Here is a 144179-nt window from a genome sequence, read left to right as displayed (position 1 = left end):
AACCAAGATCTGGGTGTTAGGTATGCTTGTTGGCCATGGGTACCATTGCTTGTAGGACCTCTTAGGGGCCAGAGCTAGGATATCTATATCTATACCTAGATATAGATATCCAAGCATCATACACATCTATATTTATTTCTGTATTTTTCTGTGTACATACAGTAAATACACGAGCTCATACTGATATCTCTGATTTAAATCCAGTACCACAGTGTTCATTCTAGTCTTCTCCTTTCCTTATTTGCAACTTCTTTCTCCACCTGTGGGAAACCCGACTCTCATTATCTACAAAATATTTACTGATTTGTTTACTTTTAGTATACATATGATGTAGTTTTAGAATTACTAAATCATATACCTGTAAGAAAGATTTTTATTAACTTGAGTACCGTCTTTGTACAGTTCTGTTGATCCTTAGCCTTAGAATATCCAGCCAAGACACTGTTTTCCTCAGTTATGCGGATCAGTTCTTTTGTTCCCCACCCCTTCAGTGTGGTTATGTTACTCATTTGAAATACAGCTGTACGGTAAGGTTTATTTGTTGTAGTTTGCATTCCATTTGGGTTTCCCCACATCCTCATCAACTTTGCTTCATTATCTTTTTGGAATGTAAAATAATATCATGATTTTAAAAGTCAGAGCTATACAAAATGGTATACTCAGGGAGGTGTCATTCCCTTCCCATCTCTACTCAATCCTATTCTACAATTTTTCTGTCACTTCTCTACTCACCCCCTCTAGAGAACCAATCTCTTTAGTTTCTGGTTCATTCTTCCTGTATTTATTTCCCAAAATTAGCAGATACATGTGTAGTTTTTATATCCCCTTCTTTCTTACTAGTTCTGAAACTCTCGATCTAGCTTTGATATAGGTTCTTTTCATATAAGATATGAAAATTTCCTGAAGATTTCATATATTTTCTTCCAGACCAATATCATCAGAACTTCAAGTGGCCAGTGATTCTGTCAGACAATGTCTCATTATTTCAGATCTGATTTTTATTAGCCCTATCTTTACTAAAGTTTTGTTATTATTATTTATCTTATGAGAGCTTGGTGTCCATTGTCTGCCTTAGATTTCATTTTCAGAGGCCGTTTATCACTTCTGAGACAGGTCACAAAAAGGTTGCTCTCATTAAAAACAATTAGAAATACCAGGCATCATTCAGCTTCAGAATTCATCTTCTTGGAAGGGGGCGGGTAGAACATGTGTTTTCTGACCTTGACCAGGTCTAATCTGGTCCTTAACTTCGTGGCATGCAGCCTCTCCAGTTTTACATGGCTATGGGAATAGATTCTCCACTAAGAAAGCAGCAGGCACACCATTAAATGACATTTCATTCTTTCTTTAATGATCCGTTTCTTTGCTCTTGGAACAAGTCTGTAAAGATTACAAGTGTGTCTCAGGGGAAAAAAAAATAAAAGTATAGTAAAACCAAAACTTGAGCAAGTTCACAAAGAATCAGAAGGGGGTGGACGAGGTATTAGAATATAAATAGAAAGTACAGTATTAGCTCCAAACAAATGCTTTCAAAGTCTTTGTGTGCACTGACAGCTTCAGATATTTGATGTAAATGAATTTTTCTCTAGAAACAATGGAACCTGTAGCTTGTGGTGGCAGTGTTTCTTTTCTAAACCTTGCTTTTCTTTCTTTTATTTTTTTTGTACCTGAGGTGAAGGCAGAGCTAACTTAGGTATGTATTTGCATCAGAAAGACTCCCCAGCAGCATCTGTACTAGTCAGTGATCATTTTTCCATTATTTTAGGTACCTACTTGTTTGCAATTTTCCTTTTTAAGCCCCTGTGCTCCTCTCCACAAAGCACAAACACAGTCACTGTCACACACAGACACACAGACACACTCAAATGATGACGACGATTGGCATTGCCATTTTCATTGAATATTAGAAGGTAAGGCCTATATCCACACTGTCTGCGTTTTATGCTGGTTGAAACCCCTTCAGTTTGTGAGAGCCTACTCATCTCCATTAATGGCACCTCCATTTACCTAGGTGCTGATGCCAGAAAGAAGAGAGAGCTTCCTGACACCTCTTCTGTCCCACAGAACCCCTGCCCCAAGCGATCCATGATTAAATTTTTCAGAATCTCCTCATAGAATATATCTGGAGTCCGTCCTCTCTTCCTGTTGCCACCCTTCTAGTCCAAGCTTCCTCTCTTGCCTATGTGACATCCCCTGCCCCTGATATAATTTCATCCCCACAAGAACCAGAATGATTTCTTGAAATTTAAATAGCACATCATTCCCCTAATTAAATGCTCTCCCCCATCCCCCACTGCCCATGGGTTTCTACTACACTTAGGATAGACTCAAAATTCTTTACAAAAACCTACAGGAAGTTGTACGGTGTGCTCACTGCTTACTCCTCCAGATCCTTCACTTACTTTTCCTCTGGCTTTCTGGTTACAGCCACACTGCCATTCTTTTCAATTCCTAGACAAATAACCAAATTTTTTTCATATCTCAGCAACTAGAAAGTTCTTCCTTCTGTTTTTTCACCTAATTCCTATTAATCCTTCAGGACACTTCCTCAGAGATACTTTGCCTAACTCCCAGTTCAAGTCTCGATTCCGCATTATTACTCTCTCCCACTACCCTGTGTCTTCTTTCAGAACAACCAACATGATTTCAAATTATTTATCTGGGTGCTTGAATTTGTGTCTTCTTGTTCACTGTATATTCCAGACCTGGCATGGTGCCCAGCATATGGTAAATGCTCAATAAACATTTGTTGAATAAATTAATATTATGGTAATTGTATGCATGGTCTCAGACCATTTACTACATTATTCAAGAAAATCATGAAAACTGGTGAATTATCTATCATTTTCTCTCCAAGTATTTTGCATATATGTCGGTTTGCAAATGAATGACAACCATCCCACCCTCACTGCCATCTCCATGAAGCACCCCCTACTGAAATGGGCCCACCTACTTATTTCTTCCTGCTTGACACCTTATGAGAAGTCGGTGGCAGTGCCCACCTTGGTAGGGTGATTTGAAGGATGTCTGAAACATGGCCAGAGTTTCATTTCCATGAGCAATATACCATGACATCTTCAATTTTGGGGGTCATGGCATTAAAAACTCCTTACTGCAAAATTGTTACTTAGGAGAAAAAACATGTGAGCCACTATTGGTCACTACTGTCATATCCCAAGAGAAAATGGTCAGCTGGACAGAGACCAAATGTTCAAGGGAAGGGGACATAATACGGGTATATTTTGATTGGGTCGAAGAATTGCAAATGCCAAGATACATTAAGATATTCTCTTGAAGTGGGTGTATTGAGGAATTTGGGCAGCATTACTTCTCAGAGAACCCTGGGGGTGGGTTGCTAGGCGCCTAACAGGAAGCTGGATCATCCAAGGGATGCTGAAAACAGTGGAGGTGGGCATTAGTGGGAACAAGAGTTTAGAAGAAGCATTAACAAGTTATACTACTCTCTTTAGGTTGGCTTTGCTAGGCAAACTCTGTCCTCATACTGAATATTAAGTATTTTTTTTTCTTGAGGAGAACAGTCAGGCTAGACCATAAACATATAAAAACAGGGAACAGGCAATTACAGTTCCCCAGGCCACCTGTGCTGAATGGCAAACTTAATGTTTTATATCTCTCTGCTTCAACTCTCGTGCCTGCACCTTGGTGCTTCCGTAATGGCCCCCACCCCCATCTCCTGGGTTCCAGACCTGAGATGATATCACTTGATCTGGAAAGGGACCTTAGTTTCTGACCCCAGCCTGCTTCCCTGACTCTAACTGCTCCTGATCGAATGCTTTACTGTGAGAGCTTGCTTTTAGCATTCCTTTCTCAGGACTCTATGATGACTCCTCAGAGTTTCTCACTATAATGAATCTGACCTCCTTCCTATCACCTTGCCTTTGTAGAATTTAAAAAATGCATTCAAAAATATTTTCTCAACTGATCATTATAGCAACTTGTGAAATAGGAATACAGTTTACAGATGAAGAAACTGAGTCCCTTTTCAAACTAGGTTGACTTGTTCCTTTCTGTTTTCCTGGACGTATGGTTGCTAATAGGATACTAACTGATTCTGATAAGGCAGGTAATGGCCCCTTGGGCTACCTGCAAATTTAAAATGACTCAAATGGAAAATAACTAAAATAAGAAAGGAATTTTCTAGAACATCTTCAAACCACAAATCCATAGTCTTCAAAGCCACAGAAACCTGGCCTATGTTGAGATGGATTTAACAAGGTATCATGAGTATAGACTAAAAGATAGTACATAGTGAGCACTTAAGTGATACTGAGGGATTCCTCTCTAGAGCATTAAAGAGTAGGAATACGGCCTGCACTGGCATTCTGGTCAAATAAGTCTGGATTCAGTGAGTCACCATCTAAAGCTGGATATTTGCCAGGGTTTTAAACTCAGTCTAGCAAGTGACTCCAGGCCATTTTGGCAAACATTACAAACTTGCTACTGTTCCCCCATTGAGTTCAGGGCATGAAGCATGCGTGAAGTCTGCCAACATTCTTCTATTTGCTGGTTTCATTATAAATAGAGACTGGAGCAATAAAACAGAAAAAGGCCAGTCATATACATCCAGAGCAAAATGATAAACTTGAAAAGCAATGGTATGTTCTTGATGATTTCATCACTGAATCTAAGTTCTCTGTAAGCTTTTAGGCAAACATACCATTTTCTAACCCCCCAACTGTCATATTCACTTGCATTCTTCTCAATCTAAATTGTATACACAGCACATGTATACAAAATTATTCTACATAGTGAAAATCCACATGTAACCATATATTCTGGTAAAGATTCTCTATGTGGTCTTTTTCTTTAGAGAATCCTGATTTATATAAATGTGCAATATCTTCCTTTTAAATGTTTGTCAACAACTGGGGGGGGAGATTGATTTTTGAATTTTAGAAACCATGATGATGGGGCTTCACTGTACTTATGGATCCTTTGCATATGAAGAGCATTTAATACATTTCAGATTGTAATATATTTACATTGTTCTTGACATTGCTATCAACTTGCTGGTTTGAGGTATAATGGTCAAATTCATCTGAGTTCCTTCACTATAAAATGGGATAACTGAGATTCAGGAAAAGTAGGTGCTCTAAAGCATAGTGAGTCAACAATAGAGAAAAGGGGAAGAGAATTCATTTATTGAGGGCCTGCCATATGCTAGTTATAAGAGTTTTCTTACATTATATTATTTAGTCCTTACCAAAATCCTGTGAGATAGGTATTATTATTCTTGCTTTTTTTTTTTAAACATCTTTATTGAAGTATAATTGTTTCACAATGGTGTGTTAGTTTCTGCTTTATAACAAAGTGAATCAGCTACACATATACACATGTTCCCATATCTCCTCCCTCCCGCATCTCCCTCCCTCCCACCCTCCCCATCCCACCCCCCCAGGCGGTCACAAAGCACCGAGCTGATCTCCCTGTGCTATGTGGCTGCTTCCCACTAACAAACAAGGGAAATGAGTCTCAAAGAGATTAAGAGACTTGCCCAAGATCACACAGTTAAGTGCAGAGCTGAATTATAACTGAAATCTGTTTGAGAGCCCATGTTTCTTCCACTATGCACATGGCCCCCTAGATCTGAACCAGGACTCAACCAAGATCAAGTATTTTCTTCAGTCTATCTTTTGGAATGCACAACTCTTTCAGGCAACTCTTGAATATAATGTTCAATAGAAACCATGCTGTTGTCTATTTCCTGGTGTGTGTGTTGTCTGACTTAGCCGGTTTTCCAAGTTACATGTTCCCTACTTTTCTCTAGATTTACTCCAGAATTTGTGTAGAGGGAGGCATTGGGGGTTGTGATTTGCTAAGTTATGAATATAAAATCAAAGGTACTGTGATTTGTAACAGATATACCAAGTGATCTCTTGGAAGAGCACAGCTTTAGACTCCAGAGCTAACAGTGATCTCTCTTAAGAGATACTGAGGGATTCTTCTCTAGAGCATTAAAGACTAGGAATATGTCTTGCACTGGCATTCTGGTCAAATAAGTCTGGATTCAGGGAGTCACCATCTAAAGCTGAATATTTGCCAGGGTTTTAAACTCAGTCCGGAGCTAATAGTGTTAGCTCCAGAGCTAATAGTGATCTCTCTAGTAAGCCTAGATGGCAGTGGCTTTCTGTTCCCTACCCTTTCCTCAAGGTTATTTCTAAAGAGCCAATAACCCCAAGGAAGAATTTTGGATTCCTGAGCAATGAGATTTGGGTAAGGACACAAGGGAGAGCAGTGAATCAGAAGTTTGTTTTCTTCATTTAGAATTGGACAGATTTTGAATCTGCAACAGTTGTGTTTTCCAAAAATAGTCATAACAGTTATCTCCCATCCCACATAACTCTTCCTATCCTGTGATTTTAACATTCTTCTGGTTGAGAGGTAGGGTCGAGAGTCTCTCCCTTAGATCTGGGCTGACTTGTGACTATGGCAGAAAGGATGCTCTATGACGTCCAAGCCTAGGTCATAAAAACTGATACACGGGCTTCCCTGGTGGCGCAGTGGTTGAGAGCCCACCTGCCAATGCAGGGTACACGGGTTCGACCCCTGATCCGGGAAGATACCACATGCCACGGAGCAACTAAGCCCGTGCGCCACAACTACTGAAGCCCACACACCCTAGAGCCTGTGCTCTGCAACAAGAGAAGCCACCACAATGAGAAGCCCGCGCACTGCAACGAAGAGTAGCCCCTGCTCGCCGCAACTAGAGAAAGCCCACACGCAGCAACGAAGAGCCAACACAGCCAAAAATAAATAAATAAATTAATTAATTAAAAAAAAAACAAAAACAAAAAAACTGATACAGCCACTGCCTGGTTCTTATGGAATTCTCACTCTTGAAAACCAGCCTCCATGCTGCAAGGAAGTGAAAGCAACTCATGGAGAGGCCCAAATGGAGAGATTCATAGGGAGAAAAACTAAGACCCATGATCCTCTGCTCTGGCTGAGCTCCCAGATGACAGCCAATATCAACTGGCCAGTTGGGTGAGTGAGCCATCTTGGAACCAGATCCTACAGCCTCAGTTGAGACACCTCAGCTGACCTATGTGGAGAAAGACAAGCCTTCTCATAGCACCCTGCCCAATTTGCAGATGTATGAGCTAAATAAATGTTTTTATTTTAAGCCACTGGATTTTGGGGTAGTTTATAATTGAAACAGAAAGCAAGGCACAGACATCAGAAATGATGGGAAATCATTAAAAAGTAGCTTAAGTGTACAAACAGCTTAGAAACGTAAAGGTATACTCAGGCTTTATAAATCCCTATAATTAAAATTATTATAAATTCCATATAATTAAACCCAGTTTCTTGCCTTTAAAAATGGAATTTCTAACACACTATTTGGTACAAAATGTCAGGTAAGCATGTCTAGCCAGAGAGTTTATCCTTGTTCATTCCTTTGAAAAATGCAACATGGTATGAATTAGGCCATAGACTGTAAAGAGAAAAAATTCTGTGAAGACAGAAGAAAAGGGGAAAAGCTGATAATATGGCATGAGATTTTCATTAAACACAACAGTAATGACAATGTCATTTTGAAATTATATAACTCTATCTTTTTTTAAAAACTCAGAGATATTAAACAAGCTTTTTAGTACTGTGACGTTATAGACGGGGCCAGAACTGTTGTCTTTCTCTTTTTCTCCCTCCGTTCCTTCCTCCACCTATCTCAAAAACAACAACAAAACAAAAACAAAAACAAAAACAAAACTGAACACAGGAAATGTTATGATTTGTTTTTATTCAAGGAAGAGCCAACTTTAAGGCTAGTCTGCACTTATACCCATAAAGACTAAGGATGAGTGACATCATCATTTTTGGTTTTTTATTAAATCATCAGTACTCTGTAGTAACTCTTCACAATTAGGCAATTGTTTCTCCAAAACATTGTTCTATTCTTGCCCATTTCTTTTTGTTTTCTCTCAACCAGGTCCTTCCACTTCTATTTCTCCATTCTTCTTGGTTTCCCAGACTCCAGCCAATTTTCACCATAGAATGTTACAGCTAAAATAATTCTCAAGTCATTCCAGCCATTCTGTTGATATTGTTCATTGTCTTCCTATGAATTATCCTCACCATTCTTCACATTTAATTATAATAAACATCTATTTAAGGCTTACTATGTCCCAGGTATTTGAGGTTATCTTCAAGATTCTCATTCCTTTCTGCTTCTCTCTTTTTAGTGCCTAAATTTCAATTCTCTTTTGTAAACTAAATTCTACGCAATTTCTCTTCATGTCACCCAGTGGTTTTCCTTTTACTCTCACTCCCAACTTTATTATTTTTTTTTAGTTGAGTCCTACTTTGCCAGGGCTTAGAGCTCTCCCAGGTAGCCATCTCAGATTTATTATTCACTTTTCTTCAATCAACTAGCACAGTTCTTTCTGTTTGCTTCTCTTCTAACTATTCTGGCAGTTACTGAAGTCATGCAGTAATTTATCTTGTTTGTTTTGTCTCTCCAAGAAAGAATTTAAGTTACATATTTCTTCAAGGCAGGTACTGTGTCTATTGTTTTAAATTTTTCTCATTTGTTCTATAATGTGATCAGTGACAAAAGCATGTGACAAAAACTTAACAAAATGGAAAAACAAATGTCTTTATGATTAATCTGTCTAATTTGCAAATGAGCACTACTCTACCTAGAAGAAAATAGATTATGGATATTAGAAATGGGTGTGATGTAAATGTATTCATTTTAACACATCTTATTTCTTATTAACATATTTAAGTGTGGGTTGTTCTGAACTCTTCAATATTGTATGTAGAAGAAGGGAGCCTATAAAAACACAATATTTTAAAAGGTAGATCAATAGCAGATATGGTACTTAATTCCTAACTGTTTAAATTCTAGAATAGTTCCCAATCTCTTTAGATTTGTTCATTAATAAAATACTCAGATTTACATGAATGAAATAAATGTTTCAGAAATTAGTAATAAGATACTGCAGAAGTGTGAGCTCATGGAATTCTAAACTGGTTATTTTTCATCACTTATAGATGTGGCTTACATAATTATCTTTCCTCGCTTTTCACCTTATGTATTCTCATGTATTAGTGGGCTTCCCAACAGTCTTCCTGTTTCTTCTCATTATGTATAGTTGCTTCCCAGTGTTGTTGAAAATGGTGTTGAAAAGAGGACAAGCATTGTCAGCTGGTGATGTTAATTGCTGCCCACAGCCTAAGAAATGAGGCGGAGATGGATCCTCAACATATGCTTAATGTGAGGCCCCTCCCCCTTCATCTAAATGGGTTATAACATGCTTGCTAATGGTCTACACCCGAACTTGGAAAACCTTCTGAGTCAAAACACATCTAGTTCTTGTTATCTACTGAAAGGGGCATTCTGAGAGCAGAACCAAAGATAAGGTATGTTGAACTACTTGTGTTTTTGAATTTCTTGAGTAACTGAGACTGAACTGAACTTGATATAGCACACAGTGAAGCCCAGATTTCAGGGTAGCTTTTCTAGGGATAAGTCTCTCTGCTGTGACGGCAGAGAACTGTGTGAGCCCCAGGTCGGGGCTTTTGCCAGGTGGTCTTCCGTTGTGCCTACAGTAGCATTGCAGGGAGCTCATCCAGAGGCAGAGGAAAGAGATTCCAAATTAGTGTAAACTGCCTTGGACTGGGCAGTGCAATATTGGATATGGTAACTGAGGGGAAGGCAGGATGTAATAAAGTCTGATTGACGATTTGTCCTATGTTGCCTCAAAATTCATGTAAACTAGTTCTGAAAGGCAGCTGAGCATAATCATTTAGAACTGCACTGTCCAGTATGGTAGCTACTAGCCAGATGTGGCTATTTAGCAATGACTTAGTTCAAAGAAAGAAATGAGATATAATAATTTTTATACTTAATGCATATTGAAATTATAATATTTTAGATATATTGGGTTTATAATTAAAATTTAAAATTTACCTATTTCTTCTTTGTACTTAAAAAAATGTGACTATCAGAAAACTTAAAATCACCTATGTAGCTCACATTTTATTTTATTGGGCAGCACTGGTTTAGAGATCTCTGGTAAGGTAGACCTGGCTTTGAAACCTGGCTCTGGTCCACTGAAGCCTAATTTCTCCAAGTCTCAGATTCCTTCTTGCATAACAGTAGTGTTCACCATAATGTTTCATGAGGATGACTTGAGATAATGTTGGTAAAGAACTTGGCAAATTACCTGGTATGAGATAAATACTTAATAAATGTTTAAATTAAAGCCTAATGCTAAAGTTCTGGAAATCTGGATTTTCCTTTGATTACTAACCATTCGTGTGTCACTGAAGGAGTCACTTATTCTCTCTTGTTCTCAGTTTACTCATGTATAAAATTATAGGTATATGTAAAATATTTTAAATTAATTCATTCAAAACTTTCGTCTATCACAGTTTTAAGAACTAAGTTCATCAGCGTGTTGGTAAGGGGAGACAGGAATACACGATGAATACAACTCCGTAGTAGAAACCCAGTTTTGTCTGCTGAGTCTGCTCTGCTCCCCTCCCTGGAGACTTCCTTCTCTGCCATCCCCATAGTTATAGTCAGAGCAGCCACGTTAATATGACATGTCTGTCCTGTGGTCACAGCTGACTGGTAGAGGAGTGGGCACTTGTCCTGGTGGGTCCAGGCTTTCCTAGGAATTGTATTTAAGACAAGGAGATTCCAAATTGATCTGGCTTATTCTTGAGTGGAAGTGCTGTCAACTGGAGAGTTATCAGCAGTGTCCATTTCCAACTCTGGGGACTGGGAAAGTGAGACAGCTGCTCTGTGGGAACAGCAAAGAATGAAGCAGATGCACAGAGAGAAGCAGGAACAAGAGAAATAGGGAGAGGTCCTGCTGGTCCCTTGTAATGCTGCAGTCCTGCACTCAGTCTATCCCTGAGAAGGGGCTGCATCCCTGCCCTATGTTGTGGAAGCTGTCCTACAGATTTTTAAAACAAAACAAGACAAAACAAAACAAAACTCTTTGCTGATGTTAGTTCAAATAGGTTTCCTTTATTTGTAACCTAAAAGGTATTAACAAATTTGGGCACTGTGTTTATATCTAAGCTTATGGTCAAATGGGAAAAACAGGCTCACAATCCAGTCATGTAACATACTGCAAGATGTTGTAAGAGAACACAGAGAGGAGAACAAGGGACTGTCAGATGGAACTGGGGGAAGGTTTCACACCAAAAGTAACATTTGAAGTGGGTCTTATGAGAATGAAGTGGGCTTTTCCATGCGGTGAAGGAAGGGTAGATATTTCTAGGCAGAGGAAGTAAAAAGTATGAAAGAGAATGTTACATTGAGGGAATGACTATTAGACTAGTTACTGGATAAAAGGATCTATTGGGACCTTTCAGGGTCTAAATTTATTTTTAGTTCTAAACATTCCTTAGGAATATATAGGACAAAATGGTAGGGGGACAATTACCTTGGAGTAAGGAGACTTGGCTCTTGTCCCAACCCTGACATGGATTAACTGTGTCACCTTGGGTAATTTGCATCATTTCTCTGGGAATTGGTTTCCTCATTTGGAAAATGAGAAGGTGGATTACATTATCTCTATGGCCCCTTTCAGCTCAAAATTCTGTGACTCTGTAACTTAAACACAAAAACTTTGTCACTGCTGACAAAGCATTTCTACTAGGTTTGACTGGGGAAATGATTTAATTTAGATATGTTTCCTTTTCTGTCAAAACCACTGTCAAAATCAGTGTGATCTGATATATGCTACATTCAAGAAGTCTTGGCCCAAAGACTCCTTTCTTAAACTAGGGAATTATGAAAGTGAATTCAATAACCAGCATCATCCCTGAGCCTGACTTATAGTTTTTCAATACTTTACTTCCTCTACCTGTGCAATGGGACCAAAGAAATCTGTCATATGTATGGGTATTGCAAAGATAATGAATTGTTGAGTTCTATGGAAGAAAAAAATTACTCCTATTTGAATATGAAAAACAAAAAGTATTTCCCATGAAGATATCTCTAAAAATGCTTTTATAAACAATTTTATCTATTTTAAAATATCATAGAAAGTGGTAATAGGAATGGCAGATTTGCAAAAATTCACATGCTTCCAAGTACAATGCATTTCTTTCATGTACATCTTTTATATTCCCTGCCACCTGTCTTTGGATATCAGAAGAGGGAATTCTTATTCTTTCTCACTACTCACCTATGATGATCTTTTGACAACTTGGTCTTTGAGCTTTCCTCTATTTATATCCAAGGACAAATACTACGTGGGAACAAGTGACACACAGTGTCATTTACTGGATACATTTTGTTATCAGGCATGGGTGTGCTTTCTAAGTGGAATGGGTTCCTAGCCAACAGAATGGGGATGCTAGGCATAGGTGATGTTGAATGATACATAAAATAATTACAAACACAAAAATGAGTGGGAAGATGAGTAGAAAAGGTAAGCAGCACATCTGCTGTGTCAACCATGTATCCAGCTTCATGTTCACTGTGTTCTTATGAGACCTCTTTCAAAATACATAGATGCTGAAGTTTTTGGTTTCACTATTGGTAAAGTACTATATTTCTAAATTATCATAATCAAGAAATCAACCAGCATAATACAGTTTATAGTGAAATTGCCTGATACTAAAATCCCATTCTCACCAGCAGTGTCCCTTTTTAAGGTGATTTAGCCACAGAAATTTCTTGAGCCTCAGATAACTAAAATGTTAAGTGTACCATGATGTCCTATTTCTACCATGCCAGGTAATTAAGCTGGAAGTGTAAAAACTTTGTAGTCTATCATACTTTAAACTTTTTCAAAGCATATTTGGAGTTATTACTTAATACAAATTATTATTTTTAACAAAGCTATCCTATCATGTTAATCTTCTGATTACTGTTAGTAGTAGAGAAGATGTGTAAGTATGACTAGCTTCAATAATGTAGTCAACAATGTATATAGAATTAGAAGAAAGCATTTGCAGATTTAAGAGTTTAATTTAAGGGATTAAATTTAGACCAAATAAACATAAGTATGACAAATTGGTAGACGGCAAAACTTTATAAATGCAGTTTCTCATTGATAAAGGAAACTGAAGATGATTCAGAGAAATGGAAAGATATCTCATGCTCTTGCACTGGAAGAATACATATTGTTAAAATGGCCATACTACCCAAAGCAATCTACAGATTTAATGCAATCCCTATCAAAATATCCATGACATTTTTCACAGAATTAGAACAAATAATACTAAAATGTGTATGGAACCACAAAAGAACCAGAACTGCCAAAGCAATCCTGAGGAAAAAGAACAAAGCTGGAGGCATAACCATCCCAGACCAGACAATACTACATAGCTACAGTATTCCAAACAGCATGGTATTGGCACAAGACAGACATATGTATCAATGGAACAGAATAGAGAGCCCAGAAGTAAACCCACACACCTGTGGTCAATTAATCTTTGACAAAGGAGGCAAGAATATACAATGGAGAAAAGACAGTCTCTTCAGCAAGTGGTGCTGGGAACGCTGGACAGCCTCATGTAAATCAGTGAAGTTAGAACACAGCCTCATACCATACAAAAAAATAAATTCAAATGGCTTAAAGACTTAAATATAAGATAGGACACCATAAAACTCCTAGAAGAGAACACAGGCAACACATTTTCTGACATAAATCATACCAATGTTTTCTTAGGTCAGTCTCCCAAGGCAATAGAAATAAAAGCAAAAATAAACAAATGGGACCTAACCAAACTTATAAGCGCAGCAAAAGAAACCATAAACAAAACCAAAAGACAACTACAGACTGGTAGAAAACACTTGCAAATGATATGACTGATGAGGGCTTAATTTCCAAAATATACAAACAGCTCATACAACTCAATATCAAAAAAACAATGAACAACAATCAAAAAATGGGCAGAAGACCTAAATAGACATTTCTCCAAAGAAGACATCCAAATGGCCAAAAGGCACATGAAAACATGCTCAACATTACTGATTATTAGAGAAATACAAATAAAAACCACAATGAGGTACCACTTCACACTGGTCAGAATGGCCATCACTAAAAAGCCTACAAATAATAAATTCTGGAGAGGGTGTGGAGAAAAGGGAACCCTCTTATACTATTGGTGGGAATGTAAATTGGTTCAGCCACTATGGAAAACAGTATGGAGGTTCCTTAAGAAACTAAAAATAGAACTACCATATGATCCAGCAATCCCACTGCTGAGCATATATCTGGAGAAAACTCTAATTTGAAAAGATACATGCACCCCAATGTTCATAGCACCACTATTTATAATAGCCAAGACATGGAAGCAACCTAAATGTCAATCGACAGAGGAATGAGTAATGAAGATGTGGTATATATATACAATGGAATATTACTCAGTCATAAAAGGAATAAAATGCCATTTGCAGCAACATGGATAGGCCTAGAGATGATCATACTAAGTGAGGTAAGTCAGACAGAGAAAGACAAATATCACATGACATCACTTATCTCTGGAATCTAAAAAAATGATGCAAGTGAACTTATTTACAAAAGAGAAACTGACCCACAGACATAGAAAACAAACTTATGGTTACCAAAGGGGAAAGTGTGGGGGAGGGATAAATTAGAAGTTTGGGATTAGCAGATACAAACTACTATACATGAAATAGGAAGACCTTCAAGATGGCGGAAGAGTAGGAGCTGGAGATCGCCTTCCTCCACACAAATACATCAAAAATACATCTACATGTGGAATAACTCCTACAGAACACCTACTGAACACTGGCAGAAGACTTCAGACTTCCCAAAAGGCAAGAAACTCCCCATGCCAAACAACTCCAAACACTCCATGTCAAACAACTAACAAGACAGGAACATAAACCCAACTATTGGCAGAAAGGCTGCCTAAAATCATACTAAGTTCACAGACACCCCAAAACACACCACCGGACACGGTCCTGCCCAACAGAAAGACAAGATCCAGCCTCATCCACCAGAACACAGGCACCAGTCGCCTCCACCAGGAAGCCTACACAACCCACTGAACAAACCTTACCCACTGGGGGCAGACACCCCAAAAACAAAGGGAACTACGAACCTGCAGCCTGCAGAAAGGAGACCCCAAACACAGTAAGTTAAGCAAAATGAGAAGACAGAGAAATACGCAGCAGATGAAGGCACAAGGTAAAAAACCACCAGACCAAACAAACGAAGAGGAAATAGGCAGTCTACCTGAATAAGAATTCAGAGTAATGATAGTAAAGATAATCCAAAATCTTGGAAATAGAATGGAGAAAATACAAGAAACGATTAACAAGGACCTAGAATAACTAAAGAGCAAACAAACAATGATGAAAAACACAATAAATGAAATTAAAAATTCTCTAGAAGGAATCAATAGCAGAATAACTGAGGCAGGAGAACGGATAAGTGACCTGGAATATAAGAGTGGAAATAACTACTGCAGAGAAGAAAAAAGGAAAAAGAATGAAAAGAATAGAGGACAGTCTGAGACCTCTGGGACAAAATTAAATGCACCAACATTCGAATTATAGGGGTCCCAGAAGAAGAAGAGAAAAAGAAAGGGACTGAGAAAATATTTGAAGAGATTATAGTTGAAAACTTCCCTAATATGGGAAAGGAAATAGTCAATCAAGTCCAGGAAGCACAGAGCGTCCCATACAAGATAAATCCAAGGAGAAACACGCCAAGACACATATTAATCAAACTATCAAAAATTAAATACAAAGAAAAAATATTAAAAGCAGCAAGGGAAAAACAACAAATAACATACAAGGGAATCCCCATAAGGTTAACAGCTGATCTTTCAGCAGAAACTGTGCAAGCCAGAGGGGAGTGGCAGGACATATTTAAAGTGATGAAAGGGAAAAACCTACAACCAAGATTACTCTACCCAGCAAGGATCTCATTCAGATTTGATGGAGAAATTAAAACCTTTACAGACAAGCAAAAGCTAAAAGAATTCAGCACCACCAAATCTGCTTTACAAAAAATGCTAAAGGAACTTCTCTAGGCAGGAAACACAAGAGAAGGAAAAGACTTACAATAACAAACCCAAAACAATTAAGAAAATGGTAACAGGAACATACATATTGATAATTACCTTAAATATAAATGGATTAAATGCTCCAATCAAAAGACATAGACTGGCTGAATGGATACAAAAACAAGACCCATATATATGCTGTCTACAAGAGACCCACTTCAGACCTAGGGACACATACAGACTGAAAGTGAGGGGATGGAAAAAGTTATTCCATGCAAATGGAAATCAAAAGAAAGCTGGAGTAGCAATACTCATATCAGACAAAATAGACTTTAAAATAAAGACTATTACAAGAGACATAGACTACATAATGATCAAGGGATCAATCCAAGAAGAAGATATAACAATTGTAAATATTTATGCACCCAACATAGGAGCACCTCAATACCTAATGCAAATGGTAACAGCCATAAAAGGGGAAATCGACAGTAACAAAATCATAGTAGGGGACTTTAACAGCCCACCAATGGACAGATCATGCAAAATGAAAGTAAATAAGGAAACACAAGCTTTAAATGATACATTAAACAAGATGGATTTAATTGATATTTATAGGACATTCCATCCAAAAACAACAGAATACACTCTCTTCTCAAGTGCTCATGGAACATTCTCCAGGATAGATCATATCTTGGGTCACAAATCAAGCCTTGGGAAATTTAAGAAAATTGAAATCGTACCAAGTATCTTTTCTGACCAGAATGCTATGAGACTAGATATCAATCACAGGAAAAAAAAATCTGTCAAAAATACAAACACATGGAGGCTAAACAATACGCTACTAAATAACCAAGAGATCACTGAAGAAATCAAAGAGGAAATCAAAATATACTGTAAACAAATGACAATGAACACACAACAGCCCAAAACCTATGCAAAGCAGCAAAAGCAGTTCTAAGAGGGAGGTTTATAGCAATAAAATCCTACCTCAAGAAACAAGAAAAATCTCAAATAAACAACCTAACCTTACACATAAACAATTAGAGAAAGAAGAACAAAAAGACCCCAAAGTTAGCAGAAGTAAGGAAATCATAAAGATCAGATCAGAAATAAATAAAAAAGAAATGAAGGAAAAGATAGCAAAGATCAATAAAACTAAAAGCTGGTTCTTTGAGAAGATAAACAAAATTGATAAACCATTAGCCAGACTCATCAAGAAAAACAGGGAGAAGACTTAAATCAACAGAATTACAAATGAAAAAGGAGAAGTAACAGCTGACACTACAGAAGGACAAAGGATCATGAGAGATTACTACAAGCAACTGTATGCCAATAAAATGGACAACCTGGAAGAAATGGACAAATTCTTAGAAAAGCACAACCTTCTGAGACTGAACCAGGAAGAAACAGAAAATATAAACAGACCAATCACAAGCACTGAAATTGAAACCGCGATGGGATCATAATTCTGAATCCAAGACCAATTGACTTTCTTTATATTTGGGAGGGTAAGACAATTCATACTCAATGACCTCTGTGAATTCACCATCCATAGTGATTCTACTATTTCATAGTTAAATTTAAACACCTGCCTTTTAATGTTGAGGATACATAAGTTTATAAATTTCTATAAGCCTGCTCCCCCATCTCCCACTGTTCAAAATTCTCTACCCAACACAAGCAGGGTTCTCAAAACCTGGGACAGGAGCTAAATCTATGCTCATTATCCATTTTATGCAGACAATGGCATGCAGACAAATCAAAGCATAGACAGCAGAACTAGGACAGTGAGTAAGCTCAGTATAAGGGGAACTTCTAAAAATAAACCCAAATCTTCAACAACGTGTAGCCACTTGAGATATTATGATCTTCCTGCTGAAAAAGAAACCGAGTGATCGGCCCTCAGGAAAACCATAGAAGGGATTCCTGTGTGGGTAGATGATTGGTTTAATGGCATCTAAGACACTTAACCTCCAGGAGTGTCAGTAGTGCTAGGCCTCAGTTCTTTTCTCTATGAAATGGGCATGGTCGTGGTGACTTCCTTTGCAGAATTATTGTGATGTATAAATACACCCATATTATTCAATATGAAACTCACTTTCTGTAGTCTTTATCAAGAGGAAAAAAACTGATCTTGGGTGAAAAATGAAAGAGAAAGAAACCTTTTAAATATTGTTTTATAAATAACCATTCAAATATCTCTTGAATAATTTTGTATTATCCAATGCAAAGTCTTTATCAATAATTTTAGAACTGTAAGTATATTCATTAGCCCCCTTTTTGCACAGATGATAAGATTGGGAACCAGAAAAGTCAAAACACTTGATAAAGACCACTGAGCTAACAAGTGGCCGAGCCAGGCTTGGTTGGATTCTGACACCTGCCCCAGTGTTCATATGTCTAGTTTCCTGTCTCAGGGTACTGCAATTGGCTTGTTTTGCCAGATTCTAAGTGGAAAAATGAGTATGGAATCAAATGTTTACATTAGTAGTTTTGTGTCCTCTTAGCTTCTTTTTAAAATTCATTTTCATTCATATGATGTACTGACAGCTGAGTGAAGTGTGATGCATCTAGAAAATATTTATTAAGTAATTCTGTATTTAAGCGCATCTCTGTAGAATTTTGTTAGTGAAAGCGTAATCATCTACCTCCTAGCAGTTGTTAGCAAAATCAGAAAAAAGATTAATTTAATCTTATATATACAATTCTCTTTGAGGTTATCCAGATTTGTCCCCATCAATATAAATGTATTCATATAGATTACTATGTATTTATAAATTGGATTTCTTATAAGCATGTAAGCTCAGATGGAAAATTTTCTAGCTATGCCAAAAAAACAAAACGTTTCTTAGTCTTTGCTGGTTGAAGTCAAAGAAGGAGTAATTTGAAATCTAAATCGTGACATCTCTAGACAATATAACATAATGAGTAGGTATAGATATAGCATGTCCTACCTTCATCCCTTATTTTGATTGGTTTGTTCTGAATGCGTTTGCTGGTACCTGAGTCCAAGTGGAAAATTTCTTATTCTGGTTCTTCTTTGAGTAGCTGTAAACCTTTCCCCTGTTACAGAAAATACACATAAGATGACATTAATATCAGTGATACACTCCCAATAAGCAAATTCCCTAAAGCAGGGGCCCCCAACCCCTGGGCCACGGACTGGTACTGGTCCGTGGCCTGTTAGGAACTAGGCCACACAACAGGAGGTGAGCAGTGGGCGAGCAAGCGAAGCCTCATCTGTATTTACAGCCACTCCCCATTGCTCGCATTACCGCCTGAGCTCCGCCTCCTGTCAGATCAGCGGCACATTAGATTCTCATAGGAGTTCAAGCCCTACTGTGAACTGTGCATGTGAGGGATCTAGGTTGTGCACTCCTCATGAGAATCTAATGCCTGATGATCGGAGGTGGAGCTGAGGCTGTGATGCTAGCGCTGGGGAGTGGCTGCAAATACAGATTATCATTAACAGAGAGGATTGACTGCACAGAGACCATAATAAATCAGTTGCTTGCAGACTCATATCAGAACCCTACCAGGGAGTGGCAAGTGACAATTAAGCTGCATCTTACGGAGTCGACTGGACATAAGCAACACACTTCGGGTGTCACTGTCTCCCATCACCCCAGATGGGACCATTTAGTTGCAGGAAAACAAGCTTAGGACTCCCACTGATTCTGCATTATGGTGAGGTGTATAATTATTTCATTATATATTACAATGTAATAATAATAGAAATAAAGGGTACAATAAACGTAATGTGTTTGAATCATCCTGGAACCATCCCCCCCCCGTACACCCCGTTCCGTGGAAAAACTGTCTTCCATGAAATGGGTCCCTGGTGCCAAAAAGGTTGGGACCGCTGCCCTAAAGGTTAGTTGAAACTCCATCCCTCTTTTCTCACATTGAAGAAAGCATATCTGCATGAAAGTTTCATTTTTAAAGTAACAAATTGAACTCTCTCTCTCATCATCTCTCTCTAGTTTTCAAGAATTAGCGTATCAGCTACTCTCAGTAATTCACTTCATAAGTGATCAGCTATATCAAAGTATCAAGACAGCACTGGTTGGGATCACTCTTATCTCAGAAGGAGATAAAGCGGATCTGCCTGAGGGGCAATGAATTACCCACTGAGGTGACCTTTTCACCTTCTGCTGGTCAACTCTACTAGGAACACTTGTATTATCCGGCATTGTCTGGACTAGGAGTCACAGAACATGAAAAGACACTTGCCAGACTATTATTTCTTTGTGTGTATTTAAAATTTTTTAGGTGTAGATCAATTTTCAGAACTTTTTAAGGGTTCAATTCTATTGATTAATCTGAATAATGTGTGTGGGAGTACAATGACAAATATCACCACTTCATTTTATTTTCCCTTTGATTCATAGAATCTTGAGTCCCTGGGAATGCTGCAAATCACACTTCAGCACACTTGTGTATGGTTAGTGGGGCAGTCTTTGTCATCAGGTAAACAGATTGGGGGTTCCAACTTGGCCACCTCCCAGCAGGGTAACCCTGGTAGGTCAGTTTTCCTCTCAGTGTCTGTTTTCTTATCAGAAAAATGAAAGAGAGTGTTTTGAGGACTGAGTGAGATAATGTATATGAAAACGCTTCCCAAATTCCAGGCACACGGTATGCACTTAATAACAACAATAATAATGATTATTAAATAATTCTATTAACTCACACCAGGATGTAATCAGCAAGTCAGCCAAACAATGATTTTAGATTTTGCCCTATTTTGTTCTCCACAAAAGGTGAGAAGTTCAAAGTGCAGGGTACAGCAAGAATCCATGCCTCATGCTTGACTAAAGGGATTGTCATGTGAATTCCAAAAGAAATTCCAAAAGATATTCATCCAAAAGCAAACTAGCCTTCCTGGGTCACACCTGAGCAAGTCACAGACTTACAAAATTCTCCCTTCTAATAATACTACTTGCTATATTGATTGGTTTTACTAGCTTAACCTTTCTGAGTCTGTTACTCTTTCATAAATGTTGTTAGTGTTTGGTGTACTAGATGTTAAATGGATAATACAGTATATTGATTCTGAATCTAATTTTGGTTTCCAGGGTATTGAGGATAACTGAATCTGGCATTTAGAGCCTTCCAAAACTGCATGAAAATTCTCTAAAATATTTTTGCCTGAAAAAAGATGTTATAAGCACACTGAAAGAATTCCTAGTAAAAATTGTCTGCACAATTTTTCTTGTTTTGAAGATATCATTAGACAGCATTGAAGAACTAGATTTATTCTGATAATCATTACCATGATGAAAAAATTCCTTGCTTCAATAATTGATTTATGCTTCATTTAAATGTACAGAGTAGTTCTAATATAATTTCTTATTAACTCTAATGACGAATTTTAAAGTAGCATGACTCTGAAATAAGGATGAAAATTCTCCATACAACTTATTGCATTTAAATGGATTTAATATTTAATATTTAAAAAATCATTTGATGTAAATAGCCCTCATGAATCACTGCAAATATACTAAGATGTAATTAAATGCTTTTTTCTTTTTAAAGGCATCTAATTGTTTCATAATAAATTCTTTTTGTACTTTCTTCTTTTAAGCTGTGCTATTACTTTTGAGATTATTTTTAATTGTGAAATAACATGAACTCTAAAATTCAGCAAATTTCTAAAAATATTTTCTCTCAGGCAAATTCAGCTGATTCACTTTGTTCTACAGCAGAAACTAACACAATATTGTAAAGCAATTATACTCCAATAAAAAAAAAAAGTAACTGAATTGTTGCTTAGCATTTGCTTTTATCTTGCAATTGTTTAAACGATTTTGATAAACACTCAGATTTCTAAGACGGAAAAAAATAAAACTTGGGGGAGGGACAAGATTCTGTAACTTATAAAGCTTTCACTAGATAAGCTTATGAACACAGAGAAACTACTCTCTGACCTAGTTTGGTACTTGGAATTTGTTGGTATGACAATATGTGTCATAAACTGAGAGGAGAGACAGGATTGACACAGTTCCTACTGGGTAGATCCAGAAATCAGGCACCTACAAGTTCAGTAGCAAGAGCAGCTGCCAGGGGATCTGGTAGCTCCCGGGTCTGTCCTGTGGCACTGTGAAATTGTGAAGTCATGTACAATCACTTTTGGTGTGAGCCCCATCAGAAGACTGGGCAGTGTGGACCATAAGAAAATTCTCTTTGGTCCTTAAGAATGTAACCAAGAATGAGACCTATCACACATTCACACGTAAACACACACATGCACGCAATCAACTAATAAGAAAAAAGTAGAATCCTGGAACAATCCCTAATCCATACCTCATAAAGAATAAATGTCTTTTGAATATAGTATAAGATTTCAGGAAAGCAGCATTTTGGTCTGAGTTCAGGCAGTCCTGAAGCATTCAGGATTTGGCTCTGTAAACTTAATATGTAGCAAGGAAAGAGCCTTGAAAAATGAGCCAAAAGACCTAGTTTAGTTTGTTACTCACTTGACAGTGAGTTACTTTTTAAGACCTCATCTGTTTTCTTCAGTTATATTAGGACAGTGCTAATTTTCTGACAGATTCTTGGGCTTCATAGATTGGCCATGTAAGTTAATGCTGGTTAAAGTTAGGATGACTATATTATTTTGTCATCTGTACCAGGATACTTTTGAGACAGAAGGAGGGAGGCGCTGATAATGATACTGAGGCAATATGTACAAACCAGGACTATCTTGGGCAAACAGGTACATGTGTTCACTCTACATGAACTTTTAACACTAGAAAGCACTGTTCACCTATAAGATGTGATAATGGTAGTGGTGATGGTATCTGAAGCCTAGCTTCCAAACCCAATTTGACAAGGTACAGTGAGCTTTTCTGTGACATCATGGGAGGGAAATGCAGCCTGCACAACCTATGAAGTTTGCAATGGTTTATAGTGAAGCACATATGTTAATATGAAGTTGGAGAATTTCCCAACTAAAATTTTAAAAAATTTTGAAATAGTTTTATGTTTCAAGGCTTTTTAGAATATTTTTAGATTAATCTATACTACTTCTAAGGCAATAATAAGCAAAGTTCCTTTCTCAATTTTCCCCTTCTTAAAGAAACCAGCCTTTCAAATAATGTAATCAGAAATGATGGATGAGGAGATCTTTGTATTTTCCCAGTTTAATAGAGCTCATAGAAAAGAAAAGTTGTATACTATTCTTCAAGGTTATTATCATAGTTATTATTAATTTTGGCTAAGAAAATGAGTCTACTGGGTTGAATAATCTTGATGTTTACTTAGAGAAAATAATTTTTTTTCATTACCAAACTATCTTTCCTCTATCTATTGTACTTGGAGAAGAGAGAATAAGGAGGATAAAAATAGTATATTTTGGCAATTGTTTGATATAATTCTACAGACAAAAAGCATTCTTGATGAAGTTTGTATTATTTAATCAACATTGTGCAATGTGAAAAAATTCAGGTCATCTACAGTAAAGTTGGCTTTTTTTCCCCAACAAATTATTATAAAAGAAGTTTATTCTTTTATAACATTTTAGTATTAAGCTAGTTGTTGGAATAAGTGCTATCAGAAAATTTTACTAAATAATGGGCTAATTGGTTATAGGACCTTTAACCCTAAGAATTCATAGGCAGCCTAAATTTAAGATTATCTCATTGGGCATAAGAAATATACTCATTTCCTATCACATACAGCAGGATGGTGTCAACAAAAATAATTGCCTTAGCATATACTGAGTAAAGACCAATAAGAACAAATTACATTGCCAAACATGGGAGCAATGACATTCATCTTCTTGATCCCAAACTGAACAAATTTAATAAGTTTTGGAATTAAAGATTTCTTTTTACTAAAAAAACTGAAAATCATTTGAAATAATATACCATGAAAACACTAAGTTTAAAATTTAAGAAACTCTGCCAGTTCCTAAGACTCAATTTTTCTTTTGATGCGTATGTATAAAAATTCTTCCTCAGTCATATCTAAAAACAAGGCTAAAGGTTGTCACCTGAATCATGCAAACACTACTGGTCAATTTAGAAAAAGGCAATGTTTCACCGACTCTTGAAATTGGATACGAAATTCCACACTTCTTTAAAAAGGGGCTGGTTATAGTGAACCATACATTTATAAATGGGTACCATGTTGTAAACAGGAACACTGGGTACCTAAATAATGGTGTATACTTTTTGAAACTTGTTCTCCAAAATAAGTCACATACTGTATAACTTAAGGGCCTATCGTCTCATATTGTTTCTGAAAGAAGAATGAACAATGTGCATATTAAAATATGTTTAAGTAAAAAAGGATATAGGGTATAGTTTTGCGACTTTAGTAACCCTTGAGATTTTGTTCCCATCAAAGATAGTCATAATGAAAGTGGATTTACAGTTTTTTTCCTAGTTTTAACTTCATTATGCCATCAGTTCATATAATCTTAGATTTTTTCACAAAATTATGAATTTTGATGCATAAACACAGTATATTTAGAATATGTTTTATTCACAGATTGCACTTTTAATATTTTCTGCTCTTAATTTTAAAAGCAAGAAGGTTCGGTATCCCATAGTCTGAATGCTAGTAACACTAAAATTATATTAAATTTGCTTTTTATACATACCCCTTTATTTAAAAAAAAAAATCTGGGAGTTATGAGGAAAAAAAATGCAAATCATTGGACGGCAGCAAATACAAATTCATAGTCTTATCCACATCCCATTACATACCAGCTGGCATTAACTGAGTATTTACTGATTGCTAGGTACTGTGCTCAGTTTTTGCTCAGTGATGATCAATTGATTCTCACCCAACACTATAGGGTTGGTCCAACTATTACTGTCTTTTACCAGATGAAGAAACTTAAGATTCGCTTGCTCAAACCTCCACATGTATTAAATGTTGGCCCTTGTAATGGGACCAAAGCAGTCTGAGTATTTGGCCACAGCAGAAGCCTTTTAACGAAAACCAGTTGGGTCAGCAACTGGTCAGTTAAGAGAAGGACCATAAAAAAAAATACAAATATACAGGCACAAGATATCATTTAAAATATATAAATATAGGGTCATTCATCATTTTTTAAAATTTTACTTTATTTTTTGATGTAGAGTGAAAGCGTTTTCTTTAAGGATAGATCTACTGACTAAAGTTCCATAGTATTTTCTTGCATAAACCATATCCATACTTTGTCCTTCACAACCTTGAATTTCAGTATCTTTAAAGGGTGCAAAAACATTTGTAAAGGAATATAAGTGAAGTTCTATTCTAGATTCTTACAAATTTAGTTTCTAACGTTTTGTACTTGTCTCATCCACACCTAAATGCACAGCAATTACTTTCTGTAAAAAAAATTTTGTCTTTATCAAGTTTAACACATTCATCATTTTGATTTTCTTAATAACAACTCTCTTTACATACCTATACTTATTTCATGTATTTAGTTAAGTCATGCAATTACAATAACTACTGGCATAAACAGGCTTAGAAATAAAAATAATATGCTTTAGGGATTATACAACTCAACTGGCACTCAGTATATCCTGGGGACATCCGTTTGTATGTTTTTTAAAAAGAATGAAGGCTCTGCTGTCTCTTCCTGTCTATAGATAGGCTGTATAACCCCCTTGTTCTTTGTGTAGTATTCTTAGAATATCTCTGAATGAAAGAAGTTATATAAATGCAAAGTAGGAAAAAGGCAATCTCAAGATTAGAAGCTGCCTTAGTATGATAATACATAATCTAAGTATTGTGATTATGAATGAATGTACTCATTAAGATTTATATACATGTAAATATATATACACATATTACATGTATATTCTCTCATGCTTACATTTAAAATATTTTGGGCAATTTTTATGTGCTTTTATACTTTCCTAAAAGTCTTCTATTCAAGCATAAAAAGCATGTTGCAAAAGTGATAAGTAAGGGCTAAAAAATATAAGCAAATAAATTACATTTCTTCATTCTAACCATGATATTCTTGAACACAAAAATCTTTAGCAGCCTATTACAGAGCAATCTTTTATGCCATATATTACATTAAAGTGACATGATAGTTAAGACCTATTTCAACTAAGGTATATATTTTTGATTTGATAAAATAATTTGAAAGATGTCAACACAAAAACACATAAGGCTGATTATTTTAGTAAAATAAAACAGAGGCAGTTTTATTCTAATAAGAAAATGCCAGGCCTGAAGTCACACCTTCCTGTGCATCTAACAGTATTCTCATTTTATCATATTTTAAAAATCCACACCTCATATTTTCTGTTACCTTATATGGATGGTGCTAATGACACACATAGTAAACCTTCTATTAGCCTTGTAGTTGAATAGGATTTGTTTAATTTCAGCTGTCAAATAATGTGAAAAAAAAAACCATTCTGGTAACCCTATGAGTTAAAATATGTTAGAATTATAAAAGTAAATGTTTCACAAACAGCAATAATTTATTGATTGTGTTCTCTGCCAGCATAAAATTAAAAGTGCAGAATATGCCCATTTGGGAAGCTTGATGACTTACTTGCTTGAGTGGTTTACAAGAAACTTTGAAAAATTTCCTTCTAAAGCAAGTTAAAGGAACTAAAAGGCATGGGAATGGTGTGGATCTCCCTTACTATATGCAAAATGTATTTTAGTGTATTTTCCTTACTATTACATAAACAAAAGGAATCATTCCCTATGATGTTTCACAAAATATATTCTAGGTGACTTAAATTACAGAAAAAACAATCTCTGAATTTAATCATTAAAACAATGAAGACATGAATAAGTGAAATACTCTCCTTTGCCATTCCTCTTTTAATCCTATACCCTTGATTATGTAGTATAAATGACCTGCTATGTATCTTCTTTGGTACTTTTCCCTCTGCATTTATTAACATACACAGACACAAACGTTATTTAGATTGAGCTCTCTGATGACAGGGTGTTGAGTGCAAAATGTTCACTGGGGTGAGCTCTTGGGAGATACACCTCTAAACACACTCCTAAGGAAGTGAGGAAGGCAGCAGGGGGAAGAGGGACAAGCTGACTACAATAAAGTTGCAGTTGAGGCCTCATCAAACTCATAGGGAAATCCTCAAGCTCCATGGAACCTTTCAGAGTTGTCCCAAATTGAGACAAGGAACTGGAATTCTGTATTCTCAAAGTCATTAGCCAACCCCTGGGAAGAGGTACAATCTTGGGTGAGTAGTTTCCAGAGAAGGACAAAACTCAGAGCCATCATCAGTCGATAATCCCAGCAACTGGGAGATAGCCTGGGTATCTGGGTAGAACACTCCACAATATCCTCTGTGTCTATTTAGGCAATTGAGATCTCTGTTCACTTAATTAAAAAATATAATCAGAAATACATGATCTTCATCTATTTGCATTTTTACTTAACTTTGCAATGTGCACGTCCTCCTAAGTGATAAGTCTATCTCATTTATTTTAATGGCTACATAATATTCATCGTAAGATTATACATTTTATTTATTTTTAACTTTAATTTTTTGATTGTTGTTTTTTACTAATGCAAATAATGCTGCATTATCTTTTTATGTATGTTTTTCTGAATTCATATTTTGTTAAATAAATTTCCATAAATTCAACTGCTGAGTCAAAGTTTAGGTATGTTTGTTTAAATAAACAATAGTAGGTTATTTTATTAAATGGTTATAGTAATGCACACTACCATCAGAAGCATATACAATTACCTGTTTGATACAGAAGGTTTTCAATGTAAATTTCTTTTTTCAATTGTGACTAGAAAATATTATCTCATTGTGTTTTTAACATTCATTTTCTTAACCATAAATAAGGTTATGCTTTCTAAAAGGTGTTTATTGTCTATTTTTTTCTCTCCTTTGACTTGCCTATTCATTTCCTTTTTCTTTTTTGTGGTTGGTTTTGTTTATCTTATTCTTATTAATATACCCTATATGTTTTAATATTTTCTCCTGGTGAATTGCTTAATGGCTTTGCTTTTAGTATCTTTATTAGTCAAGGTTTCTCCAGAGAAACATAATCAATACTGATAGATGGATTGTAGGAATAGGCTGATGTGGTTATGGAGGCTGAGAAGTCCCACAGTCTGCCATCTGCAAGCTAGAGAATCAGGAAAACTGGTGGTGTAATTCTGTCTGAGTCCAAAGAGAATCCGGGGGCTGAAGGCTCTAAGTCCTGGTCTGAGTACAAAAGCTTGAGAATCAGAAGTGCTGATGTCCAAAGGCATAAGAGGGATGTCTTCGTTTAAGCAAAGAGAGAAAATTTGTCCTTCCTCTGCCTTTTTGTTTATTCAGGTCCTCAATTCAGGGTGGGATTGCATGATGCCCACCCGCATTGGTGAGGGTGCTCCTCTTCACTCTGCCTACCAATTCAAATGTTAACCTCTTCTGCAGACACCGTTTATAATATTTTAAAAGCTTTCTGGACATCCCTCAGCCCAGTCAAGTTAACACATATGATTAATGATCACCGTATCTTTTAGAAACAAAGGACCTACATTTTATGCCTTTTGGATTTTTTATCTTAAGAAATCCTCTTACTCCAAGGTTCACAAATATTCTCCTCCATTTCCACTAAAATCATCCAAATTTCTTTCTTATATTTATATTTTTTGATCCCTAAAGTATATTTATTAAGTACAAAGCAAATTGAAGAACAATATGTATAATATGACATTTTGGAAAACAAAAAATATAGAATAATAGTTTTTAAAGCCAGTTCAAAGGACTGAACGTTTGTGTCTTCCCCAAAAATTATATGTTGAAGCCCTAAACCTGAATGTGTTGGTATTAGGAGGTAGGGCCTTTGGGAGGTGATTAGGTCATGAGGACTCTGCCATCATGAATGAAATTAGTCCTTATAAAAGAGGCTCCAGTGAGCTCTCTAGATCCTTTCGCTATTTGAGAACACAGTGAGAACATGGCTCTCTATAAACCGGAAAGTGGGTCCTCATCAGACACCAAAATTGCTGGCACCTTGATCTTGAACTTCCCAGTTTCCAGAACTGTGAGAATTAAATTTCTGTGCTTATAAGTCATTCAGTCTATGGTATTTTTGTTATAGCAGTCCAAACAGACTAAGACAAAACTCCAACCTACTTCTGTAGGAAAGCAGGAAAGTCTGTCAGAATGTGTACCGAACTGAAGATGACAGCAGCTACCTCCAGGGGATGGAGCTGGACCAAGGAGAGAGGAAGAATTTCATTCTTTACACTCTACATTTTGAAAAAGAGAGAGAAAAGGTAAGATAGAATTATGGGTAATTTTTATACCCTATTTTTGTCTTCTCTGTGTTTTCCAAATTTTTCATAATGGAGATATATTAATAATATTTCATAACCAGAAAGCATAAATTTAAGGGTCTCAGGAGTTCATCACTAAGTAGAGTAGTTTTGAAGGTTTCTTTAAAGTGAAGGTGCATTTTTTACATCTGTAGATTGTTAAAGTCTTGTACACCCCCAGAAAACTTTGCTCTGGAGCAGATGCAAGAGGACACTAACTTCTGCCTGAGCCTTCGTTTGTAGGAAAGGTCTTGGTAACAAATATTTTCATTTCTGAGTCAGGCTCTCCTTTTAGGGCTTCCTGCTATATTTATATTTTTAATACATTTAAAAATTATCCTGATCACGGCTTGAGGTGTAGATCTAGTTTCATTTTCTTTTTTCAACTTGTTTACTGAGGTATAATTTATGTACAGTAAAATTTACAGTGTGGTAGGTTTGACAGACATATACTACCAAAATAAAAATATAGAATATTTTGCTGATCTCAAAACATTCCTTGGTTATTCTTTGTGGTTAATCGCCTCTCTTACATTCCTAGCTTTTGGCAACAACCGATCTGATACCTGTCCCTATAGTTTTGCCTTTTCCAGAAAGGCATACAAATGAAATGACACAGTGTGTTGCCTTTTGAGTCTGGCTTTTTTCACTTAGCATAATTTTGAGATTGGTCCATATTGTTGTGTGTATATCCATAATGTGTTCCTTTAAATTGCTGAGTAGTATTCCATTTTACAGATGTACCACAATCTGTTTATCTATTCACCACTTGAAGGGCACTGAGTTGTTTCCAGTTTTTGGCAATTATGAAAAAGAGATATTATAACTATTTGCATACAGAACTTTGTGTGGATATATGTTTTCATTCTCTCAGGTAAATACAGAGAGTAAGAGATTCATTTTTTAAAAATGGATAGTCAGATATCCCAATCCCATTTATTAGATTATCCATTTTTTTCACCACTGAATGGAATGTTATCTTAATCAAATATTAACTCCCCCTCTTACTATTCTTTTCCAAGATTTCCTTGGCAAATATTACACATTTTTTTAATTTGAACTTTTTGTACAGTTTAATTGTGTTCCAAAAAGCAAACTAGCAAACAATTCTGCTGTGATTCTGATAGTAACAGATAAAAATATATCATACCTATATTAATTCAAGAAGGATTAATATTTTTACAGTATAACAGTTTTCCCATTTAAGAGCACAGCTCGTCTCTCCATTCATTCAAGTTCTGTTTCTTAATTATACATATATATACACACACAAAAATGATATATATTCTGATTTGAACATATATATAAAATTTTAACCATCATAATAGCAACAAGAGCAACAATAGATAACACCTATAGAGGCAGGCATTCTAAACATTATACCTATATTGATTCATTTAATACTCATAACAACCCAATAAGTTAGATATTATTTCTCCATTTTTTTAGATGAGAGAACTGAAGCAGAGAAAGTTTTAGGGGACTAGCACAAGTTTAAGTGACTCAATGACAGGCACTCAACAAATTTTATTATTATTTCAAGGTATTTCAGTTGATTCTCTAAGATTTTCTAAAAATATGATAATACAATCTATAAATAGTGTTGATATCTTTGCTTTTGTGGTGCTTCTATATTATGTATATCATATTACATTGAACCTCAAAAACAGTACTAGTAATGACAGTAAGCATCCCTGTCTTATTACTAAAGGTGAATAAAAAGCTTAACACTTCCTCATTTGATTGGATGCCTGTCCTTGGCTTTTCATAAATGCTATTTAACTTACATAGAAATGTTTCATAAATTCTTGTTTAACTGTAAGTTTTTTTAAAAAATCAGTTACAGCAAACTGAATTTTGTCAAATATCTTGTCAGCATCTATTAATGTAATTTTTCCCTTTTAAATGACATATTGATACTCTTTGTATTATTAAACAATTCTTGAATTCATAGAGTAAATCTACTTGGCAGAAATAATTATTTAAAATAATATTCTGGAATTTGTTTTAGTACCTAATTTAAACATTTTGCTTTTAGATGTGGGATAGTACTCTGTAATCATATTAATATTTCGGCAGAAAATATGTGAATATTCATACTAAATGGGACAAGACTTAACAGGTCTGGCTTTTCTACCTAATGAATTAAAAAAGAAAACTATTGTTTTTGGATATGAGAACTGTGGGCAAGAGATAGTGTACCTGTAAAAAAATTGTATGGTCCTTGAAAGTTATATCTGAATCTGATCTTCTGCCTTTTAAAAATGGTAGGACTTTAACATCCTCTATACTTTTTAACATGTTTAAAATTTCTATTCTTCTTAGGTCAACATTTAGCATTTATATTTCACTGGGAATGTATCCATTTTTCTATTTCAAATTTATTGCTTAAGAGAGTGTAGAGGTGTGAAATTAATCAAGCACTGGAGTTTGGAAGGTGTTCAGGATCTATGATGAAAAAGAGTATCAAGGTAGGAATCAGAAAGGAATAGACAGAAATCTGCAAGGAAATTTTTGTTAGTGTAGAATCATAGATAGAAAATTGTGTTAGTGTTAAAGGAAGTAACATTTCAGAATTAACCTGGATCAAGGCACTAATTTAAATAAAGATTTGTATCCACTTTATCAGGTGTTGAAGTTTGAACTGGGCTGTGCCTATGTTGGTGCCTTGTAGATAGTGTGTCAGATATATAGACGGGCTCATAAATACCAAATTAATCTTAGCAGTATCCTTGGGTGTATAGTCATTTGGACTCAGTGTGTACTATTGAAGAGATACTGGGGAGAAAAGGGATCTATGAAGAGTTCAAGAGTGATTGGGAATAACCTCTGAGTTAGGAGAAATCAAGCAAATCCTACAATGCCTCCTCTATTTTCATTTTCTTAGTGCTTCCATTGATCCTCTTGAGTCAACACTCTTTATGTCAGTGGATGCAGAATCAATGTATTCAGATGCAATCTATCAACTACATCACTGATATTTCACTTTCAAAATTAAGGCTAGAAGATTTTGAGTTCTTGTATCTTTCCTAAGAATGTCAGTCTTGAGCTCAATTATCCTGTTCAGAGATCCTTGGGAACTGTAAAGCAGAATTAACTACAGCTATAGAAATGTTTGATAATTTTCTTCACTTCTAACTTAATATTTAAGTTCATATCTACTTTATCATCTTTTCAGACTAAAGTTACTTACTGAGAGAAATCAGTTATAGAAATAAAAACATCTTACAGCTTAAACCTGCCAATGATCGGCACATTGAATAATGTTTGGTTAATGACCTTGAGGCTTTTGGATTTAGCATTTGGTGGGAAGGATTACATAAGATACTATATGTTGTAATCTTCATTGTGAGAGTTATATTTGAACTCATATATTTCTACTAGTTCTTTGAAGTCACTGTACAGTATTTCAGACAAAATGGATTTCCACAGCTCTTTGTATAATGTTTCTACAGTTATGTCAAAATCAAATTTTTTGGATTTATTTTTGATTTGGATAGCTCTCCTTCCAAACCCCGTTTTAGAATTTGAGTTGTTTTTAGCTGATAGAATTTTTTTTTTGCTGGCCGTGGACTAGACCAATATATATTGACTTTCAGAAGTTTACTTAAACTTCTGATTCCAGAAAAACAAAGGGATTTTTGTAATTCAAAGAAAGATATGTTTATGTTTCCTTCTGTTAATTCACCTATCGAAACACATTCACCAGACAGATGTTTCTAGGCAAAAAGCATCAGTTAGTGGTATTTATTACTTTACTCTAAGCTTTATAAAAGGAGCATTTTTCAATCAAAGATTGCTCTTTTCCTTGGCAATCATACCTAGCCAAAGTTTAAAGACTGTTAAAAGATCACACAGTAGACTTAAATTTGTAATCAACTATACCCTTTTAAAAGAAGTCTGAACTAGTCAAAATGCAATGTCTGTAGAAGAAAAAAATCTGATGAGACTATCTTTGTTTATATTTCCTGTTTCCAGTCTGTCTCAGTTATTCTTCTCTGTATCACTAGTCTCTTTGAATATAGTAGCTGGCTGAGTGAGATTCCTGACTTCATAAAACATGGAAACACTTTTAATTTCATAGCAAAATTCCTCGTATTTGGCAGTAGATCATTGAGATGACATTTGGGACAACAAACCTTCAGAAAAAGGCAGAGAAAATAATCAAGAATAAATGAAAGAAGCACTAGGAATCAACACTGAAAAAAATGATTTGGGGGCAAAATAAAGAATGTTTATAATGTGCAAAATGAAATGTCCTTTTTGGAAGCATCTGTAAATTCTATATTTCATTATGGAATAATCTCATCAGTAGATATCAGAGCATTTTTTTTTCCTGATTGATAATAAATTCCATTTTAAATTATTTCATTTTTCCTGGTACTGTATGATTTTAATTTAGAATGAGTTTAGGATATTTGGACAGTCTCAAAGTAGTGGCTATAAATTTTCTCTTCACAAAAAGAATTCTCTTCCTTGGCTTTCCTCCCTTGATGCATTTTCTAACCACCTCAATTGGGGTGGACCCTGCCTGTACTGTGTTAGAACGGTTATTTTAAACAACTCACCTACATTTGGTATGTACTTCTATATAAACTAGGTATTTATATGCATATGTTACCCATCCTCTCTCTCTGACCTGCATGAAGTACCAAGCAACCTGGGATTGGTCCTCTTTCAAAAAGTAAGTAAATTAGTAAATAAATTAATATACCAATGGTCATTGACTAGATCTTGTTAAATTTTGTAAAACTTGTAGCACCTATGGCAGCAATGAAGCTCAACAGAGATACTGTTACAGTGCCCTAACCCCACTCCCAATCTATCCTCCCTGTCGCTTAATGCCTAAGTTACTGATCTGATACACAAATCCTTTAATATTATTCCCCTACTTAAAATTCTTTAATAGCTATTCATTGTGGATAAAGTTCTAACTCAGCTCAAGGAACAAAGCTTCCATTGATGTGGACCTACCTAGATCTCTGGCCCTATCCCAAGCTACTGTTCCAGTGCACGCCCTACATCCCCAGATATGTAAAAGTTATTCTGAGTTTCTTAAATGCTCTCTTTAGGCTCTTTCACTACTCTGAGCCATTCTGTGTGTTGTTCCCTTAGCACAGAATATTTATCTCCTTCTAAATACTTTGTATCCTTCAAACTTCATTGTAAGTTTTTCCAAGATGCCCCATCTTGCCTACTGAATTTGGTTCCCTGGTATAGCCTTCTCCTAGAATATTCTTTGTATGTATCTTTTGTCAATATTTTGTAATATAATATAGTTGTTGGGTTTTTTTTGAGAATTTTAAAAATTTTAATACAGTTCAAGTCAGTGTGCTGTACACACTTAGCAGAGTATAGTCACATAATAGGTTCTTGATAAATAATGTTACTAAATAAAAACTATATTTTGCATAAATCAAAACATAGCAGTGATTCAATAAGTAACTCTCAGAAAAGAATAGACAGAACACTATAACGGTATGTGAGATGCCATTATAAATATAGTTATTAATTATATAATCTAATTGTTTTTAGTGTAATATGTGGGGTTTGGGAAAGAAATGCTATTGTTTTTAACTTAGCTTGAATGCTGCTACTGAAATCTTACAATTGTCATCTGCCTACCTGCCACAGGACATGGGACCCAGAATAATGACCCATTGTGTCCTATTCTATGTATAACTCCAGCACTGTAGGACCTGGATCTTCACATTATTCTCCTTTATTAGTTGTAAGATCTACTATTCTCTGTGCTATAGACTATGTGTGTCTCCCCCAAATTCATATGTTCAAACCTAATCTTCAATGTGATGTTATTTGGAGGTATGGCCTTCCGGAGGTGATTAGGTCTTAAGGGTGGAGCCCTCATGAATGAGATTAACGCCCTTACAGAACAGACTCAGAGAAATCAGAGAAATCCCTGGCCCCTTTTGCCATGTGTAGGACACTGAAAAAATGGTCATCTATGAACCAGGAGGCAGGACCTTACCAGATACCAAATCTGCTGGCTCCTTGATCTTGGACTTTCCAGCCTCCAGAACTGTGAGAAATAGATCTCTGTTGTTTATAAACCACCGTCTAGGGTATTGTTATATTAGCCCAAATGGACTAAGACTGCTCAGACTGCCTTTATATGTTTGAACCTCTCCTGAAAACATCCCATTTTGTCAAGCTAGTTTGCCCATGAATAAAGTACTTTAGAGTTGTTTAGCTGTTGATTGTTCACATAAAAATGGGAAATAAATACTATTTAGATTGTCAAATTGTTAATATTAAATTGAAAAATAAGGTGTCATTTTTAGCAAGAGCAGATGTTTGGGGCACATCTTTTTCAGTGCATCTGTTTATTAATGAGGGGTTAGCTAGAGCTTTGTGAACATGCGGCTTTATTTATTTAAAAAAAAAATTCCACTGGCTTTCAATTTACATCATAACAAAAGTGTGTATAATGTGGCAGAACTGTTTTATGTGATTAAGAACTGTTTATTCTGGATTTATAATTAATTTAATTGTAACATCTAGAGGACTGCAATTTTGAAAAACTTTCCATCCTGATTGCCTATTATTCAAGTGACAACAGTGAAATAAAGTGACACTATGATAAATGGAAACGTAACAAGCAGTTGTCCTGAGTTAATAACACTTTGAAAGAAAAATCTATAAAATTTTTATATAAATCATGTATTATATTTAATATATACAAAGAAAATAGTTTTGCCTTCAAATTTTGCATCAGAGGTAGAAAGTTCACAATTTAATAAACATCTTACAAATGTATTTTCATTATTTAAAACCAGCTTGAGATATTCCCTATCTAGATAAAAATAGAGTGAGGAAAAGAACTAATTCAGGTGCTCCATCAAATGATTTCCTTAAACCCAGGTCCCATTTGAGGTCAGTGACACACCTTCATTTGTCTGAACTATGGTTTTTACAAAATTCAATCAAACATTAAAAGGAAGTACTTAACTAGTTATGCTGCAATAACAAAGAAAAATTATTACACCATACTAACCTATGTTACAGCAGAACCCTGACCCCACAAAAATGATTGGTGCCATTAATGAGATTGATTGAAATACATAGGAATTATAATTCAAAGAACTGGTGAATAGAAAGCCATCAAATTCAGACTGCATTATTTTTCTACTCAGATGCTACACTAAGATTCCATATAAACTTATTTCCAAAGCTGAACTGTATTGTAGAAAGTGTTAATAAAATGGATATGGAATAAATGTGTAGTTTCCACTTCCATTTAGTTAAATGCACTTCAATAAATTACAGCCAGTAAGTAGTTTTTAATTCAAATATAACATCTTTGCCAAGTGAAATCCTTAGATATAAGGATTTCTAAAACAAAAATCTGTGGGATAAACAAGATGAGATTCTGAACAATTATTCCCACCAAACGCCCAAATCCGAATTTTAGTGTAATTGCTCTCAGATTATTGCAGGAAAATTTAAAAATAGGGAAAAGTGGAAAAGAACTTAAAAAAAAAAAACCACCCACAAGTAACTACTATTCACATTTTTATATTTTCTTCCTATCATTTTGTATGAAAATGATTTTTATTATTTTTGCTCTCTAAAAGATATTTTTATTAGGCTTTGTCCAAAACATGTAAAATGACTTGATCTTTCTTACATAAAAACACCTTTGAGTTCTTAGTATTTGTGTATTAGATCATAATTATAGAAATTGGAAGTTTCCTGCAAAACAAGTAATGTACATACCACGTTTCTATTTGTGACTAATCATTCTTTATTTCTTCCTAGATTAAAGTTGGTGATAGCTTTACAAATAAACTCTAGTGACTAAATGGCCACATTTTACATTATAGATTCTCCTCCTATGTCAGACCATTCACAGAAGGTCAAAAAGTGTAATAAAAATATTTTATTTTTCACCTGGGATAAATCATGAAAATATTTCTAAGGTTTACATAGACTTTGAACATATAGGATTAAATATTGTAGTATTATATAGGAAGCTCATGAGTTTAATATACAACACCTTCTGAAAATCAGCACAAGAAAACCTACCATGTAAGGTAAACAATAAACCTATGTATTATTCACTGATGGGAGAGCGGAAATTTAGAGAGAGCTCACATTATGGAACTCTGAATTATGCCTACCTTTTATAGGCACACTCTCTGATAATACATTTTCAGGTTTTTATACATGATTGTAAATATTGATCTTTTCTTTTACAATTAAAATCAATTGGCTCAAGTCTAGTGAAAATATAAATGAAGTTAAAGACTTGCAGCTTTTAGGCTACTAGTGGTTTCAAACTTTGATCAAATTTAATTTTATGAGGTCTTTTTCATGACTAGGATGTAGTAGTAGCATTTCCATGATTTAGTTACAATTAAAGATGAATATAACATTAAATTCAAATAATTGTGTAAATTCTGCTGCTCAAAAGTGGCAACAAGTCATCTGATTAGGGCAAACATCACTTTATGATAACTGAAAATAATCTACTTATTAACTACATTTTCAAAAATACAAATTGTGCATGTGCTTTAGAGACGCCATATGAAATGTATATAATTCTGAGTTGTTCAAAAATAGATTATATGAGTCACAGACCTTGGAAGAAGTATTATATAAGGATTTCAAAATCAGTCATTCAAAAGTCACGGGCCTTTGTATTGATAAAAGTTTGTTACTGGGAGGGAGGAAGTACAGCTTGATAATTCAGAGTGCGGACTCAGCAACTAGACTGCTTGGGATTAGATGCTGGCTATTCCACCTTATGGCTATGTGAACTTGGGCGATCTGATTAATTTCTCTACTTCTCAGCTTCCTTATTGTAAAATGGGAGTAATAACAAAACTTATCTCATAAGGAGGTTGTGAGGAAATAACTGATGCATATAGAAAGCACTTACGAGTGCTGAACACACCATGAACACACAGTAAGGGCTAGCTTATTATTATACGTGATGAAAATATTAGTCTTTCTGAATTCCTGTTTCAATTATTCCAACTTTTACTTGTCACTTTGCCTATGTTGCTTTGAACTATTTATTGTTCTGTGTATAAATACCTGATTTCATATATATATATATCCACATAAATCTGTGTGTATGTGTGTGTATAAAATAAATTCTATGAGAGGAGAAAGATGACATTTACTCATTTTACCTATTTGTGTTCGTAGTAGTTACCAACTACGCATATAAGCATTTTTGCTGATTATTATGGTGACATATTCAAGTCTAGTATTTTCCTCCTGTGGAAACTCAGAAAATACCCATCTTGCCATAGAAAAACATAATAAATTCCATCTCCAGAAAATTTTTTTTTTAAATTTATTTTTAATCTCATAAGAGCTTCCTGAATATTGATATATCATAAAAATAATTAAGAAAGTATTTAAAAATAAAAACAAATATGGATCATTTCCCTTTAAAATTACTAAATTTTATGTTGACAAAATGTCACTAAGCTTTTTGTTCTACTTGTTTATTTTCCTGTTTACTCCCTTTACTCACATAAAATTTACATGAGGCATTTAGTAGATGCTTAATAAAAATCATCATAACACTGACATGGGTTACAACTTTTCTAAAATTAAAATTATTGCAAATAATTTAATCTTCCTCTACCCTGGAAATAAAGGTTATAGATAATTTTCTCAGAGAATTTTTTGAAATTCCTATAGTGCTCATTGGAACTGGAGGGCATTAAGCTTGTGAAAGGACTGCAAGATCGTCACTGCTTACCTTTCTGTTAATATATGTAAACAGTTATCTGTAGCATCTAACCTTTACCAAAGTGTTCATCTTGCAGTAATTTGGACATGTAGCACTTCATATAGAGTCATTCATTGTCTAGTATGTTAGTGGATGATGTATATTTTGTAGTTAATGGAGTTGAATAGATCTCCACATTTCACAGCTCAGTGAATGTGTACTCCATTTTCTTCCTGGCTTCTGCTGCTAGATTTTTTTTTTTTAAGAAAGCAGTTTTATACATTAAAGATAAATTCATGGCTTTGAGAAACGAGTAAAATCTGCTTAGAAATGATCATAGCAGACTGGAAAGTTATGATTAGAATCATATAATTATTTATGCTAACATAACCATTGGACCAAATTCCTTGACATTTTAAAATCATTTAATTATTTCTTAATTAGAAATGGTGTGTGAAGTGAGAACTCACAGTTTGCAATTGTGTTCACTATAAGGAATTCTTGAGTCGCTAAGAATAAATGGATATAACATTAGCATACCAAGAAGTCAAAGATGTCCCAGGTAGCCATCTAATATAAATTGAGTGTGTGTTTACTCTACCTTGATATGATAACATTTGAAAAATATCATCAGAAATGCCATGATTTTTTCCTGATATTTAAACTTCCCATTTCCAAGACCAATAGTTTAAGAACTTTGAATAACCACATGGATTCGGTCACCAAAATAATTCTACGTTAGCTTTACATAGTACTTCACAAGGGATAAAACATTTTCACAGATATCAATAGTAATTTCATTTTCACAAAAGACAGAGAAATGACATATTATCATTACTCCACAAATACGAAAACTAAGGCTAAGCATTCCTATGAATTATAATAGAAGATTAAAGTACTTTAAGTGCATGGATTTAGAATCATAACTGGATATTTGTCCCAGATCTGAAAGGCTAGTACAATGTGGTTGGAAGTAACATTGGAAAAGAAGACCCAAGAATTGGCATTTGTTTGTTTTTGTTGGACCCAAAATCCAACCTCCCACCTGTTTTTGTAAATAAAGTTTTATTGAAACACAACCATGTCCATTCCCTTAAGCACTGTCTGCAACTGCTTTCATGCTACAATAGCAGAGTTGAGTAGCTGCAACAGAGACCACACAGATTGCAAAGCTGAAAATATTTACTATCTATCCCTTTATCTTTCTAGAGCTTGCCAATCCCTATGCTAAACCAAAGAGATATACCATGAAAGGTACTGGGGGCAGAATCTAGAGAACACGAGGAAGCCCTGAATATCAAATAAAAAAACAGAACCAGGTGGAAGTAGATGCCTGATTGTCCCTAGTATATTTCAATGAACTAGCAGTACTGTAGATGAGAGCTAAAGAGGGAACATAGAACTGGGGAAGAAAAGCCAAATCTGCAATCATTTTATCTCTATCATATATTTAATAAATCTTTTTGAATTTCTCATAAGCATAGATTATTCTACGCGTTAGGCATTAACCTATGAATGACCTTCTTAACTGGGTATTTTAATGATCTTCCAAGTACAGGTATTTGAGGATAATAATAACATGAACAAGCAAGTATTAATTAAAGCAGTGGAGGAAAGCTACAGTGTGGATATCAAAAACTCTCATCAATTGACATTAGTGTCTTTGATTCCTTAGATAACCTCACTTTATTTCTTATCAGGTCAGATACTCTTTCAGGCAAAGGAAAGAATCAGATACAGCTGCTCTGCAAAATGGCTGCTAACTCTGTATAATAGTATTTCAGAGAGGAAGCTACAATCCAACACTGAAAGTCTCAAGGGAAGGTGAAAACAGTGACTTAGCTAATATGCTTACCTTAACCAGATCTTAACTGGTTAAGAAAATATGTAAATATATAAGGAAGATAAATAGCTGGCAGATTGGGAGGACAATTGATAATCCTGAAAATGCATTCACATTTATTCATCCTTTAATTTAAAAATTTTGTTTTTAACACCTTCCCTGTTCATGGTGCTTATTTGGCATTATGGAGAAAGAGAAATTCATACGCTCAAGAATCACAAAATTTAAGGGAGAAAACAGACACCTATATGAATAACTTTATTATAATATAATTATCTCTATTACTGATGGAGTTTGTGAATGGACATAAAGGCAGAAGAAACAAATCATCATAACCCATATGTGTAACTAACACTGCCTGGATCCAAGACACCATGTCCAAATGGCAGGATACAGAAATTATTGGTGTAGAGTAGCCAGGGTGAAACAGAGTATTTTTTATTATTATTTTTTTTAATGTGGGCCACTATCTTCTTCTTCTTTCTTTCTTTTTTAACATCTTTATTGGAGCATAATTGCTTTACAATGGTGTGTTAGTTTCTGCCTTATAACAAAGTGAATCAGTTATACATATACATATGTTCCCATATCTCTTCCCTCTTGCGTCTCCCTCCCTCCCATCCTCCCTATCCCACCCCTCTAGGTGGTCACAAAGCACCGAGCTGATCTCCCTGTGCTATGCGGCTGCTTCTCACTAGCTATCTATTTTACATTTGGTAGTGTATATATGTCCATGCCACTCTCTCACTTTGTCACAGCTTACCCTTCCCCATCCCCATATCCTCAAGTCCATTCTCTAGTAGGTCTGTGTCTTTATTCCCGTCTTGCCCCTAGGTTTTTCAGGACCATTTCTTTTTTTTTTTTTTTTTTTTTTAGATTCCATATATATGTGTTAGCATATGGTATTTGTTTTTCTCTTTCTGACTTACTTCACTGTGCATGACAGACTCTAGGTCCATCCACCTCACTACAAATAACTCAATTTCGTTTCTTTTTATGGCTGAGTAATATTCCATTGTATATATGTGCCACATCTTCTTTATCCATTCATCTGTTGATGGACACTTAGGTTGGTTCCATGTCCTGGCTACTGTAAATAGAGCTGCAATGAACATTTCGGTACAGGATTCTTTTTGAATTATGGTTTTCTCAGGGTATACGCCCAGTAGTGGGGTTGCTGGGTCATATGGTAGTTCTTTTTTTTTTTTTTTTTTTTTTTTTTTTTTAATTTATTTATTTATTTATTTTTGGCTGTGTTGGGTCTTCGTTTCTGTGCGAGGGCCTTCTCTAGTTGCGGCAAGTGGGGGCCACTCTTCATCACGGTGCGCAGGCCTCTCACTATCGCGGCCTCTCTTGTTGTGGAGCACAAGCTCCAGACGCGCAGGCTCAGTTATTGTGGCTCACGGGCCTAGTTGCTCCGCGGCATGTGGGATCTTCCCAGACCAGGGCTCGAACCCGTGTGCCCTGCATTGGCAGGCAGACTCTCAACCACTGCGCCACCAGGGAAGCCCCAATATGGTAGTTCTATTTTTAGTTTTTTAAGGAACCTCCATACTGTTCTCCATAGTGGCTGTATCAGTTTACATTCCCTCCAACAGTGCAAGAGGTTTCCCTTTTCTCCACACCCTCTCCAGCATTTATTGTTTCTAGATTTTTTGCTGATGGCCATTCTGACCAGTGTGAGATGATACCTCATTGTAGTTTTGATTGGCATTTCTCTAATGATTAGTGATGTTGAGCATCCTTTCATATGTTTGTTGGCAATCTGTATATCTTCTTTGGAGAAATGTCTATTTAGGTCTTCTGCCTGTTTTTGGATTGGGTTGTTTGTTTTTTTGATATTGAGCTGCATGAGCTGCTTGTAAATTTGAGATTAATCCTTTGTCAGTTACTTCATTTGCAAATATTTTCTCCCATTCTGAGGGTTGCCTTTTTGTCTTGTTTATGGTCTCCTTTGCTGTGCAAAAGCTTTTAAGTTTCATTAGGTCCCATTTGTTTATTTTTGGTTTTATTTCCATTTCTCTAAGAGGTGGGTCAAAAAGGATCTTGCTGTGATTTATGTCATAGAGTGTTCTGCCTATGATTTCCTCTAAGAGTTTGATAGTGTCTAGCCTTACATTTAGGTCTTTAATCCATTTTGAGTTTATTTTTGTGTATGGTGTTAGGGAGTGTTCTAATTTCATACTTTTACATGTACCTGTCCAGTTTTCCCAGCACCACTTATTGAAGAGGCTGTCTTTTCTCCATTGTATATTCTCGTCTCCTTTATCAAAAATAAGGTGACCACACGTGCGGGGGTTTATCTCTGGGCTTTCTATCCTGTTCCATTGATCTATATTTCTGTTTTCGTGCCAGTACCATACTGTCTTGAGCACTGTAGCTTTGTAGTATAGTCTGAAGTCAGGGAGCCTTATTCCTCCAGCTCCGTTTTTCTTTCTCAAGATTGCTTTGGCTATTTGGGGTCTTTTGTGTTTCCATATAAATTGTGAAATTTTTTGTTCTAGTTCTGTGAAAAATGCCAGTGGTAATTTGATAGGGGTTGCATTGAATCTGTAGATTGCTTTGGGTAGTAGAGTCATTTTCACAATGTTGATTCTTCCAATCCAAGAACATGGTATATCTCTCCATCTGTTTGTATCATCTTTAATTTCTTTCATCAGTGTCTTATAATTTTCTGCATACAGGTGTTTTGTCTCCTTAGGTAGGTTTATTCTTAGATATTTTATTCTTTTTGTTGCAGTGGTAAATGGGAGTGTTTTCTTAATTTCACTTTCAGATTTTTCACCATTATTGTATAGGAATGCAAGAGATTTCTCTGCATTGATTTTGTATCCTGCTACTTTACCAAATTCATTGATCAGCTCTAGTAGTTTTCTGGTAGCATCTTTAGGATTCTCTATGTATAGTATCATGTCATCTGCAAACAGTGACAGCTTTACTTCTTCTTTTCCGATTTGGATTCCTTTTATTTCTTTTTCTTCTCTGATTGGTGTGGCTAAAACTTCCAAAACTATGTTGAATAATAGTGTTGAGAGTGGGCAAGCTTGTCTTGTCCCTGATTTTAGTGGAAATGGTTTCAGTTTTTCACCACTGAGGATGATGTTGGCTGTGGGTTTGTCATATATGGCCTTTATTATGTTGAGGAAAGTTCCCTTTATGCCTACTTTCTGGAGGGTTTTTATCTTAAATGGGTGTTGAATTTTGTCGAAAGCTTTTGAGACAGAGTATTTTATAAATGCATTCAACATAGTTCAATGAAGAATGTTCAGTCAAGAAATTCAACTTTAATTAGTGAAATGGTAATATTAGAACCACTGAAATCAAAGAAGGACTCATGCATAATTGTTTTGGAGCCCAAAATTAGAGTCTCTGGTTTCTTCTTCTGTTCTTCAATCCTAGAGTTTTACATTAAATTATATTCCCTTCATTGACTTACAACAGATAAAATGCTGTCCCCCTTTTGATGGCAGCAGCTGAATTAGCAACTCAAGCTGAGCTTTTAGGCCATTCCTTTACAAGGCTTAACTGTGCAGGGAGAGTGGTTAGGGCTACAGTCTTGTTCTCAGACATGAATCTATTAATATATGAAAATCACCTTTAACTTCTTCCCTAATAAACATAATGAAATGTGCTTAATATATAAAAGACTATTTTTAAAGAACTTATTTTCATAATTTTCTCCTTTGGATTTATATTGATTATCTTCGCCTCAGTTTTTCTGTAAAACAATTAAGTTGGATGAGGTGGCCTGTAAAGTCCCTCTCAGCTCTACAAATATATGCTTTTATATAACGTTCCTTAACAAACAAGTCTCTGTTGAATTTAACTGTGACCTAATTGATTCACTGGTCATGGTTTCCTGTCCCAGAGGGATAGTGACCCTGCTAATATAAATGGGTAGTTTGTTTTTATTAATTCCTTTTATATTAATTTTATATCCAGTAACATTTGATAATGATAATTGTAACAGTTGGTCAGAGGATCTAATATCTAAAACTACTTGGAAATTCTTCCACTTGCTATTTCCTGAAATGGTGATATTCTCCTAGCCTTCCTTAGTGGAGTATGTTAAAGTACTAAGGAAATAGCATTATCTGAAATGGGATATCTTCAAGAGAAATATGATTTGACTGTCCTCTAATGATCATTAATTAATTTAGATCAATTTCTTTTGATAGTGATATTAGAGTGAACTCTTGGGCACAAAATATATGTTTAATCAATGAAGTTAAAAAATTATCTGAAATTTCATTTTAGAGGAACAGAAAACTCCACAATGTCTATCTTGTATTTTATACCCTTCAGTAAATCAGACCACTGACATCAGTGTTATGGCAAGGTAAGTTAGGAACTAAAAATGTGCAGAGTACCGTACAACTATCAATTCGCTCGTTTGGAAAAAACACAGCTATGTTTACTTACACATGGGGTAAACTGAGGCTAGAGCTAATTGAGAAGAGGGCTAAGGCTAGCCTTTAAATCAACAGAGCTCAAATTATTATATTTGTTGAACCCAAATGAACCTTCATTAAGAAAATGTAATGCACTGAAAATACTTCACAAATTTAATTTTTCTCTCATCAACACACAGAACATTTACAAACTGAATAACCTGCAGGTTTAAATAGATGGAAATGAATTAGTGTAAAAAAGAGAAAAGGCCAAGCTGCTAAAATGCACACTATATGTTCATTTTTACAATCTCTTAACAAAATGAACATTTTAAATGTACCTTTTGTCTTTGACTAGGAAAAAGAGAAAGACGAGGAAATTAATATTTGTGTAATATAGATGTCATCTTATATTTCATGCCTGACTCATTTGAAAATGTAGATTAATTTGCAAACAATTTAGAAAGCTGAACTATTGAATTGGGTCCTCTAAGATTTAGGATTTGTCATCTTTTAAAGTTGACACCCAGTGAGAGCTTGTCAATTACAAAGAAGTGAAATGAAGTGAAAATAAGTCTCATCTTCATCTTCTTGTTATATGCTTGGTTGGTTATAGAGAGACACCATTTACAAGCTCAAAATAATTATTCAGAAAGTTACGCTTCACTTTAAAACCAAATTTAAGCAAGAAAAAAGTGCCATTCCGTGATGGTTATTTTATTCAGTGGGTGGGGAGGCTGGGTGGAGAGTAGGAAATGCTATATGGCCTCGTAAGGACAATGGTTAGACTGTCTCTCATGTCTTTCCACTTCTTCTCATGTTGGTGATGAATAGAGATGACTTCAGATTATTGCTTTAAAAACAAACAACCCTACTTACATACTGCTCTCTTACTGATCAATGAAAGTGAGGATTTGGCAGAAATAATTATAATGTTATTTACATGTTTTATCAACATGCGAATTGAAACACTCATGGCAATTCTATTCCCTCGCTGACCTCACCTTTTAATTGCTTTTTATTCCACCTATACACACTAAAAACACAATACCTTAATATCTTGTTAGATTCAAAAAATGATTTATTTATTGTATTTAATAGATAAATTTAGAAAGGCATACTTCAGTGGAACTATGTGCAATCTAACTTCTGGCTTTGATCTCAATATCTACTGCTAATTAGCTTGGGAAATGGATTAGTATTTAGTAAACATAGCACCCCCAATAAATTCATTCTCAACTTGTGCTCAACCCAGAGACTCTAAGCAGACTTTGAGTACCTTCCTCTGAGAATGACTGGTAGGGATTTATATAACCAAAGTGTCATTTGAAGTTGGGCAGCAGAAAGAAGCATGTTCTAATAGTATTTTATAGTATAGTATTCCTTCCTGCACCCTCTTAAGACCTTTGAACACCACATGCTCTTCCTTCCTAGAGGAGAGGAAAGAAAGAAGGTCTAGACAGAGTGTCAGAAGAGGTGTATGATAAACTTTAAGTCTTCCAGAATAAAGAATTGAGACACCATTTCTCCTCCCTGCCTCATCTAAAGCCCCCAGGTTAACCTTAGTTCCACCACAGTGAGAGGGCAAAAGACCCAAGAGAATTATTTGATACTTAAACACCTGCTCCTTCTTTTTTAAAAAAAATGACAGAGGATGTTTGACATCACCTCATAGATATGATTTGGCAAAACCAGCAATCTATCTATCTAAATTCTGTTCATTTTTCAAGGCCATGCTGAAGTCTCTTTTATGGTCCCTTGTGACCATGACAATGATAGTTTTTTGCCTTGTCTCAAAGTCTGTGACACTGTTTACAGTACTCTTTGGGACTATTTTGTCAATTGCTGTGTACTGATGCTTACCTTAAAATAATTACAAAAGTAATAAAGTAACATTAAAGTGTTTGAAAAATAGAGAAAAACATCATAATTCAATGTCCAAATCCAACAACTATGATCAATTATATATAGATTTTTCCTATTTTTTATAAGCCTATTTTATCTATTTGCAAAAATACTATATATATAGGTTTTTACACTGAGCTTTTATTGAATATTTAGTCATAAGTACTTCTCTACATCACAACAGTCTATAAAGACTTCTGGCGAATATTCCATTAAGTGGATATATCAAGATTTATTTAACTATACACTACTGTAAGGCCAGTAAACTATTTACAGTATTGTTATTATATCCCATGCCATTTCAGATATCTATATGATTACGACTTTTTAAATATTTAGATTATTTTTAAGATAAATTCTCAGAAGGGAAATTACTGGCTCAAAAGATGTAAACATTAATAATGTAATTGAAAGACTATAAGCTTTAGAGCCATACACCTGGATACAAATTTTAATTCACTCATTTATGTGGCCTTAGGGATATAATTTAATCTCTCGCAGACCAGTTTCTTACTGTATAATTGGATAATACTGCCTACTATGTATCTTTTTTTTAAGATTAAGAATAATATGTTAAAATTTGGCACAAAGTAAAGCTTAATAAAGGGTGGTCATTATTATTTTTTTCCCAAAAGTATTAAAACAATTTAGAAAGCTTCTAGCTATGTATAAGAATACCAGTTTTTTCATAGACTTATTATTGAGATATTGTGTGTTTAACCAAGTTGGCTGAGATAAAAAATGGTACCATATTGTTTTAATTTGCATGCTTTTGATTGCTAGAATGAGTCTATACTTAGTAGTGAATTCTCTCTTTGAATCACATGTTGATGACCTTTGCTTATTTTGGATTCAAAGTTTTATTTTATTTAATCTTTATAACTTCTTTGTATAATATTTTTGTGACAATGCTCTAGATATCTATAACTATGTGTGTATATAAACTACATATACAAACATACTGATTTAAGATTTGATGCAATGTCATTTGCTTTTTTTTGTCATCTAACATAACTTGCATAGTAAACTGCACGTAATAAGTGCACGAAAAATGTATGTCTTAAATAGGTATCAGATGATGTCATTCCGTTCTTTGTAAAGTAAATGAAATTGGCTAGGTATATCCAATGATCTTCCCAAGATTACAGAAATTTTAAGAACCTAAAGTTGCTATTGTTATTTCAGGTCATATGTTTCTGTTCCTGCTGAATTCTAGATCTCATTGGTATATTCTCCCTCATATTCATTTTTTCCTCTATTTCATGTCCGCTAAAATGTCAAAGGCACTTCATTTTGCCCTCAAAACACTCATGTTTGGAAGAGACTTTGGTGAATGTTTAGAATTATTATTGGAGTAATAACTTAGCATTGAATATTAGTGGTCCCTGATACAGCAACATCACACTGCTATTATACCCTTCTCTGGCATGAAAGCAATATCTGTCCTTCAAAATTTTCCATTTCTCAATTCTAGTATTTTATTATTCAGAAATGTATGGCTCAGGCATATATATAAAGATGACCCTTTAATATATATGTTTCATTAAATTTAAAATTCAATCAGTTGTATAATACACAATTATTTTATATACTGCTGAAAAAAAAGAAAAAATGTTGCCACTTAAACTATGATAAATTTTTGATTGTAAGAACAAAGCTCATGAATATTTATAAGAATACAAAAATACACAGCATGAAACAATGTAAAATTCACGTCTGGAATCTAATCAAAGACTGCTAGGCATGCAAAAATAATCAGGATAATATAACGTACAATGAGGAGAAAAAAATCAACTAGTTGAAACAGAACTTATACAGATGTTAGAATTTGCAGACAAGAACATTAAAACAGTTATAACTACATTCCAGATTTTCCAAAAGGTAAGTAGACAAAAACAAACAAACAGACTCAAAGTGGTTTAGAGACAGAAATGTAAGAGTGAAAACTAAAAACTTAGAAGAAAACAAGGAGTATATCTTCACGATCTTAGGTGAAGATGTCTAACATAAAACACCAAAAGCAGAAGCTATAAAGGAAAAAATTAAAAATTGATCTTCATCAAAATTTAAAACTTTGGCACTTCAAAACACATCAGCATAAAAGTGAAAAAAAGACAATCCAAAGACTTGGAGAAAATATTTAAATTCATACATCCAATAAGGGACTTGTGCCCAAAATATAAAAAGAACTCTTACAACTCAAAATAATAAAGAAAACCCAAATAACCCCATTAAAAATGAGCAAAAGATTTGAATAGACATTTCATCAAACATATACAAAGGGCCAATAAGCACACAAAAAATGTCCAACATCATTAGTCATTAGGGAAAGCATGTTAAAACTGTAATGAGGACTTCCCTGGTGGTGCAGTGGTTAAGAATCTGCCTGCTAATGCAGGGGACACGGGTTCAAGCCTTGGTCCAGGAAGATCCCACATGCCACGGAGCAACTAAGCCTGTATGCCACAACTACTGAGCTTGCGCTCTAGAGCCCACGAACCACAACTACTGAGCCCACATGACACAACTACTGAAGCCCGTGTGCCTAGACCCTGTGCTCCGCAACAAGAGAAGCCACTGCAATGAGAAGCCCATGCACTGCAACGAAGAGTAGCCCCCACTCGCTGCAACTAGAGAAAGCCCACGTGCAGCAACGAAGACCCAATGCCAAAAATAAATAAATAAATAATTTAAAAAAAACTGTAATGAGATATTTCTTAATATTCACAATAATGGCTCTAATTTTAAAAAAAAAGACAAACAAGTATTGGTGAGTATACAGAAAACCTGGAAATCTCATTGTTGGTTGAAATGTAGACTGTGCAATGACTTTGAAAAATAATTTAATAGTTTCTTAAATTTTAAGCACAGAATTATCTTGTAACCCAGTAATTCCACTCCTAGGTATCTTACCAAGAGAAATGAAAACATATGCCTAAACAAAGTACTAAAAATGATTGAATTGTACTCTTAAAACAGGTGAACCTTACTGTGTATAAGTTATACCTCAATAAAGCTGCTTAAAAAATAGAGACACGGAAGATATAAAAAGACCCCAAAACACTGGATGTAATTAAGGCATATTAGATATCACAGATAAAAAGATGAGTAGACTTGAAGATACAGCAGAAGAAACTATCCATAATGAATCAAAGAGAGGAGAAAGAATTTTAAAAATAAGTTGAATATCATTGGGCCATGGGACAACTTAAAGCAAACTACTATATGTGTAATTGAAGTCCCCAAAGGATAAGGGTGTGTCAGGGATGGAGGGACAGAAAAAAAGTCTTTGAAATCAAGGATGAAAATTTCTCAGACTTAAAGAAAATTATAAACCCACAGATCCAAAAGTTCAATGAACCCCACGCATAAGACACATGAAGAAAACTACACCAAAGCACACAATCAAATTAATCAAAACCAGTGATAAAAAGAAAATCTTAAAAGCAGCCAGAGGGACAAATTTATATTGCATAAAGAGGAACAAAGATAAGTATAATAAATCAGTTTCTCATCAAAAGCAATGTAAGAGAGAGCCCTAGAATTGTATATCCAGCAAAAATATATTTTTTAAAAAAGGTAAAATATTTTTCAGACATGCAAAGGTTAAAAAAGAAGCACCACCAGCAGACCCACCTTATAAATGAAGTCCTTCCGAAAAAGGAAAGTGAAATAAAGTGGAAATATAAATAAATATATAAATAAATATATAAATAAATAAAATTTACAAGCAGCTCATGCAGCTCAATATCAAAAAAACAAACAACCCAATCCAAAAATGGGCAGAAGACCTAAATAGACATTTCTCCAAAGAAGATATACAGATTGTGAACAAACACATGAAAGGATGCTCAACATCACTAATCATTAGAGAAATGCAAATCAAAACAACAATGAGGTATCAACTCACACTAGTCAGCATGGCCATCATCAAAAAATCTACAAACAAGAAATGCTGGAGAGGGTGTGGAGAAATGGGAACCCTCTTGCACTGTTTGTGGGAATGTAAATAGATACAGCCACTATGGAGAACAGTATGGAGGTTCCTTAAAAAACTAAAAATAGAACTACCATACGACCCAGCAATCCCACTATGGGGCATATACCCTGAGAAAACCATTATTCAAAAAGAGTCATGTACCACAATGTTCACTGCAGCTCTATTTACAATAGCCAGGACATGGAAGCAACCTAATTGTCCATCGACAGATGAATGGATAAAGAAGATGTGGCACATATATACAATGGAGTATTACTCAGCCATAAAAAGAAACGAAATTGAGTTATTTGTAGTGAGGTGGATGGACCTAGAGACTATCATACAGAGTGAAGTAAGTCAGAAAGAGAAAAACAAATACCGTATGCTAACACATACATATGGAATCTAAAAAAAGAAGAAAAAAGAAAAAAAAATGGTTCTGAGGAACCTAGGGGCAGGACAGTAATAAAGACACAGACATAGAGAATGGACTTGAGGACACGGGGAGGGGGACGTGTAAGCTGGGAAGAAGTGAGAGAGTGGCATGGACATATATACACTACCAAATGTAAAATAGATAGCTAGTGGGAAGTAGTTGCATAGCACAGGGAGATCAGCTCGGTGCTTTGTGACCACCTAGAGAGGTGGGAGAGGGAGGATGGGATGGAGAAGCAAGAGGGAGGAGATATTGGGATATATGTATATGTATAGCTGATTCACTTTGTTATAAAGCAGAAACTAACACACCACTGTAAAGCAATTATACTCCAATAAAGATGTTGAAAGAAAAAAAAACTCTTTCAGAGAAATAAAAAAGAGGAAATACTTCTCAACTAATTCAATGAGGCCAGCATTACCTTGATAACCAAAATCATAAAAAGACATTTCAAGAAATGAAGACTATAGACCAAATCTGTCAGGAGCATAGATACAAAAACTTCTAAACAAAATTTTAGCAAATTGAATCCAACAATGCGTAAAAGATAATACATCGTGATCAAGTGGGGTTAATCTTAGGAATGCAAGTTTGGCTTAACATTTGAAAACAATCAATGTAATTTGCCATATTAATAAAGTAAAAATGAAAAATATGATAGTCTCAATCTCAGATAAGCATTTTACAAAATTCAACATATATTACCATTAAAATCTCTCAGCAAACTAGGAATAAAGTGAAAATTCCTCACCCCAGTAGAAAGCATCTATGAACACCCTACAGCTAACAACGCACTTAATGGTGAAAGGATGAGTACTTCCCCTTAAGATCAGAAACAATATAAGAATGTCTGCTGTCACTGCATCTATTTGCCATTATACTAGAATTTCTAGCCAATGCAATAAGGTAAGAAAAAGAAATAAACAGTATCCAGATTGCAAAGAAAGAAGTCATATCCTCTTTATGGCATCTCATCTATGTAGAAAATCTGATGAAATCTACAAAAAAAGGTACTAGAATTAATAAGTGTATTTGGTAAGGTGATAGATATAAAGTCAATACACAAAAATTAGTCGCATTTGCTAGTAATGAATAACTGGAAAATGAAATCTTAAAATATCATTTAAAAGGGCATAAAAAATATAAAATACTTTATATGTGACAAATATGGTAAATACCTATGCACCATAAACTGCAAAACACTGCTCTGAAATTTTTTTTTAAATCATAATGTATGGAGATATATATCTTATTTATAGGTTGGAAGACTCAGTAGTATTAAAATGTTGATTCTCCCCACTTACCAAATGATCCAGCCATTATATTCCTAGGTATTTTACCCTAGGGAAGAAAAAAGCATAAATCCATATAGAAACTTGTGCATGAATGCTTATAGCAGCCTTATTTGTAATTGCCCCAATCTGGAAACAACTCAAATGTGCATCAACAAATGAATACATAAACAAATTGAGGTATATCCATATTAGGGAATTCTACTCAGCAATAAAAATGTAATGTACTATTGATACACACAGCAACATAGATGAGTAAAGGAAGCCAGAGAGAATGTACACTCTATATTTCTTATTATTAATTATTACATTTTCAGTTCTAGAAATATTATCTTTTTTTATAAATTGCAGTTCTCTGATGAATGTATCCAATTGTATCATCTATTTTCTCCAGAATATTAACACAAACTCATTGTTTGATAGCTGTAAGTCAGAATCATCTATTGGTCTGCTTCTGTTTTCTGATGTTTCTCTTGTTCCTGGTTTACTTATGGGCCTCATAATTTTGATTTGAATGTCACAGACAATGGGCATGAAAAATCGTAGAGGATCTGGATGATGTATTCAATCTCAAGAGATGATTTAACCTGTCCTCTGGCATGTTGCAAGACGAGGGGAAAATCACCTCAATCCAATGATATTTTGACTCAAGGTTGAGTTTAAGATTTTCTAAGGCTATGTTTACCTCTAGTACACCCTCAGTACTAAGGTGTATCTCTTTAGGAGTTTCACTAAGAGCCTGGGATATTTATCAGAGCATCTCTTTCTTGATGCATTTTAACTTCAATTTTTAAGTCTTCATAACTGTGAAACTGCCAAAAGCTCTCCTGAGCTATTCAGCTTCTTTCTATGCAGCTTAATAATTGGCTAATGTCTCAAAGAAAGAACTAGTGAATAGTGTCAGATTCAATTCCCTGTTTTCCTTCTCTCTGGAAACTTGGCCTGTTAATCCCTGGTTACTTTAGAAGGCCCAAATGTCAGTGTTTATCTCCTCCAATCCATTGAGATTTCTAAAGGCTCTGTTGTCTTCTCTGTCTCTTAGTGGCTACACTCTGTCCAGCTTCGAAGCATGTTGCCTCACAAAGCTGAAGACTCAGAGAGCACCCTAAATGGAAAGATGCACTCAGAATGGTGGGATCACCTCTGTAAGTTTCTCTTCAAGTATATAATATATATAGACACATGGTCCGTGCTCTACAGTTGCTCACAACAACACCAAATAGCAGATGCTATGTGTCAGGTAGGTATGGCATCTAATAAATGTTATAACAGTGAGTATAGAGGAGTTAAAAGGAATTAGAAATTTTCAAAGTCAGAGAGGGTTTTTTTTCTTTGCAATCAAAATAATCTTAACTAGAATTAGACATTATTGAGGAAAACTACGTAACACTGGTACCTAATTCCTTGTGGGGAAAGAGAAAAAGTGGTTGGAAAAGAGGTCAGCATCTCAAGCTTTTGTGACCAGTGGAATGGAAAATACACAGTGTGGGGAGGAAGAAGACAGGTGTGGTTTTTCACCATATTAAGTTTCAATAAATGTCCATAGATTCTCTAGGGGAGACTGTTAATCTGCTCGAGCTGCCATAACAAGATACCACAGATTGGGTGGCTTAAAAACAAACATTTATTTTCTCACAATTCTAGAGGTTAGAAGTGCATGATCAAGGTGCTGGCTGATTCAGTTCCCTTTAAGGATTCTCTTTCTGGCTTGCAGATGGCCAACTTTCCACTGTCTCCTCACATGGCCCTATTTCTGTTTGTGTGTGTAGAGAAAGAGATAGATCTCTGGGGTCTCTTCCTCTTCTTATAAAGAAACTAGTCTTATTGGATTATGGCTCACACTTATAAACTCACTTAAACTTTATTACCTTTTTACAGGCCCTATCTCCAAATACAATATAGTCACAGGGGGGTTACAGCTTCAATATATAGACTCATAACAGAATTGCACCCACCTCACTTGCACTTAAAGTTATATTGGATGACATACAATTCATGTAGACTGAAGTAAATCATATGAAGATGACATTATACAAAGTGTCACTTCATAATTTTGACAATGCTGAGTACTGGTCATTTACTCTCCAAGTTAATCCAAGAGCATTGTTGTCCCTCCCCACTTCAGATGGTAGTCCCCCCATTGGTACTACTATTTTTCTTATCTAAGTCTTCTAAAGAGTCTCGGGTTTTCTTCACTAAACAGCTTTACTATGATAGTTCTGTCCTCCATTTCTCTCAATCACCACGTGAAAATTCAAGTTATGGTCCACTTTCCTAGTTCTCTTGAAACTCCACTGCATGTTGGACAGGACTGCATCCTACCAGTGTGCTGGGATTCTGTTTTTACATTTTAACCCCCTTACTACTAAGTTCATAGGTCTTACATCTGCCATTACTCTAAGTTCACTCTAAGTGCAGGGTCATTGCCCTCTTCCAGGATGTTTTTTGGAAGGCTATCGACTGCTCTACTGGCAACTTTAGGAGGATTTCTCTGAACCCAAGAAATGTATTCCTCTTGTTGGCCCATCCTCTGTTTGCTGTTGTTATCTTTCTAGGGCCTCTTTATGCATATAAAAGTAAATATCAACATATTCTTAATCCTAACCCTTTAATACAAAAGACAGTATACAATACACAATGTCTGAACCTGTTCTGTTTTTTTTTTAAAAGCACAATGAATTGGGTAAAATCTCCATTTGTGCAGTGCTGTGGCTCCCCATAAACGCCATGAAATGCTGTCCCTATTTGCTTTACTTTCAGTCATCATGTGTCATCTATAATGTGTTATAATTTTATTTTTAATTAAATTTGTGAAAAAAAGTTTAAATGATTTAAACAAAATATAACACAATTTAAAAACAGAAATATAAAGTCAAAGTAGATACTGTTAATGTGGGAAGAGGTTCAAGGAAATTTCAAATTAAAATCTCCCTATTCTGTTGCTACTGAAAATTAAAATCTAAAATCCAAAATCTTAATTGCTAGGTTTTTTTTTTTTCCCATAAATAACCACTTTGCCAGAATAGAAAGTTTTAATTCACCTGTTGAGAAATTTTGTAAGAGAAAAGTAATGTGGTTTGGGATATGGAACACTTGGTTTTATTATACATGTGTGCCAGTTATAAATTGGAAATACGAGTTTCATTCTTTCCCTTGGAAAATCATGCCATTAGCCTACTTTTCCATCAGGAAAATTTTGTTCCCCACTAGGCTCATAATAACAAAATTCTTTGTTGAAGTAGAAAACTAGAAATCTCATGTTAATTTATTAAAATTCTTATAAATATGCATTGCAAAAGATGGCAAAATATATAAAGTAGAAATCAATAACTATATATCATTACTTAGCAATAATACACTTTATTTGTATTTAGCGTCTCATGCTTGCTATAAAATATTCCTTTCCTGTGATTTTAACTAAATACCTGAAAGTGCTCTATTGGAAATAAAATACACGCTAAGAGGTTAGTTTTCTTTTGTTTCCCATGCCTTTCTGATATTGTGACATAGCACTATTCCCTCCTGCCTTAGGATCCTAACTGGGCTCCAACACAAAGTCATTTGATCGTTTGAGAGCCTTGGGAAACTATATTTTAACGTGTGAGATAAAACTGAATAGCTATTTTTCAACCCTTCTATACACAATCTAAGGGTGTGCGGTCTTAACAACACGATGCATGGTACATACCTTCTCATACCTTCTTACTAAATTACTAACCGTCTGCCCTACTGACACACAGGCCCAATACATTTCTGCTAACAGAATCAGACTCTGGGTTTCCTAATCTCTACCAGCTCTCCCAGGCTTCTTAGGCAACAAGCAACAACAACAAAACTTATAATTCCACCTGCCTTCTGTTTTCTTTGCTATCAGGAAAAAGCTGGAAACAAAAATCAAATCCAAATTAACTAGGATTTTGGGTAAGAAAAACTCTCAGTGGGGAAGGCATTACTGTATATGTTCTATGTACAAAACATGTTCCTCCATTTTACTTTGCACAGAGTAGTGAACTTCATTGTCTTTCTAGTGCTTCAAGCAATTCAGAAGAATAGCATTGTAAATGCACAGCTGTCTATGAATACTGTGTCTGTATTTGAGCACAATAGAGAATCATTTCCACTCAGTGTTGTAAATTTAATTTTCAAAAATATTATAAAATGAAGTAACTATTATTATAAAGATGCTTTTAGATGACATTTAATTACAATGCAGGGTAATTTATTTTACCAGCTAGAGTATCTTGGGCTAATTGCATTTATTTATGTTTTACGCTTGTGCCATCATAACAAACAACCTATCCTATATGTTCATTTCACTTTTTTTTCAATCTCAAGAGATATTCTGGATTTTCCTCTAAATTTTGGTAATGCTTCTTAATTGTAAGGGGAATATTTCTTTGCCCTTACACCTCCCTTGTGGAAGAATGCTTTGATCTCCCTAGAAGTTTAATTGCATTTCATGGAATAGTTCCTCTTTGCAATTAGGTCTAGGCTTGGATGCTGAGCATGTTTTCTTTCATGTTTCTATTCAATCATTTCTGTGGTGAATCTTCTGTCTCACCAATGTGTGCTTTCATCCCAGCCTCTGGGTAACAGTAACTTCTGAGTAGCCACATTCTTTCATCTGGTAAAGATAGGCTCTCTGATCACCCTTGCAGTGTTTTGGCAAGTTTGCCTTTGATTATTTTAATTATCCTTCCCTTTTACAGACAGTTAATGAATAGTTCTAGTTAAAATATTGTCATATCTCTTGTTGGGTTCACTCTACTAGGAAGGTGATCATCATCGAAAGGGTAAATACACTCTTAAGTCTCCCTGTTCATTAAATGAAATGTGTTATTTAAACTTGAGTGGAATTATTTGGGTTCACTTCTCTGAAAAAAATGAAAATAAACATTTTGTCATGGTAAATGGCAATGATCTGTTCAGATTTCTGTCCAAAAACCAAATAGTGAAGATCTATCCAAATGACAACCTGCTTCTTGGTTCTCTTTCTAAAATTTTCATTCTGTATTTCCCAAAGGACTCAGTTAATATTAGCACCATAGTTCTCTGATACTAAGAAAGTAAAGAACCATATATATTGAGCAAAGAAAGCAGCCAAATAAATAAATAGTCCTGTGCACAATATTTTGTTCTCTTACACAAGTGAATGATTATGTTCAGGAAGTGTGGCCCAACGGTTGGAGGTGAGTCAAGACTTTCATTAGCAATTCTGAATAGAGATTTAATGACCCTAGATAGAGAATATCAGAAATGTTGGACAATCAATCTGTATCTCAGTTTCTCCATCTGTAAAAACAAAAACAAAAAAGAAACCTAGAAATGTCCAATTACCTTTGAAATGCATAAACCGGCCAAGGTCTCAAATAAGTGTATAAAAAGGATATTACAACTGCCTGAAAATATCTTATTTAGTAAGGTTTTAGACTGAAAAAATGCTCAACCAGTAAAGTGTTCAACTGTAGCTAATTTATTCAGTTATTCTTTTATTTATTTATCCATTCATCTATTCAAAAATGTTTGTTGCACACAATCTAAGTGCCCGAAATTGTACAAGGCGATGTAGATATAGCAGTGAATGGGAAAGCCTGAATCTGTGCTCTAGTGTAGCTTACATTATCACTGTGGCCTGGGGATAGAAAACATTTAAAAGGGTTATGTGATGGGGGGTGGGGAGAGGGAAGACTCTTTAGAGTAAATGATCAGGGAAGTACTTTCTGAGAGGGTAATATTTGGGCTCATCAGAAGTAAGAGTGGTCCAGGCAGAGGAACATCAGGTACATGACCCCTAGGGAAGGAAAGAGTTTATGCACTTAAGAAACAGAAAGAAGCCCAAGGTGGTTTGAGTGTAGTGAATGTGACAGAGAGCAGTCTGAGAAGAGATTTAGAAGTAGAAATGGACGCATGATGTGCATCTTAGAGAACATAGTAAAGATTTCAGAATTATTCTAAATACAATGGGACACTTTTGGAGAGTTCAGCAAGGGTGTATCATGATCTGATTTGGTGCCTGCTATGTAGACAATGAATTATAAAGACCCAGAATGGAAGCAAAGAGAACAGGTAGAAAACTCCTGAAGTCATCGTAACAACCAGTGATGGCAGTAGTGGAATTGGTAACAAGTGCTTAGATTTGGGGTATATTTGAGATAAGCTAAATGGTTTCATAATGGTTTAGTTTGGGGGCCAGGTGTTAAAGAGAGAGGGATCAAGATGATTTCCAGGTTTTTTGGTTTGAACAACTGATTAGTGGTTCATGACATTTACTCAGATAGGAAGGAAGAATTAGGAAGAGAAATAGGACAGTGCATTGAGAGTGTAGTTTTACCTCTGTTAACTTAAAGTTGCCTATTAGACACCGAAATGCTGATATCAAGTAGACAGTTCTATATATCAATGCTGCACTCAAGCCAAGGCTGGAAACAGACCCTCAGTAGTAGTAACTGCATAGATATAATTGAAAGTGTAGAAATGGTCAATCAATAGGGAAGAAGAGATTTCCCAGGACAGTGTTCTGGGGTTTTTCAATATTTAGAGGCTAAGCAGATGGGAAGGAACCAATCTTGGAGACTCGAGATGGGGCGGAGGGAAGCATGAGAACACCATGATAAAGAATCCACGAGCATAAAGTTTCAAGAAGAAGAAATTGGATAAATATTTTCAATGCTTCTGAGAGGTCAAGAAGATGAGAATTTTGCAAGATGGAAATTATTGTTGGTCTTGATGGAACAGGTTTGAAGGCAGAAATTATGATGAAAACCGAAGGAGATAATAAGAAATAGTTAATAGAAACAAGAGTGTGTGAGCAAAGGGGGAAGAGGCAGGAGCATATTTTCATGCAGCTGCATCGCCATACATCACCGTTAAAGCTAATAAGCATTTTAAGTGTTAATGCTTAGCCTCAGGATTGTCAGTTTATTTTTGTTTGTGTTTTCGGGGGCACGTATCAAATATTATTCAGCTCCTTTTCATGTGCAAAGGCACTGTTCTAGACTCTTAGAGTTTTCATCATTGAACAAAGCAAGCAAAGATCCTTACCTTCGTGTGGCTTAGTTTTTGGTGGGGGAGGCAAACAACAAACTATAGAAATAGTAAATAAGTATATTACATAGTAGTCCAGAAGGTGATAAGTGCTTTAGAAAAATACTAGAAGTAGAGCAGAGTAACAGGGGCCTGAAGTGCTGGGGTTGCAATTTAAACAGGGTGGTCAGACTAGACCTCGTTAACATGAAGACTTTTCTCAAAATACAGAAGGTGAGAGTTCAGTCAGGTGGTTATCTGGAGGAAGAGCATTCCAAGCAGAGGGAACCACTAGTACAAAGGCCCTGATGCAGAGGTAAAGAAGAGAGAGCAGAATACTCCAAAGTGAAGTGAATAAGAGGATCAATGCAGGAAAGGAGGTGAAAAGGGTGGCAGTGTCACCTTAGGGATAGTTCATTTATTCTCAATGAAATAATGAGCAATGAATTGCAGAGTTTTGAGCAGGGATTGGTATGATCTGTCTCACCTGACAATAATTCAGCAGGGAGATGATGGTAGCTTGGATCAAGGTAGGCATGGAAGTGATGAGAAATAATGGCATTCTGGAACTATTTTGAAGGCAGAACTAACAGGATTCCTTCATGCATTAGGTGTCGGGTATGAGAGAAAGAGAGGAGTCAAGGATGACTACCAGGTTACTGGACTAAAATTTAAGAGGATATTGTTGCCAACAGCAGTGATCGATAAAGTGGCAGGTGAAGTCGGTTTAGGAATAAGAGTTCATGATGTCTGAGATGAGATATTCAAGTAGAGACATCAAGTAGGCAGTTGGATATACAAACATGCAGTTTAGTACCTTGCACAGTGTCTGTTAAGAGCTTTCAGAACCATGATAAATCCATTAATGATATTTTCTCAGGTTCACTTAAAGCCTATTCAGGTAAGTCCCCCAAACATACCAGATCAAATCCTATGGAGATGTCAGGGCAGACAAAATGGTAAACACCAACAAATCTGTCTATAGACCAAGACAACAACATGGGTGATGCTAATAACAATGCAGACTAACCAGGTATATTTAATAGTTTCAATTACACTTAATATTATACAACTTTAAACCTCTCAGTTTGGATGTGTAGGGTAGGGCAACACTCAATTGAAAGTTTTTTGCACCCTATGATCCTCACATCAGGCTCCATGTATTAAGTAAAATGGCAGTGGGCTTCCCTGGCGGCACAGTGGTTAAGAATCCGCCTGCCAATGCAGGGGACACGGGTTTGAGGCCTGGTCCGGGAAGATCCCACATGCCGCGGAGCAACTAAACCTGTGCGCCACAACTACTGAGCCTGTGCTCTAGAGCCTGTGAGCCACGACTACTGAGCCCGCAAGCCACAACTACTGAAGCCCGCGCGCCTAGAGCCTCTGCTCCACAACAAGAGAAGCCACCGCAATAAGCCTGCGCACCACAACGAAAGAGTAGCCCCCACTCGCCACAACTAGAGAAAGCCCACGCACAGCAACGAAGACACAATGCAGCCAAGTAAATAAATAAATAAAGTAAAATGGCAGTGAGAGAGAGGGTTTTCAACAAATAATGACACATAGTTAAACACTGGATACTGTATATCATATCCTGGCAATCCAAAGAAAGATGCCCTTGACCCAGTTTATCTTTGGTCTGTGTCTCTGTGTATATGTGTCTCTTATAAAAGACAAGGGCAAAGAGATAATAACTGATACAGCCAACCCCTCAGAAAACTGTAAGTTTTAAAAAACAAAAAGGAAAATGGGCAACGACTAGACCTCTGATTTGAAATACCTGATACAATTAGTGATTGCCATTACATGTTCCCTATTAGCCTGACTTTCCTAAGCACAAGGAAAAGTTCAGGGTCTAAGAGCTAATCGGGAAAGCTTTGGGGTCAGTTAATTAACAGTAAAGTCATATTTTTCACAGATTAAGTCAGGCTCTTCCTTTTGACCTCATTTAATTGCTGCTTTTAAAGACCACTGGAAGAGTACTCTCTCATACAAAAATGAATTGAAATTCAGCATTCTCTTGAGTTGTGATGAGACCAGAACTTAAAAACACTGGGGTGTAAGTTTAAGTCGGCACAATCTTTGTGGAAAGCAATAGATACTGTGTACTATGAGGCAACACATATTATTGTGTAACTGTATATATGACAATACATATTAAGTTGCAGAGAAATACTGATACTTCTGCCGTACTCATAAGGTTTGTCCTACAGACATGTGGATAATGATAAGCATATAAAGGTATTTATCATAGCATTATTTGTAACAGCAAAAACTTGGGGTCCTGAATGCCCCAAGTTATTCAAATCAATTACAACAATTCATTGGTTGTTGTTTATATAATACTAACAAGGTGAAAATACAAGTGAATGACAGTCTTTCTGATTTAGAGTTGAAATTTATTAAAACAGCACATAAAATTTTACACCTGAATTTTGTAAAAATATTCATGCATGTTTCTTACATATACAGAAATGAAATACTTTAATAGTAATTATCTCCACATTGTAGATTATGGTTAGGGTTTGTGTATTTAGTATTTAATATTGTATTTTGACCACAGATATATTTTAATTTCCACTTTCTTTTATGAGAACAGTAAGGATTATAACTTTCTGTAATAGAGAAATGAAGAATTATTTTTTTTGCTGTCAATATTCAATCCTTATGACTCTTGCCTCCACTATGAAATATATGAAATAATTTCTCAACAAACATGATGACCAAAAGGCTAATAAAATTTAAATTTTGAAATAAATGAAGGTCCAGCCGTGTTAAGCTATGAGGCTCTGAAATACACCTGCAGCTTCCCAGTTTTGATGTGGTCTTTCAGCTCATTGGAATAAGATCAAATTATCAGAGCCTGTCACCAATTCTGCCTAGAAGCAAATACTTAAAACTACCTGTTGACAGATGCAGCTGGGCTGATAAAATCTATCACACAAATATTTTTGCATAATATACCTGAAGAAAAAAAGATGTTACCATTTTTAGTAGGCAAAAGCGTAATTTTTCATTTCAAACAATAAGAACATTTCTTTAATAATGTAAATTAAGGAATACCTTAGCAAATACAAAATGGGCTCTCTCTGAGAGAGCTAATTTATATTTAGAAAAAGTGCCTATATTTATTTCTATTTTTCATAGTTAGCACTTGAATAGAGACAAGGATTTTTAATGACCAATGACTGTGATGTTATATTAAACATTTTCATTACTCTTTCTAAAATGCAAATTATTTATTGATTTTTAAGGTGCTGAATGCCTGAGTTAGGCAGTCCAGTATTTTAAAATATTAAAAGCACCAGTTAATCAAATCTTGCCTAGACAAGGAACTAACATTTATTAACTGACTTGACCTTAAGCTTATCAGCATTGCTGGCAATAATTAATCCATCTGTAAAAACAGCAATCCCTGCACCTGTATAGATGATTCTGATTGATGTCCATCTAGATGGAGGCACGTTTCTCTAAGTATGATCTTCAAAATCCCCTGAGAGAGCTTGAATGATTTCAGATTCCTGGGTCCCACATCATAACTCCTGAATTTGAATCTCTGGGAATCAATATTTCTCATACATCTCAGGTGATATTTATACATATTAAATTGAGCAAAAGATAGAGAATCAATATTTGTATAGTTTTTAAAGGAATGAATAAACTGTACCTTTTTATTTTTTTTAAAGTTTTTTTTTTTGTTTTTTTGTTTTTTGTTTTTTAATTAATTAATTAATTTATTTATTTATTTTTGGCTGTGTTGGGTCTTCGTTTCTGTGCGAGGGCTTTCTCCAGTTGCGGCAAGTGGGGGCCACTCTTCATCGCGGTGCGCGGGCCTCTCACTATCGCGGCCTCTCTTGTTGCGGAGCACAGGCTCCAGATGCGCAGGCTCAGTAGTTGTGGCTCACGGGTCTAGTTGCTCCACGGCATGTGGGATCCTCCCAGACCAGGGCTCGAACCCGTGTTCCCTGAACTGGCAGGCAGACTCTCAACCACTGCGCCACCAGGGAAGCCCAACTGTACCTTTTTAAATGAAGAGGACTATCTATATATAGTATGAAATATAGTATTTATATACTTTTATTTTGACTACTAAAATCTATATATGTGTTTTTATATGATAATTCTATTAATTATAATTATCTATTAATAAGTTTTTAAATGCCTTGAGATATAGGAACACAATATGCCCCTTTCCATGGGCAGATGCATTCTCAAAAGATACCATGCTGTAGACAAACAAGATGCTCTTGGTGATTCTGAGACCACCCTCCAAGGAATTCCTGGACCAAAAACTCAGCCTGGCCCCAGACATGTCAAGAATGCTGAGGACATCTTTTTTGTCATAGTATCTCTGTGTCTGTGTTCACGTGCATATCCATTAATGCTATAAGATGTTAGATATTAGAACAAGGAAAGCCTAAAGAAATTTTAAGGCTATATTTCCCCTTTCATGGATATGAAAGGTTTTCTGGGCCACTATGTAGTCTCCCTACTCATTTTCCTATTCCCTTAAGATTATGCCAAATTTAATAAACAAAGTGAATGGGAAAGAAAAGCTGCCTCAAACAATGGAAAATTGAGATAGAAAACCATTTTTGAGGTTTTTGAGGAAGGTAAGAGAGGTGGGCATTTTAGAAAACCCCTAAATCTCTAGACCTTTGCATTCCTGTGGCCTATTTTAACATGGAAGTTCTAGTATGGCAGGGCCAATCCTTACTGGTGTGATGTTCAATCCTAACTCCTTGAAGGCAGGCATTTAGTAAGTATTTTTCAGATAAGAATACCACAGAGGACTATTTTGTGCTATGACTTAACATTTTTTGTAGTTCAAAATCACTATTTTTCTATAGGAACTTGGGAAATAGCACATCTCTACATTCATAAAGTATATAATTGGTTTCTTCTTGCACCCCACTCTTTAATTTTCCTTTGGAAAGTCTGATGCCCATATTTCCATGCAAGCATTATTTACTTTTTGATTGAAAACACAAAGTCATTTCTATTTATGAACACTTTCTTGTAATAAAACCTGGCATTTCTCATCACTACCATTTGTAGTCTACTTTTATAAAATTTAATGCATGTCAAAATTGTGCATGATCTGGAAAATAAAGAGACAAAGAAGAAGCCTTCTTTTTATCAGTAAATGTCCTGAAATGGGTTTATCAAGGCAAGAATTCTCATGATCTAGACCTGGTCCGTGGAATGTAGTAATCATTAGCCACATGTGGCTATTGAGCACTTGAAATGTCCAAATTCTAATGTGCTGTAAGTATAAAATACCCACTGGATTTTGAAATTGTGCACAAAATTGTAAAAATACCACACTAACAACGTTATATTGGTTACATGTTGAATTGATAATATTTTGGATATAGCGGGTTAAATAAAATATGTTAAAGTTGATTTCATTTTTTTTTTTTTTTTACTTTCTTATGATGTAGCTACTAGAAAAATTTTAATTATACATGTGGCTCACAATATATTTCTATTGGAAAGCAGTGATCTAGATTAAGAAATGCACTGCTATTGTTCCATGTAGCAATTAGATTTGGCAATATAGAACATAATTTCATATTGTTACAAGTAGTGGGAGGGTTTTGAGAGAAACTCTTCTATCCATTGGTTTTAGGTGGATTAACTAGCCTAATTAAATGTAAGCTGTTAAAAGGGCCCCAGAGGAGGGAGGGGAAGGAAATGTGGACTAAGACAAGCTTTCCAAGTCCTCAAGTCACACACTCCTGGTTGACTGGTTTGCTTAGCCAAGCTGAAACTGGTCTTATTGTCATGTTGGGCACATTAATTGGAGAGCAGACTAATTTGCAAGAATGCGTTAGTGCCCTTTAAAAGGTGACTTAAAATTCAAAATGATGGCAATGGCATAAAAGCATGCTTGTCTGATCACTCCTCAGAATCCATCTTGAAATCCCTACCATTATTCTATTTTCATTGTTAGAATTCAAGCACACAATAAAACATTTAAGATTCACAAACATTACACTCTACACCCTAGCACAAATAATTACCCTTCTGTTAAAGGCAGGCGGGGATTTCCTATCTTCAGACACATGGGGATTATAAGTGAAAATACAATCTGTAGATTTAGTCAGGGTTCCATGTACAGGAAGGAAACAGAAATATCACAGTAACATCACCAAACGTATTTGTAACTGAGTGAAAGAAGTTCTGCCTTCAATCCACTAGAAGCTTCCAAGGAATTTGAGGAAGCACCTCCACCTCTAATATAGCTGCAATAAGACTGATAACTTATATTTATACCTACTTTATAGTTATAATTTTACATCCATTATCACATTTAATCCTCATGAACAAGAATGCCATTATTGTCTCCATTTTGAAGACAAGAAAACAATCCAGACCCTTGATGTCAAATCTTCTGACTGTGCTTTTTCACTATATTGCAGGTAGGAAGTAAACACTATATTGCCAGCTCAAAGACCAAAACCTGGGCTTTTAGGCAAGGAAGGTAGAGATTAATAATATGGAGGAAAAAAGTGAGCATGACAGTGCTTTTAGAAACAGTGAATTCAAATAACTTGACCTTAATTTTGGAATTTACAGAATGTAAGCCTAAAGAGTCTTCCATTTTGTTACACATGTGTATACTTCTCATTATACAATGTAACAAAAAACATTTTACTATTATTTGATAAAGTGGTCGGTGTCGGTTTTAATTCAATAACCTTAGATCTTTGGCCCAAGCCAGTAATAATATGAAAGCAAGAGCTCTGAGTGGTCACTTTCTCGAATACTGATTCACCCAGAGGTCTCACACAAAACACATTCAACAACACAATCTTAGAAAGGGCTCAGTAATAAAAAAAAAAAAGGAATTTTAAGAACTAAAGCAAAGCATTATTTATGGAGTTTGTTTTGTGAAGAGATTTAGGTTTCTCGCAGTCATATGGAGTTCCATGAAGACACAGGAGAGAAAAATCGCCTTTAGCAATAAGTAGGAATTTTGTAAAAGTGGAAGTTGGCCACAAGAATCAATCAATGAATGCTAATTGATACCTCTCTGGAAATGTATTCTTACCACAGCACTAAGAAATAAAATTAAGCACCACCTCTCATATACTGTGTTTAATAAAAACAAAAAAAATAAAAAATAATCAGAACCCAGTTATGAACAATCTAGATCAAATATACACACTCAAAATATATGCCGGCCTTAACATACTGGATTCAAATCCAACACAGATGCCTGTATCTTTGTCACCCATGTGTTAATATAAATATTTTGTAAAACATGGATATTCAGTTAAAGCTTACTGAATGAACGGCTGAAAGGAAGAATGAATGGCTGAACAGTGTACTAGCATACACAGGTACTTGGATTTGTTTTCCCAGATAATAGCAATTGTGACTGGGCTCTAACCACATGTTTGCACTGAGCTTCCCTACGATGGGCTGCTGGCACTCAAGGAGTGGTACAGGATAAGGCTGAGCTTTCCTCTCTGCCGAATGGGGTGGTCATTTCACAGCTCAAACTCAACTTTGGCTTCACCAGCATCTTCAGTCTAAACCAGAAGAAAGACACATCTCCCACATTAGAAAACATCAATGTCAGGGAGAAAATGGACCTTCAAAATCCAAAGAAATAACATTGGTCTTCATGGTTCATCCCCCCAGCTTTATGTTTCACTAACATGCTTTCCTGCCAGTGTGTGGGACACAATACCATAATCCTGTGACCTTGGACTTACAAATACCTGCCAATATAACTCAGAAGCTGAGTGACACAGTTGGTTTGATTTTATATATATTTAATATTTTTATTAAATATGGAATATGTACTAAAATAATTCATAAAATTATTTCTAAAACTCACATTTGGGCATGCTTGATGATGAAGACAAAGTAAAAATATTCTCCCTCTTCTAGAGCTATGAGGTATAGGGATTGAACCAGAATGAAAGAATTCATCTGTTGAAGCCCTAGTTGACCAATGTGCTGGGGAATTCTGGGTCAATTCCTGACTCAGTTCTACTCAAAATGGGAAAAAGAATGAGTTGATACAGAAAGTGGGCTCTAATTTCACAGAGTAAGCTGCAGGGCACACAGAATGCTATCATCTTCCCTTACTTGTTTCATTGAACATGTGGATTTTAGGCTCAGTAGCTTCAGCGGGCTCTTATGTCTCTTCCCAGTCCTTTGCCCCCTAATTTCTGGTATGAAGATGGCCAATAGTATGTAGGAGAATAGCATAGAACCACCCAGTAAATGACTTGCATATTCTTTTCTGCAGAATCTGAATTATTCTATTATTATTTCCTATTTCAGGGGATTTCAGACTAACAGCGTGTTTCTTCAATCTTCATTTATGGAGAAGTTTTCATTTTTAGAAAAAACTAAACCCTTCTTTTTTAAACAAAATTGGTGGCTTCATGCCTTTAATTATCATGTATATTAAATGCACTCAATGCTTACTAGCCTTTGGGCACATTAACACATATAGTAGAAAGACAAACTCTGCCATCATAGCTTACACTTTGGAAGTCAATACAAAAACAAATCATAGTCATAGACCTCTCCTAGGAACTTTTCTTATTTCTTTCTGTCCATCATTAGGTGAATTTCTATACTATTAACTCCATAATATTAACAGCAAATTGTGGTTGTCTGGGAAAAGGGGCCCTATTGTTTCTTCAGGTAGAGATGAAGAGACAAGATCCTTCTCAGAGATGTAAATCTAGAAGAGAAGGTAGTGACTCCAGGACACATGACATGAATAGCCTAGCCTAGGATGGTGTATGGTAGATGTAAAAACACTAGTTTAGCCAGTATTGCTATTAAGGGCCAGCTTTTGGCAAAGAGTACTGCTCAGAGAAGACTCTCTTGACTCTATAACAGTTTTTGAATCAAAGATGCTATCAATTATAAAATGCACTACCAAATTAAAAGCAGATAAATGACAAATTTCTAAAACAAATATTAAAAAGAAAAACTATAAATGAGACCAAGTTTGAGCTCTGGAGTTAGGTATCTAGTCCTTCATGTTATATTATCTTCTCTAAGAATGCAATAAATTTATATATTGTTACCATCTTAGAATATTTGAGGTTCACTGACTAAAACACCCATTTCAACGTGAACTATATAAATCCAAATAAATTTCATGTTACTTCCAACCTATAGACCAGGGCAAGAGAATTTCATCACTTAATAATACTTTAACCATGATGCCTGATTTAAAACAACAAAGAACATTCACTCACCAGCCAGAGAGTGTGTGTGTGCCTGTGTCTGTGTCTATGTGATTTTGTTGGAAACTGAATAAGGAGAAACTTTAACACTTTTAAACAAGCAGAGAAAAATACCAGAAACAAGATTACTGGATGGTGGCAGATCCTTCTTTCTCACAGTCTTTCTCTTTTGTGACTGGGGACCCTCCTGCAGGCTCATCCCAGTTTCCTTCACTGCAGTCAATCTAGGTTCTTAGGGGAGTCAAAGCTCTAGTTCAATGTTCAAGAAATTAGTTTCAAGCCAACTTACCGACTGACACTTCTCTGACCTTTATTAATTGGATTTTTGCCTTCTTACTAATATCCCTTTTGACTAAGTCCCCATCTTATCTTCTCGAGTCCCAGTCTTAATAGAATCTATACAGTAGTCCAGTTGTCCAGCCTTGGGGCCCTGCTTTGCCCTGGTCTATTTTCCCATGGACTAGAGTTCTGATCCTCAACCCAAGCCATGGGACTGTGGCCCTCTTCTGTTATATTCCTAGTCCAGAGTCCTTTCAAATGGTACTGCCCCTGAGAATCCTTCTTTGACTCCCTTAGGCAAACATGGGCATCCCTGTTGAATCCTATCCTGCTGAATTCCTATCCCCACTCCAGCTGAAACCTTGTTCCAAGGGTTGGTTCCTCTTCCACCTTTCAGACTTGGGTGGCCAAGCAGCCACTAGCTGAGGACCAAGCCCTTCTATGGAGCTGCTGTCTTGTTATTCTGTAGTTGTAGCCATGATTGCCCCCTAGGAGTTTAAAGGGCAACTGCAAGTTTGTTTTCCTTGTGATCAGGAGATATCTCTAAGCTGCATTGTGACTATAATGCTAATAGGTTTGTTTCCTCACAGTACTATCAGGAGGCCAATGAACACGGTGGTTTAGCCGGCGACCTCTGGACTGTCTGGATTCAACTAGTGACTCCAAACCTTACCAGTTTAGACAAGTCACATTATCTTACAAGCTTCATTTCCTTCATCTGAAAATTTATAATAAAAGTACTTATTTCATATGATTGCTGAAAGGGTTGAATGGAATAAAGCATGTAAAGTGTTGAGCAGAGAGTCTGACACAGAAAAATCAATAAGGTTTATTATTATCACTGCTATTTTTATTCTAGTTAGCTTGGGTCTCCATAATGTAGAGACTGTGTCTTTATAGCTTTGTATCCTTAAGCCATATTTCAGTCTGGGCATCCCTAAATCTTAACACTCTGAGCCCCTACTCCAACATTAGCATGGCATCTTGATTTTTCTGACACTGTTCTCCCCCAAATACTTCTGAGAATCTCAGGAGTGTCATATGTGTAATGTGATTGTCCTCATCCAGTTGTGGCTCCTGAGAAAAGATTATTGTCCCCTTAGAGGCTCTGGCTCAGAGGGAGATGGCTGTAGGCATGTGTATGGGGAAGGGCAGGTGTTTCAGGTATAGTTTAGAGCCCCTGCCTACAGCTCTGCAGTCCTCTGCTACAGCTCATGGTCACTGTGTTGGGAGGTCACTCCTCCCGACAACCCTGTTCCTCTGGACTGGCAAGCTCCCCTAAGTCTCTGCTGCTCACCACTCTTTCTCTCCGAATTATAGGAAAAACCCTTCTCTTAAGCCCAGCTCTTTCACAGGAGGATTCTAGACAGGATGGTTTCGACTTGCCACAAACTTTCCTTCCCAGATGATAAAGCCCCCTGGTGGGGGCTGAGGAAAGAGGTGGGGAGGTGAGCACAGCCTCAACCCCCAGGCTCAGTCTGGTCAGCCTCTCAGACTTCTTCCTCATCCACGGGGAGTTTCTTACAGGGGACCCATTATTCCCATCTGTGATCTGTTTAGAGTCATCACTTGCACACCCTCTTCCCTCTGGTCTGACAACTATCTTTATATGAATGCCTACGTAGGAATTGTATGAACCTTAATTCCTAATACAGTTCAAGATATTTCTCACGTAACTCCTAAAGTCCATTTAACCAGGGAATGTAGCTGTTTTCCAAATTGTCTATGTCAGTAAGAGAGTTTTCTGCCCAGAGTGAAATGAGCTCCTACAAGGTAAAAGAAAACTGGCAAACAGCATAAGCGGGATCACTGTCCTCAGCTTACATTCTAGTGGAAAAATTGGAAATAAAATAGTAAATAAAGCTATTACAGATTGTAATAAGAATCATGCAGAAAATAAACAGCGCATCATAAAGCAAGTGTCAGGAAAAGGCTGAGGAAGCAGCCTTTGACCTGAGACTTTCAAGGTGAAAACAAGCCATCCACGTGAGTGGTGGAAGAGTAATGTACAACCATTGAAGAACTCTGAGCAGAAAGCGACATTTTCTAGTTTATGCTTTTAAAAAAATCATCTTGGCTGTGTGAGAGAAGCGATTGAAGATAAGTAAGATAAGAGTGAAGGCCAGTTAGGAGGCTGCTGCAGTAGTGCAGGAGAAAGATAATGGTGGCTTGAACGCAGATGGTGGCAATGTAGATGGAGAAAAGGAATAGATGCAAGACGTTTCTGAAGGTAGAGCCTATAGGATATGATGATGAGTTGAATGTAGAGAAAGATGGAAAGTGCAGAGTGAAAGAGGAATCAAAAGTGTTGTTGTGGATAACTGTGCCATTTTCTGAGGAGAAGACTGGGACAGAGACAGGACTAGGGAAGGGAATCGAACGCTCTGTTTTGGATGTATTACCTTTCACATGCTAATAGACCTTCTTCTTGCTTAAGTACATGTTTCAGTTATTCTTTCAGAAATCTGTAGTTGGTAAACTTTTTGAATCCTGGTACGCCTTCATGCCTTAATTGCTATTAAAACATGTCTTACTCTCACCCTCACATTTTTTTTTTAAATTAATAGCTACTTTACTTATTTATTTATTTATGGCTGTGTTGGGTCTTCGTTTCTGTGCGAGGGCTTTCTCTAGTTGTGGCAAGCGGGGGCCACTCTTCATTGCGGTGCGCGGGCCTTTCACTATCGCGGCCCTTCCCGTTGCGGGGCACAGGCTCCAGACGCGCAGGCTCAGTAGTTGTGGCTCACGGGCCTAGTTGCTCCGCGGCATGTGGGATCTTCCCAGACCAGGGCTCGAACCCGTGTCCCCTGCATTGGCAGGCAGATTCTCAACCACTGCGCCACCAGGGAAGCCCTCAACCTCACATTTGACTGTCTGCCTTCTGCCTGGTTAGAATCCTGGGATGAAGTTACCTTCCCTTACCATCTCCTCCAAGATTTTGCTCCATCATCTTCTTGCACTCAGGGTTGCTTTTAAGAAGTCTGATGTCCTTCTAAATCTTATTTTAGCATTAATAATCTGCTTTGTTTACCTCTAGAAGTGTTTATGATTTTTCTTTTTATCCTCAGGATTTTGACATTTTATACCAAAATGATAGTTTTTTTAAAAAATTCTGCTCAGCCTCATGTATATGTTCAGTCTAAAAACTTACCATTTTTTTTTCTTTTTTTTTTAAATTATTATTTATTTTATTTATTTATTTATTTATCTTTGGCTGTGTTGGGTCTTCGTTTCTGTGCGAGGGCTTCCTCTAGCTGCGGCAAGTGGGGGCCACTCTTCATCGCGGTGCGCAGGCCTCACTATCGTGGCCTTTCGCTGCGGAGCACAGGCTCCAGACGCGCAGGCTCAGCAGTTGTGGCTCACGGGCCCAGCTGCACCGCGGCACGTGGGATCTTCCCAGACCAGGGCTCGAACCCGTGTTCCCTGCATTAGCAGGCAGATTCTCAACCACTGCGCCACCGGGGAAGCCCTAAAAACTTACCATTTTAAAAAATTTCTGGGAAATTTTTATTTAAATAGTTCTTTAAATATTGCCTCCTTCCATCTTTCCTTTTCTCTCAATCTGAAACTATAAGATGGACACTAGAACTTCTGGATATATTTCCCATGCCTCAGTCCTTCTGAGGGCGCCCTGGGAGAATTCATTGTCTTGATTTTCAAGCTGTCTAATTCATTTTTATGCTGTCTCTCTATTAAGTTAATTTATCCAGTTTTTCTATAATTTAATCAATTGCAGTTTTTATTCTTGAGATCTCCAGTTGGTTCTTTTGCATGACAGCATGTTCCTTTTTCATGAGTGCTATTTTCTTTCATCCCTCTGAGTATGTCTATTATACTTATTTTCATGCTCTTGCCTCTTTGCTCTGTTAACTCTGCTTGTACTATTCTAAGCACTTGTATTTACTGTTTATATTGTTTTGTTTTTAAGCTCTTGGTTTTTCTTAGTGCTTGGCAATTCTTCATTGTGTGTCCACAATTTGAGATTGTGTGATTTCCTGTTAAACTGTGTATCTATGAACTAAGACCTACTAAGGGGAAGGATGGGAAAGCATGCTGAGAAGATATTCTGCAGGTTCTCAGTGAGTTTGAAGAGGAGTGAGACATGCTTCCTGGTGCTGTACATGGGCAGCTGGTCTTCTGGGTGTGGTTCCCTTCCATTTCTTTCAGCCATTACCAGCCACCCTGGATATGGCCATGTCTCTCTGATCCAAGCTCATACATCCCTGCCACTACCTGGAGAAAGAAATCCCCACTGCAGCTGTTTGGTCCAGATTGTGACAGTGTTGATTCACTTGGCTGTTCTTGCTGGGGTATTCCAACCACCTTTCCTATTATTTCTCCCAGGCCACCTCCTGCTTCCAGTATTCAACAACTCCAATCCTATCTGCTTGCTGTCCTCTGGGATTCCTAAGAGTTTTCTGTTTATATATTCCCTTTCTTATTTGTGAGCACATTTGTACATGATTTCTTCTTTAGTTACCAATATCTGCCATTTTTAAGGATTTTATGCGGAAGGGGTCAACTTAGCTCATGCTCAGCCCAGTATATTGACAAGGAGGGTACCTGTTAGACATGTAAGTAGAGCTATTTCTAGGCACATGTATGTACAAATCTGAGGATGGGGGCAGGGAGGTCTGGGCTGGAATTTTCGCTGTTTAGATGAGAGAGCCAGCAACATAGAGAGTATTAAATGCTGTGGGGTTAGATGAGTCACTGAAGGAAAAAGTGTGGGTAGAAAAAAGAGGACCTAGAAGTGAAAGAGCACAGAAGTGTTCAAAAATGTGCAATGTATTGATACATATTGACTAGCGTCTCCATTTTGTTAAGTGGCAACAAGTGAAGTAGTAATGTAAACATGAGAGTTCTTAAATTAGGGATAATTAGAAAAATGAAAGTGTCATACTCAATAATTTTACTAACTTTATTAGAGTTATTTCACTCTACCTTTTGCCTATTGTTTGAGGACCAAATGTCTGAAATTCTCCTCCACACCTGGCACAATGACGACAATGTACATGGAAGAGAGGAGAGAAAGAGATGAATGTTGATTCATTTTCCTTAGAATCAATGAATAACAAATCCTAACCTGCTAGTAACATTTCTCTGATTCAGTCTTTTCCTCCACTAACCAGTAACGATTCCTACACTAAACATTTTAGAAAGAAACTGCCTGAGAGAGAAAAATAGGCATTTGCCTGCACCGCCTTTAGGGAAAGGGTGTTGTGCTTTCCCGTGGTTTTAAATACGGAAGTCATTCTTGCTCCAGGCAACCTGAACTTCCCTTTCCCACCAGCTTCACACATGCTCAGTCTCACTTTTATATCGCTCACCTATTCAAAAAACTGCTTACCATGGCAACCCTTGTCTGTGTGACAGGCAGTTATAATTTGCTTGGAAAAACTGTAACAAGGTGTCATTTTTCATAAACTCTTTATACTAAAATGTTTTCTTTTTCAGTGATTTCCAGTGACTTTGTTGTGATCACATGGTCCTTGCCAAAAGATCATTTATAGGTGAAAAACATTATTAAGGGAAACCACACAATGCTCAATATTAGTGATGGGTGGTGATGGAATTGTTATAGCGTCTCAAAATAAGAAAATAATTGACTTCTGACTATCTCTTTTGTGCTACAGAAGCAGTATTCAAATAACACTTGCCTGAACTAAGAAGTTCTACATTTTATAAAACTGTGCTTTGGACTGAACTGCTATGAGGTATGAGGAAAACAGACAGGGAGACAAAAATAAATGCAACCCAGTTTTAATCCTACTCTGTGCCCCTGTATATGTGTTCCATTCAGAAAAATTCAAAGACAGTTCCAAAAACCCTGCTATGGCATCGTGTGGTGGGCTCTAACAAGAGCAGACAAGAGATTTTGTCTGATCATGAACAATTATTCGCATGAATACATTCACAGATTCACTGAATTGCCTGCCAAAAGGCAGTGAATGTCGGACAATACTGCCATATTTTAAATTCAAATATTGGTGTTTCTGTGATATTTGTTTCTGTGGCCCAAACATGTTTGGATCAATATGCTTCTTGTCACTAGATGTGTAATTCAAGCACCCCTAAAACAGGAACAATTGCAACTTTCCAAAACAATCGTTCACTATTTTCCAAATCAGATTATTAGTCTACACTTGGCATTCAGTGAGAGCAAAATATATTACACAAATGAGTTTGGTGCTCTAGACCCAGAGCATGAATGGAGTTAGTTTTAGGCTCATGAGGAATCTGGCCATGAGCAAGTGATGAGGGAATATATGACCCAGAGGATTAATCATTCTTATGATTTCTGATAGATGCCCATCTTTAGCTTCACACTTCAGTATAAAAGAGGCTGGTGAAAAGATCTCTTAAAGAGATCTTGAAAAAGCAAGCTCTTTGACACTTTTACTTTTGTATCTTTTACATTTTGGTAACAGTTGAAGTTTGCTGTCATTTGTTTTTTAAGCTCAAGGCATCATTTTAGTAACAAAAAAATTAATATAAATTTAGATGACTAATTTTGTTATTTGTATAATTTTTTTTATTGGGGTATAGTTGCTTTACAATGTTGTGCTAGTTTCTGCTGTACAGCAAAGTGAATCAGCTATATATATATTCATATATCCCCTCTTTTTTGCATTTCCTTTCCACTTAGGTCACCACAGAGCACTGAGTAGAATTCCCTGTGCTATACAGCAGGTTACCATTAGTTATCTATTTTACACATAATAGTGTATATATGTCAATCCCAATCTCCCAATTCATCCCACACTCCCTTCCCACCCCCCCGGTGTCCATACATTTGTTCTCTACGTCTCTGTCTCCATTTCTGCTTTGCAAATAGGTTCATCTGTACCATTTTTTCCAGATTCCACATATATGCTTTAATATATGGTATTTGTTTTTCTCTTTCTGACTTACTTCACTCTGTACAACAGTCTCTAGGTCCATCCACGTCTCTACAAATGACCCAATTTCGTTCCTTTTTATGGCTGAGTAATATTCCATTGTATATATGTACTACATCTTCTTTATCCATTCATCTGTCAATGAATATTTAGGTTGCTTCCATGTCCTGGCTATTGTAAATACTTGTGTAATATTTTGACAAAACTTTAAAATGGATCACCAGCAAATGTTGGGCTGCCCTCCTAAATATATATTTCCAAGGCAAAAATATCCTGTAAGCTTACTTCATGGAAAATTGAATCATCCTGTGTCCAGAGAAAAAACTGATTGAGAATGGATTTGAGAACCAGTAAGTTCATATCACTCTGCCACATATAAGGTGATACATTTTGAGATGACCAAAAGAATGGCTTGGATCTAAATGCTGTTAATCCAAAGCGGTCAGGAATATTTTCACTGCTTACAAGTTAGGTCTGATTCAAAACCCATGAGCAAAAATGAATTCCAGTGGATTTTTAAAAAAATGGTAAGTAGACTAGATAAGTGAGTGAATATTATAGACAAAGAAGTTAGATAAATTTCCAGGCTAGGGTGTTCTTATTTTAAAAAGATTGTGAAAAACAAAACAGAATAAAACTAGTGCCCACAGCTGGTCATAGCCCCAAAGAAAACATATAAGTTGGTAAAAACACAGGGCACAAGTTTTAAAGCAACTGGAGGTGGTCCATTAGAGAGAGAGAGAGATATTGCTGATTCAGCTGGCAGGGAAAGGGAAGCAGACTAGCAGGGAAAGGTGAGTGTGGCTAGAATCCAACACCCATGTAGATGAACTTTTCTTAAAAGAAAGAGAAACTCTTGTTTACTTCTATTAGGGGAAATAAGATGTAAATGTTGATAGATTTGGTGGTGGGTAGATAGGAAAGTGCTACTCTAGCTGTTTCCATTTTTTTAAAGCAAGAATGAAGCTGATTAGGAGGGAAAAGTTTATGTAGAATATTTGAAGATAGAGGAGAAATTATGACATCATCACCTTGGAAAACAAGGGATGAAGCTTTTTAAATGAAAATTGCAGGGTTCCTAGACCATGTTGAGAGCCCATCTGAGATTTGAGATAATTAATTTAAAGTGAAATCAATCTGCTACATTGGGTCATTTTTCTTTAGGTGCCAACTTCAAGAGATGAGTTTGAATGGAGATCACAATAATGTCTACCTTGTTGAGTTGTTAGGAGGATTAAATTATTTAAAGATGCAAAAAGCTTAGAGCAGTATCTAGCATCACAAGTGCTCAACTAATGTTAGCTAATAATTCCCATTATATAAAGCATGTGATGCGCTCAAGTTTTATAAAGCTATGATATTTTCTACCCATTAAAAGCAAAACAAGTAGAGTTTGGAAAATTATAAACCATAATCATATGTAAGAAACATTCTTCGATTAAAAAATAAACATGGTTTTAGGAATCATTATATTTAAGAAAACCAGTCACAGATATAAAATTCCCTAGATTCTGGAAACTGAACTTTTCACAGGTTTTCTAAAATCAATCATAATTTACACAGATTAAAACTAAGTGGTAAATTCAGTCTGAAAATGAGAATTCATTTATGAACAATTCCCCCCAAATTTTAAAGTATGGAAAATTTTGGTTCCATAATTTCATGTATTTGTATTTTCTGCAAAGACTTTTCTTAGACCAATAATGTCACTTAAGTGTGCAATGCTTTGAAATGACACAAGTTAAAACAATAAACTATATAACTGATTATTTGTGTAGCTTTTCAAAATACTTCCACATTAAATTCAACAAGCAAATACTTGGTGTTTTCTTTGTGCAAAGCCTCATGAGAAGCACCATAAGCTATGCCAGAAGGAAGGGCACAGTTGCTGGCCCTCCAGGGATTTATCAGTTATTATAATTGATCTTCAATATTTTTAAGAAATAAAAGACAAGTATATTTTACTCATTTCATAAACAAGGAGAAAAAAGATTTTAAAGTTAAAAAAATACAGTTTGTGGAAGAGTTCCTGACTCTCAGCTGATCACAATCAGATCACTCCAATCTATTCTCAGAGTTAATATAAAATGTCAGCTGTGAGGACTACCTGGACTAAGGAACTTAGAAACAGAAACAAAAGCATTATTACTGTCATCATATTACTATTCCTAATACTGCTATTGTTACTACCATTACTACTATTAATTTAGAGTAACATTCTTAACCATGTACCCTGAAAGTCTTCCACTCAAGTCCAAGTACACCCAACATGTATGGAGAAATTCAAAGTTTTGTGTATCAATCTTAAAAAATAAAATATTTTCAAATGATATACAGAAATCCAAATCATGTGGAAATCATATGTTGTATATTATATATATGCATATGTCTACTCTTAAACTAAGAAAATTTCCAGTTTTTGTCTTTCCTTCTTCTCCCCTTTAAAATTATTTTCTCTTTTCTTTCTGTTTTTAAAATAAGAAAATTTGGAGACCAACTCTACCCCTGTACATTCCTCACCATGAAATGTTGCCTGAGAAGCTACAAACCAAACAGGCCTAAATATCTGGGTTCTTTGAAGATTTAGCTTTCCTTTTTTTTTTTTTTTTTTAGCTTTATTGACCTATAATTGATGCACAAAAATGCACACCTTTAATATATGCAATGTGATGAGTTTGGGCATGTACATACATCTGTGATACCATCACCACTATCAAAGTAAACATAGCCATCATCTGGAATAGTTTTCTTGTGTCTCCTGTTTCTTGTGGCAAAACATGTAACATGAGATCTACTCTTAAAATTTTAAATACACAATAAAATATTGCTAACTATAGATACTGTATTTTTACAGCAGATCTCTAGAACTTTTTCATCTTGTAAAATTGTAACTTTATACCCATTAAATAAAAACTCTCCATTTACCTTTCCCTCTATCCCCTAGCAATCACCATTTTATTTCCTGCTTCTGTAAGTTTGACTATTTAAGATATCTCATAAAAGTGTAATCATGCACTCTTTGTCCTTCTGTAATACACATATTTTACTTAGCATAAGGTCTTCCAAGCCCATTCATTTTGTTGCAAATGGTAGGATTTCCTTATTCTTTAAAACTGAATAATATTACATTGCATGCATAAACCACATTTTTTATCCATTCATCTGTTGATGGACATTTGGGTTGTTTCCATACCTTGGCTATTGTAAATAGTGTTGCAATGAACACGGAGTGCAGATATTTCTTCAAGATCTTGATTTCAATTCTCTTGGCTATACAGCTATATACTCAGAAGTAGGATTGCTGGATAATGTGGTAGTTCTATTGTTAATTTTTTTGAGGAACCTCCATACTGTTTTCCATGGTGGCTGCATCATTTTACATTCCCACCAGCAGTGCACGAGAGTTCCAATTTCTCTACATCCTTGCCAACACTTGTTTGTTAGCCTTCCTTTATATGAACAAAAACTTTAAGAAGAGGATCAATTAGATAAGAAACACAGTTGTCTTCTGGGTTTGTTTGGTTAAAATGGGAGAAGGAAGTTTATAAGCATTTTTCATCTAAAAGGGCAATTGTAAAACTCTCAGTTTAAAGCTAAGGGATTTAAACTAGAAAGAATGAAATTAGCTTACCTGATTACAACTAGAGAGTTTAATAAATTTATCCACTGACTGTGAAAGGTGGCATCAACATTTCTTGCTTGGTTAACCCAGAAATACCAACTTCATTGCAAATAGGTTTGCTTGGGGGGAAGAAATCACATTCTAGGATTTCCTTCAAGAAAAGTAAAAGAATTGTAGCTAACTACTAGTTATTCATCATTTTGTATTCTGTATCATATGGAGAGGAACAATGTTAATTCTATGATTTTTGTTTGTTTTTAGATCTTATTAGCCTCATAGCTATAATTTACAAGGTCTTTGAATTTCCTGCATTGTAAAAAGAACACAGAACTTTTCAGAACTTTTCATTGAGTTGTTCAAGAGTCTCTAATTTTAAAATGTTATATCTATTTTCAGCACATTTCGTCTAGGGAAGATTTCTTGCCTTTACTTTTGCAAACTGATGTTTCATAAAACAAATGGCTAATTGAAATAAATGGCCTTGTTTGTAGCCATTCCATTCAGCACTGTCACCCACCAGTGACAGCAAATTACAAACTGACTGATGAGGTTTCAAAGCAATTAATGGGCTATGGAATCCCACCAGACTTTGAGAGAAAAATTCTTCATCAATAAATATATTTGGTAATGTAAGCAACAGAATTAAAAGGAAAGTGACCAAACATTACTTATGTATGGTATGGAAAACTCAAACATAGTCGGTATCTAATACATCAGTTACAAGTAACTAGTTTAAAACTCAGTAGGTAAGATTTGGGGGAGTTAAATTTTTTTCTATTTTCCTACTGAGATTCAGGTAGCACACTGGGAGTCTCAGGAACTACCATTCAGAAAGTGAGTACTTCCAAATTAGTAAAGGGAGAGGATGTTTAAGACACACTCAGGGAAAGTGCTGCTAATCACTACTGTACTGTTGAAGTGGTCAGGAGTGGCTCCTTGGCCCCTGATGCTGACATATGCTTGAAAGATAATGATAATATTTTTAACTAAGGGCATAATCACAAATGCTTTATTAATATTTATTGAATTATTCTAAGATATAGCTGCATTCTTTCATAACTTTTTATAATAGATGTTATAAAATGCATTGGCAACATATCCTTAATACACGATGCCATAATAAGCCCCTATAATTTTGCTATAACACAGCTGTTAATTAAAACAATGAATGCACTTCCTTCATCCATTAATTTAGATTGTTAGTATATAAAGCATGTTAAAATGACCAATATAATTTTTAAAATAATCATTTTTTGGATGAGCCTTTATCCACAATGACTTTTCTTTACTCTCACAGACATCTGTTCCCATTATATCTTGAAAAAAAAAAAAACTTAGGTCACCAAATGTTTGGAGGTGTTCCTAAGTTAATAATGTATGCCCATTAGTTGCTTTTCTGCTCTGTGTGTGCTAGAGCTGCTTCCTAAAAATAACACAGAGGGACATAGGAATTATTTCATGCTCATGATTTTGGTCTTAATCTGCTTTCCTAAAGTCCAAGGAGTGCTCAAAAACTGCACACTCTAGTATTTTCCTGATTTCACAAACTATTATGTCATTTAAAGATACATCTTCTCCCAAAGACTATACCCTTGACTAATCTAAAATGGAAGTACTAATAAGAACCTGCTATATAAAAAAATAAATAAAATAAAATTCAAAAATAAAATAAAATAAAATGGAAGTAGCAGTAATATAATGACAAGTAAGGTGCTTGTTCCTTGTTCTTTGTCCATACAATGCCATCTACTTTGGGAACCTATCACATAAAAATGAAGAAGTTTGTAGAAAGAAAAGCTTTATATTGTGGAAATTTCAGCTTTGATCTTACTAAACTGCTTCCTCATTCCCATCACCAGCACATTTCAAGTAATGCTGTCAATGACATAAGCATAACAAGACCTGAATAATATAGCATGAAAAATAGAAAATTTCCTAATAAACTCATTAAAACAATTAGTTGTTGATTAGTATGTATATTAGTCTGCTCGGGCTGCCATAACAAAATACCATAGATTGGGTGACTTAAACAACAGAAATGTATTTTCTCACAGTTTTAGAGACTGGGAAGTCCAATATCAACTTACTAGCAAATTCAGTTTCTGGTGGCAGTTCTCTCTGTGGCTTTCAGATGGCTGCTTTGTCTTCACATGGTGGAGTGAGCTCTCTGGGTGTCTCTTCTTATAAGGACACTAATCCTATTTGATTAGGGCCCCACCCTATCTCCAACTACAGTTACATTTGGGGTTAGGGTTTCAATGTATGAATTTGGGGAGGGAGGCACACAATTCAGTCCATAGCAGAATGGTTACAATACCGGAGCAAAAACACACATGAATATTTTCTTACTCCTAACACTTTTACATAAACATCTCTACTTCAAAGGGATTTAAAAAGCTCATATTCTGAAAAACACAGACTTTCATTAATGAAAGCAAAATTTTCCTATATTCCATGGGCAATAAATACCAAATTCATCAAAACTGTACCCTGATGATAACTGAGCTCAGACCTCACCCCAGACAGATTTAGGGGCTGGGAATACAATGGTGAACAAGACAGAAACATTCCTGCTTTCATGGAGCTTACATCCTAGAGTGGAGAGAGGTGGTAAACTAATATATAAGTACATAAGTAAGAAAACATCTGATAGTGGTAACTGCTATGAAGAGGAGAAGATAGTGCAATAGAGACAGTGGCATAGGGCCACAGTAGATTGTGGTTGAGGGTGTCTATCTGAGGAGGTCACGATGTGATGACAAGAAGAAGATGACTGTCTGGAGAGCGCCCCAAGCACTAATAACAACAACAACAAAAGAATGAAACTTAGATGTTTCTTTTATTTATTGTTACATTTGAATGATTATTCACAAATAAGAAAACCTACATCAGCCATCAACCCATTCTTATGTGTAGAGTCAGCAATTCAATAATTTCTCATAGTTCTCCGTTACCAATGATCCAAGAAATAAACTCTTATTTAAAAGAATAGGGACTTCCTTGGTGGCACAGTGGTTAAGAATTGCCTGCCAATGCAGGGGGCAAGGGTTCCAGCTCTGGTCTGGGAAGATCCCACATGCCACGGAGCAACTAAGTCCGGGTGCTGTTAGTGAGCCTGCGCTCTAGAGCCCACGAGCCACAACTACTCAAGCTCTCCCGCCCTAGAGCCCATGCTCCACGACAAAGAGAAGTCACCTCAATGAGAAGTCCACACACTGCAATGGAGTAGCCCCTGCTCACTGCAACTAGAGAAAGCCCACGCATAGCAACGAAGACCCAACACAGCCATAAATAAATAAATAAATAAATAAATAAATAAATAAATAAATAAGTTTTTTAAAAATAAAAGAATTTTAATTAAGCTGTTCTTTCCTGCCCACTACTGCTATCTTTTAGCTGGACCAAGGGGAGAAATAGTTTCTCTCTGTAACACACCTGGATTGACATGTTTGTAATCAGTATACCTACAAAGGTGTCTACAGCTATAGAAATTTGTGGAATGTATGGAAGAGGATTTAATTCTCAGATTCATTACAACAGAAACTATCAGTATTCCGCAATTTGCCTCCCTCTAAACAAACATGAAATTGAGTTCTTGACACAATCTCACATCATTCTCCAGTTGTCTTTGTTAGTGTTTGGCCATTTCCATTTGAACATTTAGCTTAACATGTCTAGTAGGTGAATTAAATTCCAGGATGGGGTTGTGACAGCAAGTAGGAAATAGGAAACCTTAATAATCAAATCTGGACTTGATTCATAGAGTTAAAATGACTGAATCTTGCATTCCCTTTGGTAAGTGCCTGAGGAGAGCAGAAATCTTGAAAAGGCTCTCCAGATGCCCGGGGCTAAGAACAACCAGGTGATTATGAGTTACACATGTTTCACATTTGCTACTAAAAAGGTGACAATCACCCTAGTTTGCATTATTCGAACTTAAGGAATTTAAAGCACCAATGAAGGATTAAAATTAATTAAGCCACGAGTAAATAAAAACGACAAGGATTGAAAATATGCCCTATGATAATACGGGTATACTTGCACATTATACTGCAAAGAGATAAGAGAAAATTCAGTACATTCACAAAACAGTCACATTAAGAAATGTACATAATTAAAATGGCCAGGTCAACATAGAGCTAAAGGAATCCAGATGACCAACTTATTTGCCTCTCAAAGACAATAAAATTAAGGATGAACTCATTATACCTCATCTTTTGCTGTTTATGTTTTATGTTGTCTTCTTGCTCAAGTTCTATGAGTCTTCAGAATCTTGGGTTTTATAAAGTAGGCAATGCAATGCAAAGGCAGGGTAACATCCTCCTTCAAACAGCACTTGTAATTCGGAAAGACAAAAAAAGTTTTTGCATTGCACCTGACACTTACTGTTTCTAGATCTATACTTTCCAAATTAAATTCTTAGAATCATGCTAAGAGATTATGATTTCAAAACAGCATGGCTGAGATTGCTTATTCTACCATCTTTATTAGTGCAAAGAAAGATGTACCTTCACGCCATCTTTCTCCCCAGCAAGTATTTCAGATAAAATTACCTTCTCACACATTTGCTACATAAACAGAAGTCTGAAGTGAGGAGTATATTTCAAATAGTGAGTTGGAGTATTGACATCCACAGTTAAAATTAACTCACTGCCATAGAAATCTAGGTGACATTTATTTAAACTCTTCTTAGGCATTATTTTGAGGTGGGCAGAATCACTTTCTATTTGTTAATCGACTGACATCTTGAAACTGCTGTATGTCCTAAACACTCTTCTTTTCTCTGTTTTACTTATAAATTTATAAAAGCTTCTCATTTCCTGAAAAATGAAGGTGCATCTCATTAGCAGCTTGGCAATCTTGTTTCACAAAATTTTCTGGATTTCTCTGCCTCTGAATCTCCATTGCCTCTTTCCTTTCCTCATCTCTCAGTATGGTGCTACTTGTAACCATACTAACCATGTGTTTTCATGTCAACCTACCTTTACTTGTGCTGCCTGCCAGCCTGACTGTAATGCTCTTTCTTGTCTCTGCCCTGTCATCCAAAGCGGTTCTCTATTTAAATGCTTTTTGTCTTCCAGAACCAGATCAAATGTGTCCTCTGTGTGTCTTCCAGAGCCAGATCAAATGTGTCCATATATACTGCTGATTCTCCTAACAAAAAGTAGCCATCTGGGCTTCCCTGGTGGCGCAGTGGTTGAGAATCTGCCTGCCAATGCAGGGGACACGGGTTCGAGCCCTGGTCTGGGAAGATCCCACATGCCGTGGAGCAACTAGGCCCGTGAGCCACAACTACTGAGCCTGCGCGTCTGGAGCTTGTGCTCCGCAACAAGAGAGGCCGCGACAGTGAGAGGCCCACGCACCGCGATGAAGAGTGGCCCCCACTCGCCACAACTAGAGAAAGCCCTCGCACGGAAACGAAGACCCAACACAGCCAAAAAAAAAAAAAAAAAAAAAAAAAAAAAAAGTAGCCATCCCTATCCTGCACCTTTACTACAGCATAGTGTGAATTACACTAGAGTTATCTGTGCACCTGTTTTCCTCCCTTGATAAACTGCATATTCACCTATGTAGCCCCATTAGGGTCTAAAACTATACCTGGCATGCAGTAGGTAGCTGATAATCATTTAATTGAATTGGCTTTGAGGAGATTAATTATTTCTTTTGACATCTATCTTGATCTAGAAAGCAATGGTTACCATACAGCGGAGACTCAATAGCACTGTTCAGAGGAAGGAAATCTAGACAACAGCCATCCAAATCTTTTGTAAGTAATCACAGATTAGAACAGTCTTGTGCTGGAGTATCAAGACAGGGCAGTTGAGCTTGGAGCTCTTGAAAATAAGCCCTGAAGACACTCAGAGTCATGACCACAATGAAAAAGCTCCATCTGTAGAGTAAGTAAGCAAGACTGCTTTGCTCAGTCATCAATCAACCACCACAGTTACTTGTTAATTAATGAAGCCAAGTTTTTTCCCTGATGGCAACAACACTTGGTTATATTTGTGAAAGGAGAATTGATTTTGATTGACTCAGACCCCCCTGTTTGCTGTGTCACGAACATGTAGCTGGATGACTAATTGAATGACTGGCTTCTCACTGGAAAGCTCTGGACCCTTCACCTAAGCTACTACATTAGTCAAGTGCCCATACTGAGAAGACAATCTTGCTCTTGCTCTGAGTTGATAGAGCTGTAGCTCTGTTATGACGCAGCATAGTCTAGTAAAAGAACACTGGTCAGGAAGGTATGAGCTAGGGATCTAGTCCTGGATCAGCCCCAGATTAACTTGGGACCTCTGAGAGCATGTTGTAATGAAGTGTATCTTCAGATACACTTCTTGGATTCTGACTCGGCTGCTTACTAACTCTCATGCTAGTGATTTGCTTCTCTGCGCCTCATTGTCTTTGGGAAATCAATTAAAGTTTAACTGAGATGCTATCCAGGAAAAAGTCTGACACAGCACTAAATAGTGATCTAAATAAGCATAAATGTTTATTTTCACCCTTACCAACCCCAACCTTTTTGTTTCCTCATCCATCCATGTGAGAATCATATCCTGCCTCTCTCAGTGTGCACAGGATTGAGCAAGTGAGACTTACACTGAATAGCTGCATCTTCTTTAGAGGGCTTCCTTAAACATAATCGGATGAAAGATTCACAGGCATTGGGAAAACAGGACCAGGCATTGACCTGGTCATTTGGCAGAGGAGCAAATTGTTGAAGCATAATGTGCTCAAGGAGTGGTTCTCAGCAGGCCCAGGTGATGGGAGGAAGATTAGGAACTGCTCACATAATAGTGAAGGATTTATATGACCATTTTCCTTACTTACCCACATCCTCAAGAATACACATTCATTAAGACCGCATCATGCTCAGTGAGCTAAGATAGTTCATATAACGTAGTAAGTGAACAGAACTTTCCTCTTACCAAGGAAATCTACTGAAAGGGTCATTGATCACCTCTTCCACAAAATGGGAATAGCTGCTTAACAGATGCTTGCCTCCAATGGCTGTTACAATGATTGCTATACATTTTGCAAAAACATTAAAAAGTGGTTACAAATAAACTCTCCAGATTTGTATTTTAAAGGCCTCAATACAGTATGAGGCTTCCTGGTACTTCCAAATTCCCACACATGGCAGACATTTGATAAATAACCCCATTACAGATAAAAAGAAATTGCTGCACTAAATTCATAACTGAAAGTGCATCTGCAATTCTACTTTGCCAGTTAATATCTATATTAAGCTTCTTTGATTAGACCAGTTAACTCTAAATGACAAGGTAGCTTTGAATCAAGAATTCTTGTTCTGAGGCTCATTGCATTTAAAGTTACTGATGAATTTCATTTTTGGAATGATAGGATACAAAAAGAAGCCCTGTAAAAGTCTATAGTTCTAGCAAAGACACTGAGTATTCATTCAATTCCCTATATTCTTTTTTCACAAGATGTGCAATTTAGCTAACATATGCTGATTGTTCTCAGTAATTGTATACTGTGGAAGAATACCACTCTTTATCCAGTGTATTGAGTCTCTTAATCACTAACTTGAGCTAGTTTCTATATTTAAATACTTTGTGAAAAAAATCTTTGGAGGGAAATTTACACTAACAACCACTGGTTCCATCATCAACTGATGGCTTAATCACCAATAGCATAGCCATTTAAATTAGCCTCCTGTGGATGATTAGACAATGTAGCCAATGAACCAGTGAGAGGCACCTATGTAAAATGGGCAGTAAAAGTCATGGAAAGGCTCACTCCCAATTAATAAATGAATCAACAAACCAATGACAATCTCATCAGTACACTGAATGACTGATTTCTCCTTATTGTCAGTGGTTAGTTTCCCTTTGGAGCAGCAAGTCCTATTTCTCATTGTGAAAAGTGATTGGATAAGGAAGGACAACTAGATGAGTCCATTTCCCCATGTCCATGTATTCCTTGCAGAAAAAAATTCAGTTGGAGTCAATGTGTTCTTGCACTGTTTTTCAAACTAAAATCTGTCACCCATTAGCAAGTTGTGAAGTCCATCTAAGGTACCATGGTCTGAATGTGTCACCCCCAAATTCATATGCTGAAATCCCAGCCCCCAAAGATGGTAGTAGTAGGTGGGTGGAGCCCTCATAAATGGGATTAATGCCTTATAAAAGAAGCTCCAGAGAGCTCCCTAGCCTTTTCCACCATGTGAAGACACAGTGAGAGGACACTGGCTATGAACCAGGAAGAGGGCTGTTACCTGACCATGCTGATGCCTTGATCTTGAACTTTTTAGCTTCCATAACCTTGAGAAATAAATTTCTGTTGTTTATAAGCTACTCAGTCTGCGGTATTTTGTTATATTAGCTCAAATGGACTAAGACAATGGGTAATGACAACCATCTAACACATATCCCTGTAAGTTGCATTAAAAAATATTTGAAAGCCACTGAGTTATATACATTTTGGATTAAATATTAGCATTAAGTACTTTTGGGCCAGGTAAATTTACATCATGCCAGATTGCTGAGACAATTCAGAATTAATAGGTCATCTTCTATCCCTTATTATCTTAAAAAAAAATCCAAAATCCACTTGCTCCTGAAATGATCAGTTACATTCTGAGGCAGTCTGATGCTGGTGATACAACAAGTCCTGCCACTGGTACATAGTATTCAGCATATTTCTAACTATAAAATGGATGCTGTAATTTCCTACTTGCAAAAAACACAGAGTAAGTAGTGGAGGATCCAGGTTTTGTGGGACCAAAACTTATAATTTGGGGGGCCCTCTATAAGGAAAAGAATATCAAGTACTAATACAAAATTAGGTATGAAAGGCAATATTTATATAGAATGAGAAAAGAAATTATAACAAATTCCTAGACCCTTAGAGTTTTATGTTTCTTTCTTTACGATTTCTTTGGGCAGTTTGCTAGATATGCTTACATGGAAATGCTTCCTGACTCTAAGCAGGCTTTCTCTCCTCCTGGACCACTTTACAATTCCCAGCAATTCCCAACACTCACAGGGACTCTAAAGCTCAAAGCTTTGTGCCCAAAACTCCTCTTGGGCCCAGAAAGCCTCATAGGCAACACTTGCACTGATGAAGGACAAACTCAATAGGAAGAGATTCTAGAAGACTCTCCTGCTAGAATTCTGTTCCTCTAACTGGATCTGATTCTAAAATTTCCATTTATAAGGGAGAAAACCTATGTTCTAACTGCAATTTCTGCAGTTGCAAATGATGCTTGAAATTAGTATTCTAATCAGACAGTGTCTGAGCTAAGAGGTATCCTTCACACAGAGATGAGAAACAGAGACCCGGCAAGCTGTGGACGCATTCCTACTTTGTGGCAGAGTAGAGTCTACAGCTGTGATTACTGACTTTGGACCTAGAGTATTTCACATCATTTGACCTGGCTTTCCACCTATTAGACTCAGATATACTCCTGTGAAAAGGTCCTTCCAATGAAATTCCTTTTTTCTGATCAAGTAACTGTAACTGAACACAGTGGTTTTATTCTGAGCTTTCAGGGTAAAACAACAGAAGTCAAAGTACTATATATATCTATATCTATATATAGATATAGATGTATATCACATAGCATTTTGGTAAAACACATGATCTGTGGGTATGAAACAATTCAATGGAAAAATCCCCTATTGCTGCCTCTGGGTAAGGGGAGACTAACTTGGAGCCACAGAGAAAATAAACAGCATCTTTAGAGTGGCACTGAGGCTAGAATTTACATTCTCCTCAGCCAACTGTACAGGAATCTAGGTAACTTGTCAACATCTATACTGTAGGTTTCCCATAAGTAGGTCTTGTGCCTCATCTAACCCTATGCCTTGAGCCTCACAAAGTTGCTACCACAGACTAGGATTTGTGTGAATTGGGGGCAGGAGAAATAGGTGAAAGAGATGGTATTTATTTATTTATTTATTTATTTTTCAGTGAAAGAAGTCTACCATTTATCTGTGGCTAGCCAAATCTCTGTGCAGACAGAAAATCAGCATTCTGGGGACCTTTTAGTTTTATGAAGAATTATATTGTAATATAATCAAATAAATATAAAGCAGTAGATAACTATTACCCTGAGAGGAAAGATAAGGAATATTTTGTGAGCCAAAGGTCACTTGAGAAGTAAAGAATTAGGCACATCTTCATAGGACCCAAGGAAATTCCTGGAAGGGATGTTTATCTGGTCTATTCTTTTTCATGGATCAAATTCTAGGGTGGATTGACATATTTCCAGATGTTTTCAAATTGCAAAAAAGGTCACAAGAATATAATTTGAGAGACAGGAAAGCAGTGACCAGAGGAGTGAAAGCATTTAGGAATTTCCCTCTCTCCCCCAAACTAAGAATGGAAGCAGAACACATTCTAAGAGTGAACTAAATTTGGGAAACCAAGACATGCTGTATTTAGGGGTACTCAACTTATCTTTATTATTACTATTATTTTAGCAAGTTTAAAAGGTGATTGGAGCCAGATGTGGATGAGGGGATCATAGCCAGTGTTAAAAGGCAATTGCAGAAGCTCACAGTGTAAAAAGATATTATTATTATGACTCAAAGAAAGTCTAAAAAAATTTGATTTAACTATATTAAAATGGGACAATTTACCAGGCTCAAATATTAAATGGTATATTTGCCCAATTTCTTTTATGATTGGATTCTTCATAATGTTCAAAACATGGGGTACAAATAAAATTAATAATAAACTCCAATATTCTTAAGATTTGTTAAAATTTTGATGGATGTTTTTGTTTTTTTTTAAATTTATTTATTTATTCATTTATTTAATTTTTGGCTGCATTGGGTCTTCACTGCTGCACGCAGGCTTTCTCTAGTTGCAGTGAGAGGGAGCTACTCTTTGTTGCGGGGCGCAGGCTTCTCATTGTGGTGGCTTCTCTTGTTGCAGAGCACAGGCTCTAGGCACGCGGGCTTCTGTAGTTGTGGCACACGGGCTTCAGTAGTTGTGGCTCACGGGCTCTAGAGCGCAGGCTCAGTAGTTGTGGCGCATGGGCTTAGTTGCTCCGCGACATGTGGGATCTTCCCGGACCAGGGCTTGAACCCGTGTCCCCTGCATTGGCAGGCGGATTCTTAACCACTGCACCACCAGGGAAGCCCTTGATGGATGTTTTTATTTTCAGATTAATCAGCTGCCCCAAAATGATAATGATTTTAAAAGGATTTATTCGTAAACAACTTTATTGTTGCTTAAATTGAAACAGTATTTATGGAGAGATAATCTTCATCATTTTGTCATTGACACCTCTTTTCTAGAACTAACTGAATCATCTTTAGATTCTTCCTTGTACCTTCCCAAGAAAAAGAAGTCTTGGTTTACTTCATCACAATAACATCTATTCCTTTCTTTTCCCTCATCTTTTACCACCTCAAGTTTTGAATTCTTTATCAAGTGAGATGTCATTTAAATTAAGAGAGATCTCAACTTCCTTTTCTCAAGTTGTAATAACCTGCTTTTGGTTTAGGAATAGAGGAAGGTCTTAATATTATTCTATGACTATTTCGTTCTTCTCTTAGAATATGAAATCTTTGACATCCATGACTATTGCAAGGTTTGAATTAAATACAGCATCTTAATATAATTATATTTAAATGCTATTTAGATTTAATTACATATAGAGAATGAATATGGTAAGAAAAACTTTTAGAAGTATAAGAAGACCTGAAAATTTCTTCTAAGGAGGTTTTTTTGTTCCTTCTTAAATTTTTGATTTGTTGGGCAAATACTCTTTTGCAACTTATATAGAGTTATACAAACAATTATTAAATCACATAAGAATTCAAAACAAATTATAAAGGGATAAATATTATTCAAAATAAAATGAATTGTGAATAGTTGTGGCTGTCAGGGAAAAACCAAAGAAACAGGGAAAATTCTATTCTAAACAGAAATGGAAGCAACAATTTTGATTACTTTGTTTATGAAATATGAATGGAAGATCATTTTTTATAGGGATAAGAAACTAGACAATGACCTACCTAGCTGAATAAAATCAGTGAATGATCAAGTTACATAGCAACTGAAATTAATATGTGGTTAATAACATTCTGCTTGGAAATTGTGCCAATTTCTCATGCTTAATAAATATTGATGGTTTGCTGAAAGCAAACTTCACAAGTACTTAAAGTTTCATTTCATTATGTTTACTAATCTTGTGTGAACTTGGCTTTCTTTATTATCAGAGTTTGTGATAATTCAGTATCAGGATCGAATCTGGATCTGCCTACCCCAATCTCATTTAAACTCATAATCTCTCCTCACATCTGTGGGGTGTCTAGATGATCATATAGACACTCATTTTAATAAAGCAGTTCAATTAAAATATTTATTAGCAAGGACCCCATGGGAGAAGCCACATTGTGGAAAAACTTGGCTGAGAGGGGTAAAGAAATTAAGCCAAACTCATTAGCCCTAAAAACTAACACAATATTCTGCAAAACCATCAGAAATCAGCATGAACAGAGACTTAGTTGACAATGATGCACGTTGGGTCCATTTTCTAAATACTGAGTGCATTTGTATCAGGAATTTTGCTACACAAATGCTTAGATTGTATATGGTACTGATATGACATGCCAATATATTTTCAAATGCCTAAAATAAGAGTGGTATTATTAAACTTGGTAACAACAGCTTAGGGATTGATCCTATTTTGGAGTGGAAAATCAAATGCCTATAGAGTTAGAAAATAACTTAAAGCAATAATAATGCCCTATACCCTATAAGGATTTGGTGCAAGGCAGTGCGGTTTAGTAGTGTGAATTAAAATCCCAACTTCACCAATCATTAATTGTTTGATCTTAGGATAGTTAGTTTATAAACCTCAATTGTCCCTATCTACAAAATGATTTTAGTGATCTTTGATGTTATACTGTACTTGTTTTGGGGTGCCGAGAACCATGCTCATATAAGATGGCAGACTTAATCGATAAACATGTATGTTCTGACTGCTCCACCAACTGGCCATTCCCCATCTCTCTCTCTCTCTTTGGGCCCTTCTATTCCGAGACACAAAAAATATTAAAATTAGGCCAATTAACAACTCTACAATGGCCTCTAAGTGTTCAAATTTAAAAAAAAAAGTCTCATCTCTCACTTTAAATCAAAAGCTAGAAGCGGTTAATGAGGAAGGCATGTGAAAAGCCAAGATAGGTCGAAAGCTAGGCCTCTTCTGTCAAATAGTTACCCACGTCATGAATGCAAAGGAAAAGTTCTTGGGGGAAGTTAAAAGCACTACTCCAGTGAACACATAAATGATAAGGAAGAAAAGCAACCTTACTGCTGATATGGAGAAAGTTTTAGTGGTCTGGAGAGAAGATCAAACCAGCCACAACATTCCCTTAAACCAAAGCCTAATCCAGAACAAGGCCCTAACTCTCTTCAATTCTAAGAAGGATGAGAGAGGTAAAGAAGCTGCAGAAGAAAAGTTTGAAGCTAGCAGGGGTTGGTTCATGAGGTTTAAGGAAAGAAGCCATCTCTATGACAGAGAAGTACAATGTGTAGCAGCAAGTGCTGATATAGAAGCTGCAGCAAGTTATCTAGAAGATCTAGCTAAGATATTTAATGAAGGAGGCTACACTAAACAACATATTTTCAACACAGACAAAACACCCTTCTTTTGGAAGAAGATGGCATCTAGGACTTTCATAGCTAGAGAGAAGTCAATGCCTGGTTTCAAAGCTTCAAAGAACAGGCTGATTCTTTTGTTAGGGGCTAATGCAACTGATGACTTTAAGTTGAAGCCAGTGCTCATTTACCATTCTGAAAATCCTAAGGCCCTTAAGAATTGTGTTAAATCTACTCTGCCTGTGCTCTATAAATGAAACAATAAAGCCTGAATGACAGCACACCTGTTTACAACATGGTATACTGAATATTTTAAGCCCACTGTTGAGACCTGCTGCTCAAAAAAAAAAAGTTTTTTTCCAAACATTACTGCTCATTGACAATGCACCTGGTCACCCAAGAGTTCTGATGGAGATATACAAGGAGATACAGGTTGTTTTCATGCCTGCTAACACAACATTCATTCTGTAGCCCAAGGATCAAGGAGTAATATAGACTTTCAAGTCTTATTATTTAGGAAGTACATTTCATAAGACTATAGCTGCCATAGATAATGATTCCTCTGATGGATCTGGGCAAAGTAAATTGAAACCTTCTGGAAGGGATTCACCATTCTAGATGCCATTAAGAACATTCATGATTCATGGAAAGGGTTAAAATATCAACATTAACAGGAATTTGGAGGAAGTTGATTCCAACCCTCATGGATAACTTTGAGGGGTTCGAGATTTCAGTGGAGGAAGTAACTGCAGATGTGGCGGAAATAGCAAGAGAACTAGAATTATAAGTGGAGCCTGAAAATGTGACTGAATTGCTGTAATCTCATGATAAAAGTTTAATGAGTGAGGAGTTGCTTCTTATGGATGAGCAAAGGAAGTGGTTACCTGAGATGGAAGTTACTCCTGGTGAGGATGCTAGGAAGACTGTTGAAATGACAACAAATGATTCAGAATATCACACAAACTTAGTTGATAAAGCAGTAGCAGGGCTTGAGAGGATTTGACTCCAATTTTGGGTAAAATGCTATCAAACAGCATTGCATACTACAGAGAAATCATTTGTGAAAGGAAGAGTCAGTTGATTCAGCAAACTTCATTGCCTTATATTAAGAAATTGTCACAGCTACCCAACCTTCAGCGACCACCACTCTGATCAGTCAGCACCAATCAATATCAAGGCAAGACTCTCCACCAGTAAAAAGATTATGACTTACTGAAGGCTCAGATGACAGTTAGCATATTTTATAAATAAATTATTTTAAACTTAAGGCATGTACAATGCTATTACACACTTAGTAGACCATAATATAGTATAAACATAACTTCTATGTGCACTGGGAAACCACAAAATTTGTGTGATCCACTTTACTGCGATATCACTTAGTCGCAGTGGTCTGGAACCTAGTCCACAATGCCTCCAAGATATGCCTGTAGATTATATCAAGCATTTAGTAAATTACATAGCTTAACATTTCAACAAAAATATTTGTTGATAATAATGTCAACAATGGTATACCTAAACAGATCCCTCTCTGTCTGTAAATACATGCCAATGATATAGATGAAATACTGATATATAGAAAAACTGACTTCTGCTTCCAGTTAAGATACACTATGTCAATACTTATGTTTATAACAATTGGAAAAGCTGACATCACAGAAAAAAATTTAATGTTAAAAGTATCAGAGAGCTGTAGAAGTAATGAGAACTAGAAGGACTCAATTTCCACAGAGGGGCAAAGTGTCCAGAAGTAAGGTAAGCTGTTAGATGATTTTTTTCCCCATATCATCTGCTGATTCTAGGTACAGGCTAGACGTTAAGAACAAGGGCTTGACATAACCTCAGGGCCACTGATGTAAAAAGAAAAACAAGAAAAACTTTTAGCAATCACAGAAGTTGCAGTGAGAAAATTGGAGAGACCTAACAGGACCTTAAACAAAAGGCCATTTCCCCTACCCTTGACATCCCTTGAATTCTGAAGTTCAATGGAAGACAAAAGAGCTAAACTGAAATCTGTGGAAAGAGTGAAATATCCTAGAGTTTCATGATACTGAGAAAACCAAGACCCATCAGGAGGAGGAGACAATTTTAAAAAAGCAAAGAAGAGACAAAATCCCTGGAATTTGTGAGTTGATACTCAGTTTAAGAATCTACAGGTAGTTTTCCCTAAGGACACGTACCAATGTTGAGCATAACTGGACGCTGAAAATCCAGACTCAGATCTGGCAGAGGCTGCTTCTGAGATACATTGAAAACAACGGAAGCTTTGGCATTTGTGTAGGGCTGGGATGATAAAATTGGAGACCTGAGGACATCAAACACAAGGTCAGTTTCCCCCTCAAGACCAAATTGTGAAGTTCCATGGAGTGTGAGGCTAAAGAGCTAAGGTTAATCCTCTCTTAGGCAGATGTAATTCCTGAGGTTTTTCAGAGCTGAAAAGACAAAGATTCATCTGGCTCTCACTTGAAATCCCTGGTGGCCATGCCCTAGGAATCAGGATGACCCACTCATAGATTAAATCTGATCAAAACTGCAACCTACTCTCAACACAACCTAATCCTTGATTATGTTGAATTGATAAACCCTCCAACCCTATCATATCCTACATTCCACCTTCTTAACACAGGAGACATTTAATCCTCTCTGGTAGAAGAGAATATCAGCTAGAGAGTGTGTGGATTTTAAATATACAATGCCTGGCATATAATAAAATGATAGACAATAGGAGCAGACCAGTTAATAATCCACATTTTGAAGCAGCCGAGACATACTTAAAAATAACTACTATTAGTATTGAATATGTCCAGTAAAATAGATGAACAGAATAAAAATACATAAAATGATTAGAAGCAAAATAATTAAGAATTGGAATCTATGTGAAAGAATCAAATGGGTATTCGAGAACTGAAAATACAATATTTGGATTAAGAACACAAAGTTTTAGTAGATTAGATACAAATGAAATCAGAATTAATGAACTGGAAGACAAGTCAATAGAAGATACTGAAGTTAAAACACAGAAGTAAGGAGGAAACTTAAAAAAAAAAAAAGAGCAAAAAAAAAATGTAGAATATACTCAAAATTTCTAATATGTGTGAAAGTGGAGTTCCAGAAAGACAAGACAGAGAAAATGGGACAAAAGCATTATACAAAGAAAGCAGGAAAATTTTCCAAATCAATGGAAAAGATTTATTTACAGATGGATGAAATTTAACCAAGCAGGATAAATACCAAAAACCACAACATAATTGCTAAATACCTAAGACAATTAATAATCAAAGGACAGCTAGAGAGAGAAGACATTAAAACAATCAGCCGGAAAGCTGATTTCTCAATAGAAATAACATATGCCAGAAGATAATGGAAAGAAATGTTTGAAGTGCTAAAAGAAAATAATTGTGAATTTAAAATTCCATATCAAACAAAAATATCTGTCAGCAATGAAAGTGAAATAAAGATGTTATCAAACAAAGGAAAACTAAAGCAATTGGTTTACAAGAGGCCTGTAATAATATACCCTAAAAGAGTCCTTCAAGCCAAAGGAAAATGATTCCAAATGTAAACATGGAAATGCAGGAGGAAATAAAGACTACTGGAAAATATAAATATGTAGGTAAATATTTTTAAAAATTAGTAGTAACATTAATAGTAATGTCTTTCAGAGTTTAAAATATAGGGAAAATTAAAATGCATGACAACAATAATGCAAAAGGTCACAGAACGGTAAATGGAGACTATATGTTCTAGGATTCTACATTATTTTAAAAGTATTAAAAGTAATAATATGTATTATATTTCAATAAGTCAAACATATATTTTGTAATCTCTAAGTTATCCATTAAAAGAAGAGTAAAGAAGGTATAATTAACAAGGTACTACAAGAAAAATATGAAACAATACAATAATGACACATTCAGGGGTAGAAAGGAAGAAGAAATAAAGTTAAAATGGTAAAATTTTGAGTGCATAACTCTATAGCCCCAGAGGAATGTTTGAATGGCATAAATTCTAATGGCTAGGCTCTGCAGATTTTAACATCTACACAGACTGAAAAACATGATTTAGAACCCAGGTGAGACTGCAGGTTGGAACAGAGATTTTTGCATAAACCTTAGAGTCTTTATGTGCTGGCTCTCATGAAAAGAAGGATTATAAACACCCTACTCTCCAGCTCAGGAAAGTAACACCAAAACTTGCCTTTGCTTCAACGTCAAGGCAAGACAAGACAAGATAAGGCAAGAGAAGACAAGATAAGGTGGCTTACTTTAAGAAACCCAACTCTAGGCCTACACTATATGTGGAACTATGGAATTTGATTTTATAGGGGCAAAATGTAAAAACTTGTCTTGGACTAGTGAAATCTTGAATTCATCTAGAAAAAGAAATTCTAGCCATCTTTCAACAAGTCAGTAGGTACAGATCTCTTTAAAAATAGGCTAAAATTTCAAAATTAAAAAATATGAAAGGAAATGATCCACCATGAAATAAATTCAATAGTCACAATAAACTAGAGGATTTGCCTCCAAGAACTTAAGATAATATCAATTAAACCACAAAATTAGTATACTTGAAAGGATTGAAGGCATATAAAAGTAGAAAGAGAAAGCATAGTGAAAGAAAAAAAAAAAAAACGAAGACAAAAGAAGTTGCTTTAAAAGAACCAAATAGAACTTATTTACTTGTGTGGGAAAATAATCATGAGACTTGAATACCCATCTATGTTATCATTTAAAACAAAAATTCTATTTAAGATATTTTAAAATAAAGACAGATAACTGGTGACTCTAAGACCCTTGATAAAAGAACTAAGTAATTTATATAAGGAAAAAAAAAGGTTGGCCTAAAAGAAGAAACAGGATACAAGAAGCAATGGGGAGTAGAGCAATTAGAAAATATCTATGTGTATATATATATATATTGACTTTTATATTTAAATAAACAAATCAACAATACAAATGACTAAATTTACTTTTTTTTAACCCTTAGTTGAAAGTTCTCAGCTTCATTCTCTATTTTATTACCATACAAAAATATTTCCAAGAATTCTTTAGATCAACTTACACTTTAAAGTGCTCTTTGAGTTCTTTAAAACTCATCTTTTGATTAAAAAAATAAAGTGTTTTTTCTTAACTGCTCCAAGAAAACAGTTTGAGAGACTGATTCCTTTGCTCCAATATGAACACAAGGTAATTTTTATTCTAATGTTTGGCTTAGATAATTTTAAACTTGCCACAACTAAGAAATTATATTTCCAACAGAGAAAACTAAGATATAGGTAGATACAGATATAGACATATGTACACAGATGCATATATACACACATATGCCAGTTATAACTTAATCTTATAAAGGATTATATTTCTATACATATTTATACATTTTAATTTGTTTGGTAACTCAACGATTTCAATAGAGGGCCAGTTCTGTCTTGTATATAGTACATCCTTATATTTCTAAAACACTTTTTTTATAACGCCTATTTTTCAGAACTGGATAAAACTATGTTTTAGTCAATGCTATTCTTATTCATTTTACTGATGCTGCTAAGCATATTAAGGGAAAATATTACAATAGCACATCATGAACATTGATTTAGTTCACTTACGCTGATTCTAAGTCACCTATAATGTAATATGAAATTCACATGTGTTACAGATTGGTAATTTGGTCCATAGGCCACACTATCTCCACTCCCAAATTGACCAGGGATGTTAGAAAATAATGTAATGGTTTAACTCAAATTTCCAACTTTTTAAAAAAAACTTCTCTTCCAATCGGATGTGCTAATAAGCAGAATTGTAAACAAAAGTTTATCAGTAACCAAAAGGAATAGTAATAGCAAAAGATATGACTAATCCTCAAACTCAATAGTTGGCATTAATTAAAAACTATTGCTTTTTAAAACAGGTTTTACAGCATGCTGAAATGGAGCATTTCCTAAATTGTAAGATGTTTTGAGAAAAATACATCTTGCAAGTTAGTTTTGGGTGTCATATTTTCTAGTGTCACATATTGAAGAAAACCTCACAACTTGTCAAATTCCCAACACCCATGTGACTCACCAATATGTAATAATTTATATGGAAGAGCTGGCTTAACCTTTTACTCAAATCCAATGTGAAAATGACTGGCTCCAAAAAAGTCAAGTCAAATTTTTAAAAAGGTCAACTAAATTTTATCTGTTATTGCAAACATTCCAACAACCAATAAAGTTTAGGATGGCAAAATGTTCCTTCAATTTCTGTAGTTTACACAAAAGTAATGCCTAATCACATCTAGACTTCTGTGACTTAGGAAAATATTGGAATTAAATATTGAAATAAAAGTATGCCCTGAAATTATCAGAGATGTTCACATCTTTTGAAAATTAAAAACCTGATAATCCATAAATGGTTGAATCACTTTAGATCAATGCTTTCTGTATTACAACTCTAACATGAAGAAGGTGAAGTACATCAGCACAGAATGAGTTAATTCTAATTGATTAGGAGGATATATTCCTGTGATCTTATGGCTGAGTTCTTAGAAAAATGTGATACATTTACTCAACCAATTCTAGAAAGGAAAAGGAAAAAGAGAGGCCATTATTATGATTTGATATCCTTATTCTGCTAAATACTGTATTTAAAATAATGCAAATAATGAAATCTAACATAATCATTTTTTGTCCCTTGTTGTCGAGGTCCACATTAAGGAATGTTGTGTAGCCAAGATACAGATTATTATCATGTTACGCCTCTCTGTCCATTTATATACATGAAATAGGGTCACCCTGGCCAGATTTCCTTATGCACTAAGCATGTCCTTTTTCTTAGATATTTATGTCTCTTAGATCTCAATTTATATTATACTTCCAACATACGGTTCACATTTCCATTTTTATTCTTTCCTGTTTCAGAAAACAAGAGAATTTCTTGTTATTACATTGATACAAATCCTTGCCTTCATTTAGGAATGACTGGGTTATATCCTGGCCTTTCTTTTATATAAATAATCCTACATGGGACGTACTACTGGAAAGAGGGCAATTCAGATAGCCTATTATGAAAGAAGAGCAAAAAGCATCAAATTTAGTTAGCAGAAACAAAGTGAGTTAAGATATATTCAGGAGAAACTGAAGAGGTCAGTAAGAAATTATGGAGAAATGGAAAAAACATTGAGAGGAAACAGATGAAACCATGAAGGTTAAGCATTTTTTGATCACAAACCTGAAGTGAGCCAAGAACACAGTGGGAGCTTTATCAGGTAGAGTTAAAGTTTCAGTAAAGACTGGACTGTTCACAATCTTTTTTATGCTACCCTAAGAGGTTTCCACTGTGATAATGAACTTTTAATGAGAAAAAAACATGCAAATGAGAGAAAAATAGTATTAATAGAACTACATGTGATCTATAATACACCAACTTGAAGGAAGGCCTGGGGAACAGTCAGAGGAGTGGGGGTATGCAACAGAGTTGCTGGTGGAGTGAAGGAGGTGTTGCACCACAGAGGAGGAAGTCATGATAGAAAAAAAGATTGAATTATGTGTAAAAGAGTCAAATTGAGCCTATGGAAGACCTTGAATTTAATACATATACTAATATTGGTTTAAGTGAGTGTAGATCAGTGGTTCTCAACTGAGGATGATTTTACCCCCAGATGATTTTTAGCAATATCTGGAGACAGTTTTGGTTGTCATAACTAGAGGAAGAGAGCAAAGGGGGCTTAGTATCTAATGGCTACATGCCAGGGATTCTGCTAAATATCTTACAGTGCACAGAACAATTTCCCACAACAAAGAATTATCCAGTCCAAAATATCAATGATAGTGCCAAAGTTGAGAAACTCTGGTGTAGGTAATAAGTAACGTTGTCTCATTTCTCTATTTCCCAGCACTGTTGACAGAAATTGGCTTAATAATTGCAAATAGTCAGTCTTCTGGTAATCTAAGCTAAATTGGAATCAGATATAAAAATGGGCAAAAGGCATGCAGAGACATTCATCAAAAAGCATAAATAGGTGAAAACATTAAAAGATATTCAACATCACTAGCCTTCAGGGAAATGAAAATTAAGACCATGATGAGATATCACTATACATCTATTAGAACAGCTGAAATAGACAATAGTAATAACACCAAATACTGGAGAGGATGTAGAGAAACTAGACCTCTCATACAATACTGGTGAGAATGTAAATGGTAAAGCTAGCCTGGACAGGGAAACTTCTTCTGGGAAATGCAGTAGACATACTTTTGCCTGTTCCTCTCACTAAGTGCAAGTAAAAAGCCTGAACATGATATATAAAACAAACATATGAAGTCTCTGAAATGTGGAGAGAAGGCAGACATGCTAGAGAACTTGGGATGCAAAGAAAAACTAGGTGATGAGTCTTCTGCTTTTTCTTTTAGCTTCATGTATACCAAACTTGTTGCTGAAGAAGCAGACAATACCAGAAATACCAGTGGGCACAAACAGAAGAAGAACCAACAAAGCCTAACACTCTCTAGTCAAAGGACCAGGAAAGTGGTAGCCTTGTAAGAATGGAAACTTTTAGAAAATAACTGCTCTGCTATAGCCAAACACTACAGAGAAAAACTGTAGCCCCACCCTCACCCATACTAGCAAAGGCTGAGTGGAGAGCTTACTTGGATTGCCAATTTAGCCAGGCTGTAATGAGGTAATGAGTTATCCAAAACCCCCTATATTGGTAATGTGAGAGAAGCTCAAGTAGACAGTCAGGACTTCCATTCCTGCCAGATAGTAATGAGTCACCCCTGCCCCAATGTCAGTGAAGACTAGGTGATGGAGATCCTGGATCTCCACCACAGTGATAAGATGTCCCCTCCCCGTCCCTGGTGGGATGATGTCAGAGGAGGCCTAATGGAGAATCACCACTGCCCAATGCTAATGAGGCTCCCACACCATGGTGTCAGTGAAGGCTACTTGGGGAACAATAAGGACGCACTCCTACCCTCTAAGCCCGGGAAGCCAATAGAAGCACTGGGGGAGCCATAATTCTCATCCTCACTCAATTGTAATAAAGAGCCCCCACCTCAGGTGTCAAAAGAGGCCAAACAGGGAACCTGGACTTCTACTCACCTGGCAGGAACAAAGGAGTGCTCCTCCTTTCTCTGCCAGAACAGAATAAGCCACCTAACTCAAAGACTTAAATAAGATCCAGAGTCTCATAACATTATATCCAAAATGTCAAGGTTTCATTTGAAAATCATTTGTTGTACCAAAACCCAGGAAGATTTCAAACTGAATGAAAAAATTTTAAAAGAGACAATAAGTGATGGCACCTAGAAAACAGAAATGCTAGCATTATCTGATAAATATTTTAAAGCAATTAACATCAAAGTGTTTCAATGAACAATTATGAGCGCACATGAAACAAATGAGAAAATAGTCTCACCCAAGAAATAGAAAATACAAAGGGAAAGCAAACATATTTTAGAACTGAAAAATACAATAACTGAATTAAAAGCTCAATGGTTGTACTCAAGAGCTGAATGGAGGGAACAGAGAAAAGAATCAGTGAACTTGAAGACAGAACAATTGAAATTATGCAATCTGAACAACAGAGAGAAAATAAACTGAAAAAAAGAAGGAAGAAACCCTCAGGGATCTGTGGGACTGTAACAAAAGATCTAACATCCATGTAGCCAGTATCTTAGCAGAAATGAAGAAAGAAGGCAGGACTGAAAAAGTACTTAAAGAAATAATGACTGAAAACTTCCCAAATTTAGCAAAAGACATAAATCTATATATTTAAGAAGCTTAATAAATTCCAAACACAATATACCCCAAGAAATCCTCACCAAGACACATGATAGTCAAACTTATAAAAATTAAAGAAAAAGAAAATATCTTGAAGCTATGAGAGAGAAAAGACCCCTTGGGGAAAATAATTAGAGTGGCTTTTTCATCAGAAACTATAAACACCAGAAAGAAGTGGCACAACATGTTTCAAGTGTTGAAAACAAACAAACAAAGAACAAAAACATAAAAACCCTGTCAACTCAGAATTCTTTACCAGCAGGAATAACCTTCAGGAATGAAAGGGAAATCAAGATATCCTCAGATTAAGGAAAACTAAGACAACTTGTTGACAGCAGATCTACCCTAAAAGGATGGCTAAGGAAGTTCTCTAAACAGAAAGGAAATAAAGGAAGGAATCTTGGAACATCAGGAAGGAAGAATAAATAGAGTGTCAAAAAATATGAGGATATACAATAGACTTTCCATCTCCTCTTCAGTCTTCTAAATTAAATTTAACAGTTGAAGCAAAGTCAAAACAATATCTGGTGTAGTTCTAAATGCAGATAGACAAAATATTTCATACTATTTGGTTATAAATGGTGGAAAATAAAGGGATATGAAACTGGTAAAATGATGACAACAGTAAACTGAGATTTTATATGCATATATACTATAGAAAGAGATACATTCAAAACAAGTACAGATAGATGAATGTGTAATTATAAAATATATTCAGGTAAAACTCATAGGAAGGCAGTCAAAATAAAACAGAGCAATGAAGACCACAGAGAACAAACATATAACAAAAAATAAAATGGCAGACCTAGTTCCTAACATATCAATAATTACATCGAATGTTAATGGTCTAAATAAAACAAAAGGCAGAAATTGGCAGAATGAATTAAGAAACATGGCCAACTATATGTAATCTACAGGCACTTTACTTTGAATATAACAACATAGGGAGGCTGAAAATAAAAGAATAGGCAAAGATATATCATGCAAACATTAATCAGGTGTAAACAGAATTAGCTTTATAAATGTCGGATAAAATAGACATCAGAGCAAAAAAATTACCAGAGACAGAGAGGGACATTATATAATAATGAAAGATCCAATCTACTAAGAATAGATAGCAATCCTAAGTGTATGCACTAAACAACAGAGCTGAAAAATATGTAAAGCCAAAGCTGATATAACTGAAAGAAGAGATAAATCCAAAATTACAGTTAGAGACATCAACAGTTCTTTCTCAATAATTGATAGAACTACTTTCTGCTGGCAGAAAGCCAGCAAGGATATAGAAGAATTCAACAACACCATCAACCAACAAGATCTAATCAACATTTACAGAACACTTCACCCCCACACAGCAGAATACACCTTCTTTTCAAGTATCCACAGAATTTATACCAAGATAGACCATATCCTGGTCCATAAAACAAACCTCAAAAATACAAAACAATTGAAATAGTACAGAGTATGTTCTCTGGTCACAATGGAATCAAACCAGAACTTATTAACAGAAAAATAAAAGAAAAATCTTCAAACAGTTGGAAACTAAACAACACATTTCTAAATAATCTATGGGTCAAAGACCAAGTCTCAAGGAAATTAAAATAAAATACATTGAATCCAACAAAATTAAAATAAACATATCAAAACTTGTGGGACACAAACAAAACAATACTGGGGAATTTGTAGCCTTAAATGCTTATGTTAGAAATGATGGAAAGTCTCAATAATCTTAGCTTCCGCCTTAAGAAATAGAAAAATAAGAGTAAAATAAACCCAAAGCAAGCATAAGGAAGGAAAAAAATAAAGATAGAAGCAGAAATCAATGAAATTGAATGTAGAAAAACAATAGAGAAAAATCAATGAAACAATGAGCTGGTTCTTTGAAAATATCAAAGAAATTAACAAGACTAGCAAGACTGACAAAGTAAAAAATGGAAAGACACAAATCACCAACATCATAAATGAAACAGGGAATATCACTACAGACTCTGCAGACATGGAAGAAAGAAGGAAAGAAGGAAGGAAGGAAGGAAGGAAGGAAGGAAGGAAGGAAGGAAGGAAAGAAAGAAAGAAAGAAAGAAAGAGAAAGAGAGAAAGAAAAAGAAAGAAAGAAAGAAAAAGAAAGAAAGAAAGAAAAAGAAAGAAAGAAAGAAAGAAAAAGAAAGAAAGAAAGAAAGAAAGAGGGAGGGGGAAGGAGGGAGGGAGGAAAAACTCTCCACACATGCATTTGGACCTTAAACAAAATGGACCAATTCCTGGAAAAACACAAACTACCACAATTTACCAATATGAAATTCATAACTTGAAAATCTTTGTAGCTATTAAGGAAATAGAATTTGTAATTTAAAATCTCTCCCAAAAGAAATACATCGGCCCATATGATTTTACTGGAGAATGCTACCAAACATTTAAAGATTTAACATCATTTCTACGCAGTCTTTCTCAGAAAAATAGAAGAGGAGGGAACACTTCTCAATACATTTTACCTTGATACAAAAACTAGACAAAGACAGTACAAAAGAAGAAAACTACAGATCAATATTCCCCGTGAATATTTACACAACAATCCTTAACAAAGTATTAACAAACAAAATTTAGCAATATATAAAAATTATTATATTACCTCATGAACAAATGGAGTATATTCCAGGGATGAAAGGATGGCTTAATATTCAAAAATCAATCTATAAAGTCACCATATTAACAAGCTAAGAAAGAAAAATTATATCATATCAATTGATGCAGAATAAGAATTTCACAAAATTCAACCCTGATTCAGAATTTTTAAATCTCAGAAAAATAAGAGTAGAGTGGAGTTCCTCACCTTGAAAAAAAAATTCATGTACAACCTATAGCTAACGTTATATTTAGTGGTGAAAGAGTTTTCTCCATAAGGTCAGGAACAAAGCAAAAATATTCACTCCTACCACTCTTATTCAACACAGGGCTGGAAGCTCTGGTTGGTGCAATACGGCAAGAAAAATAAAAGCCGTACAAATCATGAAGGAAGAAATAACACACTCCATATTTCATATGACATGATTTTACACATAGGAAACACCAAGAAATCTAAAAATCAAAACCAAAAATACCTGGAACTAATAAGTCAGTTCGTTAAGGTCATGGGATATGAGATAAACACACAAATACTAGTTGTATTTCTATATACTATCAATGAACACATGGACCCTAAAACTAATAATATAATACAATTTACAATCACTCAAAAAAAAAAAAAAAGAGAAAAGAAACAGGTATAAATCTAACAAAACATATGTAGAACTTTTATTCAGAAAACCACAAAATGATGATGAAAGAAATAAAAGAAGATTTTAATAAATGGAGAGACATACCATATTTATGGACTGGAAGACTCAACATAAGAAAAAATGTCAATTCTCCCAAATTTATACACAGGTTTAACACAATTCCTGTTAAAATTCCAGAAAGATTTTTTTTTTGTAAAAATAGACAAGATTATTATGAAATTTATATGGAAAGGAACTAGAATAGCGAAAATAATCTTGAGAAAGAAAAATAAGGTGGGAGAATCTGTCTACTGATTTCAGGACCTATTATATAGCTGCAGTAATCAAGACACATAAACGAATAGAACAGAATATAGAATCCAGAAATAGTCCAACAGAACTTTGCACAACTGATTTTCAACAGAGGTGCAATAGCAATTTAATGAAGGAAAGATAGCCTTTTTAAAAAACGGTGTTATGCTGCAGACTGGCAGTAAATATTTGTAAATCACATACCCTACAAAGGACTGGTATCTAGAATAAATAAAGAACTCTCACAACTCTACAGTAAAAAAAAAAAAAAAAAAAAAAATCCAGTTGGAATATAGGCAAAAGACAAACGAAATTTCACCAAAGAATATATACAGATGGCAAATAAGCACATGAAAAGTTGTTCAACATCATTTGCCATTGGGGAAGTGCAAACACTGTTCCTTTCTGCCTGTTTATCCATTTTCCTGTCTCTGTAATTCTGTACTTGCACCATTTTAGGAATGTTAGTAATCTAAAATAAATATGAAAATAATTCAGTTTTAGGAGAGGAAATTCTATATGATTACTATCTATTTAATCCCATTTGGATTAAACAATATCCTAACAATAAAAAGGTCTTAAACTTATGCCTTTATCTTTTAGAAAAATTTTCTTCCTTGCATCTATCTACCTGAAAGTCGTGAAAAAAAGATTAGCTTCACAGACTTTAAACATAGGTTTCCCCTCATTTATCATGTAGAATCAGCCAAAAGAGAGGCCTATTGAGTGACTAAATCACAATTCCTCCTTCAAAGTGATATCACTCCCAGAGGAAGATCAAGATGGCAGAGTAGGAAAACATGCAGCTCAACTCCCCCACAAACACAGCAAAAATACATCTACATGTGGAGCAATTCTCACTGAAAACAAACTGGAAACTGAGAGAAAGACTCAAACAACCAAGGTTGTAAGAAAGATCCACACGGAATTGGGTAGAAAGGGAAGAGAAGCAATCAGGTCAGGGCCTGCACCCCTGGGACGTGACAAAAAAGAGGCGGGGGATTATACAGGCTCAGAGATGCTCCCTGGGGAGTGGGTGGTTTGACCCATACATTGGGTGCCTCAGCCTTGGGGCCCCACACCAGGAAGACTAGTTCCCTTCGCTGGTTTGAAAACCAGTGGGCCTGACACCGGAGCAGTAAGACATCTAGACTCCTTTCAGAAGAGGGTGCATGCTTGCTTGCTCCCAAAACAAGACTGAGGAAGTAGACTGAAACTGCCCAGAACTTTGGCCAGTTTGACCGACCCAGCATGCCCCAGCTTGAGCTGAGTGCCTGGTCTGGCCCTGCTTGCTCCCTGACACAGCTCCACGATGGGGCAAGGGCTGCCGGCTCAGACCTGACATGGCATCTGCATAGGGTGAGGGCGGCCATTGCTGGTGCTCATGGAGGCAGTGGATCAGGAGTGGTCTGGAACTATGACTGATGCCAGGATTGCCACAGCCCATGCCCTGACCCGTGCCAAGTGCCCGCTCCAGCCCCTCTTGCTCTGCAGTGCAGCTCCACACTAGGGCAAGGGCTGCCATGGCCAACGGGAATATGCAGTTGTGGGGAATGGAGCCAGCTCGGACCTGGCATAATCTCTGAACAGGGAGAGGGAAGCCATTGCTGACCCTCATGGAGGCAGAGGATTGGGAGTGGTCCAGAACTCTGACTCGTGCCTGTGCCCTGACACACGCTGAGCACACACTCCAGAACCTCTTGCTCCAGCACTGTTCCTCTCTGTGGCAAGAGTGTCAGTGCTGAGAGGAAGGAGAGAACACACACATAGAGAGAATGGAGCCAGCTCAGACCTGAACCCTCAGAGCTTCTGCTACAGCAACTTGGGACCCACCTCCACCCTCAGAAGAGTGGTATTGTCCACTGAGCAGAGGAGAATCCTGGCTAACACCTGGCTCTCTCTCTAGCCCCTCCATCTCCAGCCCCACCTCCTACCAAGGTGATAGCTGCCGGCACACCCTGAGGGAAGACATGACTTGTGCACACTTTCAGACCCAGCTCAACCATCAAAGCCAGTGGGCACATGCAGACTCTCTACACTCTCACACAAGGACACCAACCACTTTGAAGACTGGGATAGGTAACTGTTTCATCTAATTTCATAGAGACAGAGAAGCTGAAGCAAAGTAAGAAGACACAGGAATTTGTTTCAAACAAAAGAACAAGAGAAAACCCCAGAAATAAAACCTAATGAAACAAATAATTTACCAGATAAAGAGTTTAAAGCATTAGTAATAAGAATGCCAACTGAATTAGGGAAAAGAATCACAGTGAGAATTTTGTAAGAAACTAGAAAATATAAAAAAGAACCAGTCAGACTGAAGAATACAATAACTGAAATGGAAAACACACTAGAAGGAGTTAACAGACTAGGTGATACAGAAAAACACATAAATGTTCTGGAAGATAGAATACAGTAAGCCCTCTACATACAAACCTTCAAGTTGTGAACTTTCAAAGATGAGAATGTGCATTCACATGTCCAGTCATGTAAGTTAGTTCACGTGTCTGGTGTACATTGTCACGTGTGTGCATCCTCTACAAGTGGTTGTGCTTTTGTGTTCTTTATTGTACTGTATAGAGTACAGTAGTACAGTACCTTTATTTCAAGCCCAGGATGTCCAGAAGCAAGTGTAAAAGCAGCAGTATATAGCTGATTGTGTTAGTTGGGTACCTAGGCTAACTTTGTAGGACTTATGAACAAATTGGACTTACAAATGTGCTCTTGGAACAGAACTCTTTTGTATGTAGGGGAATTGCTGTAATGGAAATCACCCAATCAGAACAGCAAAAAGAAAAACAATGGGGTCGAAATTGTATTTGATGAAATCATAGCTGAAAACTTCACAAACCTGAAGAAGGAAACAGATAGCCAGGTACAGGAGGCACAGAGGGTCCCAAAGAAGATAACCCAAACAGACTCACACCAAGACACATGATAATTATAATGGCAAAATTTAAAGATAAAGAGAGATATCCGTGAATGAATCAATGTGATATACAACATTTAAAAAAGGAGGGATAAAAAAATCACATGATCATTTCAATAGATGCAGAAAAAGCATTTGACAAAATTCAACATCGATTCATGATAAAAACTGTCATCAAAGTGGATACAGAGGGAACATATCTCAACATAATAGAGGCCGTTTATGACAAACCCACAGCTAACATCATACTCAGCAGTGAAGAGCTGAAAGCCTTTCCTCTAAAATCAGGAACAAGAAGGATGCCCACTATCACAACTTCTATTTAACATAGCATTGGAAGTTCTAGCCAAAGCAATCACACAAGAAACAAAAGGAATCCAAATTGGAAGGGAAGAAGTAAAACTGTCAATATTTGCAAATGACATACTATATATAGAAAACCCTAAGTCTCCACAAAAAAACTCTTAGAACTAATAAATTAATGCAGCAAAGTTGCAGGATACAAGATTAATATACAGAAATCTGTTGCTCTCTTATATACTAATAATGAACTATGAGAAAGAGACAGCAAGAAAACAATCCTGTTTAAAATTTCATCGAAAAGAATAAAATACCTAGGAAAAAACTTAACCAAGGAAGTAAAAGACCTATACTTTGAAAATATAAAACATTTGTAAAGGAAACTGAAGATGATACAAAGAAATGTTAAGGTACCCCATGTTCATGGACTGGAAGAATTAATATTTTTAAAATGTCCATACTACCCAAAGAAATCTACAGATTTAATGTGATTCCTACCAAAATACCCATGACATTTTTCAAAGAACTAGAACAAATAATCCTAAAATTTATATAAAACCACAAAAGACCACAAATAGCCAAAGCAATCTTGAGAAAAAAGAACAAAGCTGGAGGTATCATGCTCTCTGACTTCAGACTATACTACAAAGGTACAGTAATCAAAACAGTACAGTACTGGCACAAAAACAGACACATAGATTAATGGGACAGAATACAGAGTTCAGAAATAAGCCCACACACCTATGGTCAATTAACCTATGACAAAGGAGGCAAGAATATACAATGGAGAAAAGACAGTCTCTTCAATAAGTGGTGCTGGGAAAACTGGACAGCTACATGTAAAACAATGAGATTACAACATTTCCTCAAGTCATATACACAAATAAACTCAAAATGGATTAAAGACCTAAATGTAAGACCTGAAACCATAAAATTCCTGTAAGAAAACATAGGTGGAACACTCTTTGACATAAATTATAGCAATATTTTTTTGATCTGTCTTCTAAGGCAAAGGAAATAAAAGCAAAACTAAACAAAAGGGACCCAATTAACCATAAAAGCTTTTTCACATTAAAGAAAACCATCAACAAAAGTAAAAGACAACATACTGAATGGGAGAAAAAATTTGCAAATAATATGACCGATAAGGAGTTAATATCCACAATATATAAACAGCTCATACAACTCAGTATTAGAAAAACAAACAACCTGATTGAAAAAAAGAGGGAGAAGACCTGAATAGACATTTTTTCTACGGAATATATACAGATGGCCAATAGGCACATGAAAAGATGCTCCATGTCGCTAATCATCAGAGAAATGCAAATCAAAACTGCAGTGAGATATCACCTCACATCTGTCAGAATGGCTATTATCAAAAAGACCACAAATAACAAATCTTGGTGAGGATGTGGAGAAAAGGGAACCCTAACACACTGCTGGTGGGAATGAAAATTGGTGCAGCCACTATGGATGGAGGTTCCTTAAAAAAAAAAACAGAACTATCATATAATCCATTCCTGGGAATATATACAAAAAAACCTGAAAATACTAGCTGAAAAAGATACATGCACCCCAATGTTCACAGCAGCATTATTTACAATAGCCAAGACATAAAAGCAACCTAAATGTCCATCAACAGATGAATGGATAAAGAAGATGTGGCGTGTGTGTGTGTGTGTGTGTGTGTGTGTGTGTATACACACACAAGGGAATATTACTCAGCCATGAAACAGAATGAAATTCTGTCATTTGAAGCAACATGGATGGACACAGAATGTATTATGCTTAGTGAAATAAGCATAGTGAGCAGAGAAAGACAAATACTGCATATTATCCCTTATATCTGAAATTTAAAAAATAAACAAATGAATATAACAAAACAGAAACAAACTCACAGATACAAGATCAACTAGTGGTTACCCGTGGGGTGAGAGAAGGGGCAAGGGGCAAGATAGGGTTGGGAATTAAGAGGTACAAACTACTATGTATAAAATAAATATGCTACAAGGATATACTGTACAGCACAGGAATAGAGCCAAGGTTTTATAATAACTTTAACTGGAGTATAATCTATAAAAATATTGAATCGCTATGCTGTATACCTGAAACTAATATAACATTGTAAATCAACTTATACTCCAATTAAAAAATACAGTGTCATGAAAATGAAAACTCCCAAATACTTTACCTACAATATTAATTGTAACTGAAATCAATTTAAGAGCTTAACAACTCTGCAATATGTGTAAACAATCTAACTAAATGTCTTGGGTTTATTCTTCTAGGATTATTATTGGCATATAATTCATCTGATGAATTAAAAGAGGTCTAAACTGAAATATATACATTGTTCAAGACTGAAAAATTCTAAATTAAAACACATACTCACAAAACAAAGTGATATCACCCCCTTGTCTGTAGTTTATAAGATTCTTTGCCAGCAAAAGCACTCAGAAATAATAAGAAATTTCTTACATTTACATATATCTTAAATTTTGGACATATTTAATTTTGACAGTCCAGATTAGTGAGGATACAGCAAAAACAAAGGCAGAATGAAGGTACCTGGCTTGGAAAGGCTTAAATTCCAGGAGCTAGAACCTGATGGGTTAGTTAATGATGCGGCCTTGGAAGTGAGCACTGAGAAAATGATTCCTGCGTGAAGGATTTTTAGGTAGCAGGCTTTAAGGGAGTTGAATTTTTCTTCATTACATGTCTTTGCTTTTATTTCCTTTTATTTTATCTCCAAATCTTTTCCAGAACAATTTTCTTTATTAAACTCAATTTACTAAAAACGTGTTTTCCTGAGTACCTACTGAATACTAGGTATGCTGCTATATGTATTTTACTCTTCACAATAACCCAGTAAGGTAAGTGTTATCATTAATTTACAAATGAGCAAATGGAGACTCCATGTAAATTGGCCCAAGTTGCACAGTTAGAAATTGTTAGAATTAATCTTTTTCAGATTCCAAAGCCCACATTAACAACAACAGCAAAAATAAATTTGTTTGAGCAGTAAAAGTGCAATTGGTTTTCTATCATCATAGAGTGTCCAAGAAACTCTCCCTGAACTTAGAAGCAAAGACAGAAGAGTGTTATTGCTCTTACTACCAAAGGAATACAAGAGTGGCCTAACTCCAGGGACAACATCACTCACTGTACCACACTCTATCCAACATAGACCCACTAACCTCTCCTCTCTCTTTCCCAGTTCCTGCAGTTAATTCCTCCACAGCCTGAGGTCATTTCCTCAAGGATGTCTTCCTTGACCTCTGAGTACCCCACACTTCCCCTTTACCTTATCATGACTGTAATTCAATTATTAATAATACCCTGTATCTTCCCAACTACAGTGTCACCTCTTTGGTTTGTCTTGTTCACTGCTGTGTCCTAAACTCCTAGAGTACTCAAGAGAAGTTGAAGTAAATTGTAACTATGTGAGGTGATGGATGTGTTAACTAACCGTACTGTGATAATCATTTTGCAATATATACCTATATAGCAAATCATTACATTGTACACTTTAAACTTACACAATGTTATGTGTCGATTATACCTCAGTAAAGCTGGAAGATAAAAAGAGAAGTTGAAGTAATTTTTGTTGGATGAATGGAGGAATTCGTTTGAATTATACCATCTGCTCAAACACAGTTTTATTTATAGCCACTTCTGATTTACTGTATTTGTAGTAGAAGGTGTATACAATCTTAAAAGACAAATAATTATTTGAGCATACTTGTATTTTTATCAAACTTGATTGCAGGTATACCTCTCTCTGAACTCTCACTACTTCCTTCCCTTTCTTTCTCATTTCTCTATTTTGTTTCTCTCTCTCCATCTGTCTGCCTACTACTACTCCTTATAGTTGGATTATTGAATACTGGAAAGCTAGCTGGGCAAAAGGAAAGAGAGAATGCCAATTTAATTCCAAAAGTAGGTTAATTCACTCTATAAATAGCTGAGCCATAAATGTGCATTGTATGTTCAAAATTCAGAGCTCACCAAAAATTTGCTCTGGTCTAAGCAGTCAAAATAAAGATATATTTTGCATAATTGTATATATAATATAGGAAAATGTCTCTTCTGCTCTTTACCTCCCCCCCTTTTCAAGTCTCCCACTCTAGGCAGGAGAGGAGTAAAGACAGATAGAAGCAATAGGATCTGATGTTATTGTTGTGCATAAAAGTCTGTCTGAGTATAAAGTATGGGTTTTATTGTCCACAAAGGCTCAACCTTGGTTTTGAGGTTGAGTTCTGTATATTTGAACATGCCATGTATGGATGAGTATGAGCTCTTTCCTAGACCAGCTCACCATCACTTAATGTGAACTTTAAATCAAGTCTCGTGGTACAGGTTGGTTATTTGCAGTATATTACAGACCTGCATTGATTAATTTCACATCTGGGGGTCAGAGTCGACCTGTTCAATCTTACGAATGCTGTACATAACATGACTACTGCAGCCAGACTTAAAACATGCAATCATCTTTTCAATTCTAATTTTAATATTTTGTAATAGGCTATATGCGTCTCATTTGTATTTATAAATGAGATCCGTATGAGCTGGAAATAAAACTGCAAGCACATGTTAATCATACATGCAGGACTCTAGTACTGAGCATAAATATATGCTCACCTATGTCTGTGAGCCAAAAAGAAAAAAAATACAAGGATATGGAGGGTCAGAGGTTCCGCTACTCACCTCTCTTATGATTTGAACTGAGATTAAATATACTTAGGATAATTTACAGTAGATGGCTTCTAAATTTAAGTTACATAAGCAAGTTTTAACAGTAAATAAATTATTTTTAACCCAGGGACAAGTATATTTTTATTTTAAAAAAGAAAGACTGCAAATTGTTTCTACTTAACAGGCAAATATATACTCCCTCTTTCGGCTCCTAGGTCACAAAAGGTGGTTATCCTGTCACTACGGCTGATGTCTGAAAAGTGTGACATGCATTTAGTTGTCAGTTCCTATCAGCAGCATTCAGGAATCAACATTACATCAGCAGCAAGACACACCATTTTATGCTCTTTTTGAAGATAATTAGAGTTCCCTTTTGTTGCAAATAAGATGTAAAACAGCTATAACTGCTGGAGAACGTGATTAAAGTAACCTCTATAGAACCCCATTATTCTAGACAGATTCCTTCAGATGCATAATTTTCCCATTTTAAGAAAACATAATGCATGCATATAAAATTCAAATTGTCGAGACACCTCTAACAAAAATTAGTACTCTATTAAGGCATTCTTAGTAGCTGGTTAACATGTAAAACTCTTTAAGTGTATTTTAACATAATCATGAAATAATAGTATGTGTCACAAAAGGTAAACATTTTACAGTGAGAGGATTCTTCAGACAAGATCCATGTATTTAATTTTTTTTTTACTTACAAAACTTTTGACAGATAATGTGTGAAAAGTTGTATCCCAAACATCCCAAAACCACTGAAGTAAGCATGCAGACTTTCAACATCATGTGCTTCAATTCTAAGGTGGTTGTACATACAAACTAACACATGCACACTTGTGCGCACACACACACATACACACACACATACCTTATTTGTTTAGGCACTTAAGTGTCATTTATTTGAAACACTAACACTCCAAGTATCATTTTTAGCAGGTACTCTGCAAAAGCCAAATATATCTAATTCAAACAAAGTAGCAGATGTGCACCAATAACATATCATAGTTTTTTTCTTAATAATTGCTTTAAAAAATATATAATTTTCCAAATCCTACAGGAAAACATGGCTTTAAAATAGATTTTTAAAAATACCTCTCATCTCTCATTGCAGGTCTTATCCTTTCCAAATACACCCTAGGACAGACACAGCCATCTAAGAGACCCAGTGTCCTGAAAAATAACTCAGTGCCTACTTGTCCATGGGGTGTTTCATTTATTTAACAAAATATAAACGCTGCTTGAAAAAGATATGTAAAGTGGTGATTAGTAAATTCCACCAAGACTGCCCATACATTGACCATAACTTTTGCAGAACGGTTATAATTATACAATCAAATTCTTGGTTGACTCTGCTGGGAACCTCAACATCTAATGAAAATGTTATTAAAGAAGCTTACAAATGAATAATCATTCTCAACAACTCACAGCAGCCTTCACAGCATGAAAGTGGGAAAAATGAGGAAAGTTTTAAGGTGGGGAACTGATTAGGATGACAACAATCTCTGTCTAGAGTATGTATTGTGCAAGGCTTCTCAGCAGAAAAAATTTTCACCTGAAAAGAGACAGCATTATGAACAGTGTAGAACTGTGGATTGCAGGACACTGATCTTATTAAGAACTAATGCTAATTTGCACACTGTCTCCTGCTGAACTGGAAGCAAGTTTACCACTGGGTTTGTTAATTTACCCGGGACACCATTATCTTTGGTTGGACTTAATGTATCAGAGTAGAGGTCATTAACTGCTGGGCTCATGATTATCCAGCGTGAATAACCGACAGGATGACCAAAATAGATTTGTACTCCGACTTCATTTCTCTAGATGCAATTTTTTTCTTCAGCTGTGATTTAATTTCTATCTCAAAACAGTAATTATTATATTATATGTATGTTTATGTGTATATTCATGTGCTTTTTGTGGAGAAGAATACAAGCACCAATGTTCACAATAGAAGTTGCCATTCTGATTTGGCTTCCTAGCATTTCAAAATAGTAATGCAATTTCTATATAAATAAAGGATACAGCTTTCTCTTGCTGAGGTTGCAAATAAAGAAAGGTATGGTCATGTGGGAATTTTTAATCATAATAAAATACATAATTGTTATGGGAGCTTTCCATAGTCCATTAGAGTTTGCATTGACTTGGACTGTTAAATATTCAAAGTGAAGTCGCCCTGAATCTGCTCGCTCTACTTTTGCAGACATTTTATTTCAACCATCTATCAATCATAGCTCTAAAACTTGTGTTCTATCCCAAGTAAATACTTTGTTGAAAGAAAAACCCTACACAATCCCACTGGTGCTTTCATTTTAGCTACAGTTCAACAAAATCACTATGCAGATTCATAAAAAGAAATCTTAGAACTAAAAGTTAAATAGGAAAGTGCATTCTTAAAAATATTTGTGGTTTCTGGTTAAATAAACACATTTTCATAAGCCTGCATGTTCAATCCATTTTATATAAATGGAACAAATCAACCAAAAATTCATTTACAATTTTTTATGTAGTCTGTATGAGCCCATTTCTAATAGCAGGGAACACTTGTGTCTCTGCATGATATCTGTTGAAAGAGGTGAATTTTCATTTATTTAATGCAAATATTCATGCAAGGTAAACTCTTCAGGCATATATGAAGCATGTTTCGTGGCAGCTATGTGGCAATAGGAAAATAACATGACATAATTGTACAATAAATGGAGAGCTGCCACCTCAAAATTACCTGAAGCACAGCATCGTGAATAAAGAGAAGAATACAGGAAGTCTGAGGTGTTTTGTGCTAGTTTCTAAGCTACTCTTAGATGTAGCTTAGAAATCATGACTCAATGATTTAATTCTGATCATATATAGCTGGACATTTATGACAATCTCATCTTAGAACTGCAAAATTATTAAGATCTTTTTTTTAAAGCATTGAATAATGAAAAGTGCATTGTTAGTTGATTGCTAAAGCTTTCAACTATACAATACACATTTAGCTAACAAAGTAGAGTCTGTCATACAGAGTGAAGTAAGTCAGAAAGAGAAAAACAAATACAGTATGCTAACACATATATATGGAATCTAAGAAAAAATAAAAATAAAAAAAGGTCATGAAGAACCTAGGGGTAAGATGGGAATAAAGACACAGACCTACTAGAGAATGGACTTGAGGATATGGGGAGGGGGAAGGGTAAGCTGTGACAAAGTGAGAGAGTGGCATGGACATATATACACTACCAAACGTAAAACAGATAACTAGTGGGAAGCAGCCACATAGCACAGGGAGAGCAGCTCGGTGCTTTGTGACCACCTAGAGGGGTGGGATAGGGAGGGTGGGAGGGAGGGAGACGCAAGAGGGAAGAGATATGGGAACATATATATATGTATAACTGATTCACTTTGTTATAAGGCAGAAACTAACACACCATTGTAAAGCAATTATACTCCAATAAAGATGTTAAAAAAAAAAGAAAAAAGCATAAGTAAGTGGCTGCCTAGGGTCCCATTTTATAGTTTCATTATTAAATCTCCTATCAGGGAAAGTTCTATTAGTCACTTAAAGAAAAATATATATAATTAAAAAGTACCTGAATAATTGGATACATGTCCTGATTGAACCACTAATTCACACTAGTAACTTCTCATTCCCTTTTTGTGTATTTTCAAAAAAAAAAAAAGAAAAAAAAAGTAAGACGGCAAAAGGGGTAAAGATGTTAGTTTCAGACTTACTGCATATAAAGAGTTGAGCTTTTGTATCTATTACTTGAGGAGGCATTGTCCAGACTCATAATTTAATCACATTATTTTCCAGGTAAAATTAAATACCAACCTCTAAAGCAGAAGTATGATTTTATATTTTCCATTGAAAATTAGTGTTGACACAATGACCCAGAAATCACTCAACATATCACAATATATTCTGTCACCTGGTTTCAAAATACCCTTTGATGATGGGGTTTTCAGCATAACAGAGTTTTCTCTATCACAGGATGGTAAGCAGTTTTACTGGTAGAGTATATACAAATATTTATTAGAAAATAATGTTTTCAAGTTGGTGGAATGATATGTTTTTGTTTTATTCTGGGGCTTGTTCTGTTTCAGACTATTCATAGTGATGACTGACGGCCCCAAGTCTAAACTGGCTTTTACATATTCCTTTTCAAGCTCAGCTTTAAATACTTTCTAACATATTCAATTTGGGGCTTCACTGGACAGGAATCTGTTCTAAATTTAGGCAGCATCATGTTTAGAATAACATGGAAGTGCAACCCACAAATAAGCCAATTTCTAAAATGCACTTCTGAATATCCTCAAGTATTAGTAAGGAAAACAAAGTTTGAAATTATTCATTTTAAAAGGCAACCTCTGCGTTTATTTTTTGTACATTTTTTGATGATGATCATTCTGACCGGTATGAGGTGATACCTCACTGTCGTTTTGATTTGCATCTCTCTAATAATTAGTTATGTTGAGCATCTTTTCACGTGCTTTTTGGCCATCTGTATGTCTTCTTTGGAGAAATGTCTATTTAGATCTTCTGCCCATTTTTTGATTGGGTTATTTTTTTTTTATATTGAGCTGCATGAGCTGTTTGTATATTTTGGAGAGCAATCCCTTGTCGGCTGCTTCATGTGCAAATATTTTCTCCCATTCTGAGGGTTGTCTTTTTGTTTTGTTTATGGTTTCCTTTGCTGTGCAAAAGCTTTTACGTTTAATTAGATCCCATTTGTTTATTTTTGTTTTTATTTTCATTACTCTAGGAAGTGGATCAAAAAAGATCTTGCTGTGATTTATGTCAAAGAGTGTTCTACAAATGCTGGAGAGGTTGCAGAGAAAACAGAACCCTGCTACACTGGCGGGAATGTAAATTGGTACAGCCACTACGGAAAACAGTATGGAGGTTCCTCAGAAAACTAAAAATAGAATTACCGTATGATCCAGCAATCCCACTCCTGGGGGAAAATATATCTGGAGAAAAATATGGTTCGAAAGGATACATGCACCCCAATGTTCATTGCAGCACTATTTACAATAGCCAGGACATGGAAGCAACCTAAATGTCCATCAACAGAGGAATGGATAAAGAAGATGTGGTACATATATACAATGGAATATTACTCAGCCATTAAAAAAAGAACAAAATAATGCCATTTGCAGCAACATGAATGGACCTAGAGATTGTCATACTGAGTGAAGTAATCAGATACATACAAGTATCATATGATATCACTTATATGAGGAATATTTTTAAAAGGGTACAAATGAACTTATTTACAAAACAGAAGTAGAGTCAATGATGTAAAAAACAAACTTATGGTTACCAGGGGATGGCAGGGGGAGGGATAAATTTAGAGATTGGCATTGACATATACACACTACTACATATAAAATAGATAACTAATAAGAACCTGCTGTATAGGACTTCCCTGGTGGCAGGCACAGTGGTTAAGAATACGCCTGCCAGTACAGGGGACACGGGTTCGATCCCTGGTCTGGGAAGATCCCACATGCCGTGGAGCAACTAAGCCCGTGTGCCACAACTACTGAGCCTGCACTCTAGAGCCCGCGAGCCACAACTACTGAGCCCACACGCCACAACTACTGAAGCCCGTGTGCCTAGAGCCCGTGCTCCGCAGCAAGAGAAGCCAATGCAATGAGAAGCCCACGCACTGCAACGAAGAGTAGCCCCTGCTCACTGCAACTAGAGAAAGTCCATGCACAGCAACAAAGACCCAACGCAGCCAAAAATAAAAATAAATAAATAAATTTATATACTAAAAAAAAAAAGAACCTGCTGTATAGCACAAGGAACTCTACTCAATACTCTGTAATGGCCTATATAGGAAAAGAACCTAAAAAAATAGAGTGGATATATGTATATGTATAACTGATTCACTTTGCTGTACACCTGAAACACCACACTGTAAATCAACTATACCCCAGTAAAAATTAAAAAAAAAAAAGGTCGACTTCTGTTACACTAACTAGTGGGGAATCAATACAAAGAACCAGATTTTAACACACTAACCATCCTCCTAAATTGGAAGCATTATTGTTATAATTCATATAATTTATTGATTAAAAATATTATTGTAATAATTATATTAATTGTTCCTTACCATAATATTCTAAAATCCAAATACCCTGTTCTTAAAAATCTAATCTCAACTGAGTATTTTAAGAAAAAAGAATATTATGTTGTATATATGTTGATAAGTCTATAATTGATCTAAATTAAATCCTGGTGGGATGAAACTTCAGAAAGAAACTAATTTCTCATTCATTCTCTCTCTCCTCTCTTTCTTCCTCTGCGCCCCCCTCCCTCCCCACATACAACCTCACTATTAAGGGTGTCTTAGTTCAGATATTCATATACTTTTCATTTCTCAACGGGACAGCACCCTCCTAACTGGTCTTCAGTGTCTTTAATCGAAACTCTAAAACGATGCCGGAGTAGTCATTTTAAAACACAAATTTGATCTTGTAACTCTGGTTTAAAAACACTCAGCAACTCTTCACAGCTTTCAGGATAAAGTTAAAACTTCAGAGTTCAGCACATAGGTCCGTCCCCACATGGCCACTGCCAACCTTAACCTCATGATTTGTTACTCCAAGTGGTCTCTTGAAATAGCATATTATTTCATATTTCTGATTTTCACAAATGGTGCTTTCCTCTCGCCAAATCTTACTTGCCCTCAAAACGCCAGTGATGGTGCCACCATTGGTTTATTTCTCTCCCTACCCCTAAAGGACAATGACCTTGAATTCTATGCCCAGCATAGGTCCTAGAACATACCATATGGTTAATATCTGTTTGTTGAATAAATAAATGAATGAATGGTATATAAATATTCTCCACTGCCTTAAGAACAGCAAACCAAATACAATAGAGTCCTTTTTATCTTATAAAACTGAAATCAGTGATTCTGTGGCTAAAGAAAGAAGTCAGTTCAACTGGAGTCACACAAACAAAAAAATGCAGTCTCCATGATTGCCAGTTTAAACTGAATTAAACACTTAATGACAATTGTGCATTAATATCAGGAAAAAATCTAGTTGAAAAACTACTTTTTTTCTCAGTGCTTTACAGTTGTTTTGCCCTTAAATATCTTGATAGTAATTTTGTAGTGACTTGCTTTGTTGAGTCTTCAAAGCATTCAACTTAGAAACAACAGCTCTCTTCTCTTATTTTTAGTTCATTAGTTTATATAATATTTAATTAAATTATTTAACTACAAGAACAAGCACAACTGACATAATCAGATTTGGGAGAAAACACAACTGGCTCTTGGCCAACATACAACTCAACCAATGGGAGAAGAACTGTGTCAACATACTTGCTACAAGTTTAGAAGTGGATGATATCAGTCAGTTTTGTGAAAGATGTGGAGAGAATCAGTCCAGAGGTAGGTGATTATGTGGAATTACAATAAGAGGGCTTTTTCTACAAGATAATTTTTTGTTATTTATTTTAAGATTCTGTAGTGTCTTTGAAGTCAGTTTTCTAACCATGAATTCTCAATGTACAGAAGCAAATCTAGATGTGACAGGCACAGGAGACTAAGCCGAACTGATTTTTGACTCCAGAATATAGCCTGGACATCTCTCCCTTTTAATCTCTGATATTTACAAATTCTTTCCTCCAAACAGTAGAATACAGAAAAATGAGGAACTTAGTTTCTGGTAGGTTTAAATTTTCTCCTTAGCTCCTTCAATTTGAATAGACTGTAATGATGAAGATTAATAATCAAGAACTCACTTGGTTACTGACTTCTGCATTACGGCAAACCAAAGAACTCACGAAATAATGTTGTTTTCACTTAGGGGGAAACGGGAATGCCTTTTAAAATCTTTACGTTAATCTGAACCATTTTTAACCAGGATGACCTAATTACATAGCTCAAAATAAGAGCAATTCAGAAGTCAATGTACCAATTACAATTACAGAACACTGAGAACATCCTATAGGTGAGGTAGGAAACACACTTTTTTGTCGTAGGGTCATCACAAATTCATGAAAAACTAAACCTCCCAGAAAAACAAGGAGAGGGGTTGGTGGTGGGGGATGGGAGGGACCGTGTTCTGTCCGGCAGAGGAAATAGAGGGAATGGATGTGAGGCAGCCGGACATTTCTAGTAATTTCAGCAACACCTTAGGTAAGCAGTTCCCTAAGTAATCTGTACAGATTGATTTTTAAAAATTGGCAGACTACCTTTGAAATAAGAAGCCTATTTCTTACTACTGTCACTCAATCTCAAGGTGGTAGAGTCTCAGACATTTTCTTCTTTTATTGTTGGGCATTCTCTGTCCATAAGCGACAGCTCCCCCGAACCTGCCTACTTTGGAGATTCATGAAGGATAAGTGTTGTTTTTAATTTTCTCTAAGGCATACAAATGTGCATATTAGAGTATATCATATATATATCATATTTCGTAATATATCACATCCGCTATAATATCTTTTATCCCAGGAAGTATAAATATCTTAAAGACGACAACATATCCCGGGCCATCAATATGTCCAAATTAGTTGGGGTTCCTAGTCCATCAACACCATCAAACCTTTATTCTGTGACTCTCTGCTTTGGAATTTGTCACCCATGGCCTAATATCCTCTTTTCCCATGATTCCACAAAACTGCTGCATTGGGAATCATTTGCTTCTTGAAATAAATGTCTTCAAATTTTCCTTTTGCCATGGTCACTCTCTGATGAGGATTATTGTCCTCCCCATGAAGAAAGTGCCTTGCTTACAGATTGAAGTCTATAATTGCATTTACAGAGCTTGCAAAGAATGGTTTTTCGTTTAATCCTGTATTGCATGCAGGGAATTGCAGGTGGGTGTTTTTAGATAGTAGCTGGCATTTTGAGCACAGTTTTGTCAAACCCCAGGGAGGTAGGGTATCTGGAGGAAAAGCAGTTTTCTTTGAAACACAGTTATTGGTCTCATCACAGGCTGCACCTACAGTGTGCTGATGGGCTGTGGACCCTGATACCAAGAGAGGCCTCCCACCACTTGCCTCTTTTTTCCCTTCTTAAAGATTGCTGTTTCATCAAACCTCACTTTTGACTCTCAGGCTTAGATGTTTGACCCTTCACTGTTTCCTCTCTTACCCATCATGTTATTTTCAGTCTTACAATGGGAAACACCTGGAAGACATTAGCATGGTGGTTAACAATAGAGAGAGAGGTCAAGAGCTGATTCTAGATGAGATCAGAAACAAGAGTTTGAAGAAAAAAAGGAGTGTGCAGAGGACAAAAGAAGAGAAGGGAGGAAGGAAAGGAAACGTCTGAACACTAGTGATCTTTATCTTCCCCCACCCCCCCAACTTCCCTATTTGATCTACGCCACTCTCTCCTTTCATCTCACCTCCTCCCACTTCCCACCACTCTCCATCTCCAAACAACAGGGCTTCCAGACAAGATGTGGAGTCATAGCTTCTCCAGCCAGCTCCCCTGACAGCCCTGATTCGAGGGCAGGCACTTGGCATCAGAAACGATAGTGACCACAACCACTAAGATGCAAGACTCAACACCAAATGCTTTCCTGGAAATCCACCACCCCTCCAATTACCCGTCACAGAAGCAGCTGCACTGGGTAGAGAAAGCAGGGGAAACATGCTCTCAGCCAGGCACAGGCCTCAAACTATAGGCCAAGAAACCACCATAGGAAGCTACATAGACCTCCAATACCACAAGCACCAGGAAGCGTTCACCACACGTGACAGCATCCCAGCAAAGGGGCTGATAGGGTTGGATTCTAATCTCGTTGTGGTCATTGGCAAGGTGAAGCATCAACCCAAGGGTGCTGTCATTTCTTTTTTTTTTTTTTTTTTTTAAACATCTTTATTGAAGTATAATTGCCTTACAATAGTGTGTTAGCTTCTGCTTTATAACAAAGTGAATCAGTTATACATATACAATATGTTCCCATTTCTCTTCCCTCTTGCATCTCCCTCCCTCCCACCCTCCCCATCCCACCCCTCTAGGTGGTCACAAAGCACCGAGCTGATCTCCCTGTGCTATGCGGCTGCTTCCCACTAGCTATCTATTTTACATTTGGTAGTGTATATATGTCCATGACACTCTCTTACCCTGTCACATCTCACCCCACCCCCTCCCCATATCCTCAAGTCCATTCTCTAGTAGGTCTGTGTCTTTATTCCCGTCTTGCCACTAGGTTCTTCATGGCCTTTTTTTTTTTTTTTTTTTTTCCTTAGATTCCGTATATATGTGTTAGCATACTGTATTTGTTTTTCTCTTTCTGACTTACTTCACTCTGTATGACAGACTCTAACTCCATCCACCTCATTACAAATACCTCCATTTCATTTCTTTTTATGGCTGAGTAATATTCCATTGTATATATGTGCCACATCTTCTTTATCCATTCGTCTGTCGATGGACATTTAGGTTGCTTCCAGGTCCTGGCTATTGTAAATAGAGCTGCAATGAACATTTTGGTACATGACACTTTTTGACCTATGGTTTTCTCAGGGTATATGCCCAGTAGTGGAATTGCTGGGTCGTATGGTAGTTCTATTTGTAGTTTTTTCAGGAACCTCCATACTGTTCTCCATAGTGGCTGTATCAATTTACATTCCCACCAACAGTGCAAGAGTGTTCCCTTTCCTCCACACCCTCTCCAGCATTTATTGTTTCTAGATTTTTTGATGATGGCCATTCTGACCGGTGTGAGATGATATCTCATTGTAGTTTTGATTTGCATTTCTCTAATGATTAATGATGTTGAGCATTCTTTCATGTGTCTGTAGGCCATCTGTATATCTTCTTTGGAGAAATGTCTATTTAGGTCTTCTGCCCATTTTTGGATTGGGTTGTTCGTTTTTTTGTTATTGAGCTGCATGAGCTGCTTGTAAATCTTGGAGATTAATCCTTTGTCAGTTGCTTCATTTGCAAATATTTTCTCCCATTCTAAGGGTTGTCTTTTGGTCTTGTTTATGGTTTCCTTTGCTGTGCAAAAGCTTTTAAGTTTCATTAGGTCCCATTTGTTTATTTGTGTTCTTATTTCCATTTCTCTGGGAGCTGGGTCAAAAAGAATCTTGCTGTGATGTATGTCATAGAGTGTTCTGCCTATGTTTTCCTCTAAGAGTTTGATAGTGTCTGGCCTTACACTTAGGTCTTTAATCCATTTGGAGTTTATTTTTGTGCATGGTGTCAGGGAGTGTTCTAATTTCATACTTTTACATGTAGCTGTCCAATTTTCCCAGCACCACTTATTGAAGAGGCTGTCTTTTCTCCACTGTATATGCTTGCCTCCTTTATCAAAGATAAGGTGACCATATGTGTGTGGGTTTATCTCTGGGCTTTCTATCCTGTTCCATTGATCTATATTTCTGTTTTTGTGCCAGTACCAAACTGTCTTGATTACTGAAGCTTTGTAGTATAGTCTGAAGTCAGGGAGCCTGATTCCCCCAGCTCCATTTTTCGTTCTCAAGATTGCTTTGGCTATTCGGGATCTTTTGTGTTTCCATACAAATTGTGAAATTTTTTGTTCTAGTTCTGTGAAAAATGCCAGTGGTAGTTTGATAGGGATTGCATTGAATCTGTAGATTGCTTTGGGTAGTAGAGTCATTTTCACAATGTTGATTCTTCCAATCCAGGAACATGGTATATCTCTCCATCTATTTGTATCATCTTTAATTTCTTTCATCAGTGTCTTATAATTTTCTGCATACAGGTCTTTTGTCTCCTTAGGTAGGTTTATTCCTAGATATCTTATTCTTTTTGTTGCAATGGTAAACGGGAGTGTTTTCTTAATTTCACTTTCAGATTTTTCGTCATTAGTGTATAGAAATGCAAGCGATTTCTGTGCATTAATTTTGTATCCTGCTACTTTACCAAATTCATTGATTAGCTCTAGGAGTTTTCTGGTAGCCTCTTTAGGATTCTCTATGTATAGTATCATGTCATCTGCAAATAGTGACAGCTTTACTTCTTCTTTTCCGATTTGGATTCCTTTTATTTCTTTCTCTTCTCTGATTGCTGTGGCTAACACTTCCAAAACTATGTTGAATAATAGTGGTGAGAGTGGGCAACCTTGTCTTGTTCCTGATCTTAGTGGAAATGGTTTCAGTTTTTCACCATTGAGGACAATGTTGGCTGTGGGTTTGTCATATATGGCCTTTATTATGTTGAGGAAAGTTCCCTCTATGCCTACTTTCTGCAGGGCTTTTATCATAAATGGGTGTTGAATTTTGTCGAAAGCTTTCTCTGCATCTATTGAGATGATCATATGGTTTTTCTCCTTCAATTTGTTAATATGGTGTATCACATTGATTGATTTGCGTATATTGAAGAATCCTTGCATTCCTGGGATAAACCCCACTTGATCAAGGTGTATGATCCTTTTAATGTGCTGTTGGATTCTGTTTGCGAGTATTTTGTTGAGGATTTTTGCATCTATGTTCATCAGTGATATTGGCCTGTAGTTTTCTTTCTTTGTGACATCTTTGTCTGGTTTTGGTATCAGGGTGATGGTGGCCTCGTAGAATGAGTTTGGGAGTGTTCCTCCCTCTGCAATATTTTGGAAGAGTTTGAGAAGGATAGGTGTTAGCTCTTCTCTAAATGTTTGATAGAATTCACCTGTGAAGCCATCTGGTCCTGGGCTTTTGTTTGTTGGAAGGTTTTTAATCACAGTTTCAATTTCAGTGCTTGTGATTGGTCTGTTCATATTTTCTAGTTCTTCCTGGTTCAGTCTCGGCAGTTTGTGCATTTCTAAGAATCTGTCCATTTCTTCCAGGTTGTCCATTTTATTGGCATAGAGTTGCTTGTAGTAATCTCTCATGATCTTTTGTATTTCTGCAGTGTCAGTGGTTATTTCTCCTTTTTCATTTCTAATTCTATTGATCTGAGTCTTCTCCCTTTTTCTCTTGATGAGTCTGGCTAATGGTTTATCAATTTTGTTTATCTTCTCAAAGAACCAGCTTTTAGTTTCATTGATTTTTGCTATTGTTTCCTTCATTTCTTTTTCATTTATTTCTGACCTGATCTTTATAATTTCTTTCCTTCTGCTGGCTTTGGGGTTTTTTTGTTCTTCTTTCTCTAATTGCTTTAGGTGCAAGGTTAGGTTGTTTATTCGAGATGTTTCCTGTTTCTTGAGGTAGGCTTGTATTGCTATAAACTTCCCTCTTAGCACTGCTTTTGCTGCGTCCCATAGGTTTTGGGTCGTCGTATCTCCATTGTCATTTATTTCTAGGTATTTTTTGATTTCCCCTTTGATTTCTTCAGTAATCACTTCATTATTAAGTAATGTATTGTGTAGCCTCCATGTGTTTGTGTTTTTTACAGATCTTTTCCTGTAATTGATATCTAGTCTCATAGCGTTGTGGTCGGAAAAGATACTTGATACGATTTCAATTTTCTTAAATTTACCAAGGTTTGATTTGTGACCCAAGATATGATCTATCCTGGAGAATGTTCCATGAGCACTTGAGAAAAATGTGTATTATGTTGTTTTTGGGTGGAATGTCCTATAAATATCAATTAAGTCCATCTTGTTTAATGTATCATTTAAAGCTTGTGTTTCCTTATTTATTTTCATTTTGGATGATCTGTCCATTGGTGAAAGTGGGGTGTTAAAGTCCCCTACTATGATTGTGTTGCTGTCGATTTCCCCTTTTATGGCTGTTAGTACTTGCCTTATGTATTGAGGTGCTCCTATGTTGGGTGCATAAATATTTACAATTGTTATACCTTCCTCTTGGATCGATCCCTTGATCATTATATAGTGTCCTTCTTTGTCTCTTGTAATAGTCTTTATTTTAAAGTCTATTTTGTCTGATATGAGAATTGCTACTCCAGCTTTCTTTTGATTTCCATTTGCATGGAATATCTTTTTCCATCCCTTCACTTTCAGTCTGTATGTGTCTCTAGGTCTGAAGTGGGTCTCTTGTAGACAGCATATATATGGGTCTTGTTTTTGTATCCATTCAGCCAGCCTGTGTCTTTTGGTGGGAGCATTTAATCCATTTACATTCAAGGTAATTATCGATATGTATGTTCCTATTCCCATTTTCTTAAATGTTTTGGGTTTGTTATTGTAGGTGTTTTCCTTCTCTTGTGTTTCTTGCCTAGAGAAGTTCCTTTAGCATTTGTTGTAAAGCTGGTTTGGTAGTGCTGAACTCTCTCAGCTTTTGCTTGTCTGTAAAGGTTTTAATTTCTCCATCACATTTGAATGAGATCCTTGCTGGGTAGAGTAATCTTGGTTGTAGGTTCTTCTCCTTCATGACTTTAAGTATATCCTGCCACTCCCTTCTGGCTTGCAGAGTTTCTGCTGAAAGATCAGATGTTAACCTTATGGGGATTCCCTTGTGTGTTATTTGTTTTTTTTCCCTTGCTGCCTTTAATATGTTTTCCTTATATTTAATTTTTGACAGTTTGATTAATATGTGTCTTGGCGTGTTTCTCCTTGGGTTTATCCTGTATGGGACTCTCTGTGCTTCCAGGACTTGATTAACTATTTCCTTTCCCATATTAGGGAAGTTTTCAACTATAATCTCTTCAAATATTTTCTCAGTCCCTTTCTTTTTCTCTTCTTCTTCTGGGACCCCTATAATTCGAATGTTGGTGCGTTTAATGCTGTCCCAGAGGTCTCTGAGACTGTCCTCAGTTCTTTTCATTCTTTTTTCTTTATCCTGCTCTGCAGTAGTTATTTCCACCATTTTATCTTCCAGGTCACTTATCGTTTCTTCTGCCTCAGTTATTCTGCTATTGATCCCATCTAGAGTATTTTTAATTTCATTTACTGTGTTTTTCATCATTGCTTGATTCCTCTTTAGTTCTTCTACGTCCTTGTTAAATGCTTCTTGCATTTTGTCTATTCTATTTCCAAGATTTTGGATCATCCTTACTATCATTATTCTGAATTCTTTTTCAGGTAGACTACCTATTTCCTCTTCATTTGTTAAGTCTAGTGTGTTTTGACCCTGCTCCTTCATCTGCTGTGTGTTTTTCTGTCGTCTCATTTTGCTTATCTTACTGTGTTTGGGGTCTCCTTATCACAGATTGCAGGTTTGTAGTTCCCGTTGTTTTTGGTATCTGTCCCCAGTGGCTAAGGTTGGTTCAGTGGGTTGTGTAGGCTTCCTGGTGGAGGGAACTAGTGCCTGAGCTCTGGTGGATGAGGCTGGATCTTGTCTTTCTGGTGGGCACGTCCACGTCTGGTGGTGTATTTTGGGGTGTCTGTGGCCTTATTATGATTTTAGGCAGCCTCTCTGCTAATGGATGAGGCTGTGTTCCTGTCTTGCTAGTTGTTTGGCATAGGGTGTTCAGCACTGTAGCTTGCTGGTCATTGAGTGATGCTGGGTCTTGATGTTGAGATGGAGATCTCTGAGAGATTTTTGCCGTTTGGTATTACATGGAGCTGGGAGGTCTCTTGTGGACCAGTGTCCTGAAGTTGGCTCTCCCACCTCCGAGGTACGGCCCTGATGCCTGGCTGAAGCACCAAGAGCCTTTCGTCCACACGGCTCAGAGTAAGAGGGAGAAAAAATAGAAAGAAAGAAAGAAAGAAAGGAAGGAAGGAAGGAAGGAAGGAAGGAGGAAGGAAGGAAGGAAGGAAGGAAGGAAAGAAAGAAAGAAAGAAAGAAAGGAAAGAAAGAAAGAAGCTATAATATAGTGAAGTAAAATAAAGCTATTGTAAAGCAAAGCTATACAGACAAAATCTCCCCCAGAAGCATATACATATACACTCACAAAAAAAAAAGGAAAAGGGGAAAAATTAATATATCCTGCTCCCAAAGTCCACCTCCTGAATTTGGGATGATTCGTTGTCTATTCAGGTATTCAACAGATGCAGGCACATCAAGTTGTTTGTGGAGTTTTAATCCGCTTCTTCTGAGGCTGCTGGGACAGATTTCCCCCTCCTCTTCTCTGTTCGCACAGCTCCTGGGGATCAGCTTTGGATTTGGACCCGCCTCTGCGTGTAGGTCGCCTGAGGGCGTCTGTTCCCCGCCCAGACAGGACGGGGTTAAAGGAGCAGCTGCTTCGGGGACTCTGGCTCACCCAAGCCGCGGGGAGGGAGGGGTACAGAGGAGGCGGGGCGAGCCTGCGGCGTCAGAGGCCGGCGTGACGTTGCAGCAGCCTGAGGCGCGCAGTGCGTTCTCCCGGGGGATGTTGTCCCTGGATCACGGGACCCTGGCAGTGGCGGGCTTCACGGGCTCCCGGGAGGGGCGGTGTGGAGAGTGACCTGTGCTCGCACACAGGCTTCTTGGAGGCGGCAGCAGCAGCCCCAGCATCTCACGCCCGTCTCTGGGGTCCGCGCTGATCGCCGCGGCTCGCGCCCGTTTCTGGAGTTCGTTTAGGCGGCGCTCTGAATCCCCTCTCCTTGCGCGCCACGAAACAAAGAGGCAAGAAAAAGTCTCTTGCCTCTTCGGCAGCTGCAGACTTTTTCCCGGTCTCCCTCCCAGCCAGCTGTGGTGCGCTAACCCCTTCAGGCTGTGTTCACGCCGCCAACCCCAGTCCTCTCCCTGCGATCCGACCGAAGCCCGAGCCTCCGCTCCCAGCCCCCGCCCGCCCCGGCGGGTGAGCAGACAAGCCTCTCGGGCTGGTGAGCGCTGCTCGGCGCCGAGCCTCTGTGCGGGAGTCTCTCCGTTTTTCCCTCTGCGCCCCTGTTGCTATGGGATCCGCGCTGTTAGCTGCGGCTCGCGCCCGTCTCTGAAGTTCGTTTAGGCGGCGCTCTGAATCCCCTCTCCTCGCGCACCAGGAAACAGGGAAGAAAAAGTCTCTTGCCTCTTCGGCAGCTGCAGACTTTTTCCCAGACTCCCTCCCGGCCAGCTGTGGTGCACTAACCCCTTCAGGCTGTGTTCACGCCGCTAACCCCAGTCCTCTCCCTGCGACCGAAGCCCGAGCCTCAGCTCCCAGCCCCGCCCGCCCCGGCGGCTGAGCAGACAAGCCTCTCGGGCTGGTGAGTGCTGGTCAGCGCCGAGCCTCCGTGCGGGAAGTGCGGGAATCTCTCCGCTTTGCCCTCCACACCCCTGTGGCTGCGCTCTCCTCCGTGGCTCCGAAGCTTCCCCCCTCTGCCACCCGCAGTCTCTGCCCGCGAAGGGGCTTCCTAGTGCGTGGAAATCTTTCCTCCTTCACAGCTCCCTCCCACTGGTGCAGGTGCCGTCCCTATTCTTTTGTCTCTGTTATTTCTTTTTTCTTTTGCCCTACCCAAGTACGGGGGGAGTTTCTTGCCTTTTGGGAGGTCTGACGTTTTCTGCCAGCGTTCAGTGGGTGTTCTGTAGGAGCAGTTCCACGTGTAGATGTATTTCTACTGTATCTGTGGGAAGGAAGGTGATCTCCGCGTCTTACTCTTCCGCCATCTTCTCTCCTCCCCACCTGTCATTTCTTATAAGCTGCCAAACCACCAAAATTTGTCTGGCTTTGAGTCACTGACCTGACAAGAAGTGGAGATGCTATCTTGACTTTCCTTGCTTTCAAAGAAATGATGTATCCCAGATGTGTGTGTAAAGAATGACCAGAAAAATGAATAGTTTAAAGACTCAAACTCAAACAAAATATAACATTGTGACAAAAGAGGATTAGGAAGGGGAGAGGTATTACTCTTATGAAATATGCACCAAATTGTGTAGGCACACTGGGAGTCTCCCTCACTATATGAGATTTGGCACTAAAAGGGACAGAAACCTTGTCATTGCTCATCACGGAAAAATGTCAGAACTCAAGCCAAGCAATGCATCCGTAGATTGCCGCACCCGTCAGTGACAGCATCCCCTCCCTCAGGAGGTGTCCACTACCTGTGGAGGAAGCCCCAGCAGCTGGGCAGGATGTTTGTCCAGGACTGAAAAGGAGGGTGGTGGCTATTTTGAAGTCAGAGGAGGATGAACAGAAAGAAAATCGCCTCAACCTTGCCCCTAACACACACACACACACACACACACTCACTCTATCTCCCATTTAGTTCTTTTCCTGTTGAGCTGTTCTCAACCTCCCTCTCCCCACCTTCTGCCACCCCTCCCTGGAGGAATTTCACTGTACACAAATGAGGAGATATTAAACAAATGAATTGGTTCCAGACACCGTCACTAAATTGGGTATAAGTACCCACTTTTCTGACCCCATTCTGCATTTACGTAAGGAAGAACAGGCTTAATTGCCCCAATCCCACGGCTATGTTGACATATTTCCAAATGATTACATAACTTCCCCACATCCTTCGCTGGGAAGGAGTGTTTATCAAAAGCGTGGAAGCTGACAGGATGGCATTATTAGCACGGCTCAGAGCCGATCGCACTGCCGATTTGTTGAGGATGATTTTAACTCTAGTCACTTACAGACGGGATGCTTCCTGACACATTGCCCTCACGAAGGTAGACTACATAATAAAGGCATGCAAATGGAATGATGGAGGGATTGTAGCGACAGGAGTTACAGTGGGGAGTCGGGACACGGTCTGAAATTATTGAGGGCTAACGATGAAAACATAATTTGGGGTTCACCTCCATTTGGGATTGTCTATTTAAGATGCATATGTGAAACTGATGAATCAGGAGACTGAATTCCAATGACATTTCCTCTGGAGGCAGGGAAAATAATTTCAATGTAACTGAACAGTTATGGGAGAGAGAGGGAGGATTTCTGTGATTGCCAATCCTGACAAAGAGTTCAAAGCCCTAGGAAGGGGGCCTGTATCCTTCATACACATAGAGGCACAGAAAGTGTGTATCCATCCACGATACAGCCTGCACCCCAGTCCAAACATTCCAGTAATGTTGGATCAGTGTAAATATAATCAGAAATGACTCAAAAAAAGCACTAATACCTAACTTGTCCAGGTGAGACTGGACCACATAGAACGTGGCTTATTTGTCAGGTGAAGCAAGTTTTTCTTTCACTGCCTTGTTAACGACTGATTTGGCCGAATCCAAAGAGCTTCTTTGTGGCCTTGCAACAATGCTTTGGCCGGAGGATTGAGGGTGTGAGGCCTGCAAGCAGGGTGGGGATGCATTTGCAGTACAGTCTCCCTGACCAGAGCATCAGAGGTATCACATAGGTGGTGGCGGGTAGTTGGCTAAGGGAGCGGTGCCTGAAAGAACCAAGGTGAGACGAGCTCTCTGCCGCTCACTCTTACTTACAGGGGCCGCAAATAGATTCGACCGAATCTGCCATAATCAGGTGGAGAAGAGTCTACACATCCCACGGCAGTGTTGGCATTTGGGCTAGTGCTTTCCGCCCGAGTCCAAGCCAACTGGCCTCCAGGACAGCAACTGCTCCCACATTCGGTGTTTACCTCTCTTCTGTGTCATCTCCAGCTTTTGATTCCTTTGCCAAAAGGTCTATTTATTGCCTGTTTCTTTCTTACCTCCTCCTCCCATTCATTCTGTTCCATTCTGCCTCCTTAGAAGAAGAGGAAGATAAAGGGAAAGATTTCCAGATTCTTTGATTGAAGAATATGATCCTGAAGACAAGGGTTGTGTTGCTTTGTAATCCACAGCAGGGAGCCTAGAACTGGCTGGTGGTCTCTGGGCTGGCTAAGGAATAGGCCAGGTCTGAATGGCAATTGTTCTGGTGGCATCTTGGTCATTTTTCACCATGTAGTACTAATTGCTACTTCTATTTCAGATTTGCATTAATATTATTTTTCTAAAGAACCCAAAGCACCTTTGTAAAAAAAATTTAAGATTTTTTTTTAATGACCATCAACTTTAAAAGCCATGCAATTGTCAAAGAACAGGAATATGCAGTTATAAAAGGAAGAATAAATAGATTATAAACATAGGAAAAGACGCTTTAGCATTCACCATAAAGATATGCAAATTAAAACAGTAATGAGATATTATTTTTCATATATTGAGATGGTAAATAGCTATAGCAAAATTAATAGCACACAGAATTGGTGTGGGTGTGGGGAAACTGACACTCCCATATAATGTGAATTGAAGAATAAACTGGTATAATGTATTGGAGGTCAATTTGGCAACACAGATACATTTTAGAGCATATTCGTTTTTTAATTAATACACTTTATTTTTAGAGTAGTTTTAAGTTCACAATAAAGATGAGTAGAAAGTACAGTTTCTGTAGACCTCCTGCCCTCACGCATGCACAGCCTCCCTCACTAACAATATTCTGCACCACAATGGTACATTTTTAAAATCCATGAACGTATGCTGACACATCATTGTTAACCAAAGTCCACAGTGTATAGTAGGGTTCATTCTTGGTGCTGCACATTCTATGGGTTTTTACAAATGTATAATGACATGGATTCTCCACTGTAGCATCACACAGAATAATTTCACTGCCCTAAAAATCCTCTGTGTCCTGCCTATTCATCCTTCCTCACTAACCTCTGGCAACCACTGATCCTCTTACTGTCTCCATAGTTTTGCCTTTTCCAGAATGTCACATAGTTGGAATCATACAATATTTAGTCTTTTCATATTGGTTTCTCTCACTTGAATATTCTTTTAGTAACATGCATTTAAGTTTCTTCCATGTCTTTTCATGGCTTGATAGCTCATTTCTTTTAAGCACTGAGTAATATTCCATTGTCTGGATGTACCACAGGTTATTTATCCATTCACCAACTGAAGGACATCTTGGTTGCTTCCAAGTTTTGGCAATTATGAATAAAGCTGCTATAAACATCCATGTGTAGGCTTTTGTGTGGACATATTTTCAATTCATTTAAGTAAATACCAAGGACTACAATTGCTAGATTGTATGATAAGAGTATGTTTAGTTTTGTAAGAGATGGCAAACTGTCTTCCAAAGTGTTTGGACCATTTTGCATCTGACCAGCAATGAATGAGAGTTCTTATTGCTCCACATCCTCACCAGCATTTAATGTTGTCACTGTTCTGTATTTTGACCATTCTAATAGGTATGTAGTAATATCTTACCATGGTTTTAATTTGCAATTCTGTAGTGACATATGATGTCGAACCAAAGCACTTTTTACATACATTCATTAAACAAGTTATACCTTTGAGTGAAAAATTAACTCTGGAAATATGATAAGGTGAAAAACAAAATGGACACATTTTGAAATAAACAATCTTCCCATCAGGAATAGAGACACTTAAAATATCCCAAAGAACATGACACATACATATCCTGGTGAGGTTTTGTTCAATACCACCCAGATCAGTCTTTTTCAAACATTTTAGACAAATATATGCCCATACAAATACATATATAAATACCTATACACACATACGAACACATACAACTGAAACAAAAACTTCAGAAATCAATATTCCTACACAATATTCCTACACATGCTGTACTCAGTTTTACATTCAACTCTAAGCTAACTTAATATACTGTTATTTATTCTATTTTATTTTTTAAAAAATAGTTGTTGTTACCCTCTAAATCAATTTCATGAACTTATTAGTGGGTTGCTACCCAAATTTAAAAATAATCAAATCAAAAGAAACATATCTTTAAATATGTAAATTAATAATAATTCATAGGAGAATCTTTAAGATTGATTATGAGGGTAATAGCACGGGGGGCTAAACCTTCAAACTACTCTTGATCAAGATTTTCCATTTGAAAAATTAAGACATGAAGCCAATGCTCAGAAAATGATTAGTTTCAAATTATTTAATTTTTATTTTAAAAGGTGACTGTCCATCTATAGTCTTCTACTGCCTCATCTTCACCATACCTAAAAAGAAAAATCTGCCCTTGACTACCTTATCATATTAAATAGTATCATATTTATATTTTAAACTTAAGTTCAAAGTCTCTAAAAACAAGCTCCTATCTGGGACCTCCTGTTTTTATTGACTTTTATCTTCTTGAAATGTACATATATTTTCCCCATTCCTTGCTTAATTGCTTCTTTCTTTTCTTTCTTCCTTTTTTCCTTTGTTTTTCCTTCCCTTCCCATTTCCCCCTTCTTTCTTTCATGTCCTCCTCTTCCTCTCTCCCTTCTTTCCTTCCTCTTTGTCTTTTTTTCTCTTTCTCTGGTTCTGTCATTCTCCTTCTCTCTGTCTCTCATTTCTTTCCTCTTCTCTTTTTCTCTCTCCCCATGTCCATATCTTGCCTACAATGTCCATAACTAGTATTTTTTTCAATTCATTCGTAAAATTTTCATTCTATTTAAAATATCTCTTTATCTCTCAAGTGTACTTTTCAACTTACATTCTTATGCCAGTGATTGTGAGGAATTATTCCCTCATTTATACTATTAGAGAGAAAGACAATAAAAATCTGCCTTACTTAAAGTTGAGTGTGTATGTGCGTGTGTGTTTAAAACAAAACCTGAATTCTCAGAATGTCAGAGAATGCTACCAATTTATTTCCTGAAAGTCAGTTTTGACAGGGAGAAAAGGGGGCAAGCATAGAACAATAGAAGAAAAGAGAAACACCCCAAAGGCCCCTGATTACAAAGAAAAGGGGTAGTGAGGATACTATGTCTTTTGGGTCTAGCTCTGGTGGAGGAGTCATATATTCTTTTCATGAAGCTCAGCATCCTTATGTGAAACAACAACAACAATCTAAGAGCAAAGAATAGAAAGGCAATTACAAGTTGACTACACTGTGTTACAAGATATTGCCACAAGAGCCAGTTTCCTTTGTTACATCTTCCTAGAAAATCTTTCTAACCCATTTTAAGCTGAGGGTCCTGGTTTCCTAGAACTTAAAGATGAAATAGATTCAAGCAAGATCACTGCTTTCTACTTCAAGTAAAATCTGTTTCTACTTCGGTTCTACTCTGAGGTAGAAGAGACAGCATTCAGCTTCTGGTGATAACATCACTTTCAGCTTGGATTAAGTCATTTAACCTTCCTCCTATGTAAATTATGTAGAGCACCACCTCATGTAACTAGCACTTGGGTAAGTTGGAGGGTTAAGTACCATACAAATGTGAAAGGCTTTGAAAATTTTAACACAGATTTATAAATACACGGTTTTTATAAACCGATGAAATTACCTATTCTGGAAATATAATCATATTCTACCTCCACGGTTTGTTACCCAGCAACAAATTGGGTATGTAAAAACTTAACAACTTGCATGTTTTCTGCCCACCACCTGTACCCTACAACACCCACAGAAGAGATCACTTAGAAAGGAAGGGAAAATATTATCATTTTAAACTAATTTAGCACCATGAAGGTGCTAAGTGCTGTTCAGAATAATATATTCAAAATAACACATGGAAATAATAAAATCCTCTCTCTCTTATTCCTCACTGAGGCAAAAGTTTGATTAGTTTTTTCTTCCTCGGAGTCTGTGTTCCCCATTGTTTACCAGGTATTTGCAATGTCTGATGGGCAGACAACTTTTTTCAATCTTTCAAAATTATGAAACATTGACATGAAAATACTTTTTTTTATAAGTTGGTTTTATTTCCCCCTCTGGTGTCAGGGATGTGAGACTGCTTTGTCCGGCAGCTGGAGACAAGCTAAAATAGCTCACCAAAGGGAGAGGAAATCATAGAACAGAGGGAGGGGATTCTGAGGCAAGAAAAACCTCTCAATAAGATAAACATCTGGGGCCACATAGGACAGGTAATCTGATCGCCTGTGGTAGCTGTATCAGTTGCAACCAGTCCAATTGCGTCTCTGTTTTACTTCTAGATTTCAAAACTTAAATCAAAGTTATTAGTCAATAAACAATATATATAATAAGAAAAGGCTCTGAATTCAGTCTTGCAATAGGATACTGGAAATCAGTCTTAAGATGCAGCACCTCGGGCTTCCCTGGTGGCACAGTGGTTGAGAATCTGCCTGCCAATGCAGGGCACACGGGTTCGAGCCCTAGTCTGGGAAGATCCCACCTGCCGCGGAGCAACTAGGCCCGTGAGCCACAACTACTGAGCCTGCGCGTCTGGAGCCTGTGCTCCGCAACAAGAGAGGCCACGATAGTGAGAGGCCCGCGCAGCGCGATGAAGAGTGGCCCCCGCTTGCCACAACTAGAGGAAGCCCTCGCACAGAAACGAAGACCCAACACAGCCATAAATAAATAAATTAATTAATTAAAAAAAAAAAGATGCAGCACCTCATTATTATTATTATTTTTTAAATTAATTAATTAATTTTATTTATTTTTGGCTGCGTTGGGTCTTCGTTTCTGTGCGAGGGCTTTCCCGAGTTGCGGCAAGCGGGGGCCACTCCTCATGGCGGTGCGCAGGCCTCTCACTATCGCGGCCTGTCTTGTTGCGGAGCACAGGCTCCAGACACACAGGCTCAGTAGTTGTGGCTCATGGGCCCAGTTGCTCCGCGGCATGTGGGATCTTCCCAGACCAGGGCTCAAACCCGTGTCCCCTGCATTGGCAGGCAGACTCTCAACCACTGCGCCACCAGGGAAGCCCAACACCTCATTATTTATAAAGGAGAGGTTACTGGCAGGAGTATATATGTTACATTTGTACACTCTAGTCAAGTGTGTACAGAAGTCACCTGCCAATGCAGGGGGACACGGGTTTGATCCCTAGTCCGGAAAGATCCCACATGCCATGGAACAACTAAGCCCATGTGTCACAACTACTGAGCCTGCGCTCTAGGGCCTGTGAGCCACAACTGCTGAGCCTGTGAGCCACAACTACTGAAGTCCGCTCACCTAGAGCATGTGCTCTGCAACAAGAGAAGCCACCGCAATGAGAAGCCCGTGCACCACAATGAAGAGTAGCCCCCACTCGCCGCAACTAGAGAAAAGCCCGCGCACAGCAACAAAGACCCAACACAGCCATAAATAAATAAACAAATAAATAAATAAATAAGAATAAATACAAGTTTCTCCTGAACCAAAAATATGGATTTCCATCCTTTTTAAACCTCCTAATCCTTTCTCCAGTCCCCAGTTTCCCAACATGTTGTCAAAAGGAGACTAGATTTAACTCCAAAATACTTTAACAAACTCCAACAAAAGGCAGCATTTACCAGGGCACTTAGAGACTCCCTGACATATAGAATTTTTAGCTTAAAAATATATGTTTATATTTTTCAGCACAAAAGAGAAAATATTTTTAGATAGAAAGCCTTAGTTAAGTAGCTACATGCATAATGATACATATGTCCTTCCGTTCCTGTGAATGAAATAACAGCTCCAGTCAGCCATTCTATTTTTTAACACCTCCGAAGACTTATTTGTAAATGTATGAGTTACGTTATAAGGGACATGTCAAATCATAGTTTGATAATGAAGTTTTGGATGTACTGGTTTTGTAATTATACCCAGTAGATATGTACTCATGTTCACCTGGCTTTATTTTCTTGATTTTGTGTGCACATACATATGTATGTGTGTGTATTTCATATCTTTGTTTTGAGTATAACTGCTACAAGAGTCCTGATGCCTTGGTGTCACTGGAAGTTTTATCGTACTTATATATACTGTACAAGAGTGATGGGAATATGGGGTTAGACAAATAGAAAATAAAATCCCAATCCTTAATTTTTGCTGTGCAACTGGCTCCTTAGCCACCAAAGGTGTGGGTGTTCTGTCAAATATGGGTTGTTGGCTGCCTGTTTCTACCAGCTGCTATAGTGGTGATTTCATATCATGGACTTCTTTGTTGACAGATAGGTACATGCTGCTATTAGACACTGTGTCTGAGGGTTTTCCTGCAGAAAAGTAAAGAAAGCACATTAGGAGCACACACAGCTCCTGCACCAAACCAACAACACTTCGGATAATGATACTTGTCATTGGCTTAAAGTAACAAGGAGTAATTCAGTTCCCATATGTTTATATAAAATTTCTCACATAATGGACTCTTTCCCGGGCCAAGTTCATTTAACTTTACAAAACGTAGTGACTTCCAACTGGCAGATCTTGAAAACAGCCCCACAACTAATCAAACAAAAACAGTAAACGTAGCGGGGAAGTTAGCAGGAAGGTGGAGGTTATGTCTATAGACACATGTAAATGTACACATGTGTGTTCATATTTAACTGCTATTTCTGATGCGTGATGTCAAATGACAAATGAGGCTATAATTTGAGGTGTGATTTCACTCACTCTGCATGTATCTTTTTCCTGTTTAACTTTCAAAAGCCAATTTAAGGGACAGCGGAGGTGTTTCCTCAGCAGTAACCCAGCCCTGTGTACAGGGCTAAGGCCACAGCACAGGATAAGCAAAGCCCAAAATGTGGTCTGCAGGGGACCATAGCACACCAAACAGAGGCTGGATTTCCCTCGTATTTATGAAATGTCTCTCTGCTCCTGAAAAAAGAAAAGGAAACAATTGCATCCCCCTCCTTCCTGCTCTCCTGTTAGGTCTCTGAGTCAATTTTCATAGGGATATTTTTTGGCAGAGATCCTGTTCTGTTGCTTCGAGTAGACATTTGACATGCCCTTACAAAATAACATTTCTGAATTTTAGGATTTTTCCATCTCTTTGTGAAGGCCCCATCACATCCCCTCAATCCTATAGATAACAATAATAAAATATTAGACATGAAGCGGCCTCAGAGATCATCTAAAGAGTTTAACTTCTTCATTTTGCGAACGGGGAAATTGAATTCAAGAGAAGTAAGTGAAGCCTAAGGTCCCAAAGTCAATTCCTGGCAGAATAACAAGAATGACAGCCGGGTCTCCTGACTCCAAAGTCTGGATTGGTTTTCCTTGAATGTTGCTTCTGGGGTGCCCCACGTAAAGCAATCATACGATTGCTTTGATTTGCTGGTCCCTTCATGATTTGTAAGGGCAAACCCATCTTTCATTTTGATATCATATGTATCCTGAACAGGAATGTATACACCAGCAGGTATTTAAGAAATGTTTGATAAAATGAAGAAGTGTCTCATGTCCTCTGTGAAAAATGGTTTTTTTCCCTTAATTTTTTCATATGATGAAAAGAATACCAAAAAAATCAAGGAAAGGAAAGTAGAAAAGCTGTCCTCTGTAAAGTAACCCTCTCTCCAAGCCTGGATGTTGTGAATTTATGGTTAGCCTTTTTAGCTTTTTGCTTACCCTCTGAGCTTAGTATCCTTTCTCTACACTTAAGCTTGGGACATAAAATTTCAGTATCCCATTTCCAAGGGTGAAGGAATTAAAAATAAATAGTGTTCTCAAGACTGCACAGCAAGTCACTGTGACTGTTTTTAAGTGTAGCGAAAAGATGCCTGCCTTACTTTCTAGAACACGCAACCACTTCAGTTTATAAACATCTGTAGGACCATGGGGTGTTGCTTTCCCTCTATTTATGAATGTTTGATGCAACAGCAAAGCACTTCCAATCCTGCTGCTTTGGTGTGAAACTGTGCAGAAATATTGCCCGGTATGTGTGGAATATAAGACAGATTTTTCAAAATACAACATGGCAGTCAGAAGCATTCATTTTGTTTAGTCTGTGTGGCATTTGGGGGACATTCCCATCAGGGAGACATTGTTTAAATGCAAGTTATTCCCTTGAATTGGGGGCAAATGTTCATCCTATAAAACCATAGGGTAAAAAAGTCTGGAGGCTTACTTTTAAGGATTTTATTTAATATATACAAACCAAGAAAAATACTACGTAATCAGTGTAAGTGCAATTATTTTATTAATATGATGTAAAATATTTTCCTAGGCAAATATTTCTATAAAAGTTAAAGCAGTATGTGAGAATTGTGACAATTTTAAAAGCCTCATATAGTTAGGATATTTCATTTTCTGTACTTTTTGTTCAAATGCCAGATTTTTTTCTTTTTCCTTTTAAGAAATCCCAGTTATTATCAAGCAAAAGATGCAAGGGCACTTAATGACAAACATTTTAACTTCAAAGCCAAAAGGTAGACCAAAATAGAAAATAAATTGGGTTTCAATGAATCATTTCACCCACTAATACAAGCTCTGCTGAGGCTGCGTCAGACCTTGGCTTGATAAAGGAAAACTTTGAAATAATCCATGTGACTGACACTCAAGGGTAAGAAACGCTTAATTTTTTATATAATTGAGAATTTTTTGATTGTCAAAGCACATACTTCATGGGTTCCTAAAAATAACATGCAATACCTTACTGTAACATCCAAGAAGCTTATTTCATTTTTATATGCTGCATGCGTTATTAATTGTATTATTAATATTAATAATGAAATGAAACACTAATCAATGCTCCATTCCCAACAATTCATAATTAAATAAATGCCACATTCCTGATTGTGCTAAGGCCAATTAAATCTAATTTCTCTTCTGTTTCCATACATAGGCTATCTGGGGGTAATTAATTGCCACCAACTGCCTTCCTCTAAGGATTTCTGAAACTGGTAGCACAACATGTGCCCCAGAGACCAAACAGTGCCTAATGCTGTTTAGGATGTTCACGGTTCTTTAATGACCCAGAGTAAATTTTTTCTCTCCATAAACTGCCGTTCATTTTGTCTCTCTCTTGTGCATAGAACTATTCAGGGTTCTGGGTTTCATTAACAAATTCAGACTACACAGAAAGCCACAGGCAAGGCAGGAGGGTCATCCCTTCAGGGGATACCAGCTCCAGGAGTGGCAACCTCAGCCCAAAAAGTCTATGCCAGGACAAAAAATTCCAAATGGGTCCAGTTTAAATGAATAATTTTCCAATTCTATCAGAAAATAACCTACCACTTGGAGAAGGTATTTGGGAAAGGCGAGTTACAGTTTTTGTTCTTTAGAATTAAACTTTGAAAGAGGTCTCAGAGTGACCCAATAATTGTTAAAATATGTTTTCAGTGGAAATATTAGAAACTGTGTGCAGGGATGGAAACTCGACCATGCATAGATTCATAGATTCTTAAAGCTGGAAGGAACCACAAGAGGTTAAACAACCAACCTTCTCTTAAGGACAGGCTGCTTCTAGCCTATTCCTAACAAATGAAGATCAAATCTATTTTTAAAATCTCAGCAACAGAATAGACCTCTCTTGCTACCTAATCTGGCATCTAATCATCCCATTATAAAAAATAATGCATTTAATCTCAAATCATCCTGCTGGACCAGTTTACTGGGCAAGAAGGAACACAGTTTTTTTCCCATCTTTAGATAAGAACTCTTTAGAGGTAAAGATTATTCAGCCTCACCATTCTCTTCTGTAAGCTACATATCACAATCCCTTAACTTTTCTGTCCAAATTCCCCACACCACTCTTCATTTGTAGAAGCTAGACTGAGAAAAGCTCATAAGCTGAGCAGTACTGAGCACAAAGATTGTTTTATACCCCCTAAGCTAGACTATTTTAATAGTTACAGTACCTTGCTTGATTTTCAGATACTTCTGTTTTGCTGTCAACTGGCTTACTATCCACAATGAAAGCTTTTTGCCACACCTGCAAAGATTTAGGCATCCCCCATCCCATGTGTGTGTCTTACCCAGGGGGACCTCCTCTTTCTGAATCTCTTTCTACTTATCTCTGATGATGCCTCGCAATTTACAGAAGTCACCCTTAATTTGGATGCTTGCTTTCAGGGTCATCCTCATGCTTGGGGTCAGTTTCTCTCTATTCCTTTCTTTTAGATACTTATAAAAATATTAGACAAAAATGGTACATGAGTGGCTCCTAAAGAATTCCCTTAGCTTGAAGCTGATTTACTGATAACAACTCTTCAAATAGACTCTTCATTTAACCTCTTCATGCTGATATTTTCTAT

This window comes from Balaenoptera ricei, chromosome 2, assembly GCF_028023285.1.
Source record: "Balaenoptera ricei isolate mBalRic1 chromosome 2, mBalRic1.hap2, whole genome shotgun sequence".
NCBI classification, from domain to species: Eukaryota; Metazoa; Chordata; class Mammalia; order Artiodactyla; family Balaenopteridae; genus Balaenoptera; species Balaenoptera ricei.
This window is presented reverse-complemented; position numbering follows the sequence as displayed.